Source organism: Manacus candei, unplaced genomic scaffold (assembly GCF_025592945.1).
Source record: "Manacus candei isolate 608988 ecotype Guabito, Panama unplaced genomic scaffold, ASM2559294v1 h1tg000036l, whole genome shotgun sequence".
NCBI classification, from domain to species: Eukaryota; Metazoa; Chordata; class Aves; order Passeriformes; family Pipridae; genus Manacus; species Manacus candei.
Genome location: NW_026138084.1, coordinates 1,712,009 through 1,836,562, shown reverse-complemented (window position 1 = coordinate 1,836,562; position 124,554 = coordinate 1,712,009). Strand labels below are relative to the sequence as shown.

General features: G+C 42.3%; 1 protein-coding gene across 4 annotated transcripts; it reads right to left on the bottom strand.

Annotated features, from left to right (window-relative positions):
- Positions 1–2,874: 2,874 nt before the first annotated feature.
- Positions 2,875–62,744, bottom strand: SLC6A1 (solute carrier family 6 member 1). Of its 4 annotated transcripts, XM_051793289.1 has the most exons (16): positions 62,565–62,744; positions 55,098–55,170; positions 21,833–22,254; positions 20,617–20,748; positions 19,120–19,220; positions 17,382–17,491; positions 17,130–17,262; positions 15,680–15,814; positions 15,459–15,562; positions 15,039–15,163; positions 12,726–12,838; positions 10,527–10,658; positions 9,925–10,027; positions 8,610–8,710; positions 6,962–7,129; positions 2,875–5,296 (listed from the first exon to the last, which is right to left on the bottom strand). In XM_051793289.1, exons 3-16 carry the CDS (start codon positions 22,065–22,067, stop codon positions 5,192–5,194), a joined length of 1,797 nt encoding a protein of 598 aa, XP_051649249.1. In that variant the 5' UTR covers positions 22,068–22,254; positions 55,098–55,170; positions 62,565–62,744; the 3' UTR covers positions 2,875–5,191. The 4 variants fall into 4 exon arrangements, with proteins under 4 accessions (XP_051649249.1, XP_051649248.1, XP_051649251.1 ...); XM_051793288.1 differs by lacking the exon at positions 55,098–55,170; XM_051793291.1 differs by lacking the exons at positions 55,098–55,170; positions 62,565–62,744 and adding an exon at positions 60,790–60,916.
- Positions 62,745–124,554: the final 61,810 nt, after the last annotated feature.

Genomic DNA, 124,554 nt, shown 5'->3' with positions numbered 1-124,554 from the left:
CTACTTATAGCCAAAAGGCACGTCAGGCAGCTATTCCAATCTGACTAAAGCACCATTGCTAGCAAAACACATTAGTTTTTGTCCCTGTGACAGTGCCTGCTCCATCCTGTCCTTCTCTTAGGCACTGTTGGACACATTTAGCACCAGCATGTACTTATGACTCACAAATAACTCACAGAATTACTTCAGCCTGTTTGATATTCAAAAATAATAACTTTGCCACTGAGTTTAACGTGAGACCATTTACAGACTTGCAGAAAAAATGATCAGCTATTACGTTGCAAAGTCTTTGAGTCACAGATTCACAGGCTGGTTTGGGTTGGAAGGGACATTAAAGCCCATTCCATTCCAATCCTGTGCCATGGGCAGGGACACCTTCCACTAGCCCAGGTTGCTCCAAGCCCTGTCCAACCTGGCCTTGGACATTCCCAGGGATGGGGCAGCCACAGCTTCTCTGGGCAACCTGTGCCAGGGCCTCCCCACCCTCACAGGGAAGGATTTCTTCCTAACATCTGATCTAGACCTGCACCCTGCCAGTGAAAAGCCAATCCCTGTGTCCTGTCACTCCAGGCTCTTGTAAACATTTTAAGTTTTCTCCCACCAATACATACTTATTTAAAACAGGGGCAAATCCTGAATGAATGCACTGGTGTAGTGTGGTCAGAAGGATAGAATAAATCACAGCAACACAGCTCTAAAAATTAATTGGATTTCTGGGACAGCAGAGGAAAATTGCCCATTGTCCATAAATTTTCAGCAGGAAAGAGTGGTGGAGTTATTGACTGGTCTCAATATGCAGAGGCAGGAATGAGAAGTGGCAATACTTACATCAGCTTCTTAAGAAGACCGAGCTCTGTAGAGGGGCTAATATAATCGGGTTTTTTATCCCCTTTAATTACCTTTTTTCTCTGATTGATTGATTGAATCTCACAGGAAAAAGAGAGAAGGCAGATTTAGACCGAGAAAAAACCAGGAAAAATTGTATGTGGGTTAAAACCCTCCCTCCCACTCTTTCTTCTCAGTTTTATTTTAAACATCCTGAGCAGTGTGAGAAGCTGAGAAAGAAGAGCGAGGGGGGGAGTAAGAAGTCCCTTTGGAATCTAAAGCCTGGTGCCTTCCTTCCTGCTCTGACGAGCAGGAGTGAAACTGGGTAATTGTGGTGCTTTGGCATAGTCACAAACCCCGGCTCGCAGCTGCTGCAGCTCACACTCGGCTTTGAGTTGATCCTTTCAGGTTCCTGGGAAAGGAGGATTTTGCGTTGCTGCTCCCTCACCATGCCTGGTGTAGGTGCTCCTATGTAGCTGTGCACTGGCTCACGGACTCCTCTTCATTGGAACGAAGTGAATTCATCCCCAGGGGGAAGGGACCGAGACGGGAATGTCCAAATTCTTTAGCGCAGCCCCTTTTTGCTGCTCCCTGCTGGGCTCAGTGGAGCTGCCAGGCGAGGTTATGCCCATGGAGGGATGTTGGCAGGCGGGAGCTGCTGCCCTGTGCTCACTGCCAGGCCGGGAGCTCGCCTGCACAGCCCTGCCTTTGGGTGGCATCCCCCAAGAACCAGCCAGTAGTGGGAGCTGAGCAATTGTAATAGTTAATTGTAATGCCATTGTGGCCTGAGCAGAACAAAACAGAAATAATCAGGCTTAAAACAAACAAACAAAAAAACCCCAAAGCAACACAATGTTATTTTAGAATAAAAGCACATGTAGCTGAACTAATACTCCTGACGAGCAAGGACATAGATTTCTCTCAGGGCATCCTGCAGTCCTGTAGGGGAGAAGTGACCTTATTTGCATTTTTCTTGTTGAGTTGCTGTTGGGATTTCTGCAGCGTGGCAAGAGAAAATTCCTCCAGGAGAACACGGAAATATCACAGCACTAACACAGTATCCCTCCTGCTCCTCAGCCCCCCGTTGCCCCCTGCCCACCCATCACTAAGCACGGCCCCCTGCTCTCGGCTGCAGCCCTCGGCTTTTCCCTTGCGGCAGGGCACGGCCACAGGACCCAGTGCCCGGGGATTAAACATGAAACACAGCTCACATTTCCCCCTGCACTTCAAAAGCATGGAAGCTGCTCCATCCCCCATTTCCAGAACAACGTCTGGCCTCCCCTCCCTGCTGCTGCCCTTCCTCCCCAGCCTGCTTTGGAGCTCTGCCCTCGCCGTGTGCTCCAGCACCAAAGTGCTCCTTTCTAAGGTCAGCAGTTTGGAACTGAAGCCTACGTATGATTTCAGACGCCTCTATCGGGAGTGTTCTCAATTCTAATCAAGTTCTCTAAATTGCTCAGGCTCTTCCCCAGCATGCAGTCCTGCTCCAATTCTGCAGTGAGATAATTAAATTCCGAGCCCAGGAGCAGCCAATCCCTCCACAGCATCACACGGGCGCAGCTCTGCATCTCCTCACCCTGCCAGGGCAGCTGACACAGGGAGCCAGGTTTCTGGGGGATTTTTTTTGTAGCAGTGGATCATCTGTCTGTGGAGTATCCAGGTGCTGCTTCATCAGCCTGGGATGGCTCCGAGGTCAGGGACATCAGATGCTGCAGTTCACACCCCAAAGCATCCGCACAAGTGCACTTGAGGAATGGTCATTTCAAAATCCAGGTTTTTGTCCCTGGTCTGCCATCTTCCTGCAGGAGAATTAAAGCAGCAGGATGCCAGGAAGGGCTATTAACTGTCACCTTTTAAGCTCCCTGCATAATGTATGCACATACTAATTACAGCATAGAAATAGCATGGATTAATTATATGCATTACAAGTGGGATACAGCATTTTGATATTTAAAGGATATTTATATATATACATATGACACATTTGGAACTTGCTTCGCAGAAAATTAACATACTTTGGGTTTGTGTAATGAAAGACTGCAAAATTCTGAGTTTAATGTATAATATAACCTTTATTCTTTTTCCTCTAAACTCTTGGAAACTTACATAACAATCGTGCTTTAATTATGACACCGTTTATAGACATTTAAAATGCATCTTAATTTATAAATATTTTACATTTGGTCCATAGAACAGGTTGCAATTTACTAAATAATACTGTACTCTTTTAAACAGGCTCTGTATATATTTTTGAATATGTATATATTACATATATATTTTTATATAGAGATAGATTTGCCTGGTGTTGGATATTTCCTTATTGCAAAAAGCATATATGATCATACAATAATCTTTCTTTTTCAGGGCAAGTACTACAAAAAAGATACAGCTATTCACAGTTTACACACAGTAGTTCTACAACACTAGTTTGTGCTATGTGATACGTTTGTACAGCTTTTTGCTAAAGAGCAGGTCTGTCAAACATCTGTCATAATTGTTTACAATCAAACATTAAATACTGCATTTTTCTTAGAACAACATGGGACTTGATTACATTAAACAATAAAGAGAAAGTTTGAATTTTTATCCTTAGTCTAATGAAATTCACAATTATGATGTGCATGTATCATGTGTAATGTTTGTGTAGAATGTACACAAACCCCGAAGACTTACAGGATGTTTGCATCTCAGCTATGGCCTTTTAGGATGTAGCTTAGATCTCGTAGTATTTTACAGTTGATCTATGAAACAGTTTAGAATCTACTGAACATACTCAGAAATTTTATGATGTAGTTTGAAATACATGTGTATTATATATATATATTATTTCTACATAATGTGCTTGACATTCTGAGAATAATACCTTATTGCAAGAACATGTTTGTCACCTTCAGACGAAAACAACAAAAAAACCCAACATTCACAGGTAACATGTTTTTTTTTTTCACGTAGTAGTTCTACATAAATTGTGCTATCTAACATTGTACGGTGCACAAAAAGTTGCTGAAAAGCATGTTTCATTGCACAGTTCTGTCACAGTCATTTACAATCAAACATCAGCTACTGCACTCTCCATAATCCTCCGTGCCTGTCATATAGCTGCCAAATGAGAGATGCCATACGGGGCCAACGCTGCATTCCCCACACAGGGAAAAATTCCAGGGGCTGGCCGGGCTTTCCTGGCTGTGTGGCAAATGCAGGGGGAGCCCAGAGCGGGATTGCATCGCATGGAAATAGCTGTGCCTTGTGCCTTCCCCGCCACCAAGTCACGTGGAAATCAAAATGGAGCTGCTCCCAAAGTGCTAACCCATCCAGATTCTGTGTTTTGCTTACAAGGAACTGTTAAAAGTCCTTGAACGGCTTTAAAAAAAGAACATCTGAGACTGGAATCCTAAATTAGAACTTACTTCGATCTTTAAGCCATTGTTTTGGTTTCTTTTTGGTGACAATGCAATAATAGTAGGATAATAACATCATAATAATAGCTTAAGCACTCTGAGCTTCTGTTGCAAATCCTTTGCATTTTACTCCTGGGAATCTCTAAGAGCTCTTGGATATTACTTTGCTAAAAAAGTTAAAATTCATATTTATGCCTCTAACATCTGCGATTCACGTGTTTATTCACGAAGATACCTTCTTTTTATAAGAAACAGTATGTGTATTTTTAAAGAAGTTTATGACCTTATCTGAAAGTCACCTGAAAGGCAGAGTACAGCCAGTGAGCAGCCTGGGCTGTACTGCCACAGACAGCTCAATTTACACTAGGAATGCTTGTAAAGGCTGTGGCTGCTGTTCATTGAAGGAAGTCTCTTCCCCCCCAAATGGCCTCAGCTGGAACAAATTTTAAGGGCAGATTTTTTCACTGGAAATCACTTGTTTACAAAATACTTCATTCTTTTTTGTACAAAACAACCCAAACTTAATTTTACTCCTGCAAAGTCGGAAATAACAGTCTTGGGATTCAGCGGTAAGAAACAGTGATAAACTACTAAAAATCAGCAGCACAAAACTTCAAATAGTCGTGCTAAAAGGTAGATTAAAAAGGTCTTGGCACATCAATTTACAAATTCCAAGGTATGCAACTATTATTGTGAACGGATAAAAACATTAACAGTCTGTGGATTGCCGGAGAACACAAAAACACTGTCAACATCTGAGCTCGCATGATGGCTGGATCATACCCTTGGTGATTCCCTTAGAGTGGAGATGACCTTGTTGCTTTTTTTTCTCTTTTTTTTTAATTTTTTTATTTTTTTTTTTTTGCCACTAGAGGTAGGTAATTATATTCTCAGACATAATTTTGTGGTCATATTCAACCATATTTTTTTGTTTTTCTGGAGTAGGAGTGGTACTTTTACAATACAGAAGTTTAGATGTAGGCTTCTTTGTTAGCAGAGTTGCTCTGTTGTGCCTGGTCTGGCCCATTTTCAGGGTGAGTGATGTCTTCACTTGGCTGAATCATCACTTGGATGCGCTGTTTAAAGGACAACAATAAATGTGAGGCAGCCAAAAAACTGTTTCTGAGCTTGCTTTTTTTTTTTAAATTAATTTTAAAGACAATCCTAAACACTTTCTCTGAGGCATTAGAACTAGAATTGCAACTGCCTGTCTAAGCCATAGCACCAAGCCACACCTACTGGACAGAGGCTTAGCTCTGTTCTCAGTGTGACAGCAGGAGCTGAAAGACCCCGTGCAAAATGTTGGGTGCCAGCAGGCATTAACAAGGGGGCTTTCCTAGGGAAAAGAAATGAGGAGAGACTGCAGGGAGACCAGTTTAGATCCTCAGAGCCTGTCACTGGTCCAGGTTCCTCCCATTACCTGCAACCTGGTTGGTTGTCAATGCTTTCAAAAACAAGACCTTAATCCACAGCAATACTGAGATAAGGAACTTTTACCATAGTCTTACACAGTTCTGCCCAAACAGCAGCTGTATTTTAGAGCAACAATTCTCCCTTTGCACATAAATGTTTTTGTAAGACGAAAGGAGAGATATTCAAAACGTAGGAGTTAAGAACCTAGAAATTTTTTGTAGACCTCTTTGAAGCCTGAGTCTTTTAAAATTTGCTGAAGACAAATATTTGGATGAAGGTCTGAGGATTTCATGAGGCATTGCACGTCAATTCTGCTAAAGATCACCCGGCCCTTTGCAAAGATGGCTCTGTCAGCTGACTCCAGAATTTTCCAGAGACACTGACAAACTCATTGTGACACTGTTTGGCTCCCACAAGCACAGAGGCAGAGATGGAAGTTTCAGCACTTGGGTTGAAGAAGGGGCTGTTAGGCACAGCACGAGCTCGAGAGGGGAAAATGAGGATGCACCCAGATTAGAAAAAATTAGATATGGTGATCGTAGGTGGTTACTGAACAGTGTGTGGGTCAGTAACCTTACCAACAGTTCCCAGTCCTTTAGCAGCACATCTCTGAGGACCTTAAAATTGACTTAAGCCTCTCTTACATGAGAAGTGTCATCTCCTTGTAAAAATTGGAATAAGGAGTCAGGGAGACGTTGAGAGCACAGTTCAACGAGAAAAGGGCTTCTAGTGTTCTTCATGAAGTAATCATTCACAGAAATCCCTTACATGAAGGCTAAAGGGAAGTGCTCCCAAGATTTTTCGTGTCCCTCCTGCCCGCTGCAGCAGAGCAAGGTGTAACTCAGGACAGGTGCAGCGCAGAGCAGGAGCTCAAGTCTTTGATCACATTACAGGGAGATGCCAGACAGGGTCACTGAGCAGACAGTCAAAACAAGAGTTACGTGGATTAGTCCTAAGAGTTTGATTCCAGTTCCCCAGAGCATCCCCTGCCCTGATTCATGACAGTACGCCTTGCATTAATTAGGACACATTTACATATTTCATAAACTGCTACTTTGTTTTCTAGGTGTAAGGAGCTGGAATGCAAAGTGTCTGCAACTGTCAAACCAGAGATAAAGACCACACATAACATGGGCAATTATGTTGAACAACAGATGGCAAAGACACTCTCTTGTCTTTTTTTCTGGTTGGTGCTTCCTTTTATGTTTTTCAGCTTGATGCAAAATAACTGGGCTAAGCAAGGGAGAAACATGTGACAGAAAATAACTGCCCAGCAAGCTTTGATCAGTGTGCACAGGTCTGAAGATGGTCAGGAAAAAGAGACTTACCTGTTTTAAGGAGCCTTTCAGGGTTAGAAACATATATGCCATGTAGCCTGGTATCAGCACCATAGAAGACAAAGCCATGAACCAGCCAACTCCTTGGCCCCACTTTGGGAAAACATAACTTCCCATCGTGAGGGGAGTCATTTGGACAGCACTGAAGATAAACACTCCCTGCAAAACACAGTGGAAAGGAAGACTTGAATGATATTCCCAGAGCGTTCTGGTTTCAAGAGTTTTTTTCTGGAGTTTCCCAAGCAACTTCTCACCAAAATGAATGTTTCGTGTTAACATTGTTTTCATACACATAACCTGCATCTAAGATTATCCAGGTATCCTGCTGGGGGCATCCACTGGTGCTAGTAAATTCCTCTGATAGCCTGCACAGAGCCAGAGGGATGGGGGTGTGGGGAAAGTGGGCTCCTGGGAATACCTGCACACACCTGAGCACTGTGCCATTGAGCAGCAGCATCCACGGGTTGCCTTTGTGTTGTTTCCAAACGGTGGCTGGCAAACATGGTATTCCCAGGGAAGACTCCTATCCTGGCCTGTTCCAAGTGTCTAAATCAACCTGCATCAGGGAAACCTTGCTAGAGCGACCCAGGAGAGAAGAGAGCTCGTTCTGATCCCAGGCTGATCATTTGTGCAGAAGGTATTCCCAGAGGAGAATGCAGAGGGGCAGATTTTATCACCATATCATCACTCCTGAACTTGACTGGCAGCAAATTCTGCCGAGGACTTTACAGGACAGGAGAAATCTGCTCAGGTTTATGTACAGTGTTGGTCACCTTCCTACTGTACCACTAAAATAAACAAAAAATGCATTTCTTATGCCTTCCTGAAGGCTTGTTTTTAGCAAGATGAAAGCTGCCTTCGTGTGGGTAGGGATGACTCAAGGAACCCTCAACATAAACACATTCCTGTGTCTCCTTCAGTGCTCCTCATTTGCTTTTCCATGGCTACCTGCATGGGACTATCAGAGAAATGTCAGTGAGTGGCAAGTATTGTGTCATGTGTACTAGTGGCTGCTTGATTAGTTTTTTATACTGCATTTGGGTTTACTATATTATGTGCAGTAAACTTACATTTCTTTGCCTATTACTTCACAATATACTGTATGGGATGGAATCAGGAAAAGAATATCCTCTGGTTTCCAATACACAAATTCCTTGCAAAGTTTGCCAGGGGTGTAAAAGTGGTTAATATAAGCCACAGAATCCCATGAGAGAAGATTTTCAGTTTATAACCCTTCTCTGTCACCAGAATAAGTGCCTGTGAAGGAATTCAGTTTACACAAGATGGGTATCTCTGTGTGTATGGAAAATTAAGACTTTAGAGATATTGTAAAATTTTAAGAATACAAGAAATGGTCAAAGTTTGCTTTTTACAGTTTTCTATCTCTGCCAATGAAACTCTTGACTAGCTGCCATTTCCAGAGGTCTAATACAAGAAAATATTGGCTTCTTTTTTTAGGGCACAAACTTCCTCTAATGACTCTGGGTTTTTTTTGCTAATTGCCTTCAATGGAATTGCTGAAATCCTTAAAAAAGGAACGAGGTCAGAGTTAATATGAACCTGTGGGGGTGGAAATGAGAATTCTGTAGTATACGGGCCACCTCATTTAACATTTAACAAATAAAAGTGTGTTTCTTACTGCCACAATGATAGGAGTGAAAAAGGACCAGCAGAGTTTCCACCAGATGCAGGGTCTGTATCCCACCATCTCTTGGATGTTGTCATAAAATCTATTAACACCTAAATATAGAAATAAGAAACAGTATAGAAATGTATCAGGTGACTGAGTCAACTAAAAGCTCAGTGGTTCTAAGACACTGTCATAAAGATGAGATATATTTGGAAGCTCTACACAGATCCCAACCTAACTTTTCACCTATCTGGGAAAAAGTATGCAAACTCAGAAGCACCAAAAATCACCTGATCTCATTCCTTCATATCCCCATTAATTAAATAGAGGCCTGCAAACTCATTCCCATGCAAAGACCAAGGAAGTTTGTACATGTGAAGGTGAGATCCAAAAAACCCCACCCTTGGTTAATTTAAACTCTCCTTAGAATGAGAAATTTAGAATGTATCTTACAAGTTAGATTACGAGAAGAACCCAACCCATCCTAGCACCAACCAGCTTCACTCTGGTGTACCCCACATACATGCAGAAGTGGATATGAAATCAAAGAGGAGCCCTCCTGTTGCTGCTGTCCATCAGCTTCCTGAAGGTCTGTCTACCACAGTGTTTATAACTTTGATTTCTTCACTATGGAGCTGGTGTATTTTTCCATTTGCATTTCCTGGATTCATCAGCAGTATCTCTCCCCTATAAAATGCTGTTCCATCCTCTCAATCCCACTAAAATCCAGGAGGAGGACTCCAGTTATCCAGCTTTCAATCAGTTGTGTAACACAAACTGAAGTGCCTTGGTGATTGTTGGAGCAGCTCCTTGTACGAGCTGACACAGAAACTAAGGTCACATGGAAAAATATGACACAGATCCATTAATCTTTATGGTCAGTGCCTGCCAGTCCAGATTCTGGATATTTTGGGGTAGTTAAGCCCTAACTGAGTCTCACTGCAAGATCCTGGTGTGACAGAGCCATTTCTGGAGAGGAAACATTACAAAGCTCCAAAGCCCTAAGACATTATGTTGAGAACAGCAACACCAAACACCTCTGCAGATCAAGGCTTTTCAAGAAAGGGGGATGAGAAAAGAGATGAGATGTCAGCTGCTTAATATTGCTGACACAATGACTTCCAGGTCTCTAAATGGGGTGTTTAAAGAGGCAGCAGTACCTCCCACAAGCCAACTTTGAGTCCCCAGTGGAATTACACACACAGAAACCACGGCCAAGTTCAGTTCCACCCTCAGTATGTGCACACACAAACCAACAGATCAGAAGGTGAAGTATCCTTATGATGTGCAAAACTTAGGGAAAAAATAAAAACATGTTGTTTACCATAGCACCAGGATATTGAGATGCACTCAAAGAATACAAGGAACAAGAGACTCATTCCGCTGGCAGAGTAGTAGTCAAAAAGCTTAAACACATAGATTCCACCCTGAAATATATAAGAAGGGAGCATTAAAAATATAGTAAGGACTCCAATTTCAAGATAGATTAAAATGTAAGCTACAAAATAATGGTGGTGAACAGGCTAGGGATATATTAGTGTAAATTAATTAAAGAGAAAGGGTTAAAGTTTTAGAAGGCTTGAGGTCAAAGATTAGGATTGCTGCCAGAATCTAATTAACTGGTTTAATTTCACTTCAGTACTTTTTGTTTAATAATTCAATCATTCCCCTCAAATAGTTTGCAATCTAGGAGCGATGTCAACATCCCCAGCTGCCACTTTTTGGACTGTAAGTGTGCAGAGATGTGCATTTTTTTGTCACCTGAACCCTGCAGCACACACCTCATCCACAGACCACAGGCATTTCACACTTACAAGTTCATGTCTGCTGCCTGAAATCTGTCTACAGTGTGGAGGGAGGATCCCTGAACTTCAGTGCAGGGATTCTGTATGTCAGACACGGATCCCAGTGCCCCCCAGCACATACCTGAGTGATATTGGACAGCCCTATCAGGTAGGAAACAATGCACACGAGAGCGATGAAGATTTCCCTCCGGTTGCGCAGTAACTTGGGAAATTCATCCACCAAAGCTGTTATGAATCCTTCCACAGTGCAGAACTGCAGGGGAAGGTGGACAGAAATACAATGCAATGCACTGCAGGATTACATTTAGGGGAGGAGTTTTCAATTGTACCCATCACTGGCCTAGGGCTGCACCCATTCAACGATAAATGAAAATTCACTTGGCTTCGGGGGAAGCTGTGCTCCTGAAAATCCATGTTTCTCCCCAAAAAGATCTGTGCCAAAAGATTTCCAGCTTGGAAAACACTCAGAATTCCAAACTATGAACTATGGCATTTGCTCTGTGAGCAGAAAGTGCTCTTTCTTCTCATCAAGATGATACACCTACAGTTGAGGGATTTGACTCCTTGGTCCTACAAAAATCACTTCTTCTGTATGTGATTTACTCACATATATGAAAGACAACAGACACAGAAAGTCTAATCAGATTGGTGCATCATGGTGAAGGTTAGAGGCACGAGATTGATTCTCATATGTAATAAATCAAACGTTATTTGTATCCCCAGAAAACATTTTTGCCAAGGATGTGCCCTCCAAACAGAAAGCATGGTCACACTTCAGATAAATAAAGTGAATAAATGTATATATTCAGATATGTATATATTCAGACAAATTTATCACTATGGCTGAAATTGTGAAAACCAGAATGTACGTAAAGTTTTATTAATTTTCAGCAGTGCAATCAGAATTCAACCAGTAGTTACAGCTCCTGTAAATTACAGTGTATGAAACGTTTCACTGACAGACAGAAAATGCAGAAAGCATGACAGCCTGTAGATATATATTCTTTTTAATAATATTAGACTATCTTCCTCAGCTCTTAGTTGCCTAGAGACAAGTTCTTTCAAGAATATTTTTGACCTAATTAATTTCTCAGCAGTTTCCCCCCAGATTGAGCAATAGGTTTTAATGTCAAGCCTGAAGCTCACTGAAAGACAAAGAAACAGAAAATATAAATGTTCAACTTCCTTTCATCTCCCAGGATAAAATGCCCTCTTGGTCTTTTTGTGTTTTGGTTCACAGTCTGAAGTCAGCTTGGATTTACAGAAAATGATGGATTTTTCTCTACTGAAAGACTATGAGGGTGTTAAGCCAGTAAATCCCATACTCCTTGATGTGCTGTGAAGGCTGTGCTGAGAACTGTGAGGTGCTGGTTTGCCAACTGCAGCTGATGGCCAGAAGATTAAAACATTTGCAAGGACTGGTCACACAAAGATGACCAAACAGTTCAGAAGGCAGGAGGCACTTCCCAAAGTCCTCAAAGTATGCTTTGCAAAATAAGGCAGGGTGCTCTCCTTGGTGCTGACAGGATGGTTGTTACCTATATTAAAATTAGTACTGATTATCAAATGCTTTTGTTGAACCTTGCTTAGTCCTTTCTAAAGGGTTTTATCTCATGTTGTGGGGTTGTTTTTTTTTTTTTTTCATGTCACAATAAACATTTTAAATGGTTCCATGACTTAATGATTTAATTGTTTAATCCAGACATTCTGGAGAATATCTTATTTGGATTTGCAAAACCCCTAGGCTGTGCCTTCCCACACATTTCCAGCTGTCAGATACCTTGTACAACCTTGCTAAATCCTGAACCAACAAATCCTTACCATTGGAAAGTGATTCAGAACACACCAGGACATGGAATGTCCTCAGTAACAACCCCACTGCCCAGTGAATTTGCTCCAGACATTCATAAGCTTAAAATGTGTGCTGCATCTTTTTGCTCCAGTAAGTTCTTTCAGCAATATTTGTGGCATCTAAATCTTGTAAAATATGTCCCAGTGCCTCCTACATAGCTGAACATTGCAAAGGTATATTTAATATCGTGATTTAACAGTGAATATTTCAAAGAAAAGTTCCTTTTGCCTGCACAACAAATTTTCTGCCCATTTTACATACGTTTCCGACAGTCTGTAAAAACAAAAAAAGTGTCTTAACATCATTTTTTTACTATCCCAGGGTGCTGGAACCTTGGGTTTTTCCTCAGTTTTTTCTTTGTGTGATTATTTCAGAAACCTTTCTGCAGAGTACACAGGGACAGGGCAACCTTGCACAACACAGCTGCAGAAAATGTGTCTGGTTTATTCATTTTCACACCAGTTTTACCTGACTGTCAATCCCGAGCATGAGCAACATGGAGAAGAACAGTATTGCCCACAAAGGAGAAATTGGTAACTGTGTCACTGCTTCTGGATAAGCCAGAAACGCCAGTCCAGGGCCTGGGAGGAGAAACAGGAGAGAAAACATCAATGTGATGGGTTGGTGCTGGGATTCTCTGCTCCTGTGGGTGACAAGTTTGAGGTTTATTGGAATGGCCCAGCCATGGATGCAGCACCTGACCAGGGATTTCAGCCCATCAGTCTTCACTGAGAGGGTGGTGCTTGTACCTTGCTTTTAAAATGAACCCACCAAAATAAACAATCAAGAAAAAAAAACATCCCCCAAAACCCCCAAACCAACCAACCAGAATACTGGATACAGTTCAGAAGCTGCTCCTGATTGACACCTTTGTAAAGCAAAGGCAGGGAATGTTATCCTTGGCTGGGGTTACATCTTCCAGCTCTCTCTCCCCTCAAGCAGTTATTGATAGCTGTGATCTTCTGCTTTGCACCAAGTAGTTCAGAAGAGAAGCAAAGACATCTCAGGAAATGAAGACACTTTTCAGACACTTTCCTGCTATTCCATTTCGTGATTTATCTTAAAATACACATTTTAATAAACTATATAGCTGTGAACGGGCAAACTTTTTCACTGGTGTTCCTGCTAACTGCTGAGGGGGGCATAGTGTTGGAAGGAGGATATAAATTAGTATTTAGAAAGGAGCTCTTTTTGTTCTCATAGCATAGCTGGAAAACAGCTGATGTCAGGTTAAGAGGGAAATCTGTAGCAAACTAAATAATCACAGAAATAAAGTTCACGTGCCTCATCTAAGGTGGGTCTCTGATTTTTCAGTTCTCACTAAAAGTCTGAATGTGGTAAGTGCTTGGAACAAGGACTGGCATTAGCACTAGAATTGTCAAACTCAGTGCAATGAGGAGTTTGAAGCAATTATTTGCTAGCGAGAGCAGATATGATTGGAAAGCCTTCCAAATGGCACTGCTAACAGCAAAATAAACTTCAAATAAATATGTTAATTTTGCTCTCTTACACATTCCACAGAAACGCAGCCACAGCTTTTAATAATATCATTTGTTTTAAAAAGTTGTATAAAAGATGGCAAAACAACCTATCTTGTAGGGGCTAAAATGAAGCACCAGCTTCTGAGCTTGCCAGGAGAAATATAAGCCTTAATTAAAGAGTCAGATTTTCAAATATCCTTTGCAATTAGTGCAATTAGGAGGTCATGGGCATCTTTCAGAAGTCTGTTATCTTAAGTACCTTCAAATGCACTTAGGAGCTTAATAGGATGTAAAAATGTTGTTCTGTTTGCAGGTGTGGCCTTTCTACAGTTATATCTGTATCAAATACATAAATCCAAAAAGCTTATTTCACACACCACTGCCTTTCCAGAGCATTTTTTTGATAACAGCTTATGCCATCATCATTTTGTACCTAATTTCTTTGGATGTGCAGCTTATTGAAGATTATTTTTAGGGCTTAAATTCTCTACTTTCCTAACTAAGGGAATATTTCACCAATGTTTGCTAGGATAGTTAGACATATTTTGTCCACCAGTGACTTCCAAACAAGCTTTCAGTTATCAGATCCCTCCCTGTGGCCAGAACTGCTAAGTGAGTATCTGGTGCACCAGCTGGGTTAGGGCAACCATCTGCTCTGCTGCTTTAAGCTTTTTCATCTGGAAGACAGTCAAGAAACTGCAAAGAATAGCATAATCCTTCCATGGACATCTCACTGCCCTAAATAAAATGACTTTCATAATAAAGGGTTCCAGAAAAAAAGCTGCAGGTCTGAACTGTAGGTGAGAACTGCATCTGCCTCAAAGGGCTCTCAGCCTTTGGAAAAGGAATTTAAAACCTAACTGAATTTGAAAATATTGGCTCAAAAAAACCACCCCATAATGACCACCATTCCTCCTGGAGTTATATTTTAAGAATTCCAGTAGCAGGAGGCTCATAATTTGATGTCACAGCCAAGCACTGAAGCAGCAAACTGTGCTGCCACCTCCTGTAAACACATTCCCTGTAATCCCAGTGCTCAGCAGCATTCCTTGTGTCAGCCCAGGCTCATCACTGCACTCCAGGGCCTGGGAGCACCAGGCAGCTGGACATGAAATGACCTTGCTGGTGCTGCCCAGAGAGGTTTGGAACGATGCTCTGCCTTTTGCAGCCAGACTGAAGGGACAGGGAACTTCGAGGGAGGGATTTTGGACAGTTACAACGTGGTTACAATGTGGATACAACGTGCAAACGAGAAATAACTGATGCCACTGCACCACTCAGGGAAAAATATATTGGATACCTGATGCTGCAACATCTGCAATAGGCCTCTTTGTGACATTTGCCATGAATCCAACGATGGAGAAGATGACAAAGCCAGCAAACATGCTCGTGCATGAGTTTATGCAGCACACAATGATGGAGTCCCTGAAATAAAGGTAAAGCACTTTAAAGAGCGGGGAAAGAAAATTGTCTTTGCTTCTTCCTGGGAAAAGATTTCGTGATTTAGGATTTCACGGTTTGGCTTCCATTTCATGCTGGGTAAATCATACTGTCTCTCCCATTAGTGTAAATGCAGTTATACATCTTATCCCTAGTCAGATATGACATTTAATATTCAACTACTACACTTTATTTCAATGATCTAGTGCACAGAAAGACCGAATCCAGCTCCAGCTGAGACAGGCAAGTGCCACTGCAATATGTGCAGTCATCTGCTTACCTGTAAACATTATTGTGGAAAGGGTTGTAACTTCCAAGGGCAATCAGTGAACCAAGACCCAACCCGTAGGAGAAGAAAATCTGTGTGGCAGCATCCAGCCAAACCTGATTGCAGGAAATAATTTTTTTAAAAATCTGTTTCTGCACTTGAGGAGCAGGTCATATGTCTGAAAGGGGAACAGTTAGCAGTGAAACTTTTGTTCACGAGGGTTGAATATTTACCTCAGAGTCTGAAAGTTTACTGAAGTTGGGAGTTATATAGAATAAAATGCCTTCCTTTGCTCCAGGCAGTGTTACACCACGGAAGAACAAGATAAGCAGCATAACATAGGGATAAGTAGCAGAGAAATAAACAACCTGATGTGAAGAAACAAGACATGGTAAGTATGGAAGGAAGAATGATCTGTGCTTGTTAACACTTCAGAACATACTGCTCCCTGAAAACCTGTAACAGCAACTGAGGCTGACTCTTAAAATTGAAGCATTTATCAGTGGAAAAGCTCGATGTGGGAAGGGGAGTGCCTGCTCTAGAATTCCCTGAAGACCATGTCTAAAGGCAGGTGGCTCTTGCCTATTTTCCTGAAGGTGGAATATGGTAGATTAGGATATTTTCACATGAGGGGCTCACACTTTTTTTTTTTTTTTGTATTTAAATTTGACAAGGGGAAGTCCCAAAAGCACAAAGATCACGGCACCAGCACCCTGCTCGTAAAACAACATCTGTCTGCTTATTTTTCCCACTCTCTTCTCATCTATGTTATGATACACAGCCTCCCACTCCCTTGCCTTTTCAAAAACCTAACCAAAAAAAGACACTACAAATTCAGACTCCAAAGGCAAAAAACAGCCTTCTTATTTTTCATCTTTGTAAAAGGAGAAACAAAATGGCTTGGTCTGAGCTCAGCTAGGCCATGCTCAAATGCTGCTTGAAGTGGGTCACAGTTACAACCATCTTGTCAAAATTCAACAGCTCATTCTTTCAGTGTGAATAAAATCCTAGTCCTCTGCACCAGACCTGAGGTCTTCTATCCCAGCACTTCACTTGGGTTAGAATCCTCATGGCTGCAGTTTTTTATTTCCCCGAGATTTCTTCCTGCCATTTTGCCCTTTCATTCCTGGAGAAAGGTCTGTCAATAACATGATTTCCTTTAATTCATTAGTAAATTCTATTTTGCACTCAGCAACCAGCCAGACCCCCAGAAGCACAGCATGAAGGCAACAACCTCCTACATCTCTCATTCAGTACCAGGAAAGGAGGGAGTAGCTCTTCCCAACACTTCCTCGGGTATCAAAGCCCAGCAGGAGCTGTGCAATAAATGTATGTTTCTCACTGAAGCCAAAATATTGAATCCTCACTCTATTGCCACACAAAGTAGCTGTAATATCCATCCCAGGAACCAGCAGTCACATTTTCAGCCAGTTTTTATACCTGGCAAAGCCAAGAAGTCTGTAAGTGAGCAGAGCATCTGACTGTGATCAGCCCTAGGTGCAGAGGAGCCAGCTCTTTCAAAAGCATGGGCTGTATCAGTTCAAGAAAATAGAAATTAAATCCTTCACGGAGATATGCCAGCGAAACTCTCCCCAGCGCCTCTTACCTCAGGAATTTTAAGAATATTTGACTAAAAATGGGCATTTTTAATTGAAAGGTGTTTACAGTACTTTTTAGTCTTACCTTTCCAGTCCAGCCTACCCCCTTCCAGATACAAAAATACACCAGAATCCAGGCGATTGCCAGAGTAATTGCCAGTGGCCATCGGATTTGCCCTGGCTTTTCCAATCCATCAGTCATTTGGTGCATGTTGCGTCTGGAACAATCCAAGAGAACGGTTTATTTGGCAACTGGTTCAGAAGATATTACATGGATGACAACAAGCTGATCCTTGCACATGCACAGCAATGAGACAGAGAAAAATGACCATCTTACTCCCAGAATTCCACCACGGCACTTGTCATGTTGGTGGTGTTGGCTAAGGTGTAATTGGAGAAGCAGTGGTCTGTGTTCCAGGGGTTCTCACAGTGTTTCCAAGGAAGAGTCTGTTCAAGAAGGAGAAAGAAAAAACCTGAAGTCAGACACTTTTTAAGCAAAGCATTAACTCAGGTATCTCCCTCTTTACTAGAAAGGACAGCTGAGTGGAGAACTGAGCTCCCTGGGGCACTGGGCCTGCCACAAAAGTTATTTAACTTCATATCAGTTGTGTGAATCAGATATGAAAATATTTCTCCCTTTCTTTAACGTATCAGCCCAAATGCTCTGGGGTCTGAGAACCTCTCAGCACGAGAGCATATTGAAACAGCATAAAGGACCTCCTGCAGGGTCTGTTACCTCCTGTTGCACAAGAGGAGATAAAGGTGTGATGGTTATTGATCAGAGGTTATCCCCTCAGGTCAGGGGATAATCAGAAAAAGGTAAACTTTCTGTTTTCTACATGTATTTTCTGTATGTTTCCATTACAACTTTCAGAAGTTCTGAGGAGCAGAACCTCTTTCCACATCTTATCCATCAGAATGAACCTCTTTAGCACACAACTTAAATATCCTTCTGATGGCAGTTCTTGAAAAATCCTCCTACAGAAATGTTATATCAGGGCATTGCATGTTTTATATACAAGAATAAGAGGTTTCAAAGGAATCAGAAGTCAATATTCATTTAACATGGACCTGAACACCACTTCCAGACTATGACTGTCCTTTCACATCAATAACAATTCTGAGGATAACAAAGAAGAAATGGTGCTGTCACCCCCAGACAGCAATTAATGCAAAATTTGGTCAAGGGATAATTTTTTAAGGCCGAGAACAAGCCAGCATGAACAACATTTATAGCAGAGACAATTGAACAAAGATGCATTAATTATTGAGACTTATATAAGAGTACTTCCTCAGATGGCCAAACCCCACAAATCAGACAAGACTTACTCAGCTGATGAATCACCCTTGAAGGGGGGAAAAAAAAGGCAGCTAAAAATAAAGCAAACAGGAAAGAAAACAAAGCGAAAATAACAACAGTGAATGGGAGTTCAGAGCTAATCAAATCACAGACCTCCCATTCCATGGGGATTTCTTTAATAAACCATATTGCAGTGATACTATTTCCCAAAGAAATACTGTTTGTGTGGCTGCTACTGAAGGAAAAATAAAAAATTAATTATACACTAGAATTTTTCTGGGGGGAATAACTGGCCTATGGGCACAAAGGGGTCTTGGTGCTCTTGGTGGCATTGCCAGGGCAAGGAGTCTGAAATCTGAGCATGGCTTGAGGCTGCCTGGCAGGGAAGGAGAGGAGTAAGCAGGGATATTGTGATTAAATGGCAGAGGCAGGTGAAAATAAAATTAAGATGAGGAAATTTAAACAAATTGTCAAGAAAATGCAAGAAAAGAGCTCCAAAATAACCTTTTATTAATATTACTCCGCTGACATTCTTGAAATAGAAAGTTTTCCTCACAGTTTTCTGTTCTAAACTTCTTTGTGGAGGAAAAAAATTTAAAAAGGGATATTTTTAAAACAGTTTTTCTTAGAGTAAGAAATAACATATCCTACAGAGTTCTATGCATGTTGTGCTAACCTCACACATTTATATTGAGTCAGATTACTCAGGTATCTCTATATCACTTTGCTTTACATTCAACAAAAATTCCAAATGCCTTCTGACACACACACTTACAGTGGTAAAGGAATTATATAGGTAGTATAGGGCCCATGAAATAATCACAATGTAGTAAATATTTAGCCAAAAGGAAAGGACTGCAGCAGCCAGGCCCACACCTGTAAAGAAAACAAAGAGAAAAAGAAAATAAGAAACTTTCAGTAATGTCTGTACAAGCATCAACTGAAGAGCTGCAGTTCAGGACAAATACAACGTATGGGGCAGACACCATTTACCAGGTAAAATTTTAGCAGTGTCATTCCAAGGAGGTCATTTCTTTGGGTGATGGTTCAGTCACCCATAAATTTCATGCCAGTGTCCAGGTCTCTGGGTGGTGCAGTCACACACCCGCTGTTGCTGAGATTTTACTGGCGATTTTTACTGCCAGGAAAATGAGCTAAATCATCTCATTCCCTGAAACATCAACCCCACAGAAACTCGTGGGAGATGCACACAAACTGAGAATGTGTCACAAGACCAGCTGGCCATTCAGGACACGGATCAAAGGACTTGATGCTGTTATGGCATCTCAGATTTAAGAAATGGCAGAGTTCCACACTGAAGGGTGCTTTGTTTTCTGCTCCACATGGAGACTTCAGGGGGACTTTAAAATATTCCAGCTGGTGACAGTTGCCCCAGACATCAAGGAGGAGGAAGTGCTCCCAGTAATAAGCGTAATGTAAAGCAAGGTCTGTACTAACCCCCACCAACAGCAGGAACTCAAGCAAAAACACTTCTCTGTGAGAAACAATTTAACCTCTCTGGGTTTTCCCAAGACTAAATTTCCCAGAACAAAATTCAATCTAAACAAACTTTCAGCTCACCCTGTGCTAATTGTCAGCCCTACTGTGTGAAGTAATTTGTAACTCAGTGTGCAACTGGCTCCTCTGCTGGTCCAGAAATCAGCTTAGGAGTTCTGAAGGGCCAAAGGATTTGGGATTTGAAGGGTGAAAAGCATAGTTTGGGAGGTTTGTAGGTCCATGTGGAATCTACATCATAACCCTGAGGTTCTAGCAATCAAACCTCAAATCAGCTAAAAGTCCAAGTATGGAGTGAGCTTGTCTTAAGAAATTCAGCATGAAATTGCCATCTCTAAAGTGCCTGGCTTTTGAATTTCAATAAAAAACAACAGGGAATACAAAGCTCTGCGACCTCAGACAAATATACCAAAGTTTACCAAAGGAACAGTTCCACATCTACTCAGACAATGGATTTAATACGCTGTTTTTAACACTCTTTATATGTTCCTATAAAAAGATCTCCAAAATTTTTGAAGTTCCAAAATAAGTTTGTTGAGGTTCTAATGCCTAACTCCTGCTATTTCGAATGGGGAATGAATAACACCCCGTTTCATGTTTCAAAATTGTCAGTCACACCTCAGAAAATTAGTGTTTTCTGTGGAAAATTATGGTTTAATAAAAATATGGAGGCATCAAGGAACATCCTTGCTCTGTCACTCTGTGCACCTTCTGCAACTTAGAAACAAATGAAAGGTAGTTCAAATTCATACTTTACCTTTGAACATTGGAGCCAATTTCCACACTCCAAGGCCTCCTATAGATGTGTATTGACCCAGGGAACACTCCAAAAGAAACAGCGGCACTCCAGCAAAAATTAAAGTAAGAAAATAGGGAATCAGGAATGCACCTGAAAATAAATAAGCAGTCTGTTACTGTTGGGAAAAACACAACTGAGTTTCCACTGTTTCCATCCCTGTTATGTATGAAAAGAAACCCACAGGTTTTTTTCACTTCAGTGTAGCTTTCCAAAAAAGTTAGTGGAAAGCACATGTACACTTCTAAAACAGTACTCCAAGAGTTAAAAATAAGGGGAAAAACATATCTCTTCATCGTTTAAATGCTTTCTGTTTAAGTAAAAAGCTAAAATCCAAAAGGCTGTGTACTTTGTTGCCTTCATCTATCACAGATAACATAAAGCCTTTAACCAGCACTGGCTGCTTTCCAGCTGGAGTCAGCCTTTTATGGGGAGCTCAGAGCCATTATTACGAGCTGTATTCAATCTTCCCAAAAACTCAGTCCAAAAGAGAGGGATCTGAAGGGTTGGTTGGAGGGTAATGTGCTTTAGTTCTGCTCTGACACTTTATGCTCTTTTAAGTGCAACTGCCAGCTAGAAGTTAGCAAGAACTTCAGGGCAGACCTCAAAGCAGAGCACCACACTCCAAAATGGCTCCAGCCCTCTTGGACAAGCGTAAAGCAAACAAAAAAACCCAAATCCCAAATCAAAACCACCTATAGAGATGAAAAAGCTATTCAAATCAAGCCCTGGTTTGCTGATAATTTTATGGTGAGTCCTAATGCAGAAATATCTGGAGGAGACTGAGGGGAGACCTCACTGCAGTTCCAGCTTCCTGGGCAGGGGCAGAGGAGGGGCAGGGACTGAGCTCTGCTCTGGGGGGACCAGGGACAGCAGCCAGGGAATGGCTGGAGCTGTGTCAGGGCAGGCTCAGGTTGGATCTCAGCCAAAGGTTCTTCCCCCAGAGGCTGGTTGGGCACTGCCCAGGCTCCCCAGGGCAGTGGGCACAGCCCCAAGGCTGCCAGAGCTCCAGGAGGGTTTGGATGATCCTCTGGGGCACAGGGTGGGATTCTTGGGGAGGGTCCTGTGCAGGGCTAAGTGTTGGACTCGGTGATCCTTGCGGGTTCCTTCCAACTCAGTAGATCCTGTGATTCTGTGAAATATATCAGAGGTTGTAACAAGGAAAAAGCAAACATACCTCCACCGTTCTTGCCACAAAGGTATGGAAATCTCCACACATTCCCTAAGCCAATGGCGTAACCTACACAGGACATAAGAAAGTCAAATTTTCCTTTCCAAGTGTCTCGGTCCGGAAGATCCGTCTTCTTCTTCTGCACTTTTACTACCAAGGTCTTGGGCTTGTCATTGGTGATGGAAGCGTCGACTTCCGTGGAGATCTGTCCGTCCGCCACTTTGGTTCCGTTGGTGGCCATGTCTCTGGGCTTGGCGGGCGAGGCTCTGGCGGCGGCCGGGCGGGAGATTTCAGCACCAGTCCACGTGGACAGCAGCTTTGCGGCTCGTGGCGACCCACCGGGGCAGCGACGGCGTCAGCAGGAAAACCCCCACGGCCCCGACCCCTGGAGAGCCGACACAGAGTCCTCTACTGGCGTCCGGGCTGCTCTGCAAGACACGAGGTCACAGCGCTCAGCTTCGCTTCGGCGACTCCAACACGCGGAGCCGAACAACACCGCGCTCCCCCGAGAGCTTTGCGACCCCCGTGTCTCGTGGAAGGGCTTGGCTCTGCCCTCTGTGTAGCTGCAAATATAAGTATTTAGTTAGAAATCGTCAGCCACGGAATTTGTGTGGTTTAGACCAAGCGTTTTGAAAGGAGAGCGCTGGCCATGGAACTCACGTATTTTAGCAAGGTTGGGAGCTTACTGAAACAATAATTTATTGTTTCTTGGGAAGGTTCTTTACAGGCAAGAATTTTGATAATAACAGAGATGGCTGCTTGCACCTGTGAAGAGATTGATAAAAAGTGATGAAGAAGACAAAACAGAGACTGGGTTTAGGCCTCGAATCAGTTCCAGAAAGTAGGAAACTGTGCCAGAACCAAGGAGGCAAGAGAAGAACAGAGCAAGAAAGACATCCATGCCTGGCACCAGGGATCACTTTATGACCTTGAAAGCAATTTGATAGGTGCCTACAGTGGGTGGAAAATGGGCTGGAACAGGTGAGTTAATCCTTGAATCTGTAATTAGAGAGTTGTATAAAGTTATAAAACCTGTGTGACTCCCTGTGCATCTTTTGGGATTTTTTCTGATGCGCTCAGCACTCAAATAAATGTATCTTCTTTTTAGCTTTCTATACTCAAAACGAGTCTAGAGAGTTTCTTCCCCAACTTTTCGGCATCAACTGGCATTCTAGACAGGATGAGCAGCTTCTGAACATCGAAGGATTTGCGGGGTGTGGATCTTTCCAAGCCAGCACTGAGTTAGGCAGGGTTTGTTCTTATTGTCTCCGTAGGATGCAGGGCAGAATCAACATAGTCCCCCTAAAATAATCTCCATGACCCAGTCATTACATTTTTCCCTGTAGATCTCTTATGATTCTACAGAGAAAAAAATAGCAGTTGCCTCCTTTAATGGCGGATTAATAGTGAATTTAAAAGCTTCACTTATCTAAACACTTTTCTCTAAAATGCTCCCAAAGGAATTAAACAATAAACCAGATCAAGCCACAGGACTTAATCCAGGCAATGATGTCAAGTTTTACATGTGGTTATAATTAGCCTAAGTTACAGCCAAGATGACAGGTTGCAGTGATCACTCCCCAGTTTTGGTTTCTGACTGGGGTTGCCTTCTTGCAGCTTTTCAAAAAATACTGCCAGTTAACTGCTATGTACATTTTCAAAATCTAAATAAAGGAAAAATCAAGGAAGCAAATATGCATTATGAAAAATGAGCTGGGATATTTCAGTCAACTCTGAAACATGTGTGGCTCCCACAAACCTCGGCAGCCCTGCTTCAACTTGGAAAAAAACAATGAGATAGTGCTTTTACATGTCTACTGTGAGCCCACCCACAATCAATTTACTGTCTAGTTCCTCTTAATAACTCCTTTTTCCATAACCCAGTCCAGTCCTCAAACTAGAGATGCCACACATGAAACCCTTGCAGTGTAAAGCTGCACCTTGTGGCAATGTTGCCAACGTTGGTCATGAGGTCATGCAAAAATCAACAGTAATTTTAATTACAGATTTGTGCCAAGGAAGATTGGGATTATCAGCCATTCACTTCTAATAGCAAGTTATGTTAAAAAAACGTAAAAAAACCCATGTAAAGGCTGTGCTTTCCTTCAACTTCTCATTTCAGATCTTTGCATGATTAAAATGCTTGTTATAAGGCCACATCCAACAATTAAAAAAAAAGGTTTCGGTTGAAAGCTGAAGAAGAATCAGCTGAAGGTTTGCTGAGATGAGGAGAGAACAAGGATCCTCTCTGTTCCACTTCAAGATGGGACACAAGCAGGGAAAATCCATGTATTTGCTTTCACATCCTCACAAGTCCTTGTGTGTGCAGGGAGCTCCCCTCCGTAAAACAGGGGAACCAGTTTTCTGTATTTTGATGCAGGCCTGTCCAAATTTGTGTACCAATAACCACCATTTCTGGCCGTGGTCAGCAGTCTGAGCACTTCAGGCAGTGCAATTCCCAAGTCAGGAGGAAACAAGGATCATTGTGTGGGCAAAATACAGCTCCCGTTCTTCGAGGTGTGGATTGAGAGCGCCTCGAAACTTGGACCTCCCCATCTGCATGGCCATCGTGGCTGGAGCAGCCAACTCCAGGGGTGCACCAACAGATGTGCAGTTTGCCAGCACCATCTACTGATGAACATCCAGAACTGAGCCACTTTCAAGTGGCTCTTTTCAGCCAACGCAGCCTCCATGAAGCAAAAGACAGTCAGAGTGTCTCAGTACTTTTACCAACAGTCCTGTACTAGATTGGACTTGTTATTGTAATTTACATTTGGGCTGTGCTTTATCATCATCAGAGCTTCCAAGTACTGCAAGAGGCTGAGTCTGTTGAGGATGAGTTGAAAAAAACCACCAAAATGACATAAATTCCCCCTCAAATAAACCAACACTACATGGATATATATATATGTATATATATATGTATATCTCTTGTTTGGTTCATAATGAGGGAGAAATTCATCCTCACAGCTGGCACTGCAGGCAAGGATCTGTGCTGGATCTGAGAGCTGAACAACCAAGCCAAGAGGAACATGGGTTGAATAATAAGGATTCAGCCCCTCATATCTACAAACAAGCCTGACCTTGCTGATCCAGCCCTCTCAGGCTCTGGAGAGTTCTGAGTGTGCTCTAAAGCCTCTGCTGAATGCAGTGAGTAATTTAGCCCAGTGCAAGACTCCATGAGAAAGACAAACAAGTGGGTTAGCTAGAAAATCTTTGTGAATAAAGCAAAGAACCTGCTGGAGGGAGGAGCCCAGACCTATTTCAGGCTGAGACTTCACAAGACATCCCAGCACATCAGCATCCAGGGTGAGGGGAGACTGGCAGGCAGCTGGGGTTTTTTTTACGAAAAGACATTGAAAGCAGTAGTTCAGGTAATCATATGTGGAGATGTGCTTAACTGTGTCACACAGCACAACCTTTGGCAAACACCCCGTTGCACACACCACAAGTATCCAAAACATCAGCAGTGGCACGACCAGAGACCCAGCAGAGGCTCCTTTTGAGAGGATGGAGGTGGGGACTGACCAGTTTTCACCTGTCCTGCTCTACCACTGCTGGTGCCATTATTCCACCCAGAAACCACACTGTAGGTTTTACTGGCACTGGGATCAGTGTGGGTTGGCTGTGCATATATAGGGTAATGCAGCAAAACAGCATGAAACAATGAAAAAATACATCAGTTCCCTAAGCCTGAAAGTAGACATTTTTCCACGTTATGAAAAATAATTTTCCCCAAGCCTAATAAATAATAATAATAAATTACAACAGTAGAAGTAGAGTCTAACCTCCAATCCACACTCTTGATATACAGCAGTACTTCAAACACTAGGACTTAGTACAACAATCTAGAAGAACTGGCAGTGCAGCAGTGAAGATACTCGGTACACGCTCTCTAATCAGATTAGGCAACATCCCTCAGCACTGGGATTTAAATTTAAAATTGCTCTGACATGGAATGGGACAGAAAGACACTTATGTAAGCTCTGTGGGCAAAGCCTGGGCAAAATGCAATACAAATTGCAGTTGTCAGCCAGCAGAGCAGGTACGACACTCGCTGAGCAGCACTGGCTTTGTGGGATGGAGATGGAGAGATCCATTAAATAAGTCGGTCTTTGCTCCCCCAGTTCCTTCACGCCAGCACTGAGAGTGTTAGGAAGGGCACAGCAGTTTCCCACCACATTCCTCAATGCACAATAGAGCTTCCTTGACTTCAGTCACTAGGGCTGCTCAGCCAAGAGCAGAAAGCCCTCTAAATCAGGGGTTTGGATACCATGTGGTTGTCCCGCAGCACCACCACATAAGAGAAGAATGGCTGGAGAGAGCCAAGCACACATAGCAGCCAAGGTAATCAGCACTACCAGGGAGACTGGAACAAAGAGATTGCCACTTCAGAAAAGCATTTTTCTCTCTCCTGGGCTGCATAAAAGTGGATTTGAAGAGTTTAGAACTGGCTGCATGAAATGAAAGTGAACGGCAATATTACTATCATCTTTCACAAATTTTCTTGCTTGTGTCAGCATGTAATAGATAAATCTCTGTTTGTGCACTACCAGTTTTACAAACATTTCTTTTCATGACCAGATCAGTAACTGGGACAGTAGAAGGAAATGCATCAGCTGAACTCTTCAGAGTGGGGTGCCTGAAGTAGGATGTGGAAAGTGATTTTTAACATATCCATAAAAAAGTTAGTGTTGAGAAAATAGAACACTTCACTTGGTTACGGAATTTGTGGATGCCCAAAACTTCTGAAGAGCAGGGACCTGATACCCACTTCTGAAAATCCCAGATCTTTTGCTTCAAAGACACCTTTAAGACATCACCTAAAAAAATTCCTAACTGTACACATTTATGGAACAACACATACTTTGCTGGGAACTGCAGGATTAAACCTGGGAAAACTTACTCTTTTCTGGCACAGCTTTTTAATCCAGCTGTTCTGACAGGAAAGGTGTCAGAACCTAAACAACAGATCCCTGACACACCTTGGCCCCAAAACCTGCAAAAGGGAACGTAACAGGGCAGGTCAGGGGTAGGCTTGAAGGAGAGTTCAATATTACAGGCAAAATGCTAATATTCATCAGTAGAAGGCATGTTTTGGGCAGCAGAGAAAGCCCACATCAATTATTTCTCTACTAGCCAAAATGCAACAGTTCCAAGGCATCTTTGCCCTTCCCCACACGGGACACACTAAAAACAGGAAAAGTTCAAATTTGAGGTAGGTGTCACACGCCAGAAAGGAAACATTGGACCAAGTTGGACAAATTTTGCCATTCCAATAAGAATTATAGCCTGTTCTACTGGATGATTATGTTCAAGATTTATTCATTGTTTCATTTAGCACATCTAGACATGCCAAATCTCTTAACCAATTTCAACACTGGCTCGTAGTTCAAGCAGGATGGCAGAACCAAGTTCTGTCCAGTAAACATTTTTTGAAACAAATTTTGCATTGATGTGGAGAATATGCTCCCACCTGAGTCCAGTCCCTCAGTGTAAAGTGGTGATCCAAAGAATAACATAAGAAGGACAGAAAGGGAGTGTCTGGCTCAGTATAAAGCCTGGCAGAGGGGATCCTGTGCTCAGATTTCACACATTGCAGCTTTTTGGATCTTTGTAGCCAACCTTTCCCATTGAGAAGGTATAACATGAGATCACATCCTTCCCAGGATTGTGGGGGCACTTCCTCTCTACCCTGGTCTCCAAACCCTCCCCAAAGCAGTTTATCCAGGCAGCTGCCAAAACCAAACCGAGTCCTGAACTCGGAGCGAGGGGCCGGTTTTAAGGTCACCATAGAAAATGAGCTGAAACAAATCAAATTGCACCTTGGCAGCAGCTGGAGCCTCAGTTCTGCCGTGGCAGGGGCTGAGACATCTGCTGAGCTGCTGGTGCTACCGAGGGCCAGGTCACTGAGGAGCCAATTCCTAATGCAATTTCCTTGGTGGGGAGCCTGAGGCCAGAAGGGGGTGTGTAGGGAAGGGGGAAAGTTGCACGTTTTGAGCATCAACTTTTCCAAGGAGAAAGCCACTGGAGTGGGGAGACAGAGCTTTGTGTCAGACAAAAGCCTGAAAAGTAACAGCAAAACAGGCCAATGTTTTGGGAGAGGTCTCTCTCCTTCCCCACATGGTTCTTGGCACAATGGAGGGAGGAATACAGAAATGTGTTGGGAGATGCCAGAACTATTGTAGAATTATTTACATTGGAAAAGCCCTCTGAGACCATCATGCTCACTCATTAACCCAGCACTGCCAAGCCCACCACTAACCCATGTCCCCAGGTGCCACATCTACAAGTATTTTAAATCCCTCGGGGGCTGGTGACTCAGCCACTGCCCTGGGCAGCCTCTTCCAGTGCTCAAGAACCCTTTCAGTTAAGAAATTTTTCCTGATGTCCAATCTAAGCCCCTCCTGGTGCAACCTGAGGCCATCTCCCCTTATCCTGTCCCTTGTTTCCTGGGGGCAGAACCTGACTCCCACCTGGCTCCACCCTCCTGTCAGGGAGTTGTAGAGGGTGAGAAGGTTCCCCCTGAGCCTCCCTGGCGTGAGGGGCCCAAAACTGAACCTGTGATTGGAGATGCCTCAGCAGTGCCAGCACAGGGGACTGCCCTGGTCCTATGGCCACATCAATGCTGATCCAGCCCAGGTTCTCTTGGCATTTTCGCCCACCTGGGCACAAGTTGGCTCAAGTTCAGCTGCTGTTGACCAGCACTCCAGGTCCTTTCCTGCCAGACATCTTTCCTTCAGGCTCTAAGACATGACATGAAAACTCATCTGCTTGCTCCCAGTTCTTAGCTACCCTTAAGCAAACAAATTTTCTCTCTAGCTGCACAGCAGAGTCTGCATGTGAAGGAAAGAAACTAAATAGTTCCCTAAAAATAGTCTGTTTTGTCTCTCCTTAAAGTGTACCGGCATTTCTATAGCACTTATCCGTCTCTCATGGGAGGCATAAATTGTCACAAGAATCCAAGGAAGTTTTTAGGATGGCCACAGCTTGAAGACAGTCACACCACCACCAAGAAGGAAAACCAGCTGCTTTGTGGTTTTCCCACCTTCACGTGCAAGAATAATCCATCACTTCAAAAATAAAGAAGAAAACCACAAGCCACACAACATCACCTGAACTGTTCTTATTTCTGTGCCAAACAGAGATTCCTGATTTGATACCTGTGCAATTTCAAGGCCAAACCACAAGCATTTACTCCCCAAGTCCAGCTTCAGTTCAGTGATGAGACTTGCATCCATCTTCTGGTGTGAAATTCATTCTTGATATGAGAGATATGAAGGTCTAACCTGCAGAAAGAGCTTGTCTCTCATACAATGTTGGTATCAGGGTGCATTATGGTCAGATCCTTAAATAAATATTTATCTCTCAATCCTCAAAAACAACCTCTTTCATATTTCTTTTTAAAGAATTTACTAGCAAATGTATACCTGTGTAGTTATAAGGGATTCTGTATTTATTCTGAAAAATTTATAATAAAAAAAAATAAAAAAAAGAGAAACATAAAAGAAATGCAAGATGCAGAATCATGAAAAAAGTGCTGACCACATAGCAAGGTTATTTTTGAAAGCCAATGAATTTTGTTCTTGCTAACATCAGAGTAAGGATACAGCAAAACACACTTATACCACAAAAGCAAAATTATCCTGACAATCTTGGGAGTCTTCTTGAAGCCCATTTCAAACACTGCAATATTTTCTTATGAGCATGGAATGATTTTCCCATCTGGACCCTGTAAGATCTTTGTTCAAAATAGACAATAGATGATGGAGGAGAGAAAAAAAGGAGAGAGATGCTTTTTCCACTCATCATGGAATTATATCAAGACTAAGTAAGTGACAGCCAGTCTGTTACAAGGTGTTTATACTGACTAACACCACTTCCCAATCAATCCAAGAAACTTTAGCAAGGCTGTGGGTAGTCATATACTATCTGAGTATATTCTTGCTCAGCTCACATTGGCACAATCTGCCCCTACAACTCTACATTTACACATCACAACATTTTGGGCCAAACTTTGAACAGATTCCTAGCCATTTACAACAGAACCAAATGGCTCTTACAGTGCTGGGCACCTACTTGCTTTGGTGATTCCTACCTTATGGAATGGTGTTTTCTTTGTTGTTTCCATTGTTGTATTTCTCTGCCAATTTCTATTATTAGCTTCTAGACTGAAAACTGCAATAAAACATCATAATTACTATTTACTGCAACGACACATTCACTTCTAGCTTCCTCATAGTTAATAAGATGTGCTGTGGAGAAGCAAAGACAGCATTCCCATATTTATTTGTGCTCTTGGCTACTGGTTGTACTCCCATCCATCTGAAGTTTTATAGAGTAGGGTAATAATATAAACTACTGCTGTATAAAAATGCTTTTCCCCCATTTTCCTTTGCATTATTTGGTTATCAAACTTTAGTCCTAGTTGGTGTTAATAAGCACCTGTGTTGTGCAAACCCAAAGGCCTTCCCTGAGAGCCCACACTGTTTTTCAGTGTAGAAAATGCAACTGCCAGGGAACATGGAGAGGCTCACAAAAAGGTCATGACTGCTGACAGTCAGCATTCAGGTTAATGCTACAGCAGGTTCCAGATGCCCAGGAAATACCAGCTGCCACACCAGGCCCATCTTGGCCACAGAAACAAGCCAAATACAAGTTTGCAGTGGATTTGCTGTCCTGTGCTGAACCCACAGAAATCAACCCCAGTTCTGACTTACAGGTGCTGCCACTCGAGTGATTTGCTTCCCTCACACACCCCTTCTGCCATCCTCCCCTCTCCCCTCTGCCTGGGAGGACACAAGGGTGACAAACAGCCTGCCCCTCCACTTGTCCCCGCTGGCCCCCGTTTCGAACCTTTATTTGGTATTTGTGGAACAGTTGCCCCTATAGTTTCGGCCTTGGCCAGAGCAGATCCCAGGAGCTGCTGCAGGCAGGAGTTGGGCAGTTCTGACTTCCTGCCTTGAGGGCATTGAGCTTCTGCTGGCTCAGGGAGTTGCACAAAGACCAGTCCTTGGAGACACACCAATGCAGGAAGCCAGGACAGAAAAAGGGAGCAGCAAGTACTCAGAAAGGCAAAGTAATTTGCCCAAGCACTAGGCTGGTACAGAATTTAGAGAAGAGTTCCTTTGCGTGCCAGTGCAATCCTCTAACCTTTAATAATAATATTGCTACACTTTTCTCTTTCTGTACATGCCTCTTTTTATTTCCAGCATGTACAAATGAGTAACTATGAAAGACTTTTTGCCTCGTGGAAGCAAATAAAGGCACATAAAGGCTCCAGCAAAGATCACGGTCTCTCTCTACACAAGAAAAAAAAAAAAATAGTGTAAGAAACTGGAAGTACTGTTTGGTACTTAATTTTACCAGTCTGCTAAATTGCATGTAATTTCTCTTCCTGAAGAAGGGAATGCCCTGATATGCTACAGGCAGATCTGCACTAGGGAAAAGGGAGGAAGAAGGTGGTCCTGCTGACCCAAAACTGGTCTGCCAGACCCCTCAGCCACAGCCAGGCCTGGGCAGTCAGCACATCAGGGTTACTGGGAGCGTTAGAAACTTATGAAAACTGGCACACTGCCTAATTTATTGGGAGCTGCCATGTCCCTGAAGTAAAACATTTCCTTCGGTGAAAACACGATGTGAAAACACGATATCAAACACTCTGCCTTCCTCCTGCACACACTGCTCGAGTCTCCTGGGCTGTGGGTTTGTTTGAGGTCTGTAAGCATCTCCCATCTGTCACTGTGGCATTTTTTTTGTTCTTTAAGCATTATTGTTTTGGGCGAGAGGAGGTAGAACCATGTTGATCCACGTGTCAGAATACATCAGAAAGACCATCATTCCAGTCTGAACTTCCCATATTTAAAGTAGGCACTGACTATTGATCACCAACCCGTGAATGATTTCTGCTCTGGATCACTCCCTACATTGCACCACTACATGGAACCCACTGTTGAAGGGGCAGCAGCAGCCAAGGCAACACTACCCATTTTGATCTGTGTGTCCTCACCAAGCTTTCAAAGCCAAAACTCAAAGAACCTGAACCAAACACCCAGAATTTCGCTAGATACTCAGTGTTCCTCAACCTGTAATGTCACATGTAATTCCCAGTACTCAGTCAGGCCAAATTTAGACCAGATACTGCCTTAAAATTGATCTTTAATCTGAAAAGCCTGCTGTTAACTCTCACTGGTTGAAACAGTGCATCTTCACCATTGGGGACACGGGGGTTGGAGAGAGAAATAACAGTGTTTACTGTTCTTTTTATTAGCCTTAAAAAAATGACACAAGTTTCAATTTCATGTGCCACTATGAAACCAAAAGGACTAGAAAAGCAATTTCTGTAAAATGATGCTGAAAAAAAATTAAACCCACAAAGTTTCAAAAAACGTAAATAAGAACAGTATTTGGGCCACAAAAATACAGCATTTTTGTGGGCCATCCAAAAATACAGCTGAATGTCTCCCTGTACTCCTCCTGCCATTTCCAGTGCTTCTGATTTTGAGGGTATTTGAGTTCCTCTTAAATCTATGCCCACAAAGTGCCATGGCCAAGTTATTTTTCACGGGGTGACGTCTTGGCATATCTGAGATCAGATTTTCTCTGTGTGACTGGGCACACAGAGAATGTCACTTTTTATGACATCCAGAGTCACAAAAACACTGTGGAAAGCTTAGAGACCCACCCAACAGCCAGGACACCCACAAAGCCCCGTGCATCAGATTCAGGGCTAGAAACACATTTTGACAAACAGAGAGCTAAACGGTCCCCTTTTTTTTCAAGGTTGGGTATGTCACCTTCATGTAAGTCAAGCTTCCTTCAATTCCTATCACTTTATTGCAATTCATTTCCCCCCCCCACAGCTCCCACAAAAGCCCTTATCCAGTTTTAGCCCAACACAGGCCTGCACTTCCCCAAGCCTGGTGGAGAGCAGTCAGCTATGGCAGATGCTCTGTTTCCTAGTTTACAAACCTTTGGGCTGACAACAGCAGCTGCCAACACTGCTAATTCCAAGTGATTCTAATTTTGGTGCTGCCTCTACATTTTAGCTCGTGGCTTATTTTAAATAAGCCCTATTTTCTGAATAAGAAAAGAGACTTTACATTTGTGATTCCTACATGCAGTTATCATACACTGCAAACCAAACAAAAAAAGGCTGCAGGCACATGCACATGTTAATGCAGTTAAGACTCTTGGTAGAAGAAACTGGAAGAATCAAACCATTTTGGAGGGGATGTAGAAGAGAGGAGAAAAGCCCTGAATCTGAGGTTACCCTTTTCAGTTATAGCTTCAAGCTAAAGCCACTTTTTCTATCTGTTCTATTTTCTTTGATCCTCAAACTTCAATCCAAACCTTCAAGTTTAAATGGGATTTCATTCTGAACTAAAAGCAGTTTAAATGGAAACGAGAAATTCTCCCCCCATCTTCTCCTGCCAAATTATGAATCTGAAGCTGCAATATCAAGGTGCCTGGCAAATCTATAAAACTTTCTGGCTTGAAGTGATAAGGACAAACAATCAGGGGACTCGCTCTGAAGGTGGGAGATAAATGGAACAATTTGCTTTCGTTTCAGCTAAAAAAAAAAAAAAAGGAAATGTAACAAAAATAATAATAAAAAAAGCTCAAGATAAATCTGAGCATTTTGCAAGAGGTCACAGCAGGAAAACCAGTCATTGCCGGTTTTAAGTGATGGCTCAATTGCATTACAATACCGGCACGGCAAGGTTTCACGCCTGTCCCAAACGATTTCCAGCCTACATTAAAAGCCTGTCTCAAGACAAGCAGCGGGGTCAGAGTGTGTTCTGAAACACTGGCATCACTCTGAAAGGAACACAAGTGCGTTTAGGGTATTTTGGAGCCATGGATCCCAGCCCCAGTTCCCCTAACAACTCAGCAGCACCTCAGATCAACTTCCTGCAACTAATTGTCCTTTGAGAGGTGCAAACCTTCTCTTGTGTTCTCCATACACTCATGGTATGGAGTATTCTATTTCTACTCGTATTTGGACTTGCCACGGTAGCAGACCCGAGGTTCTGGGTGCAGCCTATACACATTTCCTGTGCATCTGCCTGGTGTGGCAGGCCCTGGGTGAGGGAACTCGGGATCCCTTGCTCTAGGGAAGTCCTATCTGCGTGGTCGGCACTTTATTTATAAGATTAAAAGTGTAGTTGGGTGCCTTTTACCTTCCGACTACAGTGATGATTTTAAATAGCTTGCAGCATTGGTTTATTTTTAATATATTGAAGTATCATACAAATATTTCCAGTATGAAGGACATGCACTGTAAACCAATCTCTAAAATTTTGGTTTTGCCCATCCTTAGCTTTCTACCTACTCAGAAGCTTCAAAGCTTTCTGCTTTGGTCAAAATTAACAGATTGAACAACCTCCTCAGGCACCCCCTGTATACCCACTAATAACTCCCCTTGTTTGGGACCATTCCATATCGTAGCTCTCACACAAAGTCTGTAATTTCAAATATAAGAGAAAACACCCACTTTACTTTCTGCAGGACAAACAAAGGCTAACAATTTGCTGCCTCATGAAGGAGCTGATTTGTGTGTTGTTTTTTTTTTTTATTTTCAGCAAATTTACCAGAAGATATCCATGTACCAACAGTGACACTGCTCGTAACTGGAAGCTGGTTTGGAAGGGCCATGAAGCCAGATAACACCAAATGGTGGTTTCTGTCATGAATCAAAGCCTGCTGCTTCTGTCAAACAGAAAAATAAGACACCATCTGGTGAACATCAAGGCTTCAAAGGAGAACTCGAGACAGTCTGGAACCAAAGGTTAATGCTGCAACCTGAAAACCACTGTCATTCTTCCCCTCAAATTCTAGTTCTTGACAGTCCTGGAGGACCCATCAGGGATGCTGATGTCACACTGGCCCAGTACTTAACAGGGATAATTAGGCTGATCAATTGGACCAGACAAACAAGCAGAAGAAGTAGAAAAGCTGCAAGTCTGAGATAAAATATATAATTTTAGTTCTTGACAAGGGCCAGACAAATGTTTCAAGAGATAGCAGAGGTGCTTGAGAAACCTTGTCAGTGATATGTCAGGTCTTGTCAAAAAGAAAGTGTAAAACTTCACTTTCAACCCATTGACCATTTCCCTTCTAATAAGGCAGCTGTTCATTCAAAGGCAGAAATTTAATTATTTACTTTAAAGCACCATAAGACAATATTCCTTGAGCTCAAGGGGCATTTTTCTCAGTATAAAGTCCAAGCTCAAGTCTTAGAAGGCAAACACCTTCCTCAAGGAGACAGAGTTACCTTCCCCTCACACCATTTCTTTGAATAATAACCCCCCTGAGCAAAAATATAATACTTGGGAGGTATGTTTTTTATTCCCCTGGAGAAGATTAGGTTAAGCTTGCCCATTTTCAAAGGTACACAGATCATCAGGAAGAAGTTTAAGAAGGAAAAATGTGTTTTTGCATTAAGTAAGAGTGCACACATCTCTTGCCTTGTTCTCAAAATGGATGAGCCTGCACCAACCTGAAGGAGGGACAGCTTTATTTTCATCTGCCTGACCTGATACAGCACATCAGGCCCTGTGGTCCAGATCCACACTTGGGGATTTGCACATTCATACTGATACAACTTTAATCTCATTTGACTGTGTAGAAAAAAAAACAACTAAAACCCAAAAACCCATGAAAACCACTCCAGTTATTTAGTTATATCAGATAAAACCTTATTTATGCAGCAAATAATTTGGCATGGCTTTTTTTTTTTTTCTTTTGGGAAACTGTTTTTTCTCCCCCTCAGACTTTTACAGCCTTCCAATTGCAAGGTTTGTGGCACCTGCCAGGGCTGAAGGAATCTAATTTGCTAATTCAATCATCATTTGCAAACTTATGACTGCAAGCATGTATAAAACCAGCATTAAAAGATCTGAAACACCAGCTATGTTGACGAATACATTCTCAGAGCAAATAAAAGCACCTTTCAACTGAGGCATTTAAAGCCTGTTCACATTTCTGGTTCAAGAATTAAGTCTCTTCCTGGACAACAGTTCTATTATTAATGAAATTAGCAGTAATAAAAACACAGCTCAAACCTCTTCCCCAAGCTGGACTGCTTCAAGAACTGCAGCTGGAGCCCAACTTTTGGTTTAAGGCAGCAGTCAGTCAAGCCCCTCCTCACAAAAGGAAGAGTAATAAGCCCTCTGCTTTTCACCAGTGAAGTCTACTCCACATTTGCCCAAGAAACCTCTTTTTTTTAGTGTTTCTCTTTGAAATTACTCAAGCCCCCTGAAGTCCTGACACAGACAAGTCCTTTTATGGTCATATGCAGATGAGACATGTTCATATGGGAAATAAATATAAAACAAAAAATCCCATCAGACTCAACAACAGCAAGTCTGTAGCACTCAGTTCTCTGTTTTAACATTGCTTTGGATCAGATCTATAATTGATATTTAAGCCAATGTCAGCAAAAAATCAGTTTCCTTAAGCGCATCTGGAAATGTTTAAATATTTACTTTAAAGCACCATAAGACAATATTCCTTGAGCTCAAGGGGCATTTTTTTCAGTATAAAATCCAAGCTCAAGTCTTAGAAGGCAAACACCTTCCTCAAGGAGGCAAAGAGAGAATTACCTTCCCCCCACACTATTTCTTTGAATAATAACCTGAGCAAAAATATAATACTTGGGACATGTTTTTTTATTCCCCTGGAGAAGATTAGATTAAGCTTGCCCATTTTCAAAGGTACACAGATCATCTTAACCACCTGTAAAATAGGCCTGTCACCAAACTCTGCCCTCATGCAGCAGAGAGGGTCTTCACTGGAAAAAGCCAGGTGTGCACACACTCCAGAGCACATTTCTGGCATCCAAGTATTATAAATGACCCCTAATTTCAATGTCTCCAAATTAGATTATGGTGCCAGAACTTCTCAAGTGGAGATCTGAGAAATGTGTCCTCAGGCAATCACAGATGCAATAATACTCTTCCTTAATTTATTTGGGAAAACAGCCTGAAAATTAGAGCGATTTTTCTTTTTTTTTTTTTTGACCAATCATGAAAATGTGTCTTCTCATCTACTTGTGGATAATAGATGAGGAATGTTATTCATCTGCAGGCTTCCAGTCTCCCAGTGTTACTTAGGCTGGATTAACATGTATTCCTCTGCTGCCCCATCACAGTACATGTTCTACTCTACACTTTTCCCTTCAAAGGTTTCACTTAATCCTACCACAGGGGCTCCTCAGGATCAATGCATTTTACTTCAATTAGTATCTCAGTACTGCCCAGACAACCCTTCAAAGCAGGAGCAGGTTTCTAGGTAAATACATGGAACAGATCTTAGAAAAAACATGTATTTTCACACTGGAACAAATCAGGGAAGTATTGATTTTGCATGATGCCTGCGAGTTCTCTCACCAGCAACAACTCCCTCCTGCCAGAATGTTACACGTAGCAGCTTTCAAATGTCAAAAATCAATATAGGACCATTTGTCTATTTTACAGCAAACACAAATGGAGACTCAGAAAGGCAAAATGGTCACAACCATCTAAGAGGAACTGATTAAGCTGAAATTGGAGCCTAGTCCTCTTCATGAGGGCCATATCTCACTCTATAGCACAAAGATTTCCACATCACCCATTGTCTGGAATTAGAGGAGCAGGTGGTAAACTTGTCAAAGTGCAACCTCTTCCCATACAGAGGTCAGCTTGGCAGCCTGGGATGGATCACCTTCAAGCTTTCAAAGGTCACCATGAACTGATAAAGAATAGCTTACATAATGCCTGTCCTCTTCTTCTCTCAAAATCAGATCCTCTCTCCAATTTGCAGCATCCAAAAGATTCATCTCACTGATATTCATATACTGAAGTGAACACTTTAGTAGTGAATGGGGTATCCAGATCCTTGGAGAGCTTTCAGCATCTGATGTCTGACCATCTGTGCTGTAAACAACTTCCCTCTTCACCTGTGGAGTTTGGTCAAAAGAGGGGTAGGACAGTAATAAGCCAAACATCAAACCAGTGTGTAGTAAAAGCTTTGCAGAGATAAACCTGGAAGAATCCTGAAGGACAAAGCCACCTAACCTGAGCTCCAGAAGAGGTTTCAAATGCAAGGCAGAAAAGGCCTCCATTTATTGTTAACCATTGCAATCATCATTTCTGCTTTTCTATCACTTATTTAATTATTAGCTAATTGAAAGTTACTTCAGAGTAGACTGAAGGCAGGATGGTCCCACTTCAAACCACAAGCACAGACAAAGAAAACACAGAGTGATGGTGGTAAAGATTCCACGTCTCACACACGAAATCAGCACGAGCTACAGCAAGTGTTTTTCTCCACAAGAGAAGCAGTCCAGCACCAAGGCAGTTAAGAAGGCTCTGAAAATGCCAGCTCAGCTACTGCACACAGCCCGCTTGAATAAGCTCATCAGCATCCCCACTGTAGCATTTCTAGTACCCAAGCTAATCTGCTGAGCTTGTTTGATTTGCTTGGCTGTGTTTGCACTGGTAATTTTGACACCATTTGCCTCACCACAGTGTGTGGCTCCTGTTGCCCTCAATTAATATTTGTCAGTTTATCATCACAGGGCCACAGTTTACAGCACTTTAATGATGCAATGGAGTGGTACCCAGCTGAAAAATGACCTTAATGCAGTGAGCAGAAGGAAAAGGAACCTTCCTGACCTGTGTTCCTGGAGCAGGCAGAGATCAACCATCTGACCCTTGCTCAGGGAGGTCTGAGGTTGGTGGTGGTGACATCATTGTGCCCATTCACAAACTTCCTCACTGTCCAAAACCTCCCTTTTGCATTTCCACTTTGCCCCACGCCTGCCCTCCCGAGAAGTGACAGTAAGGGAAAAAGGGGAAAAGAGAACTGACTCTGCTAAAGGCAAAGTAAACCACTCCTCTAGTCTCACAAGCTGTGATTATATACCATGTTTTTTATCTAAATCTCTCAAGTCCATCTTGTGCTTTCTCCTGCTTCAAGTATCTGAAATTTCTCTGAGTGCTCTTCTCCTGAGAGCAGGCTGCCCTTCCAAGCAGTATTCAGATAAAGAAAGATATATGAATATTTTTCTTCTCCTTTCTGTCCCTTACACCACGTAGAAACAGCATATTATTGGGTGACTACTGAACCAGCTCCTGCAGGACCAGAGATTACAGTGACCACCCCCACAGTGTATCACTGATAGCAACTACCATGATATAATATTTGAGCAATTAAACCCTTCAAAACCTAAAAATCCCAGCCTATTCTTAATCACTAAGCAGATTGCCTGCTTTCTGTTGAATGTGGGTTAGTTTTGACTGTACTACATAAGCTGGACAAGTATTCCACACATTTTGTCCCACTTCTTAAATTTCTCATTTAAGACCATCATGGTGGGACCCCCTTGTTCCAAAAATATTGCTCTGACCCATAAGTAGGAACCCTTTGTTGTGACCTGACAAGACAGCAGATAGCCCCAGGTAAGACCTTGCTTTCTCATTGCATTATAAAACTAAACTGGCAATGCTAAAAAAAAAAACAAGTAAAATTTCTGCTCAGAATGGGCTTCATATTTATCCTACAATTAGATTAAGTGTGCCATAAAAGTGAATGTACTGCTGTAATTATGCATACAAAAAAGGCTACTTAGAATCTGAAATAAATGTATTGTTTCATTGCCTCACTGCTTTAGAATATTTCCTTTTAAAAACAACTCCTATCTTCAGATCAAGGAAAATTTTAAAGGTGACAGGATCTCTCCATTTCCTGAATATCTCTCATAAAATTGCACTTTTGGGTCCTACAAAGACAAGAACAGCTTAATTGCCTGCAATTGCAATTCTAGCCACTGAAAATCATACACAGATCTCCCATGAAAGCATTAAAGAGCTAAGACTTAATTAGCATCCCTGATTAAATAGCAATTCATACAGCCATTATATTTTCCAGCCAGGGAGCACAGTTCTCTGGAGCAGCAGCAAGGGAAAAACACACATATGCCTCCTTCTCCCAGTCAAAAAATTCACCACCACCCACTTTCTTCAAGCTTTCTCATGGGAAATGTTCATTATTTATGATGCAAAGGCTGCTGCCAGACACACTTTGAACACTCTTAGGCAAACTTGACCCATCTGAGAGATCACAGACCTCGGCAGAAATCATGGCAAGGGCAAAAACATAAAGCAGCTCAGAGAGAGCAAGACCAGCACAGAGCATGAACAGACTGCCACAGGCAGTCACATTTCAACAGCCTGCAGCACTGGGGGAGAGACACGGGGCTTTCTCACAACAGAGAAACCCTACATTGCTGATAAAAGTCCCAAGAACAAGCCTTTCTGAAGCTCAGCTCAGTTCTTAGTCTTCCCTGCTTCCACTTCACACTTCTGAAACACTCCACAGCAGGAGAAGATTAACTCCTTCTTGGGACAGCTGGGATTGCAATTCTTCACCCCCCCTTGCTGTTTGGGCATCCTGAAGTGATGGGAAAAAGTGAGCAAGAGCAATCCTGAGGGGCAGAGCACAGATCCATGGAGACATTCTCTCTGTGTTTGGACAGGACTGGAGCTGCCAGAGGTGACTTTATGCTGTACTGAGAGCTTGTGTTTTGTGCTGTAGGAAATCTCTTCATTTCCAAACTTCCAGTGCCTGCATATGGTTATTTACCTATTGGTTCTGCTCAGAAGGTGCCACCTTGTCCCTGTTTCTTGCTGGAACTGGGAAGATCTCCAGACAAAGAGGAGCAGCATCCGAGCGTGGTAGCAGATAATTGTTGTGGTTTGAGACTCCTAAAAATCCAATTTCCAAGTCCAAGCCCCCCTCCCACAACTCACCCCAGTGTGAGAGGGGTTTTCCAGACCCAATACAAGACTCAATATGGGGGGAAGGGAATTATATTACAATTATTACACGAATAAATATTATACTACATTATATACATAATCCTGACTATCTCTCCTATGGTAAAGCAATATTTACATTGGATCAAATCTCTTTTCCCTCCAATAAAAGTCCAGAAGGGAAGAAGGAAAGATCCTCCCCACGTTCAGGGCAGCAGAGTCTCTCTTCTTCAATGCAGCAGTCGTAGCTGGAGTTGTAGCTGGATCTCTCTCTCCATTACAATAATGCAACAGAAACAACTACTTCTGTCCAGACATCTCAGACTGGCCAAGCTCTCCCAGGCTGGAAGGATCATGCCAGTCCCCTGAGAAGCCTGAGAACATGCTTGTTTTGTGAGGCCATGCCAAGCAGGAAAAATTTGCAAGCAGCACCGATGAGACAACAACAACAACAACAACAACAAAGAATTATTGAAAGGGAACAAAAGTAAATTACGAGTTCATGTGCAATGACCACCCAAAGATGACATTTTATCAGGACTAGAGATATACAGGTGCAGAATTAGCAAATACAGGCCCTCTACTATAGCACAGACTATCAGTTTTTAAATAATAAAGACAGATGATATTTGGCTTCTAATGAGAAGGCATAGGGTCAAGAACTGATTTGTAAGTGAAGTTCAGGATGCTACCTACATTGAGATTTTGGAAGTTTATCTCTTAGACAGTAGAGAATTGTACTCCAGCAATATTCCTTCACTCATCCAAATGGGAAATCTTAGACAAATGAAATAAGTCTGAAATAAGGATAAATAATCTGTCCTATGACAAGGCTCAGTAAATTAGCTAGACAGACAGAACAATGATAAATGGGATATAAGAGAAGAGGGAGTTACTGTATTTAGTGCTTGAAATGTCATTTGGATAGTGTTCACTGCTAATGTGCCTTCTGGGGTTTGCAAAGTCCTGCTCCATTGGCCTTCAGAAAGCCAGAGGTCAAATTTACGTAAAAAATACGAATACTCCCTCATATTTGAACATTTCCTGCTTACTGGGAAAAAGAACATTATTCTTGACTAAACTTCCTGGAAAATATCTGTTCTTTGCAGCACAGTTCAGCAGCCCATCACATGCACTACACACTCCTGTGCTGTTTCCAGCATTCCTCGGCTCTGCCTCTTAACCCCATTTCACCTTTCTTTACAGAGCAGCACCCATTCTTATAGAACTGAAGGGAACTGTTTTTTTTCATCATTCATCTGTTACAGTTATCCCCTACTAAATATCACACAGGCATCTGACATCAATATCTACAGCATTGCTTGTTTCCTGATGCTCAATATAAGCTCATCTTTGGCTGCCATTTCTCCAGCTCAGTCAATGCTGCTGGTTCCAGGTGAGAAAGCAAACAAAAACGATTTTTGGAAGAAGGCCTTCACAGTCCCAAAGGTCTCAAGGCTATCACTGAGCATCCAAAACAACTTACAGATGAGTCTGCAGCAGTTTCAGCTATTTGCACTGTAATACATGACTGCTCAGTTGAAGAAAGGAGACTGGAAAACCATAAGGCACCAATTACTTAAGTCCTCCTGTAACCAACACTTTTCCTTTTCAGATACAATTTATCTGTACTCCTTGGCAGCTCCACTGCCTCCCTCTCTTCTCCTGAGGAATACTACCACATGCAGACACTATTTACACGCCAGGCAAATTATCTCTGCAACCCTATTTTCACAATAAGCCCAGCCTTGTGTCCCATCCAAAAGGTAAGTGTCATGATTTGTGACTGTGAAAGATGCCTTGGCACTTTCTGAAAAGTAAATCCAGAGTCTTGGCAGAATTTCAGCTTTGGTGATTGCATTCAGTCTACCTATAGTACCTTTTTTCTGACAAACAGCTGATGAATTCTAGCCCAGATGTGACTAGAGGCATATCCCAGATTCCAGGAAGCTGTTAAATCAAAGAACAAACTTAATAACGAGCAAATAAGCCTTATTTCTCATGGATCTGCTCTACAGGTATTTTTATGCTCTTTTTCCCAGCTCCCAGAATCCCATCACAATAGTTGGACTCAATAGAAACCACAGGATTAAATCTCTGAGGAGAATTTCTCTTTGAAATGCTGGTCAGAAACCCAGGGAGAATACAAATGGCACTTAAACCTCATTTTCCTCAGCCTACAGCAGCAACCTGGTAGTGTTTAGTTACTTCCCATTTAAGTTTCCAATCCTTAGCTGAAAAGAGAGTCCCACAGGCACATGGGTAACAGTGCCAAATGCTGGCTTCTGGCAAACAAATCTAAAGGGAGGAAAGCAAAAGTCCTGTGTATTTGGAATAATGAATTTGGACTAATTTCCCTTTCCACTGTTTTTATAAAGTGCATTTTCATATTTAGGAGCAAAAGTAAAACCAAAAAGAGTTGATTTGCAAAATCCAATAGCTAAACAGCTTCTTCTAGGAAGGAAAAAAAACCCCACCACACATGAAAACTGCTACAGAAAGCCCCACAAATGACCAACATCTTTTTATCCTTCGGTTATGCCGTAGGGTCAATTTACTTCAAATAATTTGCAAGTTAGCTCAACACACTGTGAAAAGTGCATTAAAAACCAAACTCAGCACTACCACGAGGTGCCATGTTTATTGCATGTTAATGGAATATCCTTGCTCAGCTTCTCAGTTTCCATCAAAAAGCCCCAAGCACGTGAATTTTGCAGCCCAGCTCTGCAAGCTCCCCCAGGATGTGAAAGGGAAGAGGTGTTCTGTGCTCTGAACAGCTCATCACTTGTCACCACCCCCGGGCTGAACACTTGTCACGGTGCCACGGACTGACAGGTACTCAGCAATCTCTTGAGGAGAGTGCTGGATGCTCAATAGCCCTCCTGAACTAATTTTTCTTACTTTTTGAAAACAATTTTCTAGGCCATCTAGCTGGGAATGTCACCTTCCAAGTGGGAAGCAAATAATTGCTGCATTCTCAAGCTCTATAGTTGAGAATTACTCTTAATAACTATGGACAACAGTGATGGCACAGGCAAAGTCTATTTTTTCAGAACTTAACACTTGATGAGAACTATATATTTTCCCCCTTTGAATGTAGCTCTGTGCTTTTTTTCCCATCTACAGTAAAATGCATAAGACTTTAAACTGGTGAGATTTAAACACAAGCTTGAAATTAAGGTGACACCCAGGAGCTTTAACAAAGCTCAATAGCAGGAGGAAAGTACTCATGAAAGCAAAGAGGTAGGGTTCCAAGAGAGACCTGCAAGGGTTAGGAAATGCTTCCATTTATTTGGGAGGGCTGAATATCCTTTTTTTTCCCCTCACTACAAATACCACAATTAAAAAACAAAACAAAATAAAAAAAGGCTGAGATATTAATTACTGACTTGTTCAAGGCTTCACAGAAATTGAGAGAACCCAAGCAAGCACCAAACTTTTCTGTTTCCTGTAACTAAGGACATTGACAGAAATATTCAAAAGATGATCTTACCTCAGTGATTTTTAAAGTCATACAAAACAAGAGATTATATTCGGGACCAACATTTCTGGAAAAAATGCTGAGCCTAATGCAAGACCACTGCCCAGCAGCACACCCTCCCTGCAGAGCTCCCAGATAACAGCTACAGGACTAGGGAATACAGCAAAAAAAAAATCCCTTCCTCTCCCTCCTTCTTGTCCCTGGCACGTGGATGGCAGGAGAAGGGAGGGGAGAAGTCGAGCAGGCAGAATATCTCCTTACCTGCCCAGAGAATCCAATCCCAAGGCAGCTCTTCGTTCACAAGAGGCTGTTATAAAACTTTCTGACCAAACCACCACTCGAGAGCAGTGGGTCTGCAGGAATTCAGCATTGATGCTTTTTTTAAATTACTTTTCTATTTGCCAATTAAAGGCAACTACCCAGACCATTTTCCAGTGGCTCGTTCTCCTCCCGAAGCAGAAACAAAGCTGTCCACATTTCCCCACGGCAGCATTTGGCTTTGGGAAGGTTTCCTAAGCCTTTTGTTTCTAGATTTCAAAATGGGAACACTGTGGTCCCAAGGAGCTGCAGTACTTTTAAAGGAGTTTCACTCCCACAAGTGTATTCATCCATCCATCCATCCATCCTGTGAGCCCTTCCCCTCACACCAAGAGCTTGAGTAAAATTCCAAAAGATTGGAAGCAAAATTCTGTTCCCATAATACAAGGCCTCAAAAGTCCCAACTGAAGGAAGGCAGTATCAGTCCCATAAATCTTCCAGGCTCAGAAACAGGAGGCTGAAGAAACAGAAGCTCTTTTTTTTTTGGGGGGGGGGGGGAATACAGAATTAGCCTTTGGAAGGGAAGCATTCAAAAGACTGTCCCAAAACAAATACTGACCTGTATAATATAATAGGGTTTGCTTACTGAGGCATGAGCAGATACTACTTCACTGATTTAAGTGAATAGGCTCAGTGCCAAAGCTATCAATGGAATTATATCTGCTTATGCTGCTGGGAAGTTCTGCTCTTTGCACAGCATTCAGTGAGGTGTAAAATGAGGACTTAATGTTACTTGCTTGGACTCATTTCAAAAGCAATTGCTGCACCTGTTCATACCAAGGCACACAGTAAGTTCTTTTATTTTTACCAGAATTCAACAGCACAAAACCTGGATTGAAATAACAAAGCCATGTTTTGTATTACCACGCATTTCTTTATTCTTTACTGATCACCTCCTTTCTAAAATGCATTCATTTTCCTAAAGGAAGAAAAATAAAAATCTGTTTCTGCCTATAAGACAATGAGCAATTCCTTGCATCTGCTCTCCACAAGAACAGAAATTTTTCTGGTTTGCACAGTACTGAATATGAGCAACACAGCTCCCCTGGAACCCTATCTTCCAAGGATTAACCAGGACATAGGGACTTTTAAAGAACAATTAACAGAGTTAATTCTATGTCCCTCTGAGTACAATAAAATAACAAGTGGGAAAGTAAGTCAGATTTTTTTCCACAGAAAAATATCAGTTCTTATCTGCCTAGCACAGATTGAGCAAAGAGTTCTCCCCTGTGATGTAGCTCTAAGCCAATCTAAAACAGTCATAATGGACTTACTCCAAATATACTGCCAGACTGCAGGGATTGTGCAAACGGAGGCCTTGGCTCTGCTAAGCAGTAAATATCCTCATTTTCCACTGGGAGCTCGTGTTACTTTGAAGGAAAAGGGTATTTTGCTAAATGGAGAGAATTTTAACAAACAAACAGCACACCATGTTACAAAGTTATTGCACTAAGGAGAGAAATCTTCATCTCCCTGTAGCTGTAAAAAGTTGCATTCAACGAACAACTTGGAAGAAGCAGAGAAAGGGAGCAACCTGATTTCTTAACATTTTCCTGTAAGTCAGTAAAATGTGGACAAATAGCAAAAATCAGCTCACACCTGTGTGGGCCTGGTGACCTCCAGAGCTTCTCCCCAATCTAAATATTCTGTGATTGTGCACCCTGCATTTGGATGATGTCCATCACACCCCTGAAGGTGGCACATTGCTTGGAGATGGTGGGGAAGAAGTGTCAGACCCATGGACTGCAGCCCTTCTTGCTTAATTGCTCATATTAAGGCAGCAGCTGTGGATAAAGCTTTCCAGTAGGGAAGGCAGAATAAATGCTCCTGCCTTTTCTAAATTTTTTGGGTGTGTTTCTATTTGTTTGGTTTCATTGCTGGTTTTTGTTTGTGTGTTTGTTTAAAATTTTTAAATAGTTTCCAAATACTGTCTCCTTCTTGTGTGAATGTTCCCAGAAGTGCCTCCCAGCAGCAGAGGCTACATTCAGCTATCCCCAGTTTTAGACTTCCATCATTCCCATCTTCAAGCCCCAAGACCTTTCCCATGGCTACTTGGTATTAAAGGGACATGCCAGCCCAGGTACCAAACTCTCACAAAAACCTTATGGGTAACTACACTCAGGGCAAGGCTGGTACACTGTCTAAGAAGGCAAAATTTTGACTTGCTTGTCACCCTTCAGAAAGGCCAACACTGCATTGGACATTTTTGTAGTCTTTTTTGTTTTTTTTCAGGTTTGTTTAGTGAAAAAAAAAAAAAAAAGCTTGTGCAATGGTTATCAGCAAATTATCATCTACCTCAATGAAAGACAAGGATGAAAGTGAGGAAAGTTGGTTTCTTTGAGGCTGTGGAAGCATTTGTGGGTATCAAGTGGGAAATTAAATAGCCAGAAAAAACCAACAACCAGGGGACCATTTTTTTTTTAAAATTCCAATTCATTCACACTATGTGGGAATGTCAAATATTTACGTTTCATTAAGAAAATGTTGATAAAATCACCACTGGATTACATTAAATAGCATGGCTGAATTTTTGAAAGGAGACAAAAATACATATGTGTGCATTTCAGTGACATTGAGGTGTCTGCCTTCCTTAGACTCCTAAGATAAAAGAAAAAACATATGCTGAACGATGAATGCCTACTTTGGTTCTGAAATACTAGATTTAATTATGTTTTTGTCTAATGGCTGGTGCAGACTAGAAAAGGAAAGATGTAGATGGGAGCAGGAAAGGGATTAAATCTGCCAATCACATCCACAAATAGCACTACCATTTTTAAGATCCATTGGACCAAATCCTGAAGCCTTTTATTAGCAAAGAAATTCCCATTACCTTGTTCCACACAAGACAGCACTCCATACCTTGCATAATTCAACTACTGAATACAAAAAACTACTCTTTCTAACTCCTGAACTCTTCCAGAATTCGATTTTTATTATGCACAACATACTCCAGTGCACACAACAGCTCTTTTTTAGGGCTTATCACAGCCAGATGACAAGGTGTCAGCTTTGAGCTACCCCTGAAGATTCCCCCTCCCTGTAAAGATGCCAATCTGAGATTCCACAAGCGAGGGCATGTTTGTGTTCTATCACATGTCAGCAGCTATAAACAACAGCCTGAAGGGAGCTTTACCCCCACTCCTGTAAACAAAGGAAGTCTTTATTCCTGTAGTAGCAGATCTCACAGGAAAACTGTGAATCTTGACTGCTACGTGGCAGAGATAACTCCTGCTCCTGCTAAGCAGAGTTCCCTAGAAATAAACCATGAAGTTGGAGACATTTATTTACAAGACAGTTTGGACATCCTCAAACACAACTCATTCAGTGTATTCTGCATTTCAGAGTCCTCTGCCCATCCAGCCAGCAATGGAATTTCATCTCTGATTTTAAGGCATCTGTCATCATTACACAAACAAAATATAGAGCCTTGCTTTAAAGCGAATGGAGATTATTTTGGTTCTAGAACTGGAAATATTTTGTGGAAGCAACAGTGACAATAAGTAGCTGGGACCGAATTAATATTATAAGAAAAATGAATGGAAGCAGCATTCTTTTGTGATACACAGAGAGAGAACAATAATGCATTCAGCTTTCCTGGTGAAAATAAGGACCCTCCCACACAAAAAGTCACAGCAGCCCAGCTGTCACCCAGTCAATATTTTGTGCTCCACATAAGCATATCTAAATGCACAGAACTGCATTGTCCACCACTGTAACTGTATTAAGGCCAGCGGGGCTCTGGCTTTCTGCAAAGATCCCTGGCCTTTCTCATCTCTCTCTCTTCCAGCTCTGCAGTTTCCACCATGAGAGCTTCCTGCTGGAAAAGTAACCCTCTTTTCTAGTGGCTGTGTGCAAACCTTCTATCTGAAGGCAGGAACATCATGGAGAAAAACTGCTGTACCTCAAACAGTCTAGAGAGGGATACAGAATAAATCTTGTGACAAACACAGAACTATACAATTACTTCATAAACAAACACAGCAAATGCCTTTAAAAAAATAATAAACAAAGCAGCGTGACCTTAACTAGCCCAGCCCAGTAGAAAAGACAAGTTACAGTGGCAAACCTACAGGCAGGCTCCCAACGTTCTTCACACAGAAACCATCTCAGCATAATCATTGATAATACAAGCACAGCAGAATGTATGCCAGCCATGGAAATCTTCTTACACCAGGCATTCTCTGTTGAAGTGCATGAATACAGTGCTGGAGAACAAAACTATCTGAAAACAGACATGTATTTTGCTTTCAGACACGAGACAGGCTGGCACACATGCCAGATGCTCAGCATAATAATCTCTTGTGACCCCATGTTGATTCTTAAGCAACAATTCTAAGGGGGTTTGTTGTTTGCCTGGTTTTTGGTGTTTGGTTGGTTTTTTGTTTTGTTTTGGTTGGGTTTTGTTTTTTTTGTTTGGTTGGTTTTTTTAGTGGCTGCAGCATTCTGCAGAATTTTTGGTGGGGTTTTTTTTCTTACTTATACCCCTAATCCAGAAGCAAGCAAACAACAGCGGCCAGAATGAGGTACTGCAAGTTGAGGTCGTTACCTGCTGCTATTCAAAGCTCTTTAGCTGCAAACTCTTTCTTCTCTCTGACCTAACTCCTCCAAGGGCCCGGGGCCAAACCCTGGGGAAAGCTGGATTACTTAGAGCAGACCTGCTTGTTACCACCCAGCCAAAAAGCAGCAGACCAAGTGGAATAAAATGGCACACGAAGGACAAAAAAAAAAATGCCCACCCCTATATGTTCCTTGGCCATTCTTTAATTCCAAAGGATCCAGGTAGGGTCTGCTGCTGCAGCACCAAGCTGCAACCATTTCAGCACTGCTGCTGCCACTGTTTCCAGAAGCCTCCTGTGTGCAGCAAAGGCAGGCAGGGAGTGTGGAGTTGATAGTTTCCATCTGCTTTCCAAGGAGGACACCAGAGGATGGTGCTAGAGTCTCTTCATTGTGCTCATTCCTTTGTAGTGTTAATTATTTCCACCTCTTTCTATCCACGAGGGAAGTACAACTGACATATCTTTGTGCAGTTGCAGTTATTTTCCCTCTTTCTGTGCTTCTACAACAGGAGCATTTGCTAACAGCTCTGTTGACCTCAATCTGCACATCTTTATCACTCACTAGAAGAAAAAAAATGCCCATAAATCTGCTCACTTTTATTTTCCTTGCTTTACTATGTGTTTATCAGTGTTATCTGTCATTCATGTGGTTTTTGGATTCGCTGCTTCCACACTCCAGGCAGACAATCTTGACTGTAAACACATGAATGTCATTAATCCTCATATTTTGTGGCCAAAAGTGAACTGCAGTAGCTTTGGAGGGAGCCTGAATACAGTGCATTTCAAGGCAACATCTATGTCACCTTTAAAGAAGGCAGATTATTTCCCTGCCCCTCCATCTCCCCTCTAACATCAGCACACCAGTAAATGAAAATAATTCATCCCTAGCCACAATGCACATGGCTTTTAACTACCAGGTACAGAGACATTCACATGTTTACCTGCCCTACCTGAGGCACCTCTCAGCAATTCTCTTTTTAACCACTGGAAATAAATAACATGAAGTAAATTGCATTGCCCTTGCAATGCAATTCTGTTGAGATTTTCTACAACTTCAAAAATAGTGGCAAAAGGAAAATATACAGGCCTCATGAAAGAAAAACAATCTCTTACAAGGTTCACTCTGAAAGCATGTGTTCCTCAGAAATAAAACAGCTTTTGTGTTACTCAGAAAACAAGGCAGCAAGTTCTTACATGAACTAAGTAGGATTGCCTTTCTAATAATGTCAGTGCTGGCACAGACATGATCTGCAAATAATAGTTTTTGTTGGTTTTTTTTTTTTTTAAACTAGACTGTAAAAAATTATCTTGGATATTTGTAAACATATTTAAAGGTCCATATAAGTATTTCCCAAATGCATATTTGTCCATCAGTAAACCGCTTTGGCTAAGATATACACACTCCTTTACAATAAAGACATTCTTTGATAATTTTCATTTAAAACTTCCTCACCTCCAAGATACTACCCTCATAAACTACCCATTTATTTTTAAGCAATCTGCATGAAGACAGCAGTAGGATATCATGCTGAAGCTCAATTTTCAATACAAAAAGGTATAAAGCTGTAATAAATTCCACCAGTCACAGTTCAACTCCCTTTTGTGGGAGGAATCACACTGAGACAAATCAAAATGTTCCATGGCCTCTCTAAATTGCTTTTGAACAATGTCCTTGTCCTTTATTGATATCAAGCCCAATTTCCATTGAGACTATGTCAGTAGTATATCATCAGTCAGTAAACCTGTCAAGTCCCTTGGAGCCCCTTGGCAACTGCTTTTGTCAATCCAACCCCTCCTTGGAAACTCTTGTTGTGTAAAATCAAAATCACCTTTATGCTCAGTGGCGATTGATACACTTGGGGTGGCTGAATGCCAATGTGGGGAAACATCTTCCCAGTCCTCCCAGTGTCGCTGTGAAGCAAAACCATCAATCTCCTTCTCCAGACACCCATGAAGGTGAAATTCTACCTCCTGCCACGTGTGTCCCCACGCACTGTCAGGCAGAGCTGTCTCCTCTTGAAGGCAGCTTGGAAAGGGAGTTCTGAATGATAAACCACAAAGACCCCCATTTGTTTGTATTTGAAATCCAGCAAAATCCTTCCTCTGCTCCTTGAGGGACCAAGATGCCAGGGCCAAATTCACAATGTGGAAAAACTACTGTTGATCTGTTCAAGTCACTGACCTTTCCCAGGTACACACACTTGTCTCACTTTCCTGCTGTTTTCTTCAGAAATATTTATTCTTATTCTGCTGCTTATTGGAACATGATTGTATTCAATCCAGCAACCATCTCATACGCCAGAGTTCTTGTGGGTTTGGGGAGGGGGCAGCAGCTGCATTTCTTCTCACCCCTGCTCTCCCAAAATTTAGTCAGCTACAGTTCTTACTTTATAATCACTCCATTCCTACAGCTTTCAGTGCAGTGAGCAAGGTAGATTTACAGAATGTGGTACACTAGACCTCAGCAATCAGCAGCAGTTTTCAGGTCCAGTGGAGTTCAACCAAGAGAAGTCACCTCAGAGGTGAAATGAAAGGTGATACGTTTGGTAACCGAGATGGTTTTCCATAGAATGGCAGCACCACATTCCCTGTCTTTCACATGTCTTAGTTTTCTAGCCCCTCAAACTTTACTTTTTTTCAGAAAAAGATATCATACTATAAACAGAGTCCCTGCCTTTACCAAAGTTAGCACCTTTTTGATATTGAAAATTCCCTGGTGCAATGCAATCTGCTCACAGACATCAACACCGTAAAACACCACGGGCTGCTGTGTGTAGTTATAGACATTTCTGTTTGTGCCCATTCTTAAAAGCTGAGTATTCTTTAAAATGGTGATATACCAGGACAGTACCAGACAGTCCAAGGACAAACAAGTGACAATCTGTGACTGTGCCAGCGCTACATGTTCATTCAGAAAGATGTTACCACCTTGTCAAGGTGACAAACCATTTCCAGCTGGGTGCACAGCACAGGCCAAACAAAAAAGGCTATGACTGACACTCCATTCCAGTCTGGTCTCTTTTCTCCCAACTGCAGCACTTCCTAATCCAAGCAATCATCTTAAACATTGTCAAGTGACAGCAGGAACATGACTGACAGTAGGAAAAGATGAGAACTGTAGAGTATGTGTCTGTATCTGTGTGTGTACAAACACAAATACCCTGTGTGGTGTGTGTGTGTTTATGCACATACATGCACTTGCAAAGCTGACAGGCTGATCCCTGGACACCTGGAAGAAGTCCCTGGTCTTCCTGGGCACAAGAAAAGGACCACAGGGCATGTGAGGCACTGCTCCAAACAGTGCAGCCACAAGGCTTGGCCAAACTGGAGGATGATGGACATCAATAGAGTCAGGTTCCACTGAAGAAGGACTCCTAACACCAAAGCAATGTCTGATGTCCAAGTTCACTAATTAGTTCACTCACTAAATTCAACATATATTTTGTTTCTACCAAGAGTAAGGATTTCACCCATGAATTGTTACAGAAACCAAGAAAACATTAAAGTGTTACCAAAAAAATGAAAAAGTAATGGTTTTAATGAAACATATCAAAGTGCAGTGCCACTAGTCCCTTACTATTTTTAAGTGTTCTAAAATGTAGCTGTCTGTACATTACAAAGCAGATGTCTTGGTTATAAACCAAGATATCTCAATACAAAAAAAAGCCCAGAAGAACTCCAGAGAAGCTGATCCTATACAATCAAGTGTTTTGAATTGGCAACAAAACCAGGTACTCTGCTGGGACATGGTTGGATCTAAACCCAAAAATAGCAGTCAAGAATAAATTCAATGACTCTCTGAGCACCATATTTGAGATGACCCATACTGATGAACAAAGTCACAAAAACCTGTGAATAATGCCCAGAGGGCACAGTAGCCCAGCATTTCTAAATATGTCCTCTCAGACACATTTCTGACAAATAATACCTTAGATACATTTTGAGTTACCAATCTCTCCCTCAAGATAAGGATCTTATTAGAGCTGACACAGAAAACCTGACTAACTCAAAGTTTCGATGCTTTTGAGGCAGATTCAGAAAACAGCCAGAGATTCAAACGGTGTGAGATAGGTGTGAAACAATATACATAATTTCCAAAAGCCTGGTAAGGTCAATAATTACACAGTCATCCTCTAACAAGTGGCCAATTGCCAGAAATCCTGCTGAAAGCAAGTGAGAGTTTCTGGCATCACCTTTCCCAGGGGGATAACATTACAAGGACAGTTTTAATTTGCATTACCTCATCTGCACAATCATCCTGAGCAACAGTGGACCCAACTGCCTTCCACCACACGGAGCTTTTCTGGTTTATGCTGGTGAGGATCTGGGATATAGGTGCAACAACTAGAGTATCTTTGTCATTCTAAGACCCAGAAACTTAGACTGTAGAATTATAGCAAAACCATCCTGCTTCATTCATTTTTATGAAAGAATCTCAATCTGGCAAAAAAAACCCCCAACAAACAGAAGCAAGTGTGGTCGTGCTCACACAGAATTCCTCCAAATTAAAAAGTGCATATTGTACCTTCCTCCAGCTTGGTGAAATGGCCAACACTGCCCTCATCCTCCTGGCTGTCAGTGAGTGTGATATTTCTTAATCACACACTTATTTTGCACAGCTATGCCACTAATTAGATCCGTCCTTGACAAGCTGGAACAAAAAGGAACTTTCCAGCAGCACACCAAAAAGAGCAGTGGGGCACTGTGACACTGTGCAAGTGTCCAGGTTACAGGCCACCATAAGAAACATTATACAGGTGGGAGTTCAGCTTCCTAAGGCCTTCTGTTGCCACTTCTAACTCAGGGCAGGCACCCCTTGTGCCTTGGTTCCAACACCTCATTAACTCTGATTTAACACAGCAGTGAGGAAGGACACTGTCAGCTCAACAGGGAAAGGCTCTGAACCTGACAATACTCTCAAGGAGCTCTGAACCTTCTCCCCCTCACACACAAAGGCCAACTTTTTTCAAATTGCCAAAATCTCTCTGGATTAGGTCCAGCTGATAACCTCCTCTCACTTGCTAGGGTGGATGGAACACACAGCACAAAGCACAAGATTTCCAAGGAATTCAAGCAATCTTGCAATCAATATGCAGCACAGATCTCTGCACTACAGCAGTTACATTATCTTGTGTGGCACATGCACTGTTCCCATGGCAACCAGCATCCTTCATCCAACTCCATTATTATGGCTGTTTGAGGCTTTCAGAATCTCTGGTGTCCAAGCCATTGCTCAGAGCTACTTTGTGCTAATAAGCCTTGAGAAAAGATACAAGAAGAAAAGAAGAAAATGCAGCAAACTCTGTTTTGATAATCTATAAGCAACATGGAAAGCAAGAAGTGGCAGGGGAAATACAATTCAATCAGCTGAGGGGAAGAAACTCTTATATAACCACCTTCATTAAGTGAGACAAACATAGTGCAAATTCTCTCCAGTCTCTTAATTCCAGAAAAATTAGCAGTCTGCTTAGTAAGTTTGTTGATGAAGAACAGCTTTGCAATAGGGATGAGGAAACAAAATCTTACCGTACATCTACTGTAATATTAATATCTCTACAATTGATACCACAGAGATCTTTGTTTTCATAAAGGACTGAGTTTGTAAATATCAGCAGCAGAGTTCAAGAAAATAATTTCATTTTGACCCTTTTATGAAGTCTGATATTGAAGTTTTAAGGGGCTATTATCAAAATCTATAATCTTTACAGTATAATCTATGTTTGGTTTATATAAATTGTCCCTAGATACCTTAAGCAAGCTGTCTCTATCAATAATACCACTTTTTCGTTTTTTCTTTTTTTTTTTTTTTTTTTTTTTCCTGGCATTTAAGCATTTCCACATCAAAGCATTATAGCAACCTCATTAAGCTTTGCACAGCTTAATACAAAGTTTCTCTCAGTCACCAACGAGGGAATTTCAGGCAGAAAATAAATAACCTGATTTATTAAAGTGACCCTTGACAAATCATCCCTAAGTTGCTGGTTAGGGGTTTTACCCCTGGGAAATACACGTGGGTCAGTAGGAACAGAAATACTTTGAAGTTGGAGGGTTTGAATGCTCTTAAAAAGAAATGTTAAAATAAACAAAGAAGGCACTGCACTAGAAAATGTCCTTACAATTGACAAAGGAGACTGAGAGGCTGCTGAATCCAGCTGATCTTTGTTTCAGTTCTTTAATTGTGCTCAGCACCTGTTGGGAAAGAACAGGAATTCTTTAAGTGTCTTGGACCCCATCTACCAGCTGTGTTGGCCACATCCAGTGTCGGGTCAGCTGGATTCCTTGCTGTTGAAGGTAAGCAAGGTCAAAAGCAAGGTCAGTGATTAGTAGAGACCCACCAGGGAGATGAATGGAAGCAGCTGGGCCCCTCTCACACCCCCCCAGCCATGGTCAGAGCTGCCAGGCAGCAGCAAAGCCCAGTTTCCCGTGGTTTCTATGAGCGGTGCAATAGCAGGTCTCACAAAGCACCCTGGAGCAGGAGCCCTTCTCCCTTCCACTGCTGCCACACTCCAGCCCCAAAGCAAACCCTGCATCCCAAACTGGAGCCCAGGAGGGCTCCTGGCAGACCCTGCTCTTTCAGGCTGGAGAGCTGACATTACACTTGAAGTACGATTTTTCAAGCACAAGGCGTAAATATTTTAATATTAGGCTCTGCAGAAAATCGGATTAAAAAACCCCAAACCTTCTACTGTTGGTACAGGAACGTGTTAAGCATTGAGGAGAAGCAAGTGAGAGATGACTTGTTTGCAGCTGCTGCCACGTGGTGCAGTTCCCAACCTGAGAGCCTCCCGACCTGCTCGTGTCCTCACCCCACTGTTCCTGTGCCCAGCAGGTGACCCTCTGCTCTACCCACTGCAGGCCCAACATCACCCCCACCAGGCTGATCCTGCCTGTCCAAAACAGGGAAGAAAGCCACGATTACTACCCCAGAATGCAACTTCCATAACATTTCAGTGTCTTCCCATTGGAGGCTGCTACTCAGCTCTGGGACAGATTTTGAATTCTGCTCGTGTTTGACAGCCAGTGAAATCAATGGAATTAAGTTCAAGTCATTTGTACCACTTAAGCCCACAAAGAAGATTAACATATTTAATCATATATAGGTTCCTGCTATTAAATAGTTTGCAAGAGGAAAAGGCATGGAATTTTCCATCTGCGCCTTCCCTTTGGAACCTGCCCAACAACCACACACAACTCTACTTTTCCTGCTCGTTGAGATGGGAAAACTCTGTTTTCACAGAGAGGAAATGGAGAGATGACCCAGGAGTGCTTAAACTGCTCTTCCTTTTCGTGTGCTTCAACTCAGGGATGGCTGTTTCCTTCCAGCTCAAGTGCAGCTTCTGCGTCATCCTCCTGTACGTGACCAGCAAGGGACGCTAAAATGGGACTGTGAGGTGAAGCAAAGCAGCACACACAGCTGAGGAAGATGACATTGTGTTACCCTGAAGCCCATCTGCTAAGCTAGAGAGGATCTATCACACATGAGCAGTAAGATCCTTGAGGAATGATTTTATTTTTTTTTTTTTCAGAAATGTTAAAGCCCTGTTCAAATAACCCCAGTTAATTTTAATTTTGGAAGGTTAGATAGTCCTCAGAATTTTCTCTAATTGCACATTCCTCAGAATAGACTCCTCTGGTTGCTCTGTAATCAAATCATAATTAAAGCATCTGTGTCATTTTATCTATCTCTTCCTGCTATTTGTAGCATTTACAGAAGGCAACAAAGATGCAGCATGCAAAAATTTCAGCACCAAGGCTCATAATCAGGGCAATAATAGGGATTTGTGCTAGTGTGACTGTCTGAGTGTCTCCTTAGGCTTTCATTAGCCTTCAGAAACAATTGAGGAAGAGAAGAATACTAAACAGTGCCCCCCTTGTTATGGCCACAACTGGAGGCCATGTTTTATTCCTGTGATACTTGTTTTTAAAACAGCTGCCTCTTTCATCTCGGCTTCTCTGAGAAAACAGTCATGTGGGGAAACACTTGTAGCCTGAAATTAAGGGAGTTGTTAAATTGCAACATCACCTTGAGAGAGGAGAGTATTTTCTCTCTGAGCACCGTGTCGGTTGTCAGACCAAATCCCCATTTCAGCCAGGAAAAAGATCCCAAACAAAAGCAACCCCCAGTCAAACTGATTCCCTGAGCTGTGCCACAGAACCCCCAAAGGAACTAATCCCGGGGTTCAGAGGGGATTGGTGATGGTTTGCTCCCTCCACCTTCAAATGCGAATTATAAGTCACGTTCCAGAAGAAAACTGTTTGCACGAACTCTGCAAACTTCTCCCCTCCAACACCCACCCCTGTGAAGGGGTGAAAACACTGAACAAGCTTCTCCGGGGAGAGACTTTGCATCTGGAGCTCGGTTTAATCTATTTTACTTCAGAAAGAGGGGGAGGTGGGAAATCATAATTCCTTGCACAAGGGGAGTTCAACATCAGACTGGGAGAATTTCCTTACAAATTCCTAGTTTGTGTTGAAAGGAATACATTGACTGGTAACTGAAAGCATCTGTTTTTCAAAAGAAAATTTTGTGATGTGTTTATTCCCCACTGACATGACTTTTTCTTCCTTTGTTCTATATTAGATTTTACTCTTGTTACACAATTTTACAACTGGTAGAAAGAGCACTGACTTTTCACTGTATGTTTTCCATTACACATTAAAATAATTGTTATTTTACACAGAAAAGATTCAATTTTTCAATAAAGATTACTCTAAGACAGAGCTTCAGACTAAAATCACCACTAAGTTTGCTCTCAACATATCACATTTTTAAAAATATGAAGATCAAAACTGGAATAAAATCAAAGTTTTCCAGCTCAGTAAATCAATGTATTCATGGTTTTAAAATAACTTCTATTCTTGAACAATGAACTCTCTCAGAAATTATTGTGATTTTGGAATAATCGATATATTCTGTGACTCTGTGACCGCAAATATGTTTAAATAGAAGCCTTATCATATCTAATAGATAATGTTAGCTACCACATCTGGATTGACTTTATTCCTTTTAGGGGTTTTGTTGCTGGGTTTTTGGAGGGGTTTTTTCGCAGCTTGTTTTATTTCTGTGTTAGTGTTTTGGGTTTTTCCCCTAAGCAGACAACAGTGGCACATCGGAATTGCTACAGATAAGTCAAGCACGGGACTTGTGAGGCACCAAAGCGATTACTCAAAGCACTGCATCAATCACAGCTGAAGGCAGAGGATTTGTACCTGTTACACCTCCTGGGTTCCCTGCACCCACAGGGCCCTTTTGTACCAGAGCTGTCATTAACCGAACAAAGCAGAACTGCTGTTGAAACAGTGGCATTTTCTTGTGCATCAGAAGAGCGACACCGAGCTATCGGAATGTTAATGACACGGTTTGGGTCCTTTTCCTTGGGGAAAAGCCAAAGCATGACCTCCCAGGCTGATGTTGTTCCAGCTGACTGAGGCAGCCTTTAGTCCGGGCTTTGCAGATTACATCAGCCCTGCTGAGGACGTGGGCAGCATCTTCTGGGCTCACGAGCTGCACGTTGGCCACATCTTGAACAATTAAAATGCATTTGTGCAAAAAATTTAAAAACAAGCAAACCACCAAACCAAACAATTAAACAAACCCGGAGGGGTTTCTTGTAGAAGAACACTTTGTTGTTCATAGCACGCTGTGAGACTTTCCTTCTTCAAGTGCCTTCGTTAGAGAAAGGAGGGCAGAATATTCATACAAAAACACACTTTTGTTATTTTCCTTCCTAGTGTATAAGGGACAAATCCTGTCTGTGTTCTGTGTTCAGGTTTTTTTCCATCAGTAAAGAAGATCCAGATGTAGATGCATTTACTTATCGCACTACCTTTCAATCTGACGGAACAAAGCACATTTTGAACATCCAGCTGCCAGTCTTGCCCCTACAAAAGGCTCACAAAAGTGGCCTGCAAAAGTTTCAGATTTTATAGGTATTATTTTCCCCTTAAAAATCTACGTTAAAAAAAAAAATTCCAATAATCCACTTGGTAGTTCGTTCTATTCTCTCACAGAGCTTAGGACAGAAGCAGAAGTTGGGGCTGAAACGCTGGCTGTCCTCACACTGCCAGTCACAGGACATGCTTCTGGAAGCAGGGGAACAAAATGTCTCGGTTGCTGGAAGTTCTGAAGCATTTCGACTGTGGTTTATTTAAGCCAGATACCAGATAATTCACCCGTGATCTGAGCACAGTTTAGTCTTGCGGTAGACAACAAAAATCTAACGATTGCACCTGCTATTGCTGTCCTTGCCTCGTCCATTGTTTTACTGAGCCTCTGCAACGACAGACCTTGGGTGCTAAGTGAGCTCTGTCACGACTTGGAACGTTCACCGTCTTTTCTTTCTCTATTTGGCCACGTCTCCGCCGTCGTCGCCTGTTCAAAGGTCAGAACTGCAGCATCAACCTTCCTCTACAGGCATTCGGGAAGGCTCTGAGGTGCTCTGCTTTCTGCACTTTATGTAACCAAATGTGTCACCGCATTTAGAGCACAACCATGCAAATGTCACAGATGACCATCTAACACGCAGTGGAAAGGCACAGATATATCCTCAAGTCCAAATTCATTTCTCATCTCCAGTGTTCAAGGCAATCATGAGTTAGAAGAAATCACGGCAAGTAGAAAAATCCTAAGATAACTTGAAAAGAAATTGTCACCAAGGATTCTCTTCAGAGATAATATTTTTTTTCCAAATCACTTGTTCCGTAGTTGAGTCATCCCAGAAAGAACCTAAAGCTTGTGGAAATTTGTCACTGCATATAGGACGATGAGTGCAGAATTCTTACGGATTATCTAGAAATTTCCTTTTTGCAGCTGGAGCTTGGTTTGCACTTAAGCGGTGAATAGATTCGAATACACAAAAACATCTTCTCCCACCACCTCCCTACTTGTTCCTACTCCTCGTGTTCAATGACTACTGTGTTATACTTAATAGTGCCATCAACGCTGCAGTGCTTCAGCAATAATAGAAGCACCACCTCGGCAATCAGTTTTTTCAGTAAACACATTAACCACTCGTCCATGCTAACAAATCATTGTTTACTTTTGAAATACGTTTTAGCAACCTACAGTACTCGTGAATCGAGTGAGATCGGTTTATGCAGCCTCTGAATGTTGTGAGACAGACTCAGCTTTTAACTTTACCAAACAAAACTACATGTTCAACAAAGTGCACGTATGAATTGCTTCATTTCTCCCTTTTCCACAGGCATATGGAACAGCAAGATTTACACACCTAAAATACACACAGCCCTGTCTGGAATATTTCAAACTCATTGGGTATGAAGAAATTCCCAACAGCAAAACTATTTATCAGGGAAACAACAACCTAGAATTCAAGCAGACTCATGCTCATACTGACACACACAATAAAAGTAAACTGTAAAAACTAGCAGTCCATGCTGATCATCATCAAATGACAACATTTGTACCTTTAACCTCAGAAGAAACCAAAGCCATCAATTCTATAAACTCTAAATATTTAAAACTCTCTTACATGAACTTCCCTACGATGGCAGTGCTGCTATTAAAATACTTCAAGTTTATCAATTGTTAAATTATGTTACCTAATTAGAAAAATAATTCTGAGCTGTCTTCAGTACCATTCAATACCACTCTTAACATGGCATCAACGTGGCAATTTCTGACGGATTTCATCCATTTACCATTAGAGACGAAATTTATTTTGGCAACTGAAACAGCCTATGTTTTCTCTGTGCCCCCTGCCCTGCCTGAAGCAGATACACGACACATTAAGTGAGTTGATTCTCAACGGTGTTGAAGTGTCTTTGAAATTCAAGTCCCTTTCGCACCTGCACAGGAATTTAATAACTCCAAGCTTTAAATCACTGCTCTCCATATCCGGAACTCCACATTTAAAACATAAACTGCCAAGTTCCTCAGGTTTTGAAAAGACCAGGAGCAGCCACTGTCCCTTTAATGTTCCACCTCGTCTCCAAAAGGAATGTCTTTTTACTAGAGCTCAGTGTGATTCACTGGAATTTGCCAGGCAGGTCAGGAAATCCCCTGAAGCAGAGAAAGAATATTAAAGAGATGGGACATGTATATCAAATCTTATTACTGTTCTCTTATGAGAATCAATCAAGTGAAAGGATGTGATGATGTCATTATGACATCATTGACTTTGGGATTAGAAATTCATAGCTACTTAGCAACCAAAGCTGCCCAATACAGAAGTAAGAGATTCAGTGGAAGATGTTATCATCTGACCCACTTACTGTAAAATAAATATTTGTCAGTTCTTGCTCAAGACTTTATAAGAGATACAATAACTTAAGGACATCTACGTTTCGAGAGCAGAATATTAGAAATAAAACCTCTCTGAACCTTTTCTATTAATATCCATTTTTTTTACCTCATAACAGCTAATGTAGGTTTCATCACAGTCGTCTTCTTTCTCACTTTCCCACAGATCTAAGCCCTAAAAATGCATAAAGAAAAACCTTGTGCTAAACAGACTTTATTATTTTAAGAACTACAAGCTCAATCAGAAACTCAAACCTCGTATAGTCAAGGGAGACTAACATAATTGGCATAAAAATGCAAGCTTAGAAAGCATGCTTATTTCATTAAAGTAAGCTGGAAATATCCAGTTGATGAGCTCCGGTATCTGTCAGAAATTCCAGCCAAAACAAAAAAGAAAGAGCTTTGTGCATGAAAAAAGAATTGGTCACGCTACTTCTGTGGCTATTTCTGGGACCTGAAAGGGTTTGATGCCCGGAATCTATGCCTGACCTGATTTTCTTTAAAGTTCACTCGTCTCTGTTGAAAATACAGTTTAAACGAGTCCTAAAGCAACCGAGCACAGCCCGCAGACGAACTGAAATTATAACTAAACCTTTAAATCCATTCCCAACAAGCCAGAAACAGAGCATTGGGCTGACACTTCGTGTTTCCACATCCGCGCCCTGCTGGGGACAAACCGAGAGCGCGGGGACGCATTTAATATCAAACGAAAGAAAATAAAACACTCCACCTTCTGGAAATAACTTTTATTAATAAGGTGAGGCCGTTCCAGGTTGGAATGGGGCGGGGGCCCCGCGCTCCCGGGAGCGCCCGCAGACCCCGCAGACCCCCGCCGGTCCCGCTCCGCCGCACCGGCAGCGCTGTGGGAAGGCGCACACGGACCGGGGAAGGCTCCGCAGACCCCAAACAGAGCTGCCCGTGCCCGTGGCCGCCGTGTCACCGCCAGCCCGGCGCTCCCGCACCGCCGCCAGCGCGGCGGCAACAGGCGGCCGCTTCCCGGGCCATTCCCGGGGGGATTCACCCCCGCCGCCCCCGGCCCCTCCGCGCCCCGCTCGGCTCCCCGCAGGGGCTCCGCCGCCCTCCGAGAGGATGCCGCCTCAGCCTCCATCGCCCGGGGCGGCTGCGGCCCCCGCCAGCACCCCGGCAGCACCTCAGCATCCCGGCAGCATCTCAGCATCCCGGCAGCACCTCAGCATCCCGGCATCCCGGCGGGAAGGGCGCGGGGCACCGCGATGTCCCCCCGCGGGGCAGGGGAGCGCCGCCCGCCCCTCTCGGGGCCGCGGGGAAGGGCTGGAGTTCGCGTTCGAGGGCGCACACCTACCTGCCGCCGCGGCGGAGGAAAAGGAGAAGGAAGAGGAGCTGGAGGTGCCGCTGTCGCCGCCGCCCGTCCCGAGCCGCCGGTGCTGCCCTCCCCGAGCGATATTAATGTTCATTTAAAGCTCGGCGCCCGCCGCTCCGCCGCGCCCTCCCCGCACGGCAGCGCCCGAGCGGGCTGGGGGCCGGGCCCGCACCGCCCCTGCCCGCCTCCTGCCCGCCCCTCGGGAGCCGCGGGTCCCCCCGGGCACGGCTGAGCCCCCGGGGGCCGCCTGAGCCCCCTCGGGGCCGGAGCAGGCTGAGACCCCTCATCTCAGTGTGAAACGACGCCTCCTGACCCAATTCACTCCTTTCCAGCCGCGGAGACTCGAGGGTCGTGCCGGGCAGATCCCATCCGGGGGTTGGTTCCCCTCAGCTGGTTCCGCATCAGCCCGACTGAACCAAAGTTGAACGAAGTAATGGAGAGCAGCAAGTCTGGTGAGCCAGTGGAGCCTGACAGCCCTCTGAGCGAGTCTGGGTCATGTGTGTTACCAAGTGGAAAGTTGTTTCAAACAGGGGTGCTTAGAACTGTGCTTTGAAAGTGCCAAAGCGTTCCCAAGCTCCCCCCAAAATTTCTGAAGTGTAGGGAAAGAAAGTGGTCAGAATCTCCCTGTTGCTGGGATCCTGCTCAGTTTGGTGTCCCCTCAGCGTGAGATCTGCATCCCTGGGCACCCCTCTCCTGACAGTTTGCTCCAGGCCGGGCCAAGAGCAGGTGGGCTCACGGCAGTGGGACGTGCCAGAGAAGCACTCCCAGGGGAGGCAGAGCAAGTGCTCTCTGGTGTCACTCCCTGCTCGCCAGGACAGCCACAGCTCAGATCCCCAGTGAAAGTCAACAGCTGGAAGAAGAAACTGTGGCTCCTTTGACTTCTCCGGTGACTCCCTGAAGTGGGTGACAGTGGCCAGAGTATTGAACCCAGAGAACACCTTCTAGAGAAAGTCTCAGGGTGAGCTGGCTTCTTTTGCAGGAGGAATAAAGTGACCATCAATGCAGCTGCATCAACAATCAATCCCCTGTCCTGTCCTGTATGGCTCACTGCATTCAAACCATTCACAATCTCTACTAAGATCTTTGTCTCAGAACACACCAAATCAGTAACAAAACCAGCAACATGCATTGCACTCTCATCCTCTCGTTGAGTCAGGAAGACCTGGCTTCCTTCTTTTCCTTCCTGGAGGAGGTTTTTCATTATCACTTACTCCACCAATGGATTACAAACCCACGCCAAATATTTGTCTATTTTAGTTATGTCTACATTGCTCAGTGTAAATATAAGGGTGATGTGTGAACTAATGTTTAATACTTGATAATCACACAACAATAGAAACATGACCACTTACATTTATTACTGGGACATACGGATCGAGAGGACACATCTAAAATGGGCTAATTACCCATTAGCCCATTTTGAAGCACAGCTAATTGTGCAGAGGTTGCCAGATTGCTCGAAATCTTCCATGACTTGCTTTTAAGTTTTAATGGAGAAAATATGTTAGCAGAGTTTAGCACTGCTGCCCATTAATTACAAGGAGTATTTATGTTGAGAGTAATAATTGGATTGTCCTGTAATCTACCATAATAATCAGGAATTTTCTTTGGCCATATGGCTTGAAAAGGTAATGGGTAACGATATTCTAGCTGATTTATAGATGGGCAATGAATAACTACTGCTCTGGCATCTCTATCATTACTTCAGGGTTACAGATTTTGCTACTGATTAGCACTTGATTATCCCTTGTACTCATCACAATCCTATTGCCCTTGTGTTTTGGCTAAGTATTGGTTCTGATTGACTTGGCATTTTTAAAATATCAGATATATTCAGTTGTTTAGACCTGCTCTCAGAGTAGCACTAATTGATTATTTGGTTCACTTGCAGCTGGATGTTAAATAGGAGAGTCACCTTTCTGTGGGCTTGGGCTTGCCATGGGCACTGGTGACAATGCAGTGGGGTTGGATGTCTTTTGCCTCAGTGATAATTTGCTGCAGAAATGTCAAAACTACCACCTGAAAAGTCACTACATGAACTGAGCATGGACAGCCACAGGGAGAAGATTTTGTGCCACTTCTCACTTTTGATGCAGTACTTTAGCCTAGATGTGTTTCTTTATACTGGAAGGCTCTGATTTTGCAGAATAAGTTGACATTCTGTGAGGGAATTAAGGGAAATTACATAAATAGCCAACGGTGGACAGAGTAAAATGCTAGCACAGTTATTCCCAAATTGTTGCTCATGAGCTGCTGGTCAGTGTGTGTGATCTGCATTCCAGCAGTGCACCTGTATTAAGACAGTAGGTTTCAAAATCACCTGAATTCTCTTTGCTCTGATTATGGTCCATGAGAGATATGGAAAATTAAAATTACCCTGCTGTTCTGATATTAGAAAACAAGTCCTGTGAGAAGCAGCTGAGGGAGCTGGGGTTGTTTAGCTTGGAGAAAAGGAGGCTCAGAGGAGACTTTCACTCTCCACAACTAAATGTAGTGAGGTGGGTACGAGTCTCTTTTCCCAAGTGACAAGAGACAGAACAAGAGGAAACAGCCTCAAGTTGTGCCAGGGGATGTTTAGAAAGGAATTATGTGTTTTGGAGGCAATGTCATAATCTCTAAATATTTAAGCTTTAACTGCTAGGAGAGCTGTGACATGGTCCAGTGGAAAGATTTGTTCAAAATTGGATGGCATGCTTCAGTTCATTGACTTGAAAAAGTTCTGCTGCTGCTCCACCAAAGCTCAGAGCTTTGAGGTGCAGCAGTTATACCAGCTTAGAAGAAGGCATGGAGACATGTCCAGATTAACTTTAAACTAAAAACCATGAGATTAAAGCATAGATTTCAGCACAGGCTGCACAGGCTTGTGATGGTCTTGACACTTACCCTGCTCTTGGTACCTACAGGTAGAGACTCCTGTCTGTCCACTGAACACCTCGAGTATCTGAGTTGTAATCAGCTCTTCTGTGCTGCAGAGTTACTCAAAAATCATCTAAGAAAAAGGAGCTCCTGCTAAAAGCAGCTCTTGTGGGGGAGGAAAACTATGGTTTCCCCTGAGTTTCCCACAGATTATTTATAAATGTGCTAGGCTTTGCCTGCTGTGTTGGCAAGCTGGTGAGTCAGAAGCACATATCTCGGGGAATCTGTTGGGTGTGTGGTGCCTGGATGCACAGGCCTGGCTCCCCGGGGTGTAACTGTGTGCTGGCTCCCCTCGAGGACATTATTAGGTGGGCATGGGCTTGGCTGCATGTGCCCAGTAAGAAGGGTCTGAGTCTGGAGCACCCCACTGTCGAGTCAGTTCTGTGAAGAGACCTAAGATCTCAAGTGGCACAAGGTTGCTAATGGGACTGAACTGTCTGCTGCAGGAATCCAGTGTAACCTGGACTACCTGAAGACAGGGTACACTTGGCAAGAAACGTCACTGAGGCTTTGTCTTGGCAATCTAAGGGCAATATTAGGGGTTGGAGGGCTGAAACCCTAAACATAATAGCCCACTTGAGGCAACTGAAACGTGGGTGTAAGCTGGAAGCTGTCATCTGCAGGCCTGAAGGGAGATGACAGTGGCACTGATACGTACAAAGCAACTCAGCACTTGCTTTGGCAGGTTTAAGACCTATTGCTGTCTCTGTGTTTGCACCAGTTGTAATACTGCTAAATCTTGCAAGCTACAGTGCTGCATTTGTAATGCTGCTCTAGATGACATGATAAACAGACTGTTGCTCTGATCATTCTATTTGTCAAGTGCTTAAACAATTCCAGAGTGCACCAGGGACGTGGTCATGGCACCAAGCCTCCCAGAGTCCAAGGAGTGTTTGGATTATACTCTCAGGTGCATGGTGTGACTCTTGGGGATGGTCCTGAGCAGGGCTAAGAGATGATACTTTTGGGTCCCTTCCAACACAGCATATTCTGAGATTCTGTAATTCTGTGATTTCCAAAAGGTAGCTGGTTTTTCTACCAAGAGGAAAACTCATCCCCATGGTCACTGTTGGTTGGTTTTGAGGTTTTGCTTCTTATTTTTCAATATTGCCACTTTTGATGGTTGGATAGCAGATAGGAATTTACTCAGAGCAGATAAAAATCCCGTGCTCAGTAACACACCCTATTCAAGCACCGTATCCTGCAGTAGCAATTAGCCTTTGCTGCTAATAGTTAATAAGCTGTCAAGGCTCGTGGTCATTACTGGTTGTAAGACCCCAGATCTCAACCTAATTTGTGCTCCTTAGGCGTGATCTTCAAGCATGAAGTGGAGAAGCTGGGAAAAGAAAAGGTCTTGTTGCCATTTTTGAGTAAGTTGCAAAAGCACTTCTGACACGCCAGGTCAGCCACAGGGCAATTAAGAGTCACTGTCTTTTTGCAGGATCCTTGAGCATGAACAAGAACACTGAGCCTGATCAGCATCACCTCAGCTGTTCAGGTGACAGGAAGGGGGACAGCAAAAGGAAAGGACTGAACTCGTTTTCAGAACTGGTTGCCCAGACTCCCCCAGGCAGTGCTGTGGACGTTGCTTTCCTGAAGTATCTCCACCATCAGCAACCTCTCTGTTGTGAGTGTTGGCTTTGGGAGGACCAAAGGCAGCTTCTGCAAGCTCAGGAAGTTTGGAGCCTGATCCAAAGCACCCTGAACTCAGTGAGGAAAAAGTTTCTTGTTGACTTTGGACTTTGGAGCAGGTCCCTGATAATAATTGCATTGGAGCTCAGCCATGGTGATTGCTATTAGAGCTATGATTTGGCCTTGACAGATGAAGATAAATAATCTAATGATTATTGTAGCACTTATTTTTGCATTTCTATGGCATTAAAAGGCATTCATAACACTTCATTATATTTTTACATCTCAAAGAAATAAAGTTGGCTGGAGTTGTGTTTTAAAAAATAGCTTACATCTGTCTTGGCTCTCAAGAGTGGTTATTGGGCCTCAATAACATCTGGAAGGGAAAGAAAACTATTGCATACAAGGAGAGATGCTAAGTATAGCAGGGACAAAAGATTTGAACCTCTCATCAAAGCATTCAACAAAGGGTGAAAAGAGACTATAGAGGCCCTGTATGGCTGAGGAAGTAGCAAAAGCCAGTTTCATCAGGGACAATAGTTGTGAAGGTGGTGGCAGTGCCAATGTTTCCTGTCATCCAAAAAAGTTTTCAAAATTTCCTCCTTCAACACACTCTGCTTCAAACCAGCAGGGATCCTAGCTCCTAGAATTAAGGCTGATTTTACAGTTTATTGATGTTAGCTGAAGAGATTATTTTAAAAATGCAATTAATATCCTTTTCCTACTGCAAACCATGCCAAATTAATCCGGGACAAGCCATGATTTTTTTTTCCTTCCAACCAGAAGTCTGTTGGGTGCTCTCTGGAAACAAGAGGTCCTTGCTGCCTAGGAAGGCATCTTCTCACACAAAAATAGGTATCATATGGCTGGCCACAGGACCTCACAAATCCTGGGGAGAGAAGCTGCTTCCCAGACTGTATGGGTGGAGCATGGGGGGAACTCACCCCTCTAGATCACAAGAAGAAAAGAAGAAAAGAGCAGTTCCACATACTTTTTCTTTTCTTTTTTTTTTTTTTTTTTTTAGTTTTAAACTAAAGTTATGGGTGACCAGCACAAAGGAATCAGTGAGACCTTAGACATTTCTTCTCCACACAAAACACATTTTTTGAAATATAGTTTTCTGACTGCAGGGCAGTAGTGTCAGGATTTGGACCTGTGCATACCCTTCTAGTCTATAGCAAACCATTTTTATTTTTATTTTTTTTCTGAAAGCTTTTCAAATTGACTTTTTCAGATATTGAAAACTTGAGAAATCCAAAGGCCTTTGTACTCAGGTCACTGATCATTGCCCTCTTGAGCGTTCCTGGATCTCGTCTGTGGGAAATATGCTCAGGAATGCACTAAGTCAATGGAGTGAATTCTTTTATACCACTTAATTGAGTCTCATCAGCATGTTTCTCCTGTTTGTGCAGCTGATATCATGCTGTGTTGAGGCAGTGTGGTTTGCTGAGCAGAATCATAAGCTTTGAATATATATATGTGTATATACAAATATATACATATATATTGGTTGGTGTGAATGAAGTTTGCCTTCTTGCTCACACAGAGGGGAAATAAAGCCCTGGATAAGCAAAAGGTCCATCCTTCACATGCTCTTGAACAACTTTAAAGGATGCAAAAAGCAACATTATACTTTCCTGTCTCAAGAAGCACGTTCTTCCCCATGAGATGGAGGCAAATCTCATCCCTGTAACACTTCTATATATCAAAGCCCTCAGTTTATAGTGTTCCTTGAAGATGAAGGTGATAGTTGTTCAATGCATGATTGGCAAACCTGCCTCCAGATTTCACACCTCAAGAAGATATCATTACAAAAAAGAGAAACCAAGTTCTTCTCTCAAAGCATCAAATGCATAGCCTTTTTTTGTTATTGTTCTTTTTAAGCTACAGTAAGGGAGGCTATGCAAAAGCTTACACACTTTAAGGTTAAATATAAGAATTTCTGTTTCAAACTAGTTTGCCAAAAGAAGGAGAGTATCCCTAAGTACATACCTATGCATAGGACCTGATTTTCTGAGACAAGGGAATTGTCTAGGCTCTAAATTCAAGGAACTATTTGGTGGAGCTGTGGGAATAAGAGTAGTGAGAAGGAACATTTCTGTTACCAACTCAGAGGAGATATCCTAGAAAGTGCAAGATGACTGAAAACAGAACAAGAAATGGAGTCTCAGTTGAATTCTGTGTTATTCAGCCAAACAAAACTTTGATCTTTCTCTACAAAGAAAGACTACTTTGAGGTAATATCATCCCTTACTTACCTCCTAACAAGCAACAAACTTAACATAATCAATCATACAAAAAACTTGTAAAAGGAACTTCGAAAAGAGAGCCCTCTAATCTGTGACAGGATAATTTCTTTTTCACCAGGAGCCACATATGCTGTGTTGTGTGAACCTGTTGAGGTGAAGAACTGAGTAACATTCAAAGCAACACTAGACATTCATATGAATGCTAAAAACATTCACAGTTATAAAACAAATGTAGAAATAGATATACTTTGAAAGATATTAAAAATGATCGAAGATTTAATTTGGGATTTACACTGGAATTATCAGGACAAAATCTTCCCCAGTGGAAGTTCTACCATCTTCTTTTGGTAATTGGATATACTGTTTCTGGAGTTGGGATACTCTCATCCGTGTGCCAGGCATTGACATTGGTTCACAAATACAAATATTAAAATCTTAACACTGATTTTGTATGTAGAGTCATTTAATGGATTTAGTGACATTCTAGGAGCCTGCCAGCATTTTGTATTTTCTTCTGGCACTGTGACTATATTCAGTGGTGTGTTTGCAATGTCTGTTCGGGATAGTTATGCAAATTAATTAGTTCTAGCTCAGTAGCACAGTATTTTCAATATTTTGATGTTTCTTTTTATTAATCTTTCTCTAGTATGCTATTTCCTCCAGTAGACTGTTCATATAACTTTTAAAGTCACCCGAAGACTCTGGATTCCCATCAGCCCCCTGTTTCAGTGGTGGTGTGGCTTTGCAGTTTATCTCTTTAAATTGGCTTGGGGATTGTCTCTGAATTGATTTGGCTCTTTCCTTCAGTCTTCAAACCCAAGGCAATAAACATCAGAAGGCAATGGGGAGCCATTGCCCAGTTCCCTGGGAGCAATACCAGCCTGTGGCTACTCCAGTGCTGGGAACAGTGCCATGGAAGGTTCAGATAAAACAAAACTGGAGCCTGGCTGTTCTGGAGCAAGTATTTTTTGTTCTTCCTCTCAGCAGAGGAAGAACATTGAGCCCCAGTGTTCTGGCTGTGTCTCACTACATTCTGCCAGCCCCGTATTTTCCTTGCAGCTGTGATTGTTCCTCGTGTTCTACTGGAATGGTTTGGGCTGAGACAGAGTTAGTTTTCTTCACAGTACCTGGTGTGGTGCTCTTTCCTTTTGGATTTGTGACCAAAAGAGTTTTGAGAACATCAGGATGTTTTAGCCCCTGGTGAACAGTACTTACACCAAGGCCTTCTCTCTTTCCTACCCCCCCAGCAAGGAGACTGAGGGTGCACAATAAATTGGGAGTGTACACAGCCCAGAGAGCTGAGCCCAGCTGACCAGAGGGATATTCCATTCCAGATGATCCCATGCTCAGGAATAAAAAGTGGAGAAAAGGAGGAGATGGGGTGGAGGACATTCAGAATTATGGCATTTGTCTTCCCAAGTAACAACTGCTCAACATGAAGCCCTGCTTTCCTGGATGGCTGCACATCTGCCTCCCAATGGGATATAGGGAATTAATTCCTTATCTTGCTTTAGTTGTGCACGCAGCTGTTGCTTTGCCTGTGAAACTCTGTTTATGTCAACCCATGAATTTTCTCCCTCCAGACTGATAGGCTGCATTGATCCCAGTTTGCAGGGTAGGAATACCACAGCAAAGCCAGGGTTCTAAATGAGGGAGGACTGTACGTATTCCACTGTCACTTATGAAGCTGTTGCTTGATTTGTAGTAAATATTAGCTACAGGGAAGTTTGTGTCGTGGCTTTTTTCCTCTCCCATGGGTGTGATCTCTGTGCAAGGAAGTCCCATCCAGCAGGACTACAGGAAGCACAACAGGCACAAGAGCAGATACTGCCACTTATGCAGCTTTTGAGAAGGGCTGTTCAGCGAATGTGACTTTAAATTTGAGGCTCCATTTATGTGAGAAAAATCTACAAGGGAGGAAGTGAACAGTAGCAGCTGGAAATATATTTTGATTACACTCTGAATAATTTCCTGGGGAGAGGGTAAGACACTTTCATTTTGCAAAAACGGGCTACAGTATTTCTTGTGTTCTTCTGAAGTTTTCAAAGCTGTATCCTTGCAAAGACATTGAAGGCCTCCACAATGAATTTTCTGTTTATTTTGGGACCTATCTCTAGCCCTGACTGTGAGATTGGTAGCCCACCAACAAAGCATTTTACAAACAGCCTGACCATTCTGCTGATGTTCTTTTGAGGAGGCCATGGGTGCCTGATAAATGGGAGGCCCTTTGCAAAAGCAGCCCTAAAATCGATTTTAGCAGGTAGAATAGGAGGGAGAGGTGAAAAGCAATTAAGTAGCTAAAAGAGAATTGATTTTCATTGGGAAAATTAGCAGGTATTAGTATTCCTGTGTTGATTTGGATTCTACTGATGATGGTGATTGTATGGTTCTGTTAGCACAGAGTCTCATATTTTATTAATATCTGTATGAATTTATTAAGAAATAGTTTTATATGTTGAAAAAAACCCCCAAACACATCATATGTGCACACACTCAGACACACATATCCCAGCAGGAGTTAATGTTAAAAACACATTGGAAGCCAGCACTCTTTTTCTAGTATGGTAAGAAAATCAATTTTAAAAAGTCTCTACAATTCTTACCCTATAATTTCCTGGTCACCACACACTCCAGTCCTGTAGCAGAGGCTGGAAAAACAACAGCAGCAGTTTGGAAAAGGGAGTCTCTGTTCCCCATGCCATCTCATCACTCCATCATGCCAACTCAGAAAGACAGAGGTACAAAAAGAACAAACAAGCAAGATCTGTGAGCTGCTCTTCCAAAGTGGCACTGTTATCTTATTCTAGGGCAAGAGTACTTTTGTATTAAATCTGCAGGCAGAAATGTGTGTGTCTGGGCCTGTGCAGACTTTGTGGCACATGAACTGTCTGTCTGTCTGACAGCTACACCACTGGCTTACACAGAATTCTGTCCAGTGCTTCTGGAAATGCCTGGTTGTTTTGCCTGGGCACGCAGCAATCCTGACACACAGAGCTCGTGCCAGGAAACAGGCTGGGCTCTCATGGATTGCTGGACACCCTCCAGATGTGTGAGGAGCTCAGGGGAAAAGGCAGCTCTGTCAACTTTCTCCAAGAACTCAGAGATCTCGTTCAAAAAAGGGAGAGTTCTCAAATCCCAGCCAGGGCAGCTTGTTTGTGCAGAACCAACAAACACACTCGGGGGCTGCAGGATTTGTCAGTATTTGTCAGTCCGTTCTGGACCTGTGCTCGTTGCTGAACTGGGTAGGCTTTGCCAGTCTAGGAGGAAAATGATGCAGTAGAGCTTTATGTGTTTCCTCCTGCCCTTCCTTCAGCGAGGGAAAGTGTCTCTTTAGTGCTCACCAGCAAGTGTTTCTTGTGAGACTGCCCAGGGCAGAGGCACAGCCTCATGATCTGGGGAAGGGCCTCTATCCTGCTGCCTCACAACCAGACAGTGGCTTCTCCCAGTCCCTCCTCCAGGGAGGTGGGTGTACCAAATCTTTAGCTTTCCTACCCTTGCCAGTGCCACTCAGCAGCCACAGAGAAGCCTCATTCTCTTAATCCAGTAGGCTTCTGGGAGGAAATAATGGTGTAAACCCCATCTTGTTTAAGCAAATCCTTCTAAACTCATCCATAGATAAGCTTTTTGAGTATGTCCTCTGACCTTCATTATGTGCCCACTGTGCAGATACATCAGCCTCACCCACAATAGCCAAGCCATCTGTGCTAGAGTTCAAACACTACCAATGCTACAGATTTTGGGTGGTATCACAGCAGGTGAGTGTGTGGGGAAACAATTGCCTTAAGGAATGAAAAAAGCCACGAAACACTGACAGAACTATCACCATAAACAAGTAAAAGCAGTCAGCTCTTCCCGGATCTTTTTCATCTTTCTCTCTTCACCCACACGTCAGGCAGCACTGGCACTCGTGGTGTGTGATTTTTCACTGAGGCAGAACTGGGTGACATTTCCTTCTGTTGTTATTTACAATCATTTGATAATCACCCAACCACCTTCCTGCAAAACCAATGAAAACTCCTGGACTTTTATTAATGGCCACGCTGCACATTGGGCAGCTTTTCTGGCCCTGTGGATTATCCAGCACAGGTTATACCTGGGCAGCAGCCATGGGTTACACGTGAGATCCACATGGAAAGAGGCTCCAGGAGGTTTTTAAAGGTGAGGGGGGGCATTGCTTTCCAGCAGTCTCAGCTACTCTGACTGAGCCTCAAGCAATCCAGTCAATACCTCGTTAGCTGACTTCAACAACAACACTGCTGCTGGTCCCTGGAGGTCCCTGTGCCATGGGACACACTGGGACTGCTCCATCTTCCTTGGCAGCTTCTCCTCTTGCCTACACTGCACTTAAATGCAATTTCCCCTCAAAACTCTCTACTCACTCTTCTTCATAAACCACTAACCAATTTCAAACAGTGATGGGCATTTATTCTAAATCTTGCCAGAGAAGCAGTGGTGGAGCACTGGCTGCAATACAAATTGGTTTTATTAGTGAGGTGGAGAACGAGCTGAGATTGTTAAAAGGGATTTGTGACTTCAAGTGTCTATCCTCAACAAATGGGAAAAGGATTGCTTTCTAGGAAATGATGAAGGAAGTGCTCTGAAAACCTATTTAGTCTCTCAAATTGAGCACCCAAAATACTATGTTCCTTTGAAGGTTTCCCATGTTGTTTTAGAAAGAGTAAAAAAAGGAATTTTTCTGTGTGACACATGGCTGCAGAGTATCCATTTATGTATTTGTTGAAGAAGGACTTCTGTTTGATGTCTTCCAAAAAGTTCAGATTCAAGCTAGTTATTAGGAATTATTAAGGAAGTCAGAGTACACCTTATTCAAAATTATTTATGGTAGGAAAAGAGAAATGTTTTCACCACACTAAAGAAATAAGCAATGTAAAGGTTATTTCTGGCTTGTTCTGATAAGAATATTTAAACCAAATATCCTGTAGGTAAGAGGTAAGTTGAAACCTGAGGTGACACCATTAATTAGCTATTCATGTAAAGAAAAAGGACACATAAATTGAAGAAAAAATATGTTTGAAATTCCGAACTTTTCTCAAGTTTTGAGGAACTGGCATAAAATTCGCAGGAGACCAGTTTGTTTGAAAACTGATAACTAAGAGAAAAATGAACAATATAATTCAGGTTTTGAAAGCCAAATAGTTGGGATTGATCCTATTCCTCAGATAGAAAACGTGGTATCTCTTGTACTATAATTGTTTGTACCCTTACTAGTAGACAGGAATACACAAAAGTCTTGTAAACCCAAATCTGTAACTTCAAAAGATCAATAATTTCCTTGGGAGGAGGAGCAAAGGGAATGGAGGCAGCACAGCTGTTTCTTGCTTCATTTGGAAGCACAGAAAAGATTCAAAGTGAACATAAATTATATGACAGTGGATAGCTCGTGATGTTTGGAGCTCAGAATAATTTTAGCTCTTTTTAAACTTTCTTGTTTTGACGGTATCTTAATTCTCTGGTGACTTCCCTCCGTTCCTCTGCTTGTTTCTGTCTTCATCAGTCATACAAGTATGGTTTGGCAAATGCATGTGCTTTCTGACAAGGTTAAATATTGCTAACCACCTGTTCCCCTTGGTTACTGTCTGCAGGAGTTCGTTTCCACTTTCTAAAATAACTGTTCAGTGTGTTTCTGTTGGATGATATCTAATGCCAGCTGTCAAGAAGTCTTGTACCACAAGATAACAATGACAAATATTATTCACCCTGCTCTAAAATTAAATAAATTAACCAGCTTCCCCTTTTCCTGAGTTCCCTAACCTGGGAACTGAACTTTACTTTGCATAGGAAGTAGGATCAGACAGAGACCACGGAAGTACTTCTTTGGAAAAGGATTTTTCCCAGAGCACAAGTGCTAACTAAATCTCCTCTTTAGTGTCTGTTGACTTCAGAGGTGGCAGCATTAGACAAAGAATGCCATTCTAGAGCATTAGTGACTGCAATAACCCTGTCCTGGGGGACTCTTGGTAAAGAATGTTCTGCTCAGAGACACAATTCCCAGTCCTGGGGTAAGTTTGCCCTTCTTAGAATGGGGTAAGTTTGCCCTTCTTAGAATGGTAGCCAACAGCTTTCTTAATTTTACTTCTAGACTTAGACTTGCAAAGATGTCATTTAGGATGACACACCAGCTTTTGTACGGAAGGGCACGCTTTCCTACCTGCCAGCATTTTGCTGTGGAAAATGTCTGTTAAGATATAGGTGATGAAAGTCTCTTAAAGTGATGTAGTAGCAGGTCTTCATCTCATTTGTAAGAGGTGTCAGTGAGGCAGCTCTTCAATTCTTAGTGTGTTTTATTTTACTAACTGTGAGCTCTCCTGAAGGTGAGGAAGGGGAGAGATGTAGGTGGGCTGGAAACCTTTGCAAATATCAGCAGTTCCTGCTAAGCAGTTAATGTTTCTGCTCGTGTTTTAGACTTTGTTTTTTGTACTAGACTATTTCAAGCATTAAATAGTTTTCATGACAGAAGAAAGTACTACTTTAATTTATTTTCACGTATAATTATTTTGTAGAAAATATCCCAAGTTCACCCCAGATTAAGGAGTCATTTGGGATGACTGAAACTCTAAGTTTCATTAGGGAAAATATTTGATGAATGAAATCACCCACTTTTAGCTAAGGCTGTTGAATGCCCCTCCTTAGGGAAAACTGTCCTGAGGGTGGGTTCATCCAAAAGCTCTGTGAAAAGCAGGGATGGTCCCCACTAAACCAGTGGGTGAACTGACATTGTCCTGCTGCTTCCACTACCACCAAGCAGTGCAGCTGTAATGTTGATCCTCTGCTTCATCTCCCTTTATTTTGCTGACCCATGGATTGGTTGTCTTCAGCTAAGGAATTTGGAACTGGAGATATCTGGTTGTTAAAAATATTTCTGTTTCCCTTTTCCTGACCTCAGCAGCTGCACACACAAATGCACTCATACGTGCATGTGTGATGGAAAAACAAATGTGAGAACGTGGTAGTTCAAAAATAAAAATGTTGTCAAGGTTGTTTGTTTTTTTTTTTGTTTTTTTTTTTTTTTTTACTGGATGTCAGAAGTTTGTGAACTGCTCTCCAGGTGCCCTGGGCACTTGGAGGCATGATATAAATAAGCTGGCAAGGTAAGAAATGTTTTAAACCAAATAAATGGCTTAAACAGCAGACTGCAAGTGAAAAAAAAAACAAGTAAGAAATGCTAATCTGAGGGCTGGAAGCAAAAGCACAAGAATATTTAAATCCTTATCATCACCGTATTAAGAAAATACATGTGGAGGAGGAGACAAAAAATCACAAGACACAATAATAAAGAGCAATTATGTGGCCCTGCCAGGCACTGCCATTTGAGACAATAGCAATCACAAGCTTTACAACAGAAGATGTTCTAATAATGTAAAGTGAGCACGCCTGAATGAACACTCCCACAACTCCTCAGATGGAATTGGTAAGGCCATTTTATTGTAGGGTTTGCCCCAGACAGGGCACAACTGAACAGGTCAGGAGGAAGAACAGAAAAGCCTCAAACACAAAATGGCTCCAGCCTTATATCCTCAAGACAGGGAAGGTGCTAGAACAAGGGGAGGAGTTAAAGCAGAGCATCCAAATTATGACCAATCCTAGGAAATAGGGGCTGAACATAACCATATACATGACCATATAAGGAAAAAAACATAAATATGCATAATACTGCAGCAAAATTCAACCAATCAGAACACAAGAATCACGCAGGGAAAAAGGTATAACATATGCAAAACCATACAAAGACAATAAACCAAATACAGAATTCATGATTTTCAATCTCTCAACAGTAAAGGTCGTGTCAGTGTTTGTTGTACTTTGTGTGTCATATCTGCACAGATGCCTTGGAAGCTGTCCTGGCTGTGGCACTTGGATAGTATTCCTGAAGCAAAGGAGGGGTGCCCAAGAGCCTGCAAGCACTGAGCTGTTCAGGAGGACCCTGATTACCCTGAGTATATCCTGATTACCCCGAGTGTTGGAATGATGCTTCTTGTTCAGATGCTTCAGCACCACGTGGCTTCCCTGGAGAGACCATTCCCCATTTAGCATCTCCTGGGAAAATGTAGAGCAGTGCAACTTGATAACACAAACAGGCAATTTTTGAGGGTATCTTCTTGCAGGACTTGTTTTTAGGTTTGGGGAGATATATGAAATTATTTTATACTAAAATAAATTCAACGTGCTGAAATTAAAATTGGGATTTTTCAAAGCTATCTTAAAAGGCCAGATAGGCATCTACTATTCAAATTAATGGAATTACTTAAAGCAGATTATGTAGCTTTCTGTCTTGGAAGTTTTCACTAGAGGACATAACACAGATATGAACATTAGCAGTGCTTCCACCCATCTCTTTGAATGTGCAATCAAGTGTCTAATTGTCATTTCAAATTCATTACAAAATACAATTTTTAAGCTAACTAGTAAGCTACTCCTCAACAATGTGAGTTGAATCCCACTGTAAAAGGGGAATATCTACTTTAGTTCAAGCGAGGCAAGTTTGGGAATGTTATCCCTTCGAAGGGACACATTCCCCAAGTACACTGCTTTTGACCTGCCAGTCTAAGTGACTTTGTCTCTCTGCAGTCTCAAGAAATCCATGAGAGCAAAATGGGAATGCTGTATATACAGCAAGGCCTCAGGGCTCCTCATGGGCATTGAGGGTTCTGAGGGTGAATCTATATTGGACTTGGGCCAATTGTGAGATAGAGAATGAGGAACTGCAGGTGGTATAACACAGAACTAGTCAAAATCCCACCGGTTCCAATGGGGTGTTCTGACATTTAAAAGAAAGAAAAATTTAGTGAATAATTTCTCTCAATGTCGTTCTGGAGGAAACACTGTCTGGAGCCCTTTAATATGAGACTTATGATAAGAGGATTGGTTGTCTATACATTACTGGGACTGGAAATGCAGTTCTAAGCTCTAAGAAATGAGATATTAGAAATCCTATTAGAGATCTTATGGTTAAACATTAAATAGAACCCTGGTGCTGTTAAACAGACAGCTGATACAAAGTCACCATGAAAACTTCAGTGGTAGATCCATCTCCAGGCTTGAAACAATCAAGAACAAATGTGGAGCTCAAACAATTTAACTCTGAAAGGAAAAGCAGGTGGAGTATCAGACACAAGGTGATGGATGTTCACCAGAGAGGGGGAAAAGAATGCTACTTTAATGTTATTCTTGGGAATGACTTTTTATGGCAGCCAGGGCTGTCCCTGAGCTGCACATTCCCCATCAGCCCCTCCTTGTTGATGAGAACAAGGTCCAGCAGAGCCCCTCTCCTTGTTGGCTCCTCTATCCCTTGGATGGTTATCATCAGTGCATTCCAGGAACATCTTGGATTGTTCACACCCTGCTGTGTGTCCCTCCATGAGATCCTGGGGTGGTTGAAGCCTCCCATAAGGACCAGGGCTTGTGAAGGTGAGGCTGCTCCTATAGAGAGCCTCACTCACTCGGTCTTCCTGCTCCAATGGCCTGGAGCAGCCCCCCACCATGACATCACCTTTCATCCTGGCCCATAAACTCTTGGTGGGCTCTTCAACCACCCCCAGGTGAGCTCCAGCCAGTCCCTGACTTAGGGGGTGACATCCCTTCCTTATCTCCCCTGCCTGTCCTTCCTCAAAAGCCTCTATCCTTCCATTCCAACCCTCCAGTTACAGGAGTCACAGAAAATACAGTTTTACTATGAAAAGTTTTGAAACATAGACATGGTTTTAATATCTTCTATCAGGTGATAAATATGTAGTCCTAATTTCCTGCTGGCCTTTTTATGACAGAAAACTCTGGTTTTAAGTGGTAGATTGGTAAAGCTTTTGAAACAAAACCAACAAGTCCAGAGCTCATTTTCTTTTCCAAATCTAACCTCTTGCTGTCAGTATTGTCCTGTGGCTCTTCAGGAAAATGTACATCCATATTACTATAGGAATAAACCTAATTATCCTCAATTTCCTTAGACTGTCAGTGCTCACAGATAATGAATAACTTGCTGCCTACCTAAGGTTAATATTAAAATTATTTGATGCTGTATGGAATGAGCAGGAGGAGGTGACAGAACTAGAGTTACTGATGTGTTGATTTTGTCTCTGATGACTACTTTGGAACACCTGGGTCCATAGAGGGAACTGGACCAAAACTTCTGACCAAAAGCTTCAGTGAGAGCACAGGCTTGGCTGGGAGGTCCCTTCCTTCTGCAGCCAAGGCTGCTTTGCATTTACAATTTTCACACAGTCTCTGGCTGTCTGTTTGGGTGAGTTACAGGGCTGTTATCACCTCTGGCTCTCCTTCCACCTCAGGTTCTTACGGGGAGTGGAGTGAGGTAATAACAAGAAGGCATTTGATTGTAGCTCTGCCTGCTCCTCCAGACCACTTAGTTTGGAGAGAAGAGGATAATATAGGAAAGGATATGATGATTTATTCTGTGCAACAGGTATCTGCTCTTAGCTGGGGGTCTCTTTGGCTGTTTCAGGGCAGCTCTGCCCCTCAGAGCAGGTTCCATCTACCTGCAGCTTCTTGGAATTTGGTTATGGGCAGTGTTAAAATTGAACAGAACACTTACCTTTCATCCAGTCCTGCAACGTTTCCATGTAGGAAACCTCTGGTTCCCCAGAGGCTTGTCTCTGGTACAGGTGGAGAGCAGCAGAGTGGAAGGGTTTGATGTCTGGGTATGAGCAAAAACAGTCAGGAAGAACAAACAGATCTTGACAGAGATCCCCTACTGTGTCTGTGTAGAAGCCCAGGAAAAATAAATGTGTATTTTTTTTTAAGTATATAGAGCCCCAACAGAAACTGGGGAGGGCCTATGTTTGGGGGTTTTTTACTGTTTAGTCACAAATTTTCTGATCACAGCTGGAAGCTCGATGGTGCTCAAAGTCATGTGACTCCAAATTTAGGTACAGATGGTTCTACTCTTGCCAAAAATTGCCAAAAATTGACTTTTATAATATCATTTGTCTCAGCCCTGTCCTGTGTCTGAGACTACCATATGATCTTGGGCTCTATGCAATGCCTCTGCTGTATGTGTTTGGGGTTTTTTTAATTATTTTCTAATCCTTTTCCAGCCTAATTTTTTCCCAAATGAAAATTATCAGCACATTTTTCCAATGTCTGTGTATTATTTTCAAACACTGGTAATTTTTGCTAAATTCAACTGTTATTCAGAACCTGAAAGTCTGTGCCTACCGAAAAAGTTTGACAAAACCAGCACTCTTCTGGAGTATGTTTAAATGAAAGAAGTACTAACACTATTGAAATGTCATTTTCTTACAGAAATATTCTATTCTTAAAATTTGTTGTAGCAGAGGAGGCCTAAACATATGAATAAGGCAAGGATGAGAGACTTAATATCTTTTGTTAGGTCAGATGGAAAGAGGTCTGTTTTCGTTTCAGACCTGAAGCAGGAATACTCATGCCCCAAAACCTGACTTATTTACCAGCTGGTATAATAAAATTTGTTGCCATTTCCTCCTTTCTTACCTGCCTTGATTTTTATTTCACGGTTTGCAACTGGCTGCTTTGAATTTTTACTGATTTTAAGTTGAATTAGAAAAGAACAGGCATTTTAAAAAAAGGTAAATTCAGAATATGATTTTCCAAACCTGAGGATTTTATTTTTTCCATCTAGAAACATAGCTGAAGCTTTGAAATCTCATTATCCTTCTGAGCTAGAATGCAAATCCTACCCCTTTTACCTCATTACCTGATTTCTCTAAGACTGTCTTTGATGTATCTTTAGTGGGAATTATGGCCACATTAATGGTCCAGGCTATTCTTCTGGAAGGAATGTTCTTCCTCAGGGGGATCAGAGCAGCCCCAGATGAGCACTAGGAGAGTAGAGTGGGCAGCTGGGCCACGCAGGGTGTTTTTCTCCCAGGGCTTCAAGTCAGACCTTTGTCCAAAGCGACGCAAGTTCATCCGCAACGTTGTTCCCCAGAAAAAGGGAGTCTGGCCCATTGATGGAGAACAGGAACATGGAAGAAAGTTGGAGAAGCTTTGAAAAAAACAGCAGAGCCATCAGGCCTGTTTGTTTAGTTCTGTAATGCTTTCTTAAACTTTCCACTTAATGAGAGAGTGTGCTGTGTTGTGTAATGGAGCTGTAACCCGGGAGTGGGGTGCTGTGCTGGAAATGGAGAGCTGCTGCACAGCACTGAAAGGATGCTTTTGCCATGGTAGGGGACTGTTTATGTAGTGGTGGGATGAGAGAGACCCTATTTGCTTAATAGTAGGGTGCTGCTTGTGTAGTGACACAACTGCCTCGGCGATGGGGGAGCTCACAGAGAGCCAGCAAGATTGAGAAGGCCCAGCTGCCAAGTTTTTGTTGTTCTTCCCATTCTCCTCACTGAGGCATGGAGAGAGACAGCCTAACCTTTTGTTCCAGTTGCATTTTTTACATTTTGTGTTGTTTTGTGTTATGTTTAACAAACTCCTGACATCTGGAGTCACAGCAGTCCTTGGCCCTGAAGCACAGTTTCCATTACAACCTAGACTCCCCTCTTTGCCTTTTTATTTGCACAATAATACAACACCCTAGTTCTGCATCCCTCTGTGCAATAGCTTAGCCTCATGGAGCCACATCACTTTATGTTCTACTTGCTTCTCTGATCCTTTCATTTATTCTGCCATTTGCAGAATGGGTTGACAATGCCTTAATGTTATCAACTAGTTTCTGACTTTTCAAGAACCTAGAAATTACTTTAATGTATATGACTGGACAGAAAGCCTCAATTTCTATTTTACCTCCTTTGATATGACTGCATCCCACTCCTTAGGCTTGACCCAGCTACATTTTGTAAACCTGTGTTGCACAGATTGGGAAACTGAGGCACAGGCAAGGCAAAGTCTATACCAGAGTCCCTGTCTCTTAGTTCTTTTTGACATTCCTGCAGCCATTTCTCCTTTCCTAGGGACATCAGGTCACATTAGGGTTCTGCTTTGACAGGAATGGCAGAATCAGCAAATTCCTTAGAAGAGTTCTACAGCAAGTGTAATATCAGCTGTTTCTTAAGTTTTTCATTATCTTTGAATATTATAAAACGTAAAGAACTTTTACTGCTCTTTTAAAATAGCCTCTTCATTTTAGATATATGTCTTAGGATTTTTAAGCACAGAAAATTAGGCTTAAGGAGTCAGCAACCTATGCATTTGCACAGGTTAAACTAATTAAGACACTGCAAGCCTAAAGAGCAGGATCCTGGAAAGAGATTTGCTGAGGAGGAGTTGGACTTGTAGAAGTTCAAGCGCTTTCATGGGGGGAAAAGTTCTGGGCCCAGCTGGCAAGGCAGGAAAAGAAAGTGTCACCAAGCATAAGGCCGTGCTGCAGCATATTCTGTACAGGGTCAGTTCTACATTAACCTGCTCCAGCTGCCAAAACATGAAGGGAATGACAGTAGCCAGGGGCTGCCAGGCTATCAGTGCAGTGCAGGGATTTCTGTGTGTGTACACCAGGGAATTCCTTACCCAGAAAGGCCAGATCCCCTGGATGTACATGTAGCTTGAGATCCAAAGTTCCAGGGAAAGACTGCTTTTCATGCTTGAAACAGAAGTCCTCCTTCCTTTCCTTTTGAACCCTGTTTAAATAGATTATTCTATAGAGGTGTTCTATATTCTATATAGGGTGTTAAAATAGATTATTCAAAGACAAGGGAAGTGAGTAAAGCAGTTTTGTTAAATGAGAAGATGTGAATTTCTGGTTCTTGGGATTATGTTGAAATGGTGTATTACAGAGAAAGTTTTAGCCATTAGTATGAAGGGAATTAATTACTTCTACCTATTAATTTCTCTGGAAGCAATAAGTCTCTCTTCCCTTGACACTGGCATAGACTCATGCACAACATCACTTGCAGATTATGTTAGAGTCAGATTTTAATGATAAATCCAGCACTTTGACTGCCCTGAATTTCAGCAGCAGGAACTGTTGATTTTGGGACTGAGGAATACACACAGGCTTTACAACCCAAGGTAAATGATATCTATTTTAATTATTCTAACCTCTAAATTCAGAGGTTAGTCAATATAGTTCTTCCAGATGGAGACAGAGTCAGCCAGAGTAAGGTAGAGCAGATGAGAGCAAAGAGCAAATCTCACTCAGCAGGTAGCTCCTGTGTTCAGCTAGTAGCACTGAAGATATAGATCTCTTCAAAGGATAAACCACTACTTATGAGCCCCCCCAAACACAACTGATGAAATGTCACTCTTTCTTCCTTTTTCTCCCCTTTTTTTTTTTTCTCTCTACAGTTGCATCTTGTTCTGAATAGTTCTGAATTCATTTTTGTCGCTTGCATCGTGTTCTCCCAATGAGAATCATAGAATCACTTAGGTTGGAAAAGACTTATGATCATCGAGTCCAGCTGCTAACCCTGCATTGCCAAGTCCACTAAGCCATGTCTCCAAGTGCCACATCTACACATCTTTTACATACCTCCAGGGGTGTTGACTCAACCACTGCCCTGGGCAGCCTGTGCCAGGGCTGGACAACCCTTGCAGTTTAGAAATTTTCCCTAATATCCAATCTAAACCTCCCCTAGTGCAACTTGAGGCCATTTCCTCTCACCCTATCACTTATTACCTGGGAGAAGAGTCTGAATTCCCCCAGCTTCCCCTCTCCTGTCAGGGAGTTGCAGAGAGTGAGAAGGTCCCTCCTGAGCCTCCTTTTCTCCAGGGTGAGCCCCCCCAGCTCCCTCAGCTGCTCCTGATCAGACCTGTGCTCCAGACCCTTCCCCAGCTCCATTCCCTTCTCTGGACACGCTCCAGGTCCTCAAGGTCTTTATTGCCATGAAGGGTCCAAAACTGCCCCCAGGATTTGAGGTGTGACCCCACCAGTGCCCAGCACAGGGGGACAGTCTCTGCCCTGGTCCTGTGGCCACATTATTGCTAATCCAAGACAGGTGCCCTTGGCCTGGAGCCCACCTTGGCTCATGTTCAGCCTTTGTCAACCAGCACCCCCAGGTCCTTTCCCAGCTTTCCAGCTGCTCATCCACCAGCCTGGAGCTGCAGGGGGATGTTGTGACCCAAGGGCAGGACCTGGTACTTGGCCCTGTTGACCTTCATACAACTGGCCTCAGCCCATGGATCCAGCCTCTCCAGATCCCTCTGAGGAGCCTTCCTGCCCTCCAGCAGATCAAATTCACTGAGGGAGCACTCAGTCCCCTTGTCCAGGTCATTGATACAGATATTAAACAGGACTGGCTCCAGAACTTGGGGAACCAGCCACCAACTGGATCCAGCACCATTCACCAGCACTCCTTGGGCCTGGCCATTCAGCCAGTGTTTTCCCCAGGGAACAGTACACCCATCCAAGCCATGAGCAGCCAGTTTCTCCAGGAAAATGTTGTGAAAATGCTGCCAAAGGCACAATACCCAAAACCCCCCAAAGCCCCCAAACATTTCCATGTGTGTCAGGAAGCACAAATGTTCCCTTGTGACCTGAACAGTGATGCTGCCACTTCGACCATGGGCTATTTGAGAAGAAAGTATTTTTTTTTTCAATCTAGCAGACCAGGAAACAATAAGAATCAACTCATGAAATCTAAAACTCCCTAGGAGGTTATCATAATAGTCCCTCTGGTCCTATGAATTTAATAGAGTTTTCTGACCAGTGACAAGAGCATAATTCAGTACAGCAGGATTCTCACATTTGAGTGGTAGAATGAAAGATGTAAAAAAATGTACTGCCCTCAATGTCTTAAAAAGTATACTATGTCTATTCCATAGGAAAACAGGGAGATAAAAAGAATACCTATGTTATTTAACTAAATTTTCAAAATAGGTAAAGAGTTTTGAGTGTGCCATATTTCATTTTTGTTAGTAGGGGAATAGCTAAAACCAAAAACTATATTATTATGTTTCATTGCATTCCTTTTATATTGTTTTTTAGGCTTTTGCCATTCTTTTCCTGTTTGGAAAAGTCACCATATTTTCCCTCCCTAATGAAATTCAGGTGAGCAAAGAGCAGTTCATTATTTGTTGGCAGATAAATAGCTGCCCTTTCCCCCTAGATACTAATGTTTTATGTACAGAATTTCACTCTCATATTGGCAGTGACAGAAATTAAACCATAAATGCAGTTGAAAACACTCTTTGCCAACAAAGTGAATATATTGTCTTCTCAGTCCATTTTTGTGCCTATTGGTTATGATCTGTTCATATCACAGATTTACCAGACAGATGCTCTGACATCCAATCAGTTGAGTGTGAAGAAACAAAGAGAAAAACCTAAACATAACAAAAAAGTCAGAGCTGGAGTTCTAATCCTGGTTTTGCTAACTAAAACAACTGCAAACCAAATTTTTCTCTAACTGTGTCATTATAATTTGTCATTATCCTGAAATTGCACCTTCTAGTGATCATCTTTGGTTCGAGTCAGCAATATTTTCTGGGTTCGTAGGGTGATGAGTTACACACATTTTTTCTGAAATAAAGACAGATGGTAAACAAATGAGGGATAAACTAACCTGCTAAATAACATGACATGAAATTTAGCATTTAAATTCCCATCTGGAATGCCTTTGCACTCAAATAGTCTTCCGGGGTTTGGGTGTGGATTTACTCCAAGCACTGCACATTTGTGAGCCCACAGTGTAATTTTGGGTCCCTGGCAATAGGCTGGGGTGTGCACATGGCTGCTCAAGTGATCCACGAACCTCAGGGACCACAGAAGGCAGCAATTACAGCCCCTCACAGGGTGCTCATTGCTTGGGGCTTTGAGACTTTATTATTACTGCAGGAAGCTGCAAAAGAGCCCTTTCCTGAAAGCAGCCCTGATATTATTATCACATCCAGGTTTCTCCTGAAAGCAGCCCTGATGTTGTTATCATATTTGGATTTTGGCACTCCCTGAGGTTTCATGACTTAATATTCCCTTTTCCTTTGCTGTGAGCAATTGAGATGCACATCAAAATAACACAAATCCTGGTGACTTTTCGCATAAATCCATTATCCTCTCTGCTAATCCAATAATTATCTATATTGACATGTGCACTTTGCTCCAAATGGCTTCATGGAAATCATGGGTAAATAGCCAACACATCAGCTGCTGAGTGATTCTGGAACATGCCAATGGCAACATATACAAAAAAATAATTAAATACCTCCCCCCCCCCCTTTTTAAAGGAAATGCAAAGTATTTATAGATACAGCATTTCAAAGTATTATCATCTGACAACCTCTCATTATCACTACTAATATTTGGGGCTTTGTTTCTGTAGATTTCAAACTTTAAAATACTATTGTATATACATCAAAATGATATGTCTTTTATGCAGCACATCACTTTTGGGAATGCAGTACGTTCAGGCTTCTTCCTCCCATTTTTCCATTACACTGTTAGCATTCCCTAAGCTATTTGCTGGTACCAGGACTGACTATTTCAGTAAAAAATCCCAACACACTGTATTTATCATGCAGGCATGTGGCAGGGACACATGCTTGACTTAACCAGATGTTGCTATATTGAAATAAAAAAAAAGCAGTAAACATAGCAGACTAAAATCCATTTAGCATTACCCACAAGCAAGACTCCCAAATCCACCAGCACCTCGCTCAAAAAAAGCATTTTAATACCTGCCTTGCTTTAATCAGGTTGGACTTGTGTTTGCATTTGGGATTTACTGTGGGGGCAATTTACACACAACCAAGGGGTCGCTTTTTATATTTTCATATGTTGTACAGAATAGAAAAAACCCCCAAATATCAGCTCAAACATGTCTGTTAGGAACATTGTATCTACGTTAAATTATAAATCCACAAAGTTCTTCAAGGACAATTCTCTTAGCTTTTGAAATGGAATTTAGTAAGTGGCTTAGTATCATAGATTTTACTATCAGTATCACATGATCAGTCAGCATTATAATTACAGATATAAAACTTGCATTCTTAATGCATATTTTTGGCATAGCTGTACCTTTATTTAGGTGTTTTACACACACGTTTTCCTCATATTTAGAAATTTAGGAGGGTTTTTGTGCCTGCCAGGCTCTCCTTAGTGTTCCTGCAACCCATGAGGCCATTTTCACTTGGGTCAGTGAATTGCCAAGGAAAGACAGGAGGGCACACCTGAGAGCCTGAGATCTCTCTCACACGATTGGCCCTAAAAAGAGAAAATTTACAAGCATCCCTTGCTTAATTCCACAACTAGTGAAGAGTGTCAGAATTCCAGCTCCTGGTTCTGGTGTCTGTTTTTCACTGCAAGGCTGTTTCAAGTTATCCTGTTATTCTGTTCTTGTTTTACCTCCCCACCCCTCAGATGCTGTTTCCCACACAGCAGCTGGTGGAGGACACAGCTGTATTGTCTTTATGAGGACACAACTCCCCAGGGCCAAATCTTTCCCACGTTGATTATTAAGGAAGCCTTATCTTTAAGCTTCCATTAATATGTCTAATTTGTAGATGAATAAATCAACAGGATATACTACATCCAGCAACCACCTTCTGGAGCCAGCTCCACTCTCAGCTTACTGCACTGGTGCAAAACAACCTGCTAAACATCCTGGCCCAGTTACCTCTGAGAAGAACCTCTGTGCCATTTTTTTGTGGGGCTCCTGCCCAGTCAGTTCACTGCTGGGTTCCACAGTGTGCTGAAATGCTCTCACATGCTGCAGAATGCCTGCTGAGCTTTGAGAGCCCTTGTTTATTCTCATGAGGGATAACTGTGATTTTTATATCCATTTCGAGAGCATAATTTGCGAATATCAAAGCAGTGCTAACTACTGTGATTTAGATTCTCCCCTAGTTAAATTCACTGACTTCAAGGAAAATGTGTCAAGTTACAACAGATGAGCTCTCTGCTGTTTCAAAAGAAATTTTCTGAGAAATTATTACTTAAAGGTGAACATGTCTCTCTGCATGCAGAGAGACAGTAAAAAACCTATTCACAACTTTACTTATGTCCAGGTCTTGAATTCTTCTCCTGTACATAGAACCTGCATTTGTAGTCCAGCTCTCTCTCCTTGTTTGAAGGAGAAGACTTTTCCTCCTAAAAATGAACTAAATGGTGCAAGCAGGGCACTGCCATTGACTTGTCACTGGGGTGTTCAGTCCTCTCATCTACCTGCTTTGTTTCCTTTCCACTGTTATTATAAAACAAGACAGTGAGAAACTCTTTTAGTTTTTAGTTAATCCACAGAGACTGTCTAAAGGTGTGGAAGAACCTCACAAACAGCTACTTAAAACATATTGTTTCCTTAAATCTAAATAATGGTCACTGTTGTTGCACTGTGAAGAGCAGATGTAATGCCAGCTGCCTACATAAGGCCACGTTCAGCTCTTTCAGTGGGTTTCAGAAGGACCTAAAAGTTAAATAAGACATATTCTCATTTAAATCACAAATTTATCCAAGTTCTCCATAGGAATAAAGCTTCTGTGAATTTAAAATCAGAGCTTGATGGTTGGTTTCCTTGTAGATGCCACTGAAGCTTCATTTACTAAGTGCTAAGACTGCAAAGCAGTGTGACCTCCAAAATAGGGAAGGGAAACTTTCACAGAAATAGTAGTTTCCATCCATTCCTTCTCGACGGGGTACAGTGGGTTTTCTATCCCTGAGCTGCTCTGCCTGCAGTGGGATGTGGGACACAGGGAAGAGGACACATATTAAAAGGACCAAGGTGCCACTACCTCGAGGTGCCCAGCCAGGCAAGGGCAGTGGTGCTTCCTGCAGGACCATCCCAACCTTGCTCTCCAACCCCAGCTGTAAGAAGCCTCCAGGAACAGAGAAGGAAGCAGGTGCTCTCCTGTTTTTAAAGCAAATATTTTCAAAGTCTAATTATGGACTGTGACAACAAAATGTTTTCTTTTTGTCAGCTTCTAAATCTGCTTTCTGCTGTTTTCCTTGGTTGCCCCTTGCTCACGTTCTGGGAATGCTCGTTTTCTGTCTCAGTTAATCTCCACACAAACTGTGATTTTATTGCTGTAACATACCACTCTTTTGTCTTTTTTCCAAGACTTTCCAATTCCTAGTCTATGACTTATTCTTGCATGGAAGCCAAGCCATATTTTTCACCAGTATTACACTCCTTTTCAGCTGTTGTTCACTACACCAATGGTATGAGTTTCATCATGACTTCCACAGGAAAAGTAGCTTCATTTTTCAGTCTCTCCTCACCTCAAGCTTCAGACATGTACATGGTGAGAATCAGATTAAGTCACAAAATCTAAGTAGATCTTGAACAATGAGGGAAGAAGTGTAAGAACTCAAAGAGCTGCTTGCTAAGAGTGTCCCACATGTTTCCATTAGACACCAATCACAATTAACCTGAGTTTCAGTGAGACAGAATATTTCACGGGAAGAAGTATCATATGATGCATCATTGGTTCATTTGGGTTGCTGCTAGCAAAGAGCTTTGGACAATCCCACCATGTACTTCCACAGGCCATTCCATGGTGATTATTGGGCTGAGGAGGCTCCTTCTACAGTTTCAGTCTTCATAATGAGAGTATCATGGTGAAAAAAAATGACAAATGCTACATTAAAGAGCTGTCATGTCCTCATATTTTTTCGCTGCCCTAAAATAACTCATATTGGTGTCTCAGGTCATTGTCTGTTTAAGAACAGAAATGAATTAACCCTGGGAATTAAAAACCTCAAGACAGTAGGATTTATGAATTAACCACCCTGCAAGGCAAATGGCCGTGGGTCAGCAGACCTTTCAGGCCCCAGGTCTCTCTGAAAACAGAGCCCTTACATTGCCCCTACAAGTGTCAGCTCAGCTCTTGGTAATCCAGTCAGCAAATCACTTCTCCTTAACTCTTACCCTCAAGTAGTCGGGTGTTTTAAACCCTAAAATTCTTCCCCAAAGCTTCCTTCTCTGCTGCCCAATTCTGCTCTGAGCAGTAGGTTTGTGCATCTGCATTTGTGTTTCTACCTTTGCCCTCTCTTGCTGACACAGCAGCCTAAAGCCACAAGTCAGGTCCCTAAATCTGTGTACCTATCACCCTGTTACAGGGCAGGTATTAGAAATAGCTCTTAGTGTAAGATCAGACAAGGCATGGATTTCTGGGAAGTGATGCTCTAGGAGATGTCAGAGATCTCAGAGCACTGGGCTTTTGCTGGCTGCCTTGAGAAGCACTATTTTCTGCTTTTGCTTTCAGCTGCAGCACAATAAACCTCCTCTTGCCTTTTCTGCATGGGGGGAAATGATAAGTCAGGCAGTCTTAAAGGTCCACTGACTGCAGTGAGGTCTCAGTCCAGCTCCAAAAGCATTTAATCCATTGAAAAGATAAAGGGGCCATTTCTTTAATGGAGCAAAGGTGTTTGAGGCATGCATGGAATGGAAAATGTCCAAGAGTAAATTAGCATAAGGAAAGGATGCTTTTTAAAGCTGTTAATGAAATCTGGGTTGCTTTGTGTCAGTGACTGAACTGACACAGGGTTATCTGGGGTGTGTATGGACCTACATGAGATCACACAGCACAAAATGGTTCCTTCTTGGCACATTTCTTACTCAAGACTTGAGACCTATTGATCCATTTTCCTTTATTTCATTCTCCTCATATACACAACTAAGCCTTAGAGCAGCTCACTTTTCAAAGAAGCACGTGCAGGGAAGATTTTAAAAAGCACAAAAGTATGTAGGAATCTACAAGGGGCTAATTTCCCATGATATCCTGACTCAAGAATGGAAAAGCTGCTAAAGCAACTGAGTCTGTGCTCCTGAAGCACTTGACACCTGGCTCAGAGCACCATGACAGCCATATACATGCTCATGTGTCACTCACTGCCTGGTCTGAACTGGAAAACCAGCTAAGACACAGCTGAGAAGGGACAAAAGTGCCCTGTGAACAACAGAGCAGGGCAGAGAGCTGTCCTAAGGTGCTCCACTGCACACACACAGTTCCTTCTTGCCCTGCTCTGCACTGCTCAGAGAAGCCACACAGTGCTGAGTCCTGTCACATTCAGAGGAGACAAACCCCCCTCATCCCTATGGTTTTATTCAGGCAGTTTCAGTCTCTTTATGTGCAGATCATTCTCTCCTGCCTGGTTCAGCTGGGGGGCACAATTAAGAAAACACCTTCCAAACTGAGCCAGACTGCAGTGAAATAAGCCAGGCTGGCCAGGCTTTTTGTGAAGACTCTTGTAGCTGGGGTCTGACTTAAGGACTTCAGGAAAAAAGACTTCTGTAATATTTTTTTTCTGAGGAAAATAAATTCTTCATCAGGGTTAAATATTTTTCTCCTTTTTTTCTTTTCCCCTTCCCTGCCCTCGAATTGACTCATCCATCACTAGAATCAATATGAATGCAAAGATTTTGGTGGATTTGTTGTCATGGAAACCACTTCTCCTCTCTGATATCCCTTTCAGGCTTTCCAGATCTTTTCTTGCCTTTAAATTACCATTTTGTCCTACATTCTGAACGCACTGTATTTTAATTCCACGTCGCGAACTTCATTTGAAAGCAAACTGTGCACAACCCCAGCAAAACCCACAGCCAAAAGATAAACCATTCCTTGCTGGAAGACTGGAGGATCTGTCTGGGTGAATACCAAGGATGGTCCCAAAATGGCTGCTTAGGAAATGGAGGCTCAAAGCCCTTGGAGGGCTGTCAGTGTGCACGTTATGACTTCTGTGAGACAGGCTTTGTGTTCCTCTTTCCCCTCTGGAGCTGCTTTGTTGCCCAGAGAAAGGCTCATTTTGTGATTAAGGCAGTAAGGCATGAAATTAGGATCCAGACCACTTAGAATTACTCACATAAATAAAGTTTGCAAGGCTTAATCTTTCGAGGCCCCTGCTCTGTTTCTGCTTGTCACAAATTGTGACTCAGTCACTCAGCTTTTCTCTAGCTTGACTGTAGAGCACATCAAGGTGATCCATACATACCTGTCAGATGTGCTGGGAGACCAAGATGCTGCAGAAGGCACCAGGATCAAATTAAAAGCTTTGTAAAATTATAAGCCTGTCATTACTCCTGCTTTCATAACCAGCTGTCATGTCCAAGTTCCAAGCTAACTGCACATTTCATTAGGAAACCACACAAAACTCTTGCATTTTTGTGCCAATTTACAAGTTGTATTGTAGGAAGTTTTCCTAGAAAGCCCAAGAAGTTTAGAAACACATGGTTCCTATTTAAAGCAAATGCAATCTGTGCTCTTAAGATTGTGGATACTTATAGAAAACCCACTCAGTAAGGACCCACCAGCTAAGCAATGTAATTCAGGAGAGAATAAAGAAATAGAATCCCCAAAAAGTACAACTTACAGTAGTGTGGAGAGTTGAGGAGCTGGCAGGAAGACAGTGTGACAGGAGTTGAGGAGGGAATTTGATTTTGTTTCCCTTTGCTTTGCTGTCCCCCTCTACTCCCCACTAGACAGCTGCTTTCACTCAGCATAAATTGCCACTGGCTGCCATTAATTTACATCACCTGTGCTTTTAGTAAAAAAAAAGGGTTTAACATCTTCCAAAATGGTGCTGTATAAAGGTGGTGCTACATAAAGCATTATGAATGTGAAGAGGTCCTATCTGCCTACAGAGTCTGCAAGTAATTTCTGAGACACTTGCACTACTCAAAAAAGTCTGGGTTGGGTCAAAGTATTTTTTTTTAGTTCTGGTCAGGTCATTTTGTTTCATTTTTTAAGCACCCTTTACAAGTCTGACTAAAGCTTCTAATTTCAGCTTCTAATTTCAACCTTTTGAAAATAAAAGGTCAAAATCCATCATTATGACTTTGCCAGATTTCAATCCCTCCGACCTGTGGAAGAAAAAAAATAATCTATTTGCCAAATCTGATGCAAAACTTGCAAGCAGAGCCCTTAACAAGCAGAGTAGACTCTATTTAAAATATCTTGCCCCTCAACAGTTCTTGCACTCTCCCAGATGTGGTAAGGTCACAGCTAGAGCAGAAGTGCTCCTAGGGATGATGAGGAACTCAGTCAGAGGCAAGTGTATCTATTCCAGACAACACCATCTGCCTAAAAGCTAGATCTGTAATAGCTATTTCAGTGGGAAGCTCAGCAGTCAAATTCCCTCCCCTCGTTGTGCCAGGAGCCATCTCCAGTGCTGACCTCAGCTTGGCCCCTCTCTCAGCTGCCACATGATCCCAAACTTACTTTGGACTCGAGTCTGCAAGGAAAGTTCTCCTCCTCTCCTCCAGAACATTCATGATGTTAAATTAAATGATGCTGCTTGATTGGCAGCTGGCTGAGACCTGATTTGTTCTACCAGTGTTTGGGGCTGAAAGGCCCTGCTGTTTGCATTAATACGAGCCCTAAAATAGTCATAATTTCCATGCAAATAAACTCCAACCTGGGACCTGAAGAAGATTTGCTGGCAATGTGCCTTTGGAGTGTGCTTTAAGACTAAATCATTACCTTTTATACAGTTGAAATCAGAAGTCTAACAGCCCTGTTAATCCTCTGAATTAATACTTTGGGAGAAAGAAACAAGCTGCAATTAGCAACCCAGCGAGCTGCAGCCACTTCTTTTCTATGTATAAATAAAAGAATTTAAAACATTTAAAGTCAAGAATTCTTTCCCCCCCTCCCTGCCTTAAATTAAACTAACGACACCTTAGCTTCAAATTCTGCCTTTTCTGTTGGAAGGTTTACACTTTCCATGTCCACCTGTTGAGGATTCTTTGACTCAGTGCTTCTAAACTCATTTATTGGGTCAGGGGTGTTTGGTGCTGAAAGAAAGTGGGTTTGGTTCTTTCATTCTATAGTCAACATAAAGAGTGAAAAAATAAAGTCACCATACTTGCACATTTGCCTACACTTTCCTATTGATTGACCTGGGAAAACATGGCTCATCCTGAAATACTGATAAAGAAAATAAATTTTAAAATAAATCTCTAAAGAAGGGGAGAAAAAAAAAAGGATAGCAGCAAATGCAGAAAGATAATTCTCCAAATAGAAGACAAAGTCTGTTCCAGTTATTTTTGTAAGGGGTTGATTGCAATTTGCATCCTGCTCAACCAGCATCTGCCATCAGCAGTGCTCAGTAGTCTCTTTTTTTTTTTTTTTTTTGTATTTTGTATTTTGCCTGTGAATGTGGCTTGATGACATTTCCTTCCCAAATCCTTGCAGAGTGATCCTCCACCCTTCTCCTTAAACCTAACCACCCCATGCCACAGGGTACAGGTGACTTGCAGCTTCTATTCCTGCCATCACACAGCTGTGGCCTCAGGTTGCTTTGCCAGGGCCGTCATGTTGACCCCTCAGAGCCTGAATATTTTTGGTGGATTGTATTCCCCAGGGTGTACATTTGGGAAGTGGGAGTTCTGTGATGCAGAATAATGTTTTGCTTTATCCTCTGTAGTGAAAGAGACAACAGACGGGGAGTAGGAGGGAAAAAGAAATCCCTGGGAATCACACACTTTCCTTTCCCACATGGCATTCCAGGCTTACAGAGACACCCCTGGCGTTAACAGAGAACAAAGCACTGCTGGGGGACAACCTGTCAAAGACACCTCTACACCCTTTGGGATGAAGGGGATGCTGTTACATGGAGTCACCCCCACAGCAAACAGAAGTACAGTTCGACTGAAAGCAGTGTTTGCATTTTCCATTCACTGTTGACAAGGACTATCAATCCCACGGGGCCTTAAACTGCCAGGAAACTGCCTCTTTGCAGGGCAAACAGGGACAGAAAACCATCATCCTGCCAACAGATCTGCTGTTCCTGTGCATTTTGTTTCTTTAACTCTTCTTGCTTTCACAGAGTAATTAGATACAGATGCTGGTTTTGTTTATCCGTTTGCCTTTTAGTGTTCTCAATGTATTTTGATGACTGATGAAGTGAATTGCATCTTTCATCAGCCATCAATGAGAGTGAACCTGTAATTTCTTTCCCCCCAGTCCCCAGCTTGGGGGTTCAATGTGCACCTTCAGGGTGCTCAAAGGCCAAAGAATTCTAGTTAGAGAACAACACTGGGAGCCTGCATAGATTTATCCTGAAAATCTCATTACTGGGAATTTATACTGCCTGGAAGTTGCTGACAAGAAAAGAAAACCCCCCAGCCTGTGTAAGTCAGCAGGTGCTACATCAGTGCTTAACCTGTAAAAGAGTATCTTCAAGCCACTTCCAACACTGGCTGCTAAATTAGAGAATTGGTGTTGGATTTTGGCAAACACTGCTCACAAGTGGTTATCCAAAGAGTGTAGTTCGAGAAAAAGGCAATGAGCAAAGTCCTGATAACCAGAACATGATGCAGAACTAATCACAATCTTTTACAGTCAGGTAATAACTTTACTGTTTGTACTTATTTTGAATAGCAGCTGCAACTGTGACCAAACCTGATATCCTGCCCATTTAAATGCACTCTGCAGTTGGGCAAGGGCTGCTTTATTCAGGAGAAAGAGGAGGAGCAATAAGCAGTATTAGAAAGAATGACTGGGTAGTACGACAGGAGGGATTTTGCTAATGTAAGCAGCATATTATGTGAAAAGAAGATAGCAGAATTCTGTGAGCATGCCTGCAGTTCAGCCAGCTACAAGCACATGTAGCTGCAAATTCGATTTAACTACAGCAAGTAAACTGCTAAGCTTCAGGTAGATGGGTTTTGGAATGCTAAAGAGTAAATCAAAGAGTTTATGGATGGGAAGAACCAAAAGAATGGGACAAATTGCACCTTGAAGTGAAAATATTCTGTTAGCATTCATGGAGCTCTCCTGTCTCATTCTGCACACGCTGAACCAGTTGAAGCGAGAAATAATATTTGTAATTGGGTTTTTCCAGTAGGAATAATAACAATAAAAAAGAAAGCTGAGGTAAAGCAAAGGTAAAAAATGGCGAATAGAACATTTTTGCACTTCCCCCGTGACACAGGAGCGATGTGTATCCAAAAGGACAGAAGACAAAGATACAGGATTCTCAATTTAAATAAAGAATATTCATTGTCCCAAACATTCAGGGCCATGGAAAAAAAATCCAAAAAACAATGCAAAAAACAACTGCAGAAGAGGCGTTCTAGGAGAATTTATTTGAAACTGCATTTCATTTCAATTATGTACTGAAAGTATCTACCACTTGTCAACTCTTGTTTCAACTCAGCTGCAAACAGGGATTGGTGAAGAAATAATTGCAGAAGAATCGGGTTTCTGCCCTGAGCAATGGTTTGTATCTGCCAGCATACAGACACGGATAGCAACTGGAATAATCACTAGTTAATGCAGCTAAACAGCTCTTCCTTGCTGCTGTGGCCACAGTCAGGCACAGAGATGCCCTGGGTGAGTCTCACAGGTTTCTACTTCAAGCCCTGGGTCCGGGCTGAATTAGACACAACTGTGTGTCGGGGTAGAGATGTGCCTGGTTGGCGTGTGGGTGGTTTTTGATCTCCCAGGAATTATCCGTGCATCAGACACCACTATTCCCAGCAGATCTGATGTTGCTCCACACTGCAGGGATGAAAGAGAACTTGAGTTTCCACACGTTCCTGAGGGGGCCTCTCCAAGCACAGCCTGGGTGCCCCTCCCAGCTCCACCAGAGTGTTCAGGCACAAGTATTTAAGGAGTGAATAAGGGGTGAATGTGCCAGTTGGTGTTCCCTTTAGTGTCAGTCACTATTACATGTGACTTTAACTAGTGTTAGCAGCTTAATATGGTTTAGGTTAATGAGCCATTCAGTGAGATCCAGCTTTCCGGTTTGTTGGGTTGATGAATTAATCACCATTACTTAAAGCTCCTTATTTGCATTGGAAGGCTGCTGGCTCCCAGTAGAGGATCTGGAGGGCTTGTCTACATGGTGACTCATTGTGGCTTTTAACCATATCCCAGGAATAGGTGGATGCATGTGAATTACTGATACACGGCAGCTCATACCTATCAAACACAATAAAATAATTTTGCTTATTGAACCAGCTTTCTTTCTAGAAAATTTTGGAAATTGCTCTATAAGCCTTAGCAGCAGAGTTTCAAATTCAGCATAGCACTTGTTCAAATGGCTCTTTTCCTTTATTTTCCCATGCATGTCTCCATCATTAACTCCATCATTTTCTCCAGTTTATTTTTTTTTCCATTGGAATTGAATGAATAACCCCCTACCCTCAAATACTTCAAACAGATCTGGGTTTATTCTGAGAAATCAAATACTGGAAAAGTTAGGTATGGCACAGTACATATTAACCACACAGGTTAATATGGTCAAATATGTTAAAGGGGGGAAAGGCAGAAAACCATCATAGGGGGTCAAACTACTGAGAAATTTGCAATGTGTTGAAAGGTGAGACAGAGGAATAAGTAGTAGATTTCCAAATGAACTTCATCTTTCTCAACAGGTTTCAACTCTTCCATCTTCAAAGTCTCACTTCTTTCTACCTGCCAGTAAATGTCACCATTACCCCCACTGATCTTCCAGACAACAAAAATAGCTGAGCCAGTGCCAGTCAGCATAGATGAGCTCAATAAACTTAAACTGGATGCTTCTGGGATGCCAGGACACCAGCAAGCATTCCTGTGCTGCAGAAAGACCTGTCATCCCTCACACACAGTTGCTGCTTCCCTTCGTGTAAGTAAGCCCAAATATTTATATGTCATCAAACCAACTCAAATAGTTGAGGTTCCCTGTTTAGGCCTGGCCTTCAGCAAAGGCAGGCAGAGCAAGGCCACCAGAGGTGCCATCTGCAGTGGCACCATTATTCACAACAGTGGCTGGAGATTCTGGCTTACCCTGCTGTGGAACACACAGCTCTATGTCTAAGAGATGGAACTGAAAAATAAGCTTATATATGTTGTTTCTGATCGATGAGACAGATCTGAGATCGAGCTAAGAAGGTGAGATTAGCAAGTAAAGATCAAAATGTCCATTGCCTGGCACAGGAATGGCTGTGACTGAGCTGGGATTTCAAACTCCTGCAGGCTACAGCTACTATGCCTGAGCTGAGCTTATATAGAATCATTTAAGTTGGAATAGACACTTTAGATGGAGTCCAGCCATTAACCTAACTTGGCCAAACTCACCACTAAACCATGTCTCTGATTGTCATGTCATGGGGCTCCAGGGCAGAGGATCTGGGTGGAGGTTCCAGGTGAAGCTGGACAGGGCTGTTAAGGCCTGAAGTGTCTTGGCGTAGGGAAGAGTGTCTCTATTCTTCCCTCCATGACTTAGGAAATAAGTGCAGTAAATGTATTACTTAATTCAGATGAAAATTTAAATACTACTTACTTACCTCTTCCCTTCCCTTGCCTTCCCTACCCCCTCTCTTGTCTTGCCTTGGGTACCCCTCCATTGCCTTGGTTTTCCTACACTCACCTTGTCTTCCCTATCCCTCCCTTGCCTTGCCTTGCCTTCCCTTCCTCCTCCTCATAACTAGTCATTCTTCTGGTTCCTATTTTTAAGTACAATTCACTCTTTTTCATAGAAGGTTCTAATGAACACCTTTAGATGCAGAACAAACCCAACAGAGAGCTAGAAAGGGTGGGATTTTGGATTAAGTGGCCCATGTTGCATAAGAGCAGGTTGTACATTACCTGGACAGGCAGGTAAGAACACTAAAGGGACAGGTTATTACTGTCATGCCCTTGTGACTCTACTGTGCTTTAGTGGGTTTAGTGGCTTTTTTCCTTATTAGTTTCATACCATCTGGGAATCATAAGAACAATACATGAAGAACTAACCCCAGGAGAAATGATGTGTCTCTCATGGAAGCTCAGTTTTCACTTCACCCAGACTAAAGGCATTTCTCATTCATATATGCAGCAAGAAGAATGCAAGGTGCAACTTCTGATAGAAATGAGGGCATTGATTTGACTAAATGTGGGAATCTTCATTCAGAGGATCACCCAAGATCAATGGAAACTTAACCTTAGTGGATTAACAGAGTCTAGGAGCCAACTCATGTCATCCTGAAAACTGACCATTTATTCCTTGCAAAGAAAACCTTGTTCACTATCTGACATAGAAATACTTATGCTGTAAAATTAAATTGCACAAGTCTTTCTCAGTCTGGTTGAGAGTTAAATTAATTAAGTTCCTTCAGTAAATGAAGAGGTCAGTTATAACTTGACCTAACAGCTCAGCTGGTGCCAAGTAAAGCTCTGCTGGTGGAGGGTGACAGGATGGGCTGCTGAAGCACAGTTAGACCAGTACCAAAAGGGATTAATCTTGTGCTTCCCAAAAGGGAGGTCATATCAATTGCATGAGATGAATTTACAGGTGGGGGAAAAAAAAAGTGGGAGAATTTGTTCTGTCCTGAAATGGAAAAAACCCCATGTCTGGTCATAAGCAACAGCAAGATATGCAGCACCTAAACTCTGTGTTTCTAAGATATGAGAAATCTTAATTTTCTTCAACGTGCTATGAAACAAACGCTCCTGTTCTATTGCAATAACTATAAATCTATTTAATGTTTTTAAGTAGTTACATCTCATAAGACAATACCATCATTCAGAAATCAAAATGAATTCTGACTTTAAGCTTGTGTAGTAACAAGTGGGGAAAAATGTTTTAAAAATTCTCCAGGACTATTGCTGATCTATCTGGGCATTACCAATAAGCCTTTAGAGTAGAAATTACATGTTTGTAATGAAAGGGAAAATATGCATATCAATGTCACAGTTTTCTTCAGAAAACAAATTTTGAATTAAATTAATGCACAGAAACAGTTACTAGAAGTATACAAACATTCCTAACTGCAATCTTTACATTTTATTGTGGTTTGTCAGGGATTTTATTTTTAAATATTTCCCTTCTACCTTCAGGTCATTCACATTAGATTTCTGCAAGCAGAGTAAGTAATTGAACTAAAACTGATGATTATGAGATAATAGTCACTGCAGTGAACATATTTGATTCTAGAAAACTCTACTGTTGCTCAACTGGGAAAGAACAGTTTTCTCTGCTCTGCTATTCAAAGAGGTGTTTGAAATTAATGTGCAGCATCAAGATGTGACCAATTTACACAGTAGTAGCATGTGAGACCCAACCCCCTGTGGCATTAACTGGAAAGAAAATAAGTGAAAACAGTCACAGATAGAACTGAAGAAAGGGACATGAAGTTGAGAGAAAATATTTTGTGTTCAGCAAAGCTTCCCTACACTTGGTAATACTTTTATTTGGCATTTCTAAGCCTCAGCACACTGAGAAGTCAACAAGATCTGCCCTCACAGACTCACCAGCTGCCCACAGAAACCTTCACTCGTTCTGAAAAGATTCCACATACCAAATGATGTTATTCCATGGCAAAATGATGGGTCTAGAACCAGTGCATGGGAAAGTATCCTAACTGGGGGTGAATGCTGTCCAGCAGGAGGACACAGAGGAATCAGCTGCCAAATACAGCAAACATTTCTTGCTGGAGAGCAATCACATCCCCCTTTCAAGCAGTGGAAATGGCCTCTGAGAGACACTGGCGTTGTTCTCTGGGCACCATTCCAGCAACTATTCCTGCCTTCTCTGTTCCTCCCATCTGCAATTTCCACAAAATGTGGAATTTTTAAATCTGCACACACATTCATGTGCCCTCACACTCACAGCCTGTGTTTCACACACACATCCAGACTGGTTCATATGTGCACACACAGGTCCAGCCAGGAGCTGTTCTTGCTGCCACTGCCACTGTAGCTAAAAGGTCTAAATGAGCACTGAGCCAGAATGGGCTATTGCTGCTTCTGGCACAAGAATGAGACAGATCTTGAAAGCTCAAGGCACAGCCACCACTCTTTTGATACACTGTGTGTCTGTCAGTGAAAAACTTCACTGTAAATTATGGGAGGAAAAGAAGGATTCCTGTTGCCTTTTATTTTTTCAGTATTCCTTGTGTTTGACACACCAGTTCACATTGTGTAATGATGGAAAGATGTGTTCCTTGCTTGGTTTTCTAGCTTTTCTCTTTATTTATTAAGCCAGAAGCTCAGGACATCATCCTGAGGGCACTTTCTGTGTAGAGGCTACTCTCTTGGAATGCCCTGTGAAACCCAGGACCAAGTGAAGTGTTTTGTTACCCTCAGTTGCTGCCTGTCTCTCCCCATTTTGAGCTGTATTTACCTTACTGGTGCCTTGCACAACCACTGTCATGGATGGTACTCTGCATTAATACGACCTCCCGTGAACGTGCAGGTCGTGCATTCAAACAGAGAAAAAAGCAGCTCTCTCTCTCTTCCTTTCCTTCAAAGACTTGAAGTTTTGAAGTGGAAATGACACCCAAATCCTCACTCTATTTTGTGTCCAATTCTTTGAAGAATGCTACAAGAATAAATCTCTATGTAGGGGTGGATGCAACCCCGTTCTAAGTGCAAGGATGAGTTTAACTCAATCCAAAGGTTATTTAACTCAATCCCAAAGAAGTGGATATTAGTCCATTTCTGCCCTTTAGCTTCTGTCTTCTACTTCCCTTCATGATGCTGAAACGACCAAAAATTCCATAGCTTCTCTCTCAAAGGGAAGGCAAAACAACTCTGTGCTTGTCCTGGAGAAGGAAATGGTCCCCAGCAGGACGTGGAGCATCCCAAGTGTCTCAGGCACACTTCACCTGAGCAAACTTACAGCTGCAGCACAGGGGCTGCAAGCCACTCACATGAAGGATGGTGAAGAAATCAGTTATTCCAGTCACATCACACATTAAATCAGGAGCTATTTTAGTTATTTAGAAAATAAACCGACGGAATACGATTGGAATGCAGTTTGGTTACGTTTTGTTGAAAGGATCGAGAGCCTTTGATATTTTTCCCATGGCTGAGAGACAAAGTTATTTATCAAGCAAAAATTTTCCAGTCAGAAAACGTGTGCATATTTACAAGCAGATGCACACATGCCTGCACACATTTATATGTATTTATACACACATATGCGTGTACATTCATGCAAACATTCGCTGGGAGCATCAAAAATGGATTTGAGTATGCAAAATTCTGAACATCCTCTCCAATTATTGAGTGTCTGTGACTTCCTTTGCCTTCAAGAGGGAAATAAAGACATTCAGCAGCTGCATGTAGGATGCAGCCCACTGCCACTGCTGCATAAAGCTCTGAGAAATGGATCTCACAGTTTCTGCTTAAAGTGGTGAAAAAAATCAATTCCAGACCGAAGGGCCGGAGGCAAAAGGATAAGATGAAATGTGACTGACAGAGAGACAGCATCCAGTAATGCTCAGTCAAGTGAAAAGGCAAAAGAACACAGGAATAGTAAAACCTATCATTTTTTTGTTTTAATTGGGAGGGAACTTAACAGGCAGTTTTGGTGCTTTAGGCAAGCCCCTGGTAGGCAAAGCCTGTAAATGTTAACTCTGTTCTGGTCTGAAGCAAAACATGCAAAACATACATAGGGCTCTTTCTCTCCCACACTGTGCCACAGAAAAATTAGACTGTGATTTCCTGTGACATTAGGATGAAATGAGGTTGTCAAATCAAGTCAAAATGAAAGGGCAGGGAAATATTCCTCTGGTTTCTGCTTCTGAGGAAGTTTTTTATGTCAGTGTCCTATGCCTTTGCTTCTCACTGCATTTTGCCCTTCATTGCCCTCCCTATTGTTTGCCTTCAGTGTTACAAACACAAACTACCTCTGAAGGTGTGTGAAAGGCAAGGCTTTTCCCCTCAATCAACATCATGCTCTGAAAAAGAATTCAAGTCCCAGAAAGGAGAAGGAATGCAAGATATTGGCATTATTATTTCAACAGTACAACTTGCCTCCCTCCTCCACAGCTTCAGTTTACCTCCCCAGGACACACATTGTCTGCAGCATCCCCTAAGGGCCTGCAAGAGATTGGAGGATTTAATTCACACTGATGTATTTGGCTGAAATAACTCCAGAGTTATAAACTATTGTTTCTGCAGGAATCGAAGTTGAAGCATTTGAAAATCACGTGAGATGGAATGGGAAATCGGATTTCTGATACCTTTTTTTCCATCTCTGGTACTTTCAGCAGTTAGGAGTGTTTGAGGAAAAGGAACAAGTGATAAAGATCTAATGAGTATTAGAAAACGTCAAGCTGAAGAAGAAAACAAAATTGACCCATCATTTGAGGCAAAAAAATCTTGTCTTCTGCAGGTTCTGTATCATAGTAATCCCACATACCCAGAGATGGTCAAAATATTTTGGTTCTTCTTGGGGTTTTTTTTTTGTTCTTTTGGCTTTTTGATCGTACTTTTTGTGCTGATTTCAGAGGTGAGGAAGGCAGCTTCTCATTCATGTCCCATAGGAGTGAAATTGGTTCCTTATGCTCTTCGGAGGGATTGCCTGCTCTCCATGATTCCCAAGGCTCTGAGGCAGGCCAGAACGACAGAAGAAAGGATTAGGAAATCTTAACCATTATGAATGCAAGATGGAGAGAGCTGGAAGCAGAGCCAGGACAGCTTAGAAGGCAGGCAGCAGGAGAGAGAGGTTTGAATGCAAATCCAGTGGCCCCTTATGTAGGAGTTAGCAAAGGAAATGCTTCCTTGGAGTTTCTGCAGAAATCTTTGTGCATGAAGATTAATCTCGTGTTTTGAGGATCACATAGTGAGGCCTTCACACCATGCATTTCTTACAAACCATAATGTCTAATTGGCAGTCAGGGGTTCAGGAAGAACCATTAAATACTTCAGGTTTTGTACAATGAATTGAATTTCTATGTAACCACCTGCTTATAATGAGTCAAACAGCCCCAGTTCCCCTGAACAGGCTCCACATTCTGACCAAGTAGGACAGACTTGCAGGCCACCCCCAACTGAAAGCACTGAAATGCCACTGGAAGCAGTGGGGTTTGCCACACTCACCAAACACTGTGCTCAACTCATGCCAGAGCAAAGCCATGTTCAATGCAAGATGGCATTTTCAGTGACACCAGCACTGCCTGGCATGTTATTGCCATTTGTCCATTGTAAGTCTTTAACCAGTTTTATGGTTCTTGGTTTTGCAGGTACTCTGTTGTAACAGTTTGATCTGCTCTGAAAAGGTGGAGGAGCTGAGGAAAGCTCAGTGAAGCTCCTAAAAGCCCTGACACAAAAGAGAAACACTCCTCAACCCCCCAGCTAAACCTGTTCCTGCTGGGCACAAGGATTTGTGGTGTTCCTGGATAGTGTGTGTTGTGATCTCAGAGTTCACACTCACAGCTATGGGAGTTCTGCTAATGAGCAGACAAAACCAGGGAATGCACATGTGCCTGAGAGAAGGAATATTCTTTCCTTGTCTGTCCATAGCAAGGCAGGACTGTGGAGTGTATTTGTCCCTGCAGGGCTCTGAAAGTGCTTTGCCACAGACTGGTGCTGCTGTGCTTCTTGACTACAGTTTGCCCCACACTTTTGGGCATGGCAGCCACGGAACAGTGGGAGAAGTTGGCAGTGCCAGGACAAACATTTGCTCTCTATTAATTGTCTGGAACATTAGGGCATTTAAAGGAAATCCAGTAAACGTTCTTTAGATTGATAAGTGAGGATAAGTGAAGTTGAAATGTGGAAGGGAACTCATTTAGATGTAGCAAGATTTCCTTAGAACCCTTATAGTGGCTCTTTTCCAGTAGAGTAATTATTAGTGCCAGGCTTTGAGTCAGTCTCTTGACCATCCCTGTGTCCTGAATTGTGCCCACCAAACGTTCTCCTGCCCCCTCAGCTGGACTGGGGAGATGTTACCACTTGTTCTAAAAGGTTCTTACCTAAGATGACTGTATGAGAGGAGTTATGCAAATGTAAGTTATTCTCCAAGCGTTTGTCCTTACAGCAGTGAGGAGAAAGCCATTGTTGGGGTGCAGTTTAATGAGATGTTAATAGAGAAGTGGGTGAATGCAAAGTGTAAGTGCAGCGGGGGTTGTGCTGAGGAGTTCAGTTGACAAAAGAACTCTAAAAAGGTGGGGAGCTCTGAACTGAACCAAAAGTTGAAACAAAAATTTTTGTTCCGTGATGAAAGTATCATTAAATAACCGTATTTTCTCGCATATGCTTGCTGCAAAGAATAGGGTCCTACTCTCTGTTCTACAGTGGCAGGATTTCATAGTCACAAAGAAAAAGGGTGGGGTGAACAAAGTCATAGTATGGCTATAAAAGGCAGAGTGGGGTAGCAGAATACATTAGAATATTATGCCACTTTTTAAAGCAGCAGCCCATCACTTCGTTTAATGTGGAATGAACTGAGAACGACAGAAATTTGAAAAAGTCAGAGGGTCACCCTTGTTAAAAGCCACAGGACTTGAATGACAGGCTTGCTTCTCTGCAACTGCTGTACTCTTTGGACATCAAACTTCACAAGTTCCATCAGTCCAGGAGCAAACTGGGTAACTGCGAATGCACAGTCGTTTGGACAGCCCCCACCCAGCTACAGTGGATGTTGCAGCAGGGAACAGCAACTGGCACAAAAAGCAGGGCAAGGTTTTCTCTCTGAGAGCTGTTAAGCACATATGGGAGAATTTAGTGGAGTGGACAAGGTGCTTTTGTCATGTCTGGGGCCTGATGGCACCCTGGGACCACGGCTACCTTATTTGCTTCTGAGAGTGTAACACCAAACTCCTCAAAGATTCCAAAATGCTCAAAACAGCCTGGGCAGGGCTCTGAGCTTGTTTCCTTTTTGAAGGTAGAAAGCTGTTATGGAGTTAAGTGACCTTCCCAGCCCAAAACCAGCTGAAGCCTTTGGGTGCCCAGATCCATACAGTTCCCTGGAGCTTTGTTAACCTTATGGTTTGGGTTGGAAGGGGCCTTAAAGATCATCTTGTTCCACCCCCCTGCCATGGGCAGGGACAGCTTCCACTAGCCCAGGTTGCTCCAATCCCCCTCCAACCTGGCCTTGGACACTCCCAGGGATGGGGCAGCCACAGCTTCTCTGGGCAACCTGTGCCAGGGCCTCACCACCCTCACAGGGAAAAAATTTCTTCCTAATATCTAATCTAAATCTACCCTACTATGACAGTAACCATGAAACATCAGAGTTCTGCATGAACCATGGAAAGGGATATTGGCCTGAAAAAGGAATCCATGTGGAGTTAGAAAATGAGCCAGTACTTGTCAAAGGAAGGGAACTGCTCCAACCTCTGCTTCAAGGTGACAGCATCAACTTTTGTGATGCTGTACAAGGAATTAGGATGCAGCTCAGGGACTGGGCTGAATGACACCAGGACCCTTGGATCCTTTGACAGCAGTAGGGCCACAGGTACCCCAGTGCTCCTCCCTCCTACCCCAAGAGAAGCAGCAATTGCTGACTGATTCCACAGGCCACAAAATTCATCTCCGGAGAGCTCTTGCCTGAGAGTGATGAGGAGAAGTCAGAGTTTAACCGTGGAGCAAAGCTCAGTGACCTCCCAGGGGAGAGGGTGACAGATGCCCTGAGGCAAGGGAGGGCAAAGATTACCCTTCCTGGTGGATACCCTTCCTGGGGGCTGAATTCTTTCCCTCCAGGGAAAATGCCTGTGGTGGTGAGTCCACGTGGGGCACACACAGCTGTAATCTCAGCACGGACAAATGTCTGGAAGAGAAAACAAACACAGAATAAAGCTGGATAAAAATGCAACTGACACCACATGAAGCTAATCACCCTCTGCAGCTGTTGTCCCTTGGAAGGCAATCAAATGAAAGGCTTTTCAGAGGTTTTACTTTTGGCATTTTTCTCCTCTAACACTAACCTGTTTCTGAAAGGAGGCCCCCTCTTTCTGTCAGTCACAAGGAAAAAAATAGGTCTGTGAGTGTATGAGCAAAGCAGGTAGCTCATTTGCATGCAAAATCAACATAATTGCAAATGCAAATTGAATCATTGCTGCTGAAGGTAGCTGAATTTAGTCATATGTATACACGTATAAACAGGTGAGATTTTGGCAAAAATCTATATATTGCCCAATCTGACCTTTTGAATACAAGGAGATCCCTTGTCCTGACTATCCCTTCACGCTATGTCAGAGCCTGTGTCAGACCTATATACAGACACACTCCACTACACACCCCAGATACCCTTATGTGCTTTGCTACCCAGTTAGACCAGAGATCCCTCTAGTCCTGTGGCTGTTTAAGGCAGATATACCAAACTGGTTTTAGATGGTTGTATGAACTCATTTTGTTCCAGTCGTCAACTTTCATCTGTGAATTTGAATTTTTGGATCCATAAGGAATGCTGCCCAACTTTCTCAGATTCCCACAGAAGCCAATGCCACTCTGGAGTTATGAATTGTGAGGTCTTTGAGCGCAGCACTCCTGTTTTGTCCCATTTGCCACTTTCCAGACTTCTAAGTTTCTTAGCACCATCAGGCAATCTGTAAAGCCATCCTAGCTATTCGAGCTGAACATATTTTACCAATGATTGTTCTATGAACTCTCCACAATGAGATAATTCTTGAAGGGAAGTATTTCCCTACAAACTGTGTGAGAAAGCCTTGAGTCAGGGAAGCTGAGGAAGTGCCTCTGTAGTGAACAACAAGGGACAGGGGCGCTTTAGCTTTTCTCTAATGGCTAATTTTACACTTAACCATTAGCCAGAGTAGGAATGAGTCACTAGTCACAACCAATTCAGCAAGACATGCTCCATCAAGCCGGGAAAACAACTCTCATTCTGTCCACCAGTCAGTGGAATCCATTTGAGAATAACCTGTTTTCTCCCAGGAATCTACATAGGACCTCCTTCTCAACTTCAGTACTGGGAAGTGCTCGTTCTACTTCTAAAATGGCTCCTCAAACACATCCTGCAAAGGTGTAGCCACCTATAAAACTTTGCAGCAACCCTGATTCCACAGGGAAAATCTCCTGAGAGCAGAGTTCACGTCAGAAGATCTCACTGTAGCAGAGTAATGCACAGTGGGGATGCCTTCAGACAGGGGCCCAGAGAAGTTTGGGAATTTATATGTTTTAAACTACTTTGGTTTTCTTGTTTCCTCTTTGAAGTGGATTGTGCCCAGAGAATTTCTTAGGATGCAATGAACAGCCCTCGGTTTTTTCTCTACCACAGGACCTTGTCTTCACAGTCAAGATGATCTACAGTGCTATTCCTCTTCCCCTCAATACCTCAGGACTTCTTGATGTCCCAGCCCAAATTCAGAAGTGTCTGTTGTGGTAAACTGGTCTATGCTGGAATCTGCACGAATCAGCATGAACATTCCTGCACTTTGCTGAGCTTCCTTGACCTGGGATGTAGAGGTTGTGACACACCTTGTCCTTCTGAGACCGTTCCATCCAGAGGATTTTGGGCAAGGATGGGCCTTTAACATGTGTTGGCAAAGAAAGAGTGGAGAGAACATCCTTCACAAAGCACCAGTTCCTCAACAGCACTGCAGCACTTTTCCTGAGCAGTCCAAGAGTCTTCCAAAGGGGATGCTTCACATTTCTGCCCCTCTTCTACTCTGTTTTTAAAGGTTAAAAAATTGTTGTAAATAAGACCCATTTTTTTTTTAATGATAATTGCAATCACCCATTGCTTTGTAGTTTTGGATGTGTGGTTACATTGTGCCTGGAGGCTGAGGATGTAGAGCCATTCAAGAGAATTGGTGCAAAATAGCAGGTTTTGCTTTGTGTTTGCCCTTATCTAATTTGAAGAGTGCTTTAGAAAATAGAGATCATGCACCAAGGGCAAACTGCAAAGGTCATGTTCATCTCAATGTTCTAGCTGGAGTCACTGTTGCTCTGCAAAAATTTTTACAATCCAAAAGAGGATATTTATCTTCATGAGCTGGACTCACACATTGCTGAATAGACTTTACTGAGCAGAGGACACCAGGCCATGTAGGCTGTAACACTGCAGCTCGTTGTCAGTGTGGGAACACCCTTCTGAAGCTACAGACACGCAGCACTTCTGAAAAATAAGAACCAGTTCCTTCAGCAACAACTTCTCATAACCTAAAATAGGAAGCCAACTAATTGTGCTCCCCTGTGTTTCACGAATACCAGTTCTAAACTTGTAGAGCCACTCAGTCTTGCTGCAGACTTTGCTAATGAGCTCATTCCTGGACTCATGATCACATTATGCTCACATGATATGTGCAGTTCTGCACGGGTGTGTCCATGTTACTGCCTAGTTTTATAACTAGAAATCCTTAAAAAGTCTACATAACATTTTTCTTTCACTGCTCATGGACCTGTTGCTGTGTAAGCTTAGAGAAAGGCTGGGCAGACCCGACATGAGAGTGAAGCACTCCTTGGTTTTCAGGGTTGGGACTGTGGGTTTTGACTGAGACACTGTTGAACACTGGCAGATCAACAGGTATAAAAGTCCACTCTGACAGCACTGCCTCAGTCACGCTCCCAGCAAATCCACTGGTGCTCTGGAAGGTAACCAGTGGATCCAGTGGATTCTGGTATTAGTTCTTTTAAAATTCATGGAGGAGAGCTGGGACTTCAGGCTCTTGCATTGCCACTTGAGCACTCCACTTGGTATTTAACACACAGAAACGGTAGAAAGTCTATTTACTACACAACAGGAGAGAGTCTCTTTGCTACCATCAAACATATTTATTGATTGACAAATATATAAATTGAAAATCAAAACTTAATTTAGCTAGAGGAGCACAAGGGCACATTTTCAATGCATGAGAAACACTGGTATAAATCAGACTTAGAACTGAGCCCTGCTATTACTTGAAAATAACTGTCCAATATCTCTTTGATCTACAATCAAGGATCAAAAAGAAATAAATGTGCCTCTGAGAAATAAGGACGTCCCTAATTATTTTCTGGTAAAAAGTGTATTTCATTGCTTTGCATGTAACTTGTTCAATAAAACAAAGAAATGCCATAAATCAGAGCTCACTTATTTATTTATTTTGGACTTACAAGAAATATTTTGCAAAAATTATTGTAGGCTTTAGTTTTTCAGGTTACCCACATAGTTTCTTGAGTTAAACACTTATTAGTATGAAAAACTGTCCAAAAAACAGCACACGATGCTTCTGAATACAAATAATTTCATAAATATGTAAGTCATGCCTCAATGTGACAATTGGCTTGTCTGAGAAACACTGATAGACTGAAAAAAAAATAAATTAAACTCCATCGAGAGTGAGGACAATTTAATTTAACACTAAGGAAGTGCTGAAGACAAAACTATGGATTTAGTAGTTGGATAATGTTTCAGCTCTTAGTTAAAATAGAATATTCGTAGCTTTTTGTAAACAGGGTCAAGGGCAAATAGTTGAGGGGGGGGAAATGAAAATCAGGATGAGGAGCAGATCTAAATGAGGTTGGCACATTCATTTCTGACAGCAAACCAATAAACCAGCTTTGCCTTTGGCATCCCAGAGGTGCTGGAAATGGGGCCTCCAGAACATGCATCAGACTGCCCAGGTGGGAGCTCCCTTCTCTTGGAATTCTTCTCCTGACTCTGCCAGAAACTGTTCCACTGGTGGCCCTGCAGTGCCTCTGGTGAGGAGAGAGCCCGAGGTGCTGCTCCCTCACATGGAGCCACGGGAGATGAGGAGCAGTTTGACTCTAAAAGTTGTGCAATTGCATTACCACTGTGCAGGGCTGGAGTTAATCAGCCCAGTACTTGGCATTATGCCATGCCAACAGCAGGGTCTCCTGTTCCAGTTACAGCCCAGGATGTTCACAAAGCTGTTTAAACACGCCCGTGGTGTCAGGCTTTAGCTCCAGCAGCTCAGGGAACACCTGTTCTTGTGACTGCTTTGGGTTCCTAAGCACAGGGCTCGGACCAGTTTGTGATCAGCACCCAGGATGCTCCTCCTGCCTCTTCCCATCCACCTCTGCCAGTTATATTAAAGCAATGTATGCAAAAGTACAAGGTCTGGGCTACCCATACATAAGTTCACCCTCCCACCTACACTGTGATCTGGTGCCACAGTCAGAGGAAGGAGAAAACTATCCCACCAGGTAAGGAGGCAACCAGTCATGTAGATTGGGAGTACCAGTTTTGTCTGTCTGGAAATAGTGAGGAAAATGGATTTCTCTTCCTGAAGCTGGACACAGAGAGCTGAATGAGTGTATTCCCCCAGGACAAGGTGTTCTGCACACAGGGGTTGTCAGTGTTTAGCCCAATGGATCAGAGCCTGACTGTGGAGCAAAGTGACTTCCGGACAAAGAGGAAAAAGGATTTGCACGACACTTTAAATTATTTTTCATACTAATGAAATTAATAGACCAAAATCACGTTTAGTAACCAGATGTCCCCCAAGCTCAACTTCTCTCTCGTTTGTGTCCAATTTATTGTCCAATACGCTCCCACAGGAAGCAATTTTCAAGGCTTTCCCATCCACAACATCACTTAGAAAGTGTCAAAAAAGACATTTTCCTAGCCAAGTCTTGTTGAACTCTGAGCCAGATTCTTAACTTGGTGGATTATTTCCATGCTCAAAGACATTTTGTATCCTTCTCAATTTACCACTAGCTATATAATTCTCTAATTCTCTTCGTCTTGGGAGTCACGACAGAGACACAGTAAGATGCAGATATATTTGGAGGAATTAACAGGAGAAAAGCAGTGAAATGTTCTTCCTAGCTCCAAAAGACAGCTGAAATCCAGTCTGTATTGAACACTGTTCACACAGAAGGTATGTATTTAAATCAGATTATACTCATGCCTAAAAAAAGGTGGCAAACAGGAGCTCAAACACAGGAGCAGGTACACTGAGCAACATTAAAGCAAACAGGTTCATTTTCCTTATCTGTGGCTACTATGAAATAAAAACCATTTCAGCCACCACCAACAATGAACTTCATCTTCTCTCACTGAGGTTTTCTAGAGCTGCGTCTGCAAGCTCAGCTTGCTTGTGAGAATTGGGGGCTAAATGACTTGGTTTTCATTTTCTTGGTGTTTTCTGTAGCTATTTGTCTCTGGTGTCACATCATCTCTGATCTGGGCTTCTACCAGTGCAAAACACACAGCAAAGAACGGGCCCAGCGAGGTGTGTCCAGCCAGTGCTGGGTCATTACACCGGGCTGGTACAGGGGTTGCAAACAAACAGCCTCTCCAAAGACCCCCTGAAACTTGATCCTGGCTGCTAATGGGAAAGTGTGAGATACGATTTTCCCCGTCATTAATTCTCCACATCCGTGCCTGGCGAACAGAAAGTGGAAATTCAATGCGCCGCTCAAATCTCTGCAGTGAACACATCAATTTAAAGCTGGAGGAACACTCCCAGTGAATGAAATCAGTCCACTGCCTCGTGGCACTCAATATTTCCAGCTTGTATTTCAGGACTGTTGAATGAATGATCTTTTCCCTGGTGCTGTGTGAAGGTGGCTGGGTGTTAAACTGAGCACATACTCATGTTTCTCTGTCACCTGTTTGCGTGGTGTTGTTACAAATGCCTTTTGGTGTCTGTTATGTACAATAAACTGGTAGGTGATTTAAAGGATGGAGACTGGCAAATTATACACTACAGCTAAAAAATATCTCCACAAAGGGCACAGAATTGAATCAAATCCTCAGTGAGCAGTTTTTCTGAACCAAGGTACACCTTTCTCATTGGTCCATGCACTAAGATAAAAAGCATATTACAGTGTGTTGCCATAAAGGACTTCATTGCACTGCTCCAGCAATTTATTTCTCACAGGGAGTTCCTGTACAAATGCAAGTACATAAAGATTGTGGAACATTGAAATGAGAGCTCTGAGGCTTTGGGTTTGTTTTCTTTTTAATCATATTGCTGTTTGTTGAAGCAGAATGAATTTTGGTTCTGATCGAATTAGGTGATGGAGAAAGAAGGAAGAAAAAATTCACTTTGGAAAAACATAACCTGAGAAAACAGTCCCAAACCCCTGAGATTGTATTTTTATTCCCTTGGAGTATTGCCACTGTAGTGGGAAAGTGTACATTTTGTGGATGTGTATGTGCTCAAGGGAGGGCAGAGACAGGACAAGATACATCACTTTTTCACTTGAAAACATTTGAAAACTGCAAACACCACCAGCTGGGTATTACTTAGAAAAACCTTTTACTTTCTTAAATCCAAAACATTAAAGAAATAGCCCATAAAGGTGGCGAAAGATGATAGCTTAGTAATTTCCTGGGGTTATTTTTAGGATGCAAGATTGAGACGTTTTGCAGAAAAACTCCAAGAGAGTGTTTCGTTTCACTTACAGTCACACTGGGTTGTTATCTAAGGAGAAACAATACCCCTGATGTGTGGCTTAGCTCTTTTCCTAATAAACTGAAAATTAGAGACCTGAAGGCCACCACAGCAGAAAGGTTTTAATTTCATTATTAGATACAAATCCGAGGGCACTGGTAATTTCTTTTGATATGCTGTTTCAGAATTAAATAAGTATAAAGAGACAATGGCCTTGTAAGAGGTTTTAATTAAGAAGGCAAAGCATGAAAGGGAAAGCAAATTTTGCTGAGTTCTCTGAAAAAAAAGGGGTAGAATGAACATACCCTCCACAGAATGATCAAAGCAAAAGAAGCCACTGTAGCTGCAGCCTAAGCTGAAGTTTGAAAGCATAAAGCCCTGGAAGAGTGTAGGTCACAAACAGGAAAACCAGCATTTTAAGTGATGACCCCAGAGAACTGCTGAACAACCACAACCCTTAAAGGCACTGCAAAATGAGAATACACTGCTCATTGTCATGGTAATATGCAACAAAATGCTGAATTATCTTCAAAAGATGACATATGAAGAGCAGCAAAGAAATGTAAGTAGTCCTGGATATGAATTTGATATTGTGAAGTCCAGTGTCCACACTTCTTCTATTTTTAAGAGAAAATTTACCTCCAATTTGCCTCTGGCTCCAGAAAAGTTGTCCTAGATCCTCCTACAGGAACATAGGCTCAGCTTTTACACACACATATATATAAAAGGTCAATGTTTCAGGACATTATAGTCTTGGGGAAAATAAACAAAACCATTTTAAAAGGTACATGGTGATTTTATTTCTGGTGCTTCTCTCGTGTTCAGCGAAACAAGAACTATTTCACTTTCAAGTATCAAGAACTATTTTGCCTTCAATCACCAGCTGTCTGCTCCATACTGCTCTGTTTAGTTCCTCCACTCCAAAGTACTGGAATACATTCCCTTTTTAATAACCTGAGTGTCCCCACATCTCCTTGCAAATCCACTACTTCACATTCAGCTGTAGAACTGCCAGTGGCTCTGTATCCAGATAATTAACCTCCAGGCAAGGAAAGGGCCTATGTTTACTATTTTTTTTCCCCACACGGGCTGCTTTGAGAATAATTTAACAGAACATACATTTAAACCTGCTGTATATTAACTCCTAAACACCCTACCATCGATTTGGTGAATTCTGCTCATCTTTTGAGGCGCGGCGTGTTCCATTTGGAATACAAGGTGATATCCTTAATTTGCCGTGGTTAGAAAAGCTTTTGGAATGAGGATTAACCAGCACATTCAACATACACCTGGGGATGATCAAGTAAGCTGCAAAAATCAGAGGAAGAATTTTCCCTGTGCCAGTCTCCTCAGCTTTTCAAAACATCTCACACTCATGAATTCAGTGAGAGATTAAGCAGGGCCTTTATCTCCACTGACCAACAACTTCTTAGAGGTTATGTCCCTTTTCAGGTTATTGAGGGAACTGACCTCATTTAGCATCTGCTGGAATTTGCCCTGTAAAAGAGGAATTTCTGTTGGTGATACCTAGACCAGAACAATTCAAACTCAAAGAATTACTCGACTTCTGCTGAAAGCTCAATGTAAGACTGATTCAAAGAGCAGCTGTATTTGTTAATTCACATCTGGCAACCAGTTGCAAGTTCAGAGGAAATTTTCAGACACAAAGTTTTGTCAGGATGGAGAAAAGTCCTCCTCCTTTAAGACTCCAAGGGGAAGAAGCACATGTGCATACAAACAAAACAGAAAACCTCCACAGAATCCTTTGTCCTCTAGACAGGTTGGAGTAAGAGACAGCCCTGGTTTTAAGAACTGTTGTTATAAGTGAATTGCATCACTTAGCAGCCCTTTCATTGTGGGGGAAGGTCTCTTTCATTTTAGCTCAAAATAATATCTTTCGATTATACAGAGAATATAAAGAATTTTTGCAATATTTGGATAATTCCCTCCCCCCCCTACAACCTAGTACTTAATTTCTAGTCAGCTTGAGGGAAATTATACCAAAAAAGAGACCTATGTGAGTCAGATTTTTGGTTTGGATAAAAGTAAATTTTTATTTTGTCCTCTGATCTTCACTGTAATTTCCATTCTAAGAACTTCAGTCTTATGTTTGCGAAATTAGAACAGACTTGTGTATCTTGAAACAAGGATAAACCTTGAGTCAGAAAACCTTCACTTTCTTCCTTACATTTAATATTTTAGCCAGATTAGGCTGTCTGTACGATGAAGGGATGCAATTGTGTTTTATGCACTATAGGGTGTTTTTTCCCCCTATTTGCAAGTTACTTTGCATGATGTTTTTAGCTATAACAGCACTCAAAACAAGAAATACTCCCACTTTTGGAATTTACTTTGTTTCCCTTCTACACTGATGTGTGGAGGAATTACAAGTTTTACATGTGACTGAGGGCACATGCAGAGGTGACAGAGATGATGACAAAGTGACACTGCTGAGGACAGGAGCAATGTGTAGACCCACACACTTTTATCTCTTTGTTTCACTGCATAAACTATTTTATAAAGTAAAACAACTCTTAAATTACAGACACAGCATTAAGGAATAGAGTTGTAGGTCTTGATTTCCTTTATGATGTTTTGGAAGGTCTTCTAAACTACCTTCTCGAGTAAAATGTGCATCACAGATATTGATGTTTAATATTTATTTAGCACAGACAATCTGTTCTTTTTACTGGTCTGGAAAACTGAAACTGGAATTCTGAGTTAGAGTCAGATAAGCCCTTGTGCAAGATGAGAAGCTGAATCAGTGGCATCCACAGAGCATATGGCAAGAAAAACATTTGAAATCACTAACAGTGTTTACTTATCCACAGAAATTATTCCAACTTAACATCTGCGTAGGAATAACAACAAAGAAGAGACTTCATTCCAGCTCTGAATATGGGCATGTAAAATTATTGTGCTACTAGAGAATGGCATGTGGAGACATTAAACACTTTGGCATTGTTGATGTGGTGAAATGAACATAAGGTCCATTGTCCTTCCTCTCCAGCTTTAGCTCACACATCTGAAATTTTTCTCTGATATTTTTCTGCACTCTCCAAAATCCTTTAAAAGCAACAACATTGTTGGAATATGCCAGATAATAATAGAATCACAACCAACAGTCAGTGAAGGGGCTGCGGGTGGGCAGGAATAGAAAAATCCCATTGTCTAATTACTAAATCTATTCACCAGCCTTGGGAAGATGTCAGAATACTTAAAAAAACCCCATACCAACAGCAGTGCTGTAATTAGGGAGCTGCTGTAAGAACTGGAGAGTGAAGACAACAAAATGAGACTCACAGATGGTGAAAATGTCCATTCAGGCTCCCTGATGTTTTCTCCTACAAGGCTTCACACCTGCCTGGGTGGGAGCAGGAGCAGAATGGACAGGAGGAGTCAGGAGAGAGGCCTCAGAAAGGGAATATTTCAGAGAACTTGGAGCTCAACCTATTTGAGGCAGAGCACTCAAATGTGAGGGGAAACTGTTCTGTGGACAATGATGAAATTTCTTTTGCCCTCCCATTGGGGGTGAGTTTTTCCCAGCAAAGAGATAAAAAATGATAAGATTCAGCAATAGCAATCAGGTTATCAGTGATCTTGTCTCCCAAGTCTTCCCAGGCTTCATGGTATACTGTGAGTTTTGCATTTATGGGATAATTCTTCAAGCCCATCTGCTGGAGCTAAATGATTACATGGGAATCTCAGCTTCCATTAAAGACCTTAAATTAATTTTTAACCGTGTTAATCACAATTTAAAAGGTACGAAAGCATGATCTTTAAAAGTTGCACCCCAAACAAGCCAAATAGAATTTTTTAAATTATTAGCATCTAATTTCTGAGACGTAGATGTTGGGAATTAAGTTCAGGATTTTGAAATTCAAATGCTGATGCTCTTTTGCTGACATAACATACTTTTTTCTATGCCTAAATTTTAATTTGAATTATAGGATAAAAATTACTGTATTTATTTTCGTTTTTTAAAGTTTTATGCCTACAAGTGTATTCAAGATACTTCAGAAAAATATGTTAAAGTATAAATCAAATTATAAGCATTCACATATGGCAGATAACAGAGCACTTAGTCCTTAGGCAGAGCTGCCATAAAAATAATATAGATATGCTTGTGTGGACATGTGTACTCCTGAAATATTTTTTCATACAGAAACTGAATTCAGATTCACCAGATTTTCAGAAAGGAAAAAAAAAAAGAAGCCAGGAGAGAGTAGATAGTGACTCAAGAGAACGTTCCTTGAATATTACCCATCATTTTGAATAACATTTTCACAGTCTCCCAAAATTTTGTTTGCTATTCTTCAGAGCAAATATTTACAGAAATAAGAGAAAGATCTGCTGGGAACAGCACAAAATATTCTCAGCGTGATGCTGCAAAAGCAGTAGGAACTTCCTCAAAGCATTTTTGTATGTACCTCCAGCTAAGGACAGATTGTTTACACTGGAAACAGCATCATTTAGGATTTCAAAGAAAATTCGTCATCACAAGGCAGTGCAGAAGAAATTCCCAGTTGAGCCTCCAACAAGCAGGCAAATGCCTGGATTCGTGTGCCTTTAGGAGAGGATCCTGTGCTGAATCAAAGCATAACCCAGAGATTTATTGTGGCAATCTGGGTTGTCAATTGGAGATATTTTGCAATACACACAAATAGAAGATACAGAATTTCCACATTCCTGACGACCATGGAAACGAGCCCCATGCAACAAAGAGCAGAAAATGAAGCACTCGGGGAGGACTCAAAGGCCACACAGCAGAGCAGCAGTTTCTGGGGGTTTGCTGACCATGGGAAAGCTTTCAGGGCTGTTTTGCTGTATTTTGGGCCTGCAGTGTTTGGGATTTTGGCTGTGGCCTCTCAGCCTGCTCAAGAGTTCGGGGGAAATCCCCATTCCCATTTCTGCACTCGTGTAGGGCACATCTGGGGCTTTCAGGAGGTACAGCTGAGCTGGTTGGTAGCACATGGGGACAGCTCTTGAAGCATAACAAAGCTGACACAGTGTCCAAGGTCTAAGCACAAAGCAGGACTCTTAAGTTTGAGGACACTTTTCTTTGGTGGTACCATCAACATCATTCCCCTTTTAAAGCCAGAACACAAAGACATTGCAGTTTCCAAATTTGGTGGGTTTTTTGCAGCCTGTTTCCCTTCCTACCTTACACACCATTTATTGCAGCTCAGAAATTCGTCCTTTGTCAGTTTTTCATGTGTCCCCTGAATAAGTTTGGTCCTCAGGTTGCTTGAAGCATTTAGGCTGGAAGTATTGCCTGCTTGCTTTTCTGTGAGTCTCTGAGGGTGAGAGCTGCTCAAACTATCTAGCACAGAACATTTGGCAGAGCACATGGTCCACTGCTTTAAGGATGGTATTTTAGTGCAAAGGCTTCAGACAGCAGGCACAGTTCTGCAAATATTAAATATAAGCCCCTTGATATGACAACCAGAGTGAGCTCCTTTGCACTTCCCTCAGAGTGGCAAAGAATGTAAGGCCCATTATGACTACAATAATTTGTTGGCCTGAATTTGCTTCTTTATGAAAATGATTCCTGTGAGGTGACACTTTCTAACTTCACTAGAAGTTGCAGCTGCTGCTATCATTATTCTGATTAGTCACCTTGAATTGCTTTGCAAAAGACAATTATCATTACAGCTTCTCCATCACGAGGAGGAAGTGGCTCCTCATGGCAGAACTGAATTAGAAAACAAACTAGAGCATGAAATAAGGGGAAGAGAATGGCTGTGTCAGATACTAGAGAGGAGCTGATCACACCTTCCTGGACTCAAATATTTTAAATAGAGGCTATCAGACAGAAAGGCATGAAACAGTAGGAAAATTATGCAAGTAACTACCAAGAGATGCTAATGCTAATCAAGTTAAATAATCCTGTAGCTGGTAAGAAGGATTTATTTCTCATCAAGCACCTTGGTTTTGAAACCCCACCAAACCCTCCCCCCATGCCCAGGTTTTTTTACCCTGTCACGTTCCTGTGGAGCTGCAGTACCACAAGCTGGTATTGTATCTGATCCCTGCATATTCTGCCCAGGCAGGAGTTTGAATATTGCCCCTATTTATTAGCTGATGCCTTTTCACTGCAGGAAAAAGGAGATGCCTGCCAAGAAGGGAAACACGATGTGATTGGTGTCTATTGACAGGTACACAAGGGTCCACATGAAAATAACTCATCCATCACTCTGTAGCAATTGTTTCCTCCCTGCTTTGTCCTCCTTGTGCCCCATATTCTCCACCAAAGCTGCAAGCCTGAACCTGCTTCTCTATTCCTTTCTTCTCCCCACTCCCACAGTTTGACTTGGAGACAAAAAGGAAAGAGATGTCTGGTTGGAGGAGGTTGGGGTGTGTGCTGGAATAGAGAAAACAGGGAGTTCCTTTAGTGGGAAGTGAGACACAGAGAGAAGCCATCCAAAGTATTGAGACTCTTAATTCTTGGTGGTAGAGACAACTTCCTTTGGCAAGACATCTTCCCTGGGCTGTTAAGTTCCCAAAAGTGAAGACAAACTATCCCCAGATCTGTGTTTCATCTTTCACCTGGACTTTTCCTGGCTGGGAGAAGGACCATGGCTTTGGTATGTCTTTGGGTCACCACAGTGGCTGGTGAGAGCTGTGGTTGCCACATCAGGAACTACAGAGCATCTTTTTTCCTGCAACAAGCTGTGCAAGACCACATGAAGCAGCAGTGCAGAAGTGGCACAAAGCCATTTATTTCATCCCTTCTTTTCCATTTTCGTGGGAAAGAGCTGGAAATTTTGGCTGAAACATGAGGACAGAGATTCTGTGGGTGACACTGTGGTTTGTAATTTTACTGGACACAATTTTATAACCCTTGCCTTCTTTTCCAGACATTGGCAGGGGTTTATTTCTGAGGTGGCAAGAGGTTATAGGAGTGAGGGAGTCATAAGGATGTTAACACTGGGTAACTTTCTGAGCACTTGAAAAGAAAGTCTTTGCTTTTACTTGGGTAAGAAGATATAACCCTCAGATGTGGCATTAATATATTAAGAGAGAGGCAAAAATGAAAAATATCTCCCCTTTTGGTGAAATTTAGTAGGCTGACAGGATTAACCAGTGTGGCTGGGGACAAAAATAACACCAGAAGTTTAGGAAATTTATTCTGTAGGCTAAACACTTGTGACATATCCAGGTATCTCACATGAGGTAAAGTACTGGAAAAATGGAACATTGCATTTGTGCAGAAAGGGAGTAGGATATAAGAGGAGAAATTATGAAGAGTTAGAGGTGGGGTTGATTTAACAGGTACTTATTCCCTCATTAATTTAAAGTAAGAAGTATTCAAAATAAGGAGGTTTGGGTGTGGAGGATGCCACCACACTGTGGCCATTCCACATGAACTGTATAAGGACACCTGTTCAATCAAAGGAAAAAAACCACAAAACAGAACAAAACAGAAAACTGCCACAGCATGTCATGAAATGCTGTAATGACCAACATCAAACTGCTGCTTCACATCCAGGAGCAGGGTGAGAAACAGAACTCCAGTCTCTGTGTTTTCTCAACACCTGCTCTTTGTCTGATCTTCCATCCCCAGAGGGACAAAAATAAGCATACTAACACCTCATGACTTGCCTATTGTTGTTGTAAGCATCTGATGAAGAATTTTTTCAAACACCATAAACCTGTTGGTGAAAAATTGCTCAGGTGTCTCCCGGACAAGTATTAGCACCCAGTAATGTACATCCAAATGTCAAATCCCTCCCAGCATTTTTCTTGAATTATTTCTATAATTCCTGCACAATTATCCTTCATCAGCTATGATTTCTGATTATTCCCATTCCAACTTCCCTCAGGGCACCTCCTTGGTCTGCTTTCAGCCTCTCCAACCCCATGTTGACCAAGTTCCCTTGACAGACATCATCTTTCCTTTGATTAATGTTGAGTTTTCTTCCACATTGCTTGTGATTTCTCCAGCTACTTCCTTTCACTCCAGTCATCCAATTCCAATTCAAAGGAGCCAATTTAATTTCTATCTGACAGTTTAATTCCTGTCTTAGCTTCTAAATGACACCAAGCTGATGAAATTCTCCAATTTGCAGCTAGCCTGCAGCTTTCTGATACCAAAAAAAAAAGAACCCAAACATCCTGGTCTTAAAACTTTCCATGTGGTGCCTCTGACTGTTTTTTGGGGGGAAACAGAGCCATTTTAATTATTTGTAGCTCAGTCATAGCTGTGTCAACCTGCCCTTCTTGTTCTGTCTTGCACAGGCAATGTTCCTGCACCTCAGTCTAATAGATGTGATTTTGTGTTGGGGTTCCAAGGCACAAAACACACCAATGCCTCCACAGCAGGGAACTGTGACCACAGACAATCCAACATCTCAATTTTCTGTGGGTATTGTGAATAAAAAATGACATTACAAACCGCTTTCAGGTTGCAAAGTCAAGCACCAAACAAAGAGGAAGCGCTGGAATTAAACTTGCCTGAAAAACCCTAATTTGGCCCTTTTATGCACAAGTATTATGATATAGACTTTAATTACATGAACACAGACTATTTTTTCCACATCTAAATGCATAGATGGGCAAATTCTCAAGCAGTTGACTTGATTACAAGTATGCATAATATAAAAGTTCAATAGTCTATTGATATTTAGTCAGATTGCAGAAATTCCACATATTTATTGCAGCAGCTGACTATATTAGGATACTATGCCAAGAGCTGAACAAATGAAATCAGATTACTGCAAATGACAAGGAACAAATAGCCAGGAAAAAAAAAAAGTAGGGCCACAGGAAAAAACAGTGTGGTGAATACTAGGCAACTGAAGTAGGTTCAGCTGAAACAAAACAGGAATTCTAAAGCAGCCCACAAATAATGTTTAATCTTTCCTCTAGTCCCAGTAAAACAGACTAATCAGCACAGTGACCACTTCATATTGGATAACTCCAAAAACTAAACCATAAAAATGGGGTCAAAGTAGATGTTTGAAATACTCAGAAAATATTAGAGCCGACATCTTGGCCTGTAGGTCTTCTTCTGGCTGAAGAAAAAAAAAAAAATAGAAAAAGGCTAATTTGAAGGTTAGAACTAACCTTGTTCTGCTTTTTTTTTCCTCCCAGAGCCCAAAGCAGAGCTCATGGCCAACATGTCGCCTCTAATATCCTTTACTATCTCAACTGTGAGTTTTATATTAACCTTCCCTCTTAAATTCTGCAGTCAGGATGCTAATGTACTGTGGGTTTTTTTGCAGTGTGAAGAAGCGTGGCTTGATCTTCTTTTAATCACTGGTCAACTAAACACAGAGGCTGGAAAGTGTTGATGGCAACGTTACCACTCTCTTGCACTTCACAGAGGATGAAACAGTGCAGAGCTGAGCTGGTATAAACCACCTCTGGACAGGAAAACAGGCTAAGCAGGGAAAGGCTTTATTATTCATGTATTTATTTTTATTTTAAATATCTGAGGGAAATACTTGGAGACACAGGAACGTTTTTGGAACAGCTACTCAGTGACAAGTGGATGAAGTTCTCTTTTGCTAGGTGCTGCATACACTGTGCTCAGAAATTATGTGGAAGCCTAGCCCTCCCTCAGTTTGGGGAAAAGTTGAGACCAGACCTCAAGATCTGGCCTGGTAAATTCCATATATTGCATATATTGTATAGAGATAAGGTTGTATATAATATTGAATCTTCAATCCAATTTTAAACAAAACAGATTTTCCTTTAATATATCCCTTTCCTTTTGCTTTTTTGTTTTGGCATTGCTATTTCTCAGTTTATTCTCTCCAACCTGGCCTATTCACCCTAATTCCAGAAGCAACACCATTGCTGGGAGGAGCTTTAAAGCTACAAGTTTCTCTGCCCACCAGGCTTACCCACATGAAAATCCAGGAAGGTTTCAGTACAAGCCTGTTGTATTTTACTTAAGGTTTCTTCTACACTGATATCTTCAGTCAGGTGAAGATTTGGAGGAGCCTTTTTTCTCATTTCACTCACAGAACTCTCCACATCCCACCTCATGCAAAACCTGATAGCCAGAGCAGTGTTCCCATTTGAGAAGCACGTGTCACTGGTCCTTCCCTTTGACTACAGCAGCCTTTTCCATGGCATTTTACAGTACATCCCACTGGCCTGCAGGTTTGTTTGAGCTAACACCACTCACCTCTCATGCTCTACTATTAGTAAAAATCCAAAACACAAGGCAGCAGGCAAAAAACCAGCTTGTTGTCTCAGTATCTGCCCCCCCCCCCCCCGACTCCTTTTGAAGAAACATGTGGGATATTCAGCCTTTATCTCAAATTACTGAGCTGGGACTTAAGGTAATTTTTCTTCTACATGAGAAATCCAGGGGGAATTTCATGTTGCAAATACTTCCCAGGGCTTACAGACGAGAGTGTACAAATATAGTCCACAGGAAAAAAATGCTACAGGGCAAAGCTGTCAAAAGCAGTGTGACTCCCCTGTTAACAGCAGAGCCATGGACAGGGAATGCCAAGGGCATGGCTGGGCCTCCATGTGCTGCAAGGGGGTTTTATTTGGTGCAATTAAAGCTCTGAAAAAAGCGATGAAGGTCAGGTAACAAGCATTCTATCTTGCTACCTAACAACGTTCCTGTCTTGTAAAGAAATATTTCATGGCTGTCCTTATGAAGCCTCACAGCTCTGCTCTGTTCTGAAATGTGGTGTGTCGGAAAGAACAGCATAAATCAGTGCACCACCAACTGGATTCTTTCCTTGTAGGTGACAAAGCAAGAGCAGAAATCATAAATTTAGCTGTGTAAGAGAAGAATCAGGTTCATGACATGTACACGAGCTACATCTGCTCCATTAGCAGCCTGACACGTGGCTTCCTGTGGTTTAAAACACAATTTTATGGCCCCCGAAAGGATTCTTATTTACTTTTTTTCTGAAGGAAATGCAGTGAAGACTTTCTTAAGGTTATAGAGGATGGGATGTTTGCAGGCTTTTGTAACAAACTCAGAGCTTCAATTCTGACACGTTCCTGGTAACTGAACCTTTCCTCCTGCAAAAGATGCCCAGAACTCAACGGGCAGATCTGCTGCATATGGGAGGAATCCTCTGCTCCCTTGCAAAGATCATTGCAACCTGTGGCTTGGTGGCAGTCTCAGGAAAGACCCTTAGGACCAAGCTGGCTATGGGCCTGTGTGTCACAGCCTCTTGGCAAAGCAATTCCGGAGACTCAGCAGCCCCAATTCCAAAGCATCAAGCACAGTGCAAAAAAGAAAGCCAGATGTTCATCATGGTTTCTTCCCAAAGTAAGACGTGAAGTCAGAAAAAGCTAAAAGCTTCCAATTTGTTTCTTAGGCTGGTGATGTGCCTCGTGTGAGAGGGAATATCTGATGCTACAGCTGCCTCCTGTGACACA

Excerpts from the sequence above, each read along its gene's own strand:
- SLC6A1 (XM_051793289.1), bottom strand. The coding sequence starts at position 22,067 with ATGGCCACCAACGGAACCAAAGTGGCGGACGGACAGATCTCCACGGAA. Across the intron at positions 19,221-20,616 it reads ATTGGCTCCAATGTTCAAAG|GTGTGGGCCTGGCTGCTGCA; the intron begins GTAAAGTATGAA and ends TTTTCTTTACAG. Across the intron at positions 15,815-17,129 it reads GGGTAGGCTGGACTGGAAAG|GTTGTTTATTTCTCTGCTAC; the intron begins GTAAGACTAAAA and ends TCTTCACATCAG.